Source organism: Chlorocebus sabaeus, chromosome 20, assembly GCF_047675955.1.
Source record: "Chlorocebus sabaeus isolate Y175 chromosome 20, mChlSab1.0.hap1, whole genome shotgun sequence".
In the NCBI taxonomy this organism is placed as follows: domain Eukaryota; kingdom Metazoa; phylum Chordata; class Mammalia; order Primates; family Cercopithecidae; genus Chlorocebus; species Chlorocebus sabaeus.
In genome coordinates, this window is record NC_132923.1 from 80,231,724 (window position 1) to 80,375,902 (window position 144,179).

A 144,179-nucleotide genomic window follows, 5' to 3' on the forward strand; every position below is an offset into this window, starting at 1 on the left:
TATGGGGAAAACCAGTTCCATCCAGTTAAGTGAGCTTGCCTCAGTTTTCTCATCTGTAAAATGGGACTAATGAGAGCAACTCCACCTACTTCAGTGAGTAGTAAGGATAAAATAAGATAATAGATGTGAAAGTGCTTTTAAAATGAAAGTACTTTCACTTGTACTCTCACAAGATTATTAGCTTAAGCAAATGGCTTTTCTTGGATTTCACAAACAGTTCTGAAGAAAACAACATATAAGTAAATCGTTCAAGAAAATAAGTATTTTGAATTATTACTTTCTGAAACCTCAAGAAATTGCGTATTTTTAAAAGACAGGAGTTGAGAGGCTGCAGATGTTATTTTATGTAGGGAAAGATGACTACAATTAAATGGTTATATTCAAGGTGGTACTTCATAAATGCATTTTAAACAGCTGTATTTAAATGAGGTATTTTGTAGAAATAAAGTGTTCATTGAAAATATTAACATTCAACTTACCAGACGCAGTGGTTCACGCCTGTAATCCCAGCACTTTGGGAGGCCAAGGTGGGCAGACCACTCGAGGCCAGGCGTTCAAGACTAGCCTGGCCAACATGGCAAAACCCCGTCTGTAGTAAAAATACAAAAATTAGCCAGGCTTGGTGGCCATGCCTGTAATCCCAGCTACTCGGGTGTCTGTGGCACGAGAATCGCTTGAACCCAGGAGGGCTGCTGCGAGCCAAGATTGCATCACTGCACTCCAGCCTGGATGACAGAGCAAGACTCTGTCTCAAAGAAAAAAAAAATTAACATTCAACTAATATTTATTGATTGCCTATTGTGTACCAAGCATTTTCAAATGTACTATTTCATTTTATACATTTTAACCATCCTCAGAATTAGAGAAAAATGCCAGTCCCATTTAAAAGTTGAGGAAACTGAGGTTCAGGGAGGTTATTCAGTTTGCCTCAGGTCAAACAGCAGAACCAAGGTTTTCTGACTTCCAATCTCCTGCCCCTTCCTGCCTTTTCTCAGGAGTATTACTGTAAATGTTTCCATTCAGTCCTCTGGAAGCATGCGTGATATCAAATCCAACACTTACAGCAGCAAACTAGCAATTTTTGTTTAGTAAAAAACCAGAGGTAGAATATGAATGTAACAGTTTGGAAGAATCTGGATAAATAGACACTTCTTAGCCAAAACATCTATGTCTTCTTAATTTCAATGGCTTAAGAAACTTAGGCTCTTACCTTTTGACTATACAATTTTATATAAAGGGACTCAGCTACTTTCCTCTTAAATATTTCTACTTTCCTCTTAAATATTTCTAGAGCCAATTCATATATTTTCAAAACTAAAAATAATTAATTATTAAATATTAGGAGTCAAAAAGAGAGAAAAAGAAAATTATGAGGTAAAGAGAGATCTTAGAAATGAAAGCCATTTAAGTCTGTTAGGAGGTATCAGTTATGTAAGAATGATGTGCTGTTGTTGCCACACGTAATAAGTCAGTCTTAAAAAGGCATTTATCCCCGCTGATGTTATAGTTTTTATACAGACCAATTTAATGAACTGGATGTCATTTTAATGTGTGAATTTTGGTAAGTTTGTTTGCCAGAAATTCTAATTACTTAATTACCTTGAAATGACACTATTCTAAATTATCAAGTCTGTTTTGCTGCATTTTATTTGCTGGTAAGATTATTCAACTTTAGGATTTAAGGCAAAGAGGCCTTCAAATTTATATGTCTGGTTAGTTGCTTTATTTCCCATTATCCAAAGAATGATATTGACACTATATTTTATTAGCTGTTCAAATCAGTTTTATAATAACAAGTATTTGTAGCAGTCCCTTGAAGAGTTATCCAAATATAATACCTGTTTGCATAGAACTACATACATCAATGAACACTATGATCTTTTAGTTACGGAAAAATAGCCCACAGAGCCTTATAAATGGAAATATAAAACTCCTATTTAAACATCCATTTATTTTCCCTTTTATCTGCTTTTGGAATAACAGACTTTGTGAGACAGAGTCTCCCTCTGTTGCTCAGACTGGAGTGCAGTGGCATGATCTAGGTTCACTGCAACATCCACCTCCCCAGTTAAAGCGATTCTCGTGTCTCAGCCTCAGGGAGTAGCTGGGACTATGGGTCTGCACCACCACACCAGTATTTTTAGTAGAGATGGGGTTTCACCATGCTGGCCAGGCTGGTCTTGGAGTCCTGGCCTCAAGCGATCTGCCTGTCTTGGCCTCCCAAAGAGCTAGGATTATAGGCGTGAGCCACTGCGCCCAGCCAGTCTGACTTTTAGAAATATGTGTATTCTTAAATTAATAAAAGTCATTTCACATATAAGGAAAAGCAGACAGGAAACATACAGGGAGGTACCTATAAAATTCATGTAGTCACTATTTCTTTCTTTGGCTTAGGATTTCACCTTTATTTATTGCGGTATCAAGGTCAAGTCTCTCCCCTCATGGAGCTAACAATCTTTGAGGGACAAATTATGACCACTTGCAAGTAAGACCAGCCACTATATTCCACTGCACATGACACTGTCTTATTATTTCACTTTGCAAGTAATCTCATTATTTGCAAAGTGAAGTAATCAGACAGGGCCGTGTCCAGTGGAATAAGACCTTGAGTGTCTACTTAAGGTCTTTTAGAGCTCAAAGGAGGGAAAGATCAGAGAGGCCTGCAGTTTCAAGAAAGCTTGCTTTTAGATTGGAATTCCAAAAGCATGGTTTGGTGACTAAGAATTTCAAGGATAATTATAATTACAAAGACTGTTGAGTAGGCAAAGACCCTGAAATCCTGAATTCCTCTTAGAATGTCAATAATTATGAACCTGGCCTTGTTTTGTTTACACTCTTTTAACATTTCAAGAGAAGATGTTTCTCAATAAAAAGCTATCTCAAGAATCTATCTTCTGAACTACCTTGGCTTTTACCTGTGCTATTTGAATTGAGAGTGCTGTGTCTGATTTGCAGTTGGATGCTTCAGCTCCAAAACTTCTTGGGAGAGTCAGATCTTCTTACTTCCAGAAGATAGCAATGTTGTCTTTCTTCGCAAGCCCCACTTACTAATTGGTCCCAACTTGAACTTAATTCAGTACACAGCAAATCCTGTGCTAGGTACCAGAGAGATGCCGTGGTGCGGATAACCTACACAGCTTGCTAGTTTTTAACCATCTGTAACACCAAATCAGGCCGAGGTAGGCTCACGCCTGTACTCCCAGCACTTTGGGCAGTCAAGGCGGGCGGATCATGAAGTCAGGAGTTTGAAACCAGCCTGACCAACATGGCGAAACCTTATCTCTACTAAAAATACAAAAACTAGCTGGGCGTGGTGGCGCGTGCCTGTAATGTCAGCTACTCAGGAGGCTGAGGCAGGATAATCCCTTGAACCTGGGAGGCGGAGATTGCAGTGAGCCAAGATTGTGCCACTGCACTCCAGCCTGGGCAACAGAGTGAGACACCACCTCATGGGGGAAAAGAAAAGAGTTATAAGCAAAGTGAAGTTAATTCTGTGCAGGAGTCAAGAAAGTACTCAGAGAAGAGGTGACATTTCAGAGGATACTAAAGCAAGAGAAGCACTTTCCTAACTAGATGAGGAAAGGGTATGCATTATAGGCAGAGCCTGTAGGAGAGCAGGGGTGTGTAGTGTGAAAGGATTGTACCGGAAAAGGCAATTGTACCAGAAAGGGTTGATGGTGGCTGCATATAAAGTTATCAAAACCCAAAACAAGTCAGTGTAAGAAAGAACATGATTTGTGTAATCTATCAAAAAGCTACAAATATTTCCATTTCTGGATGCACACAAACAGCCACCTGGAGAAAACATCCATTTATTGTCCACTGTGCCCAGCTCCATGCTAGGCACTATAGAAGATACAAGGGAAGGCCCTTGCCCTGGAAATGTTTATTCTCTTTCTGGAAAAAAGATTAACTCACATAAAATAATTAAAAATAAGATGCCAGCCTCTAAGGAAAAGTGTTAGATTGTCTGAAACTCAAGCAGGGAGCATTTTGGCTGCCCTGGAATTCCCCATAGTAGTGCAAGTACTCTTGGGGCCAGGAGAGGGGCTGGATGGCCTGACTCCTTCACCCAGAAAAAAGGTAATGGCTAACCCTCATAGAGCACTTCCTACGTACTGGGCACTGTTCTAGGAGCTTACACGGACTAACAAATTAAGTCTTCACAACCACTCTATATGAAAAGGAATAGTTATCTCTATTTACATATGGGGAAACTGAGGCACAGAGTCACAGGATTGAAATCCAGGAGATGTGGTTCCACAGTCGTGCAGTCTTTTTCATCTTAGTATTCTCAAAATCTAGCACAGTACCCGGTGCTGGATGTTAAGATCTTAAACAAACAAACAAAAAACTAGTTTTCCTTAAAAATTATATTTTCAGGGTAATACAATTCAAGTCAAAACAAAGACGTGAAGGCCTCACGTTTGTAAGGGAGGAAAAATGCATTTTAGTCGTACAGCCCTAACTTTTACTTGACCCAAGGCCAACAAGAAAATGTTTCTTTTTATTTATATATATTTTTTCTTTGGTGACAATTTGGTATTTCTGAACGCTAGGGGCTCCCGGTTTCTCTGGTTTGAGAGCAACTTTTCCTTTTAGGACTTTTTTTTTTGAAGGGGGTGGGGGAAAATGTGGCCTTAATTATCCTACGTCTTAGGCAGCTTAAGGAAGGGGCTGTGCTTTCAGAATCCCATCCGAGCCAAGTAAGGAGGTCCCTCTTTCTCTCTCCCCGCACGTCTTCTCTTTTTAAAGGACCTCGTGAAATAGAAGTGCAGAAAACAAACCCAGGCGATCACAGCAGCAGCCGCCGCGGCAGCAGCACCAACAGCAGGAGGAGCAGGAGGAGCAGGAGGAGGAGGAGGAGGAGGAGGCAAAGTTGGAGTTGGGGCTGGCGCTCCGGAGTTGCTGGACTCAGCGCAGCTCCCATTCATTAAGGAACCAGCTGCGGAGGAAGGTGGCCGAGCGCCCGCGCTGCCCACTCGCTCGCTCGCGCACTCAGACGCGCGCCAGCCCAGCGCGCCCCAAGCTGCGCAGCTCTGCAAAAGTTTCTGCTTGGGATCTGGCTCTCTTCCCCTTGGACTTTCGAACGATTTGGGGTTGAGAGAGGAAAGCAGAGGCGCGCAGGAGGGCAGAAAACACCACATTCTGCAGTTGGAGGCAGGCAGCCCGGGCTGCACTCTCGCCGCCGCGCCCGGAGCCGGGGCCGACCGGCCACTCTCCGCAGCAGCCTCGGCCAGGAGGCGACTCGGGCGCCTGGGTGTGTGGCTGCTATTGCGGGACGTCTTCGCGGGGCGGGAGGCTCGCGCCGCAGCCAGCGCCATGCAAAACTACAAGTACGACAAAGCGATCGTCCCGGAGAGCAAGAACGGCGGCAGCCCGGCGCTCAACAACAACCCGAGGAGGAGCGGCAGCAAGCGGGTGCTGCTCATCTGCCTCGACCTCTTCTGCCTCTTCATGGGTGAGCCCAGCCCCGCTGTCCCTCGGCCCCTCGGCCCTCGGCGCGCGTCCCCGCCCAGCCCGGGGCCGCGCCGCGCCGCGCTGTCAGCTCCGGGGGGACCCCGCAGCCTTCCTGGGGAGCCTTCGAGCCGCCCGGGCCCGAAGCCCCCGCCCTCCCCGATCCCACCGACTTCCTGGCCTGTACTTGAGTGGGTCTGGGCGTGCTTAAGCGTTCGTGGGCAACTGTTAAACCAGCTCGATAAAAGTCGTCTCCGGGTTGGAAGCCCGGGCGGAATCCCGCGGAAGGTGTGGGTTAGTCCTTTTAGCGTAGGGGAAGTTGGTTGAGCCGTGCTCTAGGGCCAGCGTATAGCTGGTCGCCCTCCATCCGAGTGAAATGGATCGCCCCGAGAGCCGGGCTCCTGCCTGGAGCCGAGCTGCTTTACCGCGGCTGTATGTAAACATCAAACCCTTCCGCCTTTGCTGCCCAGGCTCGCCAGACTGGCTAGCCGGCCTTTTCACTTGCTTCTCTCCTGGAGGTGCTCTCCCCGGGCTTGGTGCTGGGCACGGCTTCGGCAATCACTTGAGTGCCTACTGTGTGCCAGGTGGTAGGCGGCTTCACGGGCGGGCATCAGTTTTAGCTCGCCCACTCCCTGACTTGGTGCAGCAGGAATGATGAGCCCCATTTCCCTGATGGGCACGTTGAGGCACTGGGAAAGCCAGCTGCGATCTTGTTTGGGGACCACAAATTTAATTGCACTCCCAGAAAGTTGAGGCGACGATCCATTTCTGTTTTCCAAGGTCGTTGGGAGCCACAGCTGGAAGAGCGGTGGGAGTTAAAGGAATTGGAGTGGGAGAGTGAGGAGGATTTATGAACTCGGTAGGGGAGGGAGAAAGCGCTTCACACGAATGAACAGGACTTCCAAGGTTGAAGTCAGCCTAGGATTTTTTTTTTTTTTTTTAAGCGAATCATGGTGTAATGGAAAGCGCACAGTACTTGTCATCAGAATACTGCCGCTCTTGCCACTTGCTGGGTGTGCCACCTAACTGCCTCATGGGCCTCAGTTTCCTCTGAGTTGAATGAGTGGGTTGAAGTAGATGCTCTCCGAGGCCCCTTCCTGCATTAAGAACTCGGATCTGGTCCAGGAGCTGTTCTGCCAACTCTGCTAACTGAAGAAACATCTGTGTTCCCAATTCAGTTCCCTTAAAATAGAACTCCTGCACGGAGACTTAGGTCCCCTTTGAAATGGATTTGTCCATGCAGACCAGAGACTTCTTAGGCTGGAGTTACACCTCCCTGGTGTTGATGACTCTTGCTGTAGCACTGTCCTTATTGTGCAGTGTCCTGATGGTCCATAGTAAAGAAAGATAGGATTCTTAGAGTTTAAAAATAAGAACAGTCCCCTTCAGATAAGGAGAGACAGCTGAAGGTATAATTGTGCTCTGTGGAAGAGTGGAAGGGAAGAAAGGTCACTGTAGTTCAGGTGGCACATCCCATTTCCACATCTCTCAATATTAATTCAACATTAAGATGCTATGTAAAGGAATTGTCACTGGGGGGCCTACCTTCCTGAAGGCAGCTGGCTTATTATCATGCACAGTGGGACAGATTACTACTTAGAGTCTTGTGATCAAGCTGTTGAATTTTTAAAAGACCTTCCTTGGTCCTAGGGGAGTATAAGGAAGCACTAAACACATGGAAGCTGTTTGCTGTAAACTTGACTGGAACTCCCTGTGTTTATTCAGTGTGTTTTGTTGGTGGCAGGGAAAGCTCTTTCTAGACTGCCTGTGCAGGATACTCTCCTACCTCCTACTTTGTGATTAAGAAAGCAGAGCTAGAACATGCTTGACAGCCTTTGTACAATTTCCTTTCCACCCTTGTGATTTCAGAAGGCCGTCCCAAGAGATGGTGTCTTATGAAAGGGAAAAGGAAAGAGATGTAAAGGAATTTGCAAAAAGACACACCCATCAGCTATAGTTTAGCCAGGGATGTAAAAACCCAAGCTACTCTGTTGTACATTGAAGGTGTAAAAAAGGTGTGTGTGCGTGCATACGTGTGTGGGCACACGCACGTTTCAGTTCTTCGTTTGCCCCACCTATCTCCCATCCCCCCAAAGCTAATATTCTAACCTGTTGATTATATTCATTCACTGTTGGTCCTATGTTTGAACAAAATGATTTTGTTTAACTCCAAAAAGCAATAAGCTGTCAGGACCACGTATTTTATTATAGAGGCACATAGCTACTTGTTTTAAGGGATGCTTTGCCATTAAAACCATGGCAACATTTTCAAAGTGACTTATTGATCAGTGTCCCCCCTGAGCACAGGCCAATTACAGTATTGCTAATTAAATGTCTCTTAAACACCTTTAATAGGAAAAATTCTTTGTAAGAGAAATATTATTTAGGTGAGATATTTATGCAGGAGAACTCTATTTGGCTTCCAAAAGAAAAATTAATAGTACAACATGTGATTTTAATATTCCACACATCACCGTCCTAAAAAAAATTGTTTCTACTTTTTGCCTAAGACTGTCAGTATGGTTTAATTTTTATATAGTTTATTGATCATATGGTCTGGATTACAGGGCACTAATATATTAAGAAGAGAGACAGTTTTCTGTTTCTTCTCCCACAAGAATATACACCTAGCTTCATCTAGTATCTGGAAAAAATAAAAGCTGATGTGCTATGTCAGTGTTATGTAAGTGGAAATATGCAAGCAGTTTAACTTGTTTCACATACCTTTTTAGAACGTTAAATTCTTGGTGAAAAGACAGAAGTCCACTTTCGTTGGAAAGCCAAGACAATCTGGTGTCAAATAACACCAGTGGGAGTTTACCCTTCATTGGACAGCTATCTTTGCAGATTAATTGCTTTTAAATACAGTTATGAATCTTTGCGTGATAGGTTTTTCTGAAATTGATTTTGTTTTCCTTTTAATTAAGTAATGTTTATCACCTCCTGGTTTTTGTACATTGATTGTGGTGGATGGGGTTACAGGAGAGCGACAAACAATTCCCAGGAAAGAAGGGAGGAACAATTATTGTCTTTCTAAGCTCTGTTAGTCTCTTTTTTATATAAATTCATATATGCGCTCTTTAATGCAACCGCTATGAATAGATTATCTCCGTTTTATAAACCAGAAACCATGTCTCAGAAAAGGGAAGGATAGATTAACAGTGAAGTCAATTTGAATTGATCCCCAATTCTCAGTTTAGCGTGAGTGGAGTCCTTTCCCCATCTGAAGAATCTTGAAATTGAGGTTCTTATCAGAAAATTCTGAAGCTCAGTTTGCAGAAAGTTCTGCCTCTCCAGATTTCCCAGTTACCCATTTGCACCAAAGCAGAAAAATAAAGTTGGTCCCAGTCTTCCGGTCAGTGAAACAGAATTTGGGTGGTCAGCAACCATGCTATTTAATTTGGTCGCTCCACCACATTTTTGGATGTTTTTTGATTTCCAACTAAATGGTTGAGCTAAAATTCTAGAACTGGTTCTATATATGGGATACATAGAGTCATAATTTATTATTATTTACTTTTAACAGTGAGAGAGAGGCAGCATGGTATCGTGAAAAGAGACACTTAGAGTTAGAAGCTTCAGGTTTCAGGTTGGCCAGTTGCATTGTGTGGATGAGTTGGTTTTCTGTGTGTCTCAGTTTTTTCCATCTGCAAAATGATTGTGTGGTTTTATGTCTAATGTTGCCATTAAACATGCGGTGACCGATTTCTAGTAGAGGCTTGACATTAGAGACTTGACATATGCTGAATGTCTGCCTTATGCATCTCCTCTGCTGAGCTCTTCATTATATATTAGCTCTGCGAATCATCACGAACTAGAGACGGGCATTATAGTCTTGTACTGCCACTGCACTGTACAGCTTTGGAGAAATTCATTAAAATTTTCTGAGTCTCAGTTTCTTTATCATTGTAAAAAAGGGAAGGAACTAGACCAACTTTCAGTGTCCTTCTAGCTCTAACAATTTTATAAGCCTAGGCTGGTAGATATTGTGATGTAGAAACCTACTCACTGCCTCTCGTGGACCATTTGTCATTAATTGAATTGTTATATATGTATGACCAAAGAATTGATGTTGAAAATTAGCTTAAGTTGGTGTTAATTCTGGAGGGGAGGTAAGCATTGCTTTTACTAAGGTTAAGGCAATACCATGAGAAACTGACAAGGTTTTTCCTTGGCCAGATGTGTCCTTTCACCTACTTCCTGAAATTTACATATTTTCATTAATCAACTGGTAAACTGCCTAGCCAACCATCCTACATAGATGAAAATAAAGAAAAGAGCCTCAGTTGGGTACAGTGGCTTACTCCTGTAATCCCAGCACTTTGGGAGGCAGAGGCAGGAGGATTACTTGAGCTAAGGAGTTTGAGATCAGCTTGGGCAATATAGTGAGACCTTGTCTCTACAAAAAAATCAAAAATTAACCGGGCGTGGTGGTGCAAGCCTGCAGCTGTAGCCCCCCTTCTTGGGAGGCTGAGGCAGGAGGATACCTTGAGACTAGGAGTTGGAGGCTGCACAGTGAGCCATGATTGTGTCACTGCACTCCAGCCTAGGATGATTTAGTAGGTAAACCCTGTTGACTTTTCTAGTATGGTTAAAAACTTTTTCTTCACTGTCCAAAATGGTTAGGGTGTTTTTTGTTTGTTTGTCTGTTTGTTTTTTTGAGACAGAGTCTTGCTCTGTCACCCAGGCTGGAGTGCAATGGCGTGATCTTGGCTCACTGCAACCTCTGCCTCCCGGGTTCAAGCGATTCTCCTGCCTCAGCCTCCTGAGTAGCTGGGACTACAGGCGCGAGCCACCACGCCTGGCTAATTTTTTGTATTTTTGGTAGAGACAGGGTTTCACCGTGTTAGCCAAGATGGTCTTGATCTCCTGACTTCGTGATCTGCTCGCCTCAGCCTCCCGGAGTGCTGGGATCACAGGTGTGAGCCACCGTGCCAGGCCCCTTTTCTGCTTTTAACCCTTTTGATTGCCTGTCAATTTTAGATTCTTCCTTTACCCTTTCCTGTGCAGTTGTTTGGGCTAGGAAGCCCAGTTGATCATAGCGTGATGCTAATGAGACCATAGTCAAGGGCTTCTTCCCTGTGTAGGCAGTTATATTTATGGAGAAATCCTGTCCTTTGTGTCAGTTCAATTCAGTACACATTATTTGAGGAGTGTACTGGATTTTATTTACTGTACTGTACTTTATTTTGGGGTTGCCTATTACACCAGTATTTCATAAACTCACCTAACATGGGGCCTATCAGGTATGAAATACAGATTCTTAGACTCTTCTCCAGGATATTCAAATTCAGCTGGCTTTGAGCCAGGACCTGGGATTTTGTATTTTATGAACACTGCTGGTGATTCTTATCAGGCCAATTTTAGAATCACTATGTTGTTTAACAGCTGATATCTTAAGGGCAATTTAATTATGTAGTGGGCTTTTTGTCCCTGTACTGAATGTTCTGGCATTTTCTGCATTGTTAGGTTGTCTATACTTTTTTGTTTGTTTGTTTGTGACCAGTGCACTTGTCTTTTTCAGAAAAGATAATCAATCTTGCTAGAATTCTTTTGAACGGAAAATTACCTCTGGGGGCAGACCTGAAGGTGTCCCGTGACTTTCAGTGCAAAGACTTGGTGTTGTTTCTAAAGCCAAGAGGCTAAAATCTTTATGTATTTTCTGGTTGTAAACCGAACTCTACGTAGTTGAAGTTGCCAGCCATGTGACCCCTTTGGATAAATGAGGTGTTAATTTTAAATATTTTCTTTTGAGATATTGAAGTTTGTGCATGAGTGCAAGGTGAAGCAGGAATAAATTAGATTTCTAAATAAAGCCTTTAGAAGATAAAATAAGTTTAGCAAAGTAGTGTAGAAACAATACAAGCTTTGGATTTCCCCAAATCTGAGTTTGAATCCTGACATAAAGCTAACAGCCACCTTTTGCCAACGTGTAATTTGGGCAAAAATTATTTAACCTCCTCCAGGCTTTAGTTTCCTCATCTGTAAAATAAACAAACCTGGTAATACCTGTTTGTTGTGAAACTCAGGTGAGATAATGAATCTAAAAGATAATGAATCTAAAAGCATTTTGAAAAGTTCAAAATCACGTTATCATCATCAGGTAGGAATTAAGTTGCTATTGTTCTTCATAGAGTCGAATTTTCATTTTCTTCCCAGTTTTCTTACTCCTCAATGGTTCTATAAAATCCTCTTTTATATCTTGGCAGCAAAGTTGCCTGAACTATATTAAGGAAAAAGATTCTGAGAAGAATCCCAAGAAAACACCAAGCAGAGTGGACACAAATGTTTTCCATTAGCTAAAGGAAAGCAGTGGCAGGTTTCCTGACCCTTTCTGGAAAAGTCAAAGTGCAGGAACCTCAATAGGCTTTGGTGGTTGCATTCTTCCCCTTTGAAAGGGAGAAGGCCATATTATCTTGAGAGAAAGACAGATAGGCCTTAGGAAGGGTGGGAGAGAATTTAGACACATGGTCTGTTTTAGGGTCAGCTCTTACTTATGTCATTCATGTCATTCAACAGCCCAGAGGAAAACCTAACTAAAAAGAACAGCAAGGCCAGACATAGTGGCTCACGCCTGTAATCCTAGCACTTTGGGAGGCTGAGGTGGGTGGATCACCTGAGGTCAGGATTTCGAGACTAGCCTGGTCAACATGGTGAAACCCCATCTCTATTAAAAATACAAAAATTAGCTGGGCATGGTGGCGCGTGCCTGTAATCCCAGCTACTCCAGAGGCTGAGGCAGGAACCAGTTGGCAGAGGCTGCAGTGAGCCGAGATCATGCCACTGCACACCAGCCTGAGTGCTAGAGGAAGACTCTCTCTCAAAAAAAAAAAAACAAAAACAAACAACAAAAAAAACAAAAAAAGAACGGCAATGATTGGAAATGATCCAAATGCTGGTCATCTAGGGGACCCTCTGTATTTGCTGAGGAAGGAAGGCACTGAGCTAGGCTCCCATATTTATTATACAGGCCAATCATGTGATATAGAGATTAGATCCCTTTTATAGATGAGGGAACTGTAGCTCAGAGATGTTAAGTAACTTGCACAAGGGTACCCAGCTAGAAAGCAGGCACCAACTTTTCCAGAGCTCTTGTCAGTTTACCTTGCTGCCCCACTTTTCAATGCAATTAATGCACTCAAGGCAGTCTTTTTCATTTCTTTCCATTTCATTTATTTCAGAGTCTTAACTCAAGGATATTATTGGGCCATGGAGTAGACAGAGTAATATGTAAATAATTGCAAAGCAGCTTAAAGTGTGATGAATAAGCTTCTCTGTAGACATAATAAAGGGAATACCATTGGGGCAATTCCTCATCACCTAGATTCATGGAATCTTTAGAATTTGCAGGTACCTTGGAGATTTCATTAACAACAATACCAAGGTCATTTTTTAATGCCAGTTAGAAAAATAGGCCTTTTTGAGCTGGGGAAAGGAGAGAGGTGTGAGGGGAATAGCACAGGCTTTGGAGTCACATTGGAGTTTGCTCACTATTATTAGCCATAGAAGCTTAAGCAAGTTTACTTGATCTCTGTGAGGCCTCATAAATATTCATTTATGAAATGAGATTCTGTGTGCACTCTGACGTGGTGGGGACATGTCTAGTACAGTGCCTGGCACATAGAGACACTCAAGAGGTAGTTGCTGCTGTCATTATTGTCACCACGTCCTGGTCAGTGCCCTTGGTTCACAAACGGGAACTGGAGGTCTTGGTTGGTTAGTTAATTGTCCATTGATAGTGAAAGAGCAGGACCTAGAACCAAGGTCTTGCCTTTCTACCATTCTGCTTTTCGGATGTGTTCTTGTTGGTGTGAAATTTGATATTATTCACGAGGTAGAGTTCTCCAGAGATCTCTCTCTCTTGCCTGCGTCAGTAGAAAAAAGAACAAGACAAACAGGTTTAACTTTTAATCCATATCAGTGGATGTTGGCTGAGTGAAGCCAAAGACACATGGGGCAAATGTGAAGGACTAGGCAGTGTTTTGATATATTACTTTTCTTCAAACTGGTATTTTTTCGGGAAAGTGCTTATTACCAAGATCACTGCTGAATGATTTGAGCTGGAACAGTGCCACCTTTTTCCAATGATGTATCTCAGGGGAGAAAAAAGAGAATCATGTTTTCGAAGTTTTTGCTTTTTATTCTATTTATTTATTTATGTATTTTTGCTTTTTAAAAGGCTCTCAACAAATTCTCCTTATTCTCATGTGACTGAGGATGAAACAGTCTCAGATTAAACAGGCTTCTCGTGGTCATGCATTAATTGTCAGTGCCAATGTTCAAAAGAAGGCTAGGTCAGGTTCTTGGACATCCTTGTAAAACTATTCTTCCCTTAAGTCTGGGTTAAATTATAAATTATGATCTGCATTTAAATTCCCAAATTTAAAACAAACCAAACAAAACAACACACATCAGACTCTTTTGGAAACCTTTGAAAGCAACTTGATTTCTTGTGTGCTTTGAAAGTATATATTGCAATCAAGGTATTGGTAAGTGTGTTTTTGAGGTTTGTCACAAATTAACAAAATTATATGCCTAAAGAGTTTTGCAGAGAAATGCAAATCATTGTAAGTGCCTTGTCATAATAAGTAGTGTGCTTTGGTTCCTGTTTATGTATCCCTAAAACACATAATACATATGATTACATTGACACGAAGGAAGCCATTCTCATTGATGGTTTCTTTGTATCTAGCCCCCAAATTAGTTTGTGGTATCAATCAGTATAATTTCTAGAGAGCCTATTAAGCCTGTGTTTGTACCTGTCTTTCAGGTATAAGCCTTGTCTTCTGCAGATGATTCTTGAGCACCTACTGTGTGCCAGGCCCCCGGGTTTCCGTGACCTTAAGGAATTCCCAGGCTGGTGAAAGGGAAACAGGCTTTCCCCAAATGACAAACACTATGTAAGTGATGACTTTGGAGCCTTAGGGGAGGGCCTACTCTAGCAGCACAGTGAAAAGTGATGAAGCTTGCCTGAGGGTGTGGAGCTGGGTCTTGCAAGATAAATAATAGCTCACAAGCCAGGAAGAGGGAGAAGGTATTGCAGCAGAGTGAAGCACAGGTGCTGAGACTTGGAAGCAGGGACCTATTTGGGAAGGGTGAGTAGCTGGAGGCTGGAATGTCAATATTGTATGTTTGCATTATGCGGGGGAAGAAAGGAGGACATTGGAGATGAGGCTGGAGAGATAGGTTAGAGCTAGATTATGAAAGGGGACTGGGTATGGCAGGCAGCTAAGGAATTTGAGCTTTACTTTGGTGAACCAGGAGAGCAAATGGAGTTTTCTTTTTTTCTTTTTCTTTTGGAAGATTTCACAGAGAAACTACCACCTAGGAGTGAAATTGCTGGATCCTATGGTAATTCCACATTTACCTTTTTGAGCAACTGCCAAACTGTTTTTCATAGTGGCTGCACCATTTTAGAAATATCTAAAGGCGGCTGGGCACAGTGGCTCACACCTGTAATCCCAGCACTTTGGGAGGACGAGGCAGGCAAATCACGAGGTCAGGAGTTTGAGACCAGCCTGGCCAACATAGTGAAACCCCATCTCTAATAAAAATACAAAATATTAGCTAGCTGTGGCGGCGGGCACCTGTAATCCCGGCTAATCAGGAGGCTGAGGCAGGAGAATCACTTGAACCTGGGAGGCAGGGGGTGCAGTGAGCCGAGAGAGCCATCGCACTCCAGCCCGGGTGACAGTGCGAGACTATATCTCAAAAACAAAACAAAACAAAACAAAAACTAAACTAAAGGCTAGTTACAATATGTAAGAAAAATACAAGAGTTTTGTAAAATACCTTTGGAATGAACATATTCATGAAAAGATTGGAGGAGGGAATTAATCTAATCTTATTCGGGTTTGGGAGAGATGACTGGATTTGAGAGTAGGCAAATGGGAGGCAGAGGCACAAAAGACCAGTGGGGTAGCAAGTGCAAGCTGAACCGAGAGTACTGTGGCGGGAGCAGAGAGGGCTGGATAAGAAAGACATGACAGGTATTTCCTGAACTCCAGGTTGGGAGCCTCTGAACTATGGTGAGGCTACTCCTTCTAGAAACACTTTAAATGCAGGATTTATAGGAGATTTACGAAATCCATTAGTAAATGCTTCTTTATGTGCATAGCCTTATTATGAAGACGAGGCTATGAGTTATATTCTTTTGTTGTTGTTCTGGACTTCTTTAATTTCTCAGATGCCCCTTAAAATAAGTGGGCTACAAATCCTCTTGGCTTAGAGAAAGGGTTTTTCCTGGGTTGCAGAGATATTCACATACTATGCAGTTCATTTATTTAAAGCACACGATTCATTGGTTTTTAATATTTTCATGGTTAGGTAACCACCACTACAACCAATTTTAGAACATTTCATCACTGCAAAAAGAAACGGTACCCGCTACCAATCTCTCCCATTTTTCCTCCACCTTCCCACATCTTACAGCAACCAGGAATCAAATTTCTTTCTCCATAGATGTGCTTGTTCTGAGTATTTCATGTAAGTATAATCATATGTGGTCTTTTGTGACTGGCTTCTTCTGCTTGGCATACTGTTTTTAAGGTTCATTCATATTGCAACGTGTATCCTTCATTTCTTTTTATTGTCAAATAATATTCCATTATATAGACATACCACATTTCATTTTTACCTTCACCACTTGATGAACATTTGGGTGATTTCCACTTTTTGGCCATTATGAATAGTGCTGCTATGAATATCCATATAAATTCTTGCAGTTCTCTTGGGACTATATACTTAGGAGTGGAATTCCTGGATCGTATAGTAACTCTATGTTTACCTTTTTGAGGAACTGCCAAACTGTTTTCCGTAGTGGCTGCACCGTTTTAGAAATACTTTAAGACTGGGCCGGGCGCGGTGGCTCACGCCTGTAATCCCAGCACTTTGGGAGGCCAAGGCGGGCAGATCACGAGGTCAGGAGGTCGAGACCATCCTGGCTAACACGGTGAAATCCCGTCTCTACTAAAAATACAAAAAATCAGCTGGGCATGGTGGTGGGCACCTGTTGTCCCAGCTATTCAGGAGGCTGAGGCAGGAGAATGGTGAGAACCTGGGAAGCGGAGCTTGCAGTGAGCCTAGATCGTGCCACTGTGCTGCACTCCAGCCTGGGCGACAGAGCCAGACTTCATCTCAAAAAAAAAAAAAAAAGAAAAAAAGAAATACCTTAAGATTAATGCAAATATGTAAGGGAAACAATGCCAGAATTTTCCAGAAGATTTGGAATTAACATATTCATAAAACCACTAAAGCGTCACTTTGTTTTTAGAGGGATTTTTCACAAAGAAACACGTTTTGAATCAGTTTAGTGGTGCCGCTGGGTTTAAGATGAGTGAGCAGAAAACAATAAGCTGACTGGGAAATCGATGCTGGCTGGTCAGCTAGACCCGCTCACCCACTGAGCAGCACTTCCACAAAGCAGGCTGTAACGTACAGACTCTTGTCTCAGCAGAAAAAAGAATGGAGCTTCAGAATAGCTTGGAAACAGTTAAACATGCAAATAGTAAAACCTATATATCCCTAGGATCTGCTTTACAGTATTTTAAAGACATCAAACAGAAACCCATCTATTCAGTTCCTGATTAGGCTGATTTTTCACTCTTTTCTCCCCTCTGTATATATGGCTGTGTATCTGTAGTTGTCATCTTAGGGACTAAAATTACCATGTATCTTTTAGACTCAGGTGCTGGATGCCAAGAAATATTAAAGAATATAAGACACAAATACAAATCCTGAATAATGAGTTGAGCTATAAATGCACTAAAAAATCAAGTTGTAAGTGTGTGAAAATTAAACCTCAAGTATTACAAAAAGGTGAGGAAAAGGGATCCACATTTATTGTTAGGTGCTTCACATGCTATCTCATTTTAACCTTTTTAATAACAGAATAAGGGAAATGTTTAAAACCTGGTGTTGCAGCTGAGACAGGGTAAATGATTTGCCCAACTTGTTACAGCTGATATGTATTGGGGCTGGAATTTGGACTCAAGCTTGACTAAATAATGACCAGTGCTGACATTGATTGAGTGCTAGCTAGGTACCTCTCACCAGGTTAGGCAGCGTGTGTACATTCTCTTATTTGATCTTCCCAATGAGCCTATCAAGTACTTGTTACTAGTGTCTCCATTTTACAGCATTGAGGTAAGAGAGGTTAAAAATAACTTACCAAAGGTGGTGCAGTGAGTGAGTCTGAGAGGTGGGGTCAGACATCTGCCTGGTGAGGTCATTCTTAACTACTAGGCTCTACTGCCTATATTCTCCACGTGTTTCTGAATCCCATGCTTTTCTGCACCACTCCATACTGGCTTTCGCATTGGCAACCCATGAGGCATCATCCAAAATGAGTTGGACTGGTGGTTCTCTGGACCTATGGAGGTCTTTTAGGTCAATCATGGGGCATCCTCTGCTATTTTCAGTATTTCAGAAATATCTAGGCATACTGAACTTTTACCAGTGATTAACTTGTCAAGCCTAACTCATCAGCCTCTGCCTAGACTGGTCAAAGTATTAGCATGCTGTGTTTGTGATGTGAATGACAGCTGTCAGTTCACTCTGGTCTTGTTTATTTCTGCTAATCGTAAGATGAGACTGATACTTTTTGTGCTTTGATTAGCAAAAATAAATAAATGAAATGGAATATAGTTTACTTGGTAAGTACAGATGTCTTCTAGATGTGTCATAGAGGGGCAAGAATTAACTGTGAGGGATTTTTGTTGGTGAAAAGGCGGGACACCCTAGAATGGACTATACCACTGGGTCCTGGATCCTATAGAAGGCTTTCTAAAGAAAGGAGGGACTTTAGGCCAGGTGCAGTGGCTGACGCCTATAATCCTAGCACTTTGGGAGGCTGAGGCAGGCGGATCACCTGAGGTCAGAAGTTCCAGACCAACCTGGCCAACATGGCAAAACCCTGTCTCTAATAAAAATTCAAAAATTAGCCGGGTGCGATGGCGGGTGCCTGTAATCCCAGCTACTCGGGAGGCTGAGGCAGGAGAATCGCTTGAGCCTGCGAGGTGGAGGTTGCAGTGAGCTGAGACGGTGCCACTGCAGTCCAGTCTGGGCAACAGACTCTGTGTATCATTAAAAAAAGAAAAGAAAAGAAAAAAGGAGGGAGTTTAGGCCTTTTGTCATTCACATCAGGCAGTGGTAGTGGGTCACTCTGTTTGTGACCCTTTTTGTACCTTGGGCTGGAGCTACTGTTCTTGTGGTTTGGTGTAACCTTTGAGTCACATGCAAAGATTTTGAGCTTCTCTGGTTAGTGGCTGCGGATGCAGCTCCTTCATTAAATGCAGTACATGGAACTTCTACCAGTAGCCTCTTCCCCACAAATGACCCACATTGTTGTAAAGTTAGCAACCACTGACAGGAAGTGGCAGAATGCGCCTCAGCCACACAGCAGATTTCATTAGACACTCTCCCAAAGTAGCTGTTTGGGTCAATTTGGCCTCTGTAGGTTTCTAGAGAAGAATGGCCTAATCCGTTATTTCTCATCGTTACATTTGTCTTGCTGTCATCTTAGCCTTAATGGATGTTTTGATTAGAAGCACAGTGTCTTCTTTGGAAGCAAGTGCACATATGATCAGAGAGAGGAACTTCCAGCAAGCTGAGATTTTAAAAATATTTCCAAAGTTGTTACCAACTTACTGGAGAATCTTTTGTTTAGTGGGTTTGTCATTTAAATCTGTCTGGAGAGTAGCAGCTCCAATGACACCGCAGGAGGGATGGTGGGCTCCACTCACCTTTGTGACTGATTGCTTTGAAAGATCAGCTCTATAGATGTTATTTGAAAGCAGAATTCCTAGGGAGTGGCTGGGAAATTAAAATATGCTTCCTGAATTGAAGCATTCAAAATACAGGGCTTTCAATCGAGGGGAATGATAAGCTGTCTTGATTTTAGGTTTAATTTTCCTAATGCTATTAATGGAATTGAGGGACCTTTACTTATGATTTTGCCATAAATTTGTTGTTTGCAGTTGTGCTTGCCCTAGCTGTGAAATCCAAGGATTTATTATTAATTAATAATCCCTTTTACTGAACAATTCTACCAAATGATAATGTTTGCATCTGAGCATTTGAATTTATATATTCTTCCTTGCCTCAATTAATTTTTCTCATTGTAGAACTCCAGTTACCTAGCCCCTCAAAGCAAACAAAACATCAGTACCACCACATGCAAAATGTCATTGTTCACATGTCAGTTGGAAAAAAGCTGGGAAACGAACATTTTTGAGCACTGACACTATAGTCAGACACATCCACGAATCTCGTCAAATCATACAAGCCTGAAGGGGAGGTATTCCTCTAACTGATTTCATAGATGAGACAGTCATTGTGCAGAGAGATTGAGGGGCTTGCTCAGGATCTTGGGACTAGAAAACGGTGGAGCTTGTGGGCTATGAACCAACCAACACCTATGCTCTTTCCTCTAAGAATTAAGGTTGCAATTTGAATTTTCACTATTAGTTTCAATAATGAGCATATGAAGAAAGCAAGCATGTCAGAAAATTTAAAAATGAAATTATCACACCTTGTAAAGTGTTCAGATTTGACTTGAAGTTTAAAGTCTTTTGTCAATTTCAGTATTTCCTGTTTCTTTGTAAATCCCTGGAGGATAGAAGTGAACTCCAAACCTTTACACTGGAAGGGAGAGGCATGAACTTTACTGAATACTTAATATGTGGCAGGCAGTGAGCTAGGGGCTTTTCATATATTATTAACTCACTTGGATTTCACAACAACACTATGAAGGAGGAGGTTGAAGTTCATTCCGTTTTTCTCAGAACTTAGTCAGCAATGTCTGCAGCAATCCTCATTGATGGGTTAGTGACACACTGTTAATAATTCAGCTCATCAGTAGCAGAGGTCATTTACTAACATTTCAGGGAAAATGCTCTGCTAGAATCTGCTTTCAGCTGGTCACTTGGGCCATGAATCCACTTTTACTGAAAATATATCAGAGAGAATCTCAGTTCCAGTTCTGTAGAGCCTTAGAAGAAAAGGTCAGGAGCCATGGCAGGAGAATACTTGGCCAATTTTCTACAGAAATGGAATATCTTTTCTGCAGAGAGATAGCAATATCAGATTGTATTGCTAATTCTTCTTCTTATCAGTCTTCTCCAAAGGAGTTAAAAAGCCAGGGAACTGAAACATTTTGAGTGAAGGAGCTTGCACTTTGGAAAACGCTCCGTGTATTTCCCAGGCTATTGTGGGGCCCTATTCAGTTGGGATTTGAATGGTGGTGTGATTAGCATGAAAGCAAGTATATAAAGTAGGTCTTTTCTCCCTTTCCTAAAAGAAGTTTTGTGGCATTTCTTTTTCTGACAGAGTTGGCATGAAGCTTTGACAAACACAGACCCATGGAAAAGTTAAATAGGACTTAGAGTAGATCCATTTTGTACAGATCCTTCACACTTAGAATGCAGAGCAGGAAAGCAGCTGGCAAGAGGCCCCTCAAACCATAGGAATCATAGCAAGGGCTCTTCCTCCACTGTGGACCCAGGATGAATGGGAAACACCCACAAGACCAATGGGAAAGTATATCCTGGGCTGTTGATCATTTTCTCTATTACCAGAAAATGACTGATAAGCGCATGCCTGTGAGTCCACTGCCTATCTTGTCTCTCTCCCAGTATTTGTGGTGATAAATACAAAGTGCTGAGGGAAAGTCTAAGAAATATAAGAGGTGGAACCTGCCCTAAGGAAACAGGTGACAAGGTGAGAAGATGGACACACAGATGGAAAAAACACGGCCAGGTGTCGTGAGCTGATAATTAAATGAAATTTAAAATATATAGTCTAAGAGAGAGCTTGATGCCAATCTTGCCTTCAGTCTCAGCTTTGCTGTATTAGTTGAGTGACCTTGGGCAAATGTTTCCTACCTTATGAATGATAAAATGAGGATGATGATTTGTTCCCTGCCTACCTCACAGAGCTGCTGAGACCAAACAGTATGTATCCCACAGGTATAGAAAAATATTTTGCAACTGCAAACTCATGTTTGTACAATGAATATATATATATTTTTTGTTTCTGATTTTGCTCTCTCTTCTCCATTCTTCCCATTTCGACTCCATTTTAGGCACATGCTATCATTTACCCAGATCTGAAAAAAATGTCTTTACAGATTTTATTTCTAGGGCGATAGTCTCTCCTCCCTCATGTATTCTTTATGCAGGGAGTCTACAGGGTCATTTGTTACAACTACAGTCCCGATCACATAGGCCTGTCTCTTCAGAACAGGACTTTCTGACCCCTTGTTGACTACAGAATCCATTTCTCTGTGTATTTAAGACCCTTCAGAATCTAACCCCAACCAAACCTTTTGATTTCTTGCTTCTTATCCCCTCTACCCCACTCTCCCCCGACCCCTTCACGCTGTTCTCCCGGACATCTCCACTCTGGGGCTATTCCACATCCTTTTCTACCATGCCATTCTTTCTCTTTGCTTGGTATGTGCTACTTAATAACTTTTTTTTTTTTTTTTGAGATGGAGTCTTGCTCTGTCACCTAAGCTGGAGTACAATGGTGCAATCTCGGCTCACTACAACCTCCGCCTCCCAGGTTCAAGTGATTCTCTTGCCTCAGCCTCCCCGGTAGCTGGGATTACAGGCGTGTTACCACGCCTGGCTAATTTTTGTATTTTTAGTAGGGGCAGGGTTTCATCGTGTTGCCCAGGCTGGTCTCGAACTCCTGACCTCAGGTGATCCACCCACCTCAGCCTCCCAGAGTGCTGGGATTACAGGCATGAGCCACTGTGCTCGGCCAAGAAAGAAGCTACTTACCTCTTGATAGTCACTTCGAATCCTACCTGCCTCCCCTCCGAACCCTTTTCTAAATAGATTTTGAACTCCTTGTACATAATAGATGCTGAAAAATTTTTATTGAGAAAAAGTATATAAAGATATTTTAGAAAATATAAACAAGAAGTAAAAAGAAAAATAAAAATTTTGTTGCCTATAATACCACAATCCTGAGGTAGCCACTGGTACAGTTTATCTTTTCTATAAATAGCTGAATTATTATTAAGTATAATTATAAAGCTAAACTCTGGGTGCTTAAGGCCTGCTTCCTGTAAGTCAGTATGATGAAATGGAAAAACCCTTTACTTGCTAGAGTTTGCAACAGTCAATAATAAAGTATTAACTAACCTGAGAGAATTGGGAATATGTACTAACTTAAGAATAGCTAGGTATTTACATTCAGTTTTGCATTCATGTAGTATTTTGAACTTGGTTAACAAACAAAATTTGTGCTAACCCTGATGGCGTCTATTAAAAAAAAAAAAAAAAAAAAAAAAAAAAAAAATTCTAACCTACCCTAAAAGCTGGGGCTGTATTTAGAAGGCATTACTTTTTTCATCTTCCTCTGGTGCCTTAAAGAGGACTCTGGGCCGGGTGCAGTGGCTCACGCCTGTAATCCCAACACTTTGGGAGCCGAGGCGGGTGGATCACGAGGTCAGGAGATAGAGACCATCCTGGCTAACATGGTGAAACCCCGTCTCTACTAAAAATACAAAAAGAAAAAATTAGCTGGGCATGGTGGCAGGCGCCTTAATCCCAGCTACTCGGGAGGCTGAGGCAGGAGAATGGCGTGAACCCAGGAGGCGGAGGTTGCAGTGAGCCGAGATCGCACCACTGCACTCCAGCCTGGGCAACAGAGCAAGACACCATCTCAAAAAAAAAAAAAACAGGACTCTGAATGAGTAGAGGAAACCCACATGAAGGGAAAACATAGGCAAGCTGGGAGACAAGAAATCTGAGTTTACATCTTAACTTTGTTACTAACTGCTGTGATCTGAATGTCTGTGTTCCTCCAAAATTTATATCCTGAAACCTAATCACCAAGGTGATGGAAACTGGGGGCTTTAAGAGGTAATTAGGTCATGAGGGCAGAGCGCTCATGAATGGGATTAGTGCCCTTATAAAACAGGCCTGAGGGAGCTTTTTAGTCCCTCTGCCCTTCCATCACGTGAGAACACAGCTAGAAGGTGCCATCTTTGAAATAGAAAGCAAGCCCTCACCGGACACTACTGGCACATACTTTCAGTGATGGTGAGTTTATTCCATGGAGGCAGTTCTAATTGTTCAAAAGGTTATGTTGATATAAAATCAAACTTCCCACAGTTTTAACCCAGCATCAGCTATGTTTGCTACCGTTTTGGTAATTAGTAGCATTAATAATAATATCTATCAGTTTTATAATTAAAAGCACCTGAATAAATGATGGTGATGAGTCATTTCAACAAATATGCATTGAGCACCTTTAATGCACTAGGTACTGTGCTGGGTGTTGAGGTCTAATGATGAATGGGGAAAGGTTTCAGTCCTTCAGTCTTCTGGAGTAGATGTTGGGCAGGTGCAGTTCTAGAAATACAATGTATACTCTATATAGAGATAGCCAAGTTGAAGGGATTATTAACCCTATGTTTGAGGGGCTCTGGGGGAAGCCTTCTGAAAGTGGTAACATCACAGTTGTTTGGACAGACAAATTAGTAGAATGCTTTTAGGCACCATTGTCAAGGAAGGGACTGAACTGAAGAATTCCCTTTAGCAGAATGGTTTCTTTGCCTCAGCTCTGCCCAGTACCACTGACCATCCTTTAGAATAATCTTAGAATACAGGAGATGGAGGGGCTAAGCATCAAAAGTTCTCCCTTCCTCATCCCCATTTTCCAGATGGGAAAACTAGGCTCAGACAAATTAAGTGTCTTGGAAAATGGGTAAAATATAGAAAACTCTTATCTTGTGCAGGTTCAAGTTCAAATCCAGTAAATACTGTAGTTTTAAGCATTCCTTTACACAATGGATTTGGTTATTTTGCAAGTCAGATACTAGCCCCATGTGTCAATAATCTACAAAGTCATTTGTACCTTGACATAAAATTCCAAAGCACAGTAATATATTCTTAGTGTGAAAAAAAAAAAAAAAAATTCAAGACTGGGTGTGGTGGCTCACACCTGTAATCCCAGCATTTTGCGAGGCCGAGGTGGGAGGATCACTTGAGCTCAGGAGTTCAAGACCATATGATTATGTTAAAAGGGAATAGCCCCTTGTGTAGTTACTGTTCCTCCAAATTCCACTCCCCAGAGCATCTACTGTTAACAGGTTTTGGTTCTGCCATCCTCATTTTGAATGCACATGTATTCTCACTGACATCCACCTTTATCCATATTAGTCTCCTTGCTTCCTGGAAACAACACACAGAAATCTGTATTCTGGCCTTTGTTCCTGCTCTTTCCTCTGCTAACGCACCCTCTCCTTCTCTGCCTATACGAAGAGTATCCATTCTTTAAGCTGGGTTCTGCTCATCCTACCCCTCACTACTCCAGCCTGAGGTAATTTCACCTCCTAATCTCAAGCCATTCCAGCTCTGACACTAGTTAGTGAAACAAGTCAGTTGCGCTCTGTTGGTTTAAATTTTCTTCCCTGAATAATGAGACAGTTGAATTAAATGATCTTTCAGAACTGCAGAGGGCATCAAGTATAAAAGACTCTAGGATAGTGCCTGATAGTTGGAGGTCTTGACTGTGTTGAATTAACCCTGTCACAAGATGCAAATAGGAGGAAAGGCGAAGAGATTCACCACCACGAGTTACCACAATTTTAACCCAGAATCAAAGTTTTGAAGTTTAGGAGACAGTGGAACACAGTGGAAAGAGGATATGTCTTAGGGTCAGACAGTTCTGGGTTCTGATCCTGGCCCGGTCACTTGGTAGCTTACAACCTGGGTCACGTGTTATAGTAAACTTCAGTTTCCTCACCTATAAAATGGAGACAATAATTTCTACTTTACAGGTGTCCAGAGGGAAAAAAATACCTCAGAGACGGTGGGCTTTTTGACCCTAATGTACCCTGACCCTTAAGTGTTTAGAAACTGCTATCTGTCATAAATAATTGGCAAGCTTTGGAACAAATAAATGCATAAGAGAGTACTACCTGGATGTATAGAATGTGTAAGTACAAAGTATGGATTAGACATAGTTTATCCGATCTTTGAAAAGTTACCTTGGAGTCCTGCCAGAGAATCATATGGCAGCTGCACAGATGGAGCTACCTTTCCATTTGTGTTTACTAAAGAATGTGTTTTCCCATTGGGAAGGAAGATGCTGGAAATTTGTCTTTAATGCATTCCAGTGTTAGGAAACGAAACCTACCTGAGAGATTGAGCAGAGCTTATTAACCAATATCATTTCAAGTTGATTAAAACTATCATCTTAATTAAATACCAGAGAACAAGAAGTTCTCAGTCTTCTGGTAGCAGTGAAAGACCAAAGAGTCAATTTGAAGTTGTTTTTGCAACTCTTAAAATAATACTCCCTCTCCTCCCTCCCGTGAAAAGAGTTTCTTAGCTATAGACATGCCCTCACATTGAGGTTTCTGAAAGCTGTTAAGGACCACAAACCTGCTGGCAAAGCCTGCTGCTGCCAAGGCATCAGAGTTCTCAAAAGCAAGGGGGTTCAAGCTCAGGATACGGTGATTTGGAAAGAGAGCCCAAACAAAGGGCCTTTTGAGGCAGGAAACTGGGCTTTGGCTGCAGCACAGAGCAATATGGGGTTGGAAAAGCGCCCCGGGGACTTGCAGAGAAGAAGGACTATGAGATCGATGGAGGAAGTATAAAGTTTCTCCATACAGTGAGGGTTTAGATTTCAAAACCCTCGAAAGTTGGTTTCAGAAGCTATCTTTCCTCTGTCAGCTTCACCACCATGTCTATAAAATGTGGACTTGACAACGTTATATGTCTTTGAGCAGAAAAGGGAAATGAGCCATGGAGGTACATACACATTACCATTCTAGTAAAGATGTCTGACCTGAAAGCCAGTGGTTTTCTTACAAGACCCAAAGCAACTGCTTTCATTAGTGCATTCATTCACCCACTTAATTATACATGTATCAATTGGCTACTATATGCCAGGTTGATATAGCTATGAAGTTAAAAGATACGATTCTACCAATTCTGATTCAGCTCAAAGAACTCAAAATCTAGTTGATCAAATCTGGAGCATTGAAATAAAGGAGACAAACTTTCTTTCTCTTGCTTTCTTTTCCTTTCCTTTCCTTCCTTTTCCTTTCCTTTCCTTTCCTTTTTCTTTTGAGAAGGAGTCTCGCTTTGTCACCAGGCTGGAGTGCAGTGGCTCGACCTTGGCTCACTGCAGCCAGCTAATTTTTGTATTTTTAGTAGAGACGGAGTTTCACCATGTTGGCCAGGATGGTCTTGATCTCTTGACCACGTGATCCGCCCACCTCAGCCCCCCAAAGTGTTGGGATTACAGGTATGAGCCACTGCGCCCAGCCTCTTTCTTCTCTTCCCCTCCCTCCCTCCCTTCTTTCCTTCCTTCCTCTCTCTCTCTGCCCCTTTCTTTCTTTCTCTCTTCACTCCCCTCCCCTCCCCTATTCTCCCCTCCCCTCCCCTCCCCTCCCCTCCTCTCCCCTCCCCTCCCCTCCCCTATTCTCCCCTCCCCTCCTCTCCCTTCCCCTCCCCTCCCCTATTCTCCCCTCCCCTTCTCTCCCCTCCCCTCCCCTCTGCTCTTTTTCTTTCTTCTCTCACTATATTGGCCCATCTGGCCTCAAACTCTTGACCTCAAGCAATCTATCCACCTCAGCCTCCCAAAGTGCTGGGATTACAAGCATGAGCCACTGCACCTGCCTGCCCAGGTGATACTTGATAAATACTTTACACTACATTCACCTATACTGACCCTCCCCGAACCACCCAGACCAGTTTTTAAATTTGGCCTTCCCTGAAGTGAAACTTTTTTTTCTTTTGAGACAGAGTCTCAAAAACCCAAGTCATTTTTGACACTAGCATAAAAATGTTGCTTTTTTTCTAAAGGTAAATTCCTTTATCATTATTGATGCTTTAAACTATACCACCTAAGATTTGGAAAAGACAGGGAACATCACCCATAATCTACCACAAATACTATTGCCATCTTGGCATATTTCTTTTTACTCATGTTGATTTTCTTTCAGTTATTTAGGTGTATATATGTATGATCTTCTATGTTGCTAATAGTCTTCATAATTAAAATTGTTTTATCATTACTTGATCAAGGACCCTTTAACATCATTCAGAATTAAGTATTCCTGTATCTTTGTGTAATCTCACCTCTATATGTATGTCTGTGACCAAATTCCCTCATTTTATAGGGACACCAGTTATATGGGGTTAGCCTGCCATAATGGCCTCATTTTAACTTGATTACCTCTATAAAGACCCTATCTCCAAATAAGTTTGTACTCTGAGGTGCTGGGGGTTACCATTTCAACATGAATTTGGTGGGAGAGGGCACAATTTACCTTTAAACTTAACTCTTCTCTCTACCCCTCAAATTATATGTGAGGAAATTGAAGCCCAAGCCAAGTAGTTTGATTTGAATTTAGGCCTAACTCTAAAATGGTACATTTTCATCACATCCTGTTTCCTACTCATGAATAGAAAATACTGTGAACCAAGGGGAAAAAAATGTCTTCCTTGATCTGAATTTGATTAGTGTGAGACTGTTTGATGGTTATGAACTGCTAAATTTAAGTAAGTTTGGCCAGTTGAAGCCTACATCATCATGTTATTTAAAAAGCAGGTTAGGCAAACCCACTAGACTTACCTAAAACTTTTTATTGAATTTAAAGTATGTGGCTCACACCTGTAATCCCCAGTGATTTGGGAGACTGAGGCAGGAGGTTTGCTTGAGCTTAGGAGTTTAAGATCAGCCTTGGCAACATAGCGAGACCTTGTTTCTACAAAAAATTAAAAAATTAGCCAAGCATGATGGCCCTTGTTAAGCATGTTTCACAAATTGTTTCATTCAGGGACACAGTGACCTAGAGGCTAACTGGCATGCCAATAAATCCCTGGTAATTGGACCACATTCCATAGTAAAAGTAGCCAGTATTGGATACTTATCATTGATTTTTCTCTTGTTTCTTCATCTTGGGTTTTTGGGTGTTTTTTGTTGTCATTTGTTTTTGGTAGTCTTTGTTTGTTCTTGGTTTTTTTTAGTGTTTGGCCTTCCTTCTCCTGCATAAGTGATTATGGCAAATTGCACACACACCCTAATAGGCACTAGGGAAGGCCAGAACCAGTGTAACAATAACGAGCTAATGTAACCAGCCAGCCCGTGGTCCTTATGGTGTCCATGTGCACAGGACAGATAAAAGCCCCCGGGGAAGTTGCTATTCAGGGGGGATTGGATGGGGCCAGTTCAGCTGCTTCCATGATGCAGGAGTGGAAATGGCAACAGCATTGGCTTCAGCCCTGAGATTGAAGCCTGTGAGTGGTGTTCCTTGGAATGGTGCAGGGCATGGTCACCTCTGTCCCTTTTCACTAAGTATCATTTGGCAAATTACAACTCCTTTTCTTCATTTCCTCACATGAATACAAAATAGCATTTGAACTGTGATCACCACATATACCCCATTGCTCCTAAGTCTGTGCTCTGTTCATTGTAGGTGCTTCATAAATATTTATGGGGAAAAAAATGAATGGAGAGTGAAAAATACTGTGGAACAGAGATAGAGATTGACTATGAGTATGAAGTGAACTTGGGAAGTTCCAAGACACATTTTATTTAAATCAGTGTGGAGTGCTAAGAAAATCCCCAGTATTTTCCTTTAGCTGGAAATAATGGAACATTGAAAAGACATTGGTGTCCTTAAAACTCTACATAGCCTGTTGCCCTTGCCTGCTTTAAAGGGAGGGAAATACTCTCACACAGAGACAAAGAGCTACCCTAGTCATCTTTCTTTATTCTAATGTATTTTGTAGAGAAGACCATGAACAATAACAATACTTTCCTTGGGTTGAGTACACTTTATATATGACACTGTATTTCTAAACTTCACAGTAACCCGTCAAGATTGGTTCTGGCCCATTTTACAGATGCCCTAGAGAGGTTAGCAGCCTGCTTACTGTCACAGGACTAAATAGAGGTAGATCTAAGCTCTAAGCTTTAAACACAAATCTATTTGGCCCCAAAGCCTGTGCTTTTTCTGCTATCCATATTCTCAATCACCCACTCGAGTCTCAAAACAAAAGCCAAAGTGGGGGGAGAAAGCCAAAGGCTTGGTGACTTTCATAATACATGGTCAATATGTGAAATAAATAATAGATCTCTTTATGGGCCAAGACACCGCTTGTCTCTTTCCTTCTTACGGAAGGCACACCATTCCATATTCATAAGAGTAACATTTACTGGCATTTTCTGTGTGCCAGGCATTGTATGAACCTTCTTTGCACACTCTATTTCATTCCTCCCACATCACTGTGAGAGGTTAATCGACTTGTTTTAGGTTAAAATTAGGACCCAAGTGTATCTGACTCCAAAATCCACATACACAGCTGTATATCTGCTACTGTTTGCCATTGTATGTCTGTTGCCAGCGGATAGATTGCCCTCCTCTTGCTATTTAGCTCGAATTTAGTCTTAGGTGTGGTTCTGAATATATGTGTTAAGATAACCTGAGGGAGTCTATGTAGGGAAACTCCAGCAATGAGTTTCAGAGAGGAAAGAGGTTTGAAGGAAAGAGGCAACCAGTCCCAGATGCTCTTGGAGAGCAGGCAGTGTTAATTTGAGCTGTGCTGTCCAGGACCTGGTGTGGTGTCATGGCTGTGAGAGGCCTTAATGCATCTCACTCAGGAAGGATGGGATGTGTCTCAAAGTGCAGAAGGCTTTTCCTTGGGAAGGTGGTTGGTCACACCTGGGTTAGCAAGAGCCAGCTAACTAAAGCTTCCATACCCCAGTTTATCTTCCACATGTCTGGCCAGCAGGGTGTACTTTCTAAAACACAGCCTTGCCATGCCACTCCCTTCCCCAGACATAGTCATATTTTGAGTCCCTACTGGGATATCCGGGACTGTGGAGAGGATAGAAAACACTGGCCCTGCAGCTTGGAAATCAGTCTTGTTTGAAAGCCACACACGAATCATATTTTTAGGACTGATTAGAGGTTATTTAGACCAGCATTTCTTAGAGAATGCTCTGAAGAACCCAAGTTCTTCTGGGTTGCACATCTCCCTGGTAAAACTTAGCAGTAAACTCTGATGAAGGCCCTAGGGTGAAATGTCCATGTTGAATTTGCTTTGGGACATGACCAGCGAGTCCAGCCTCTTCTCTTTAATAGAGTCTCAGCGACGAAAAGGGACTTTCTTCTTTCACAGAAGAATCCAACCTCGGCTCCTGACACCCCCAGCCCAGGACTTTTTCTGCTGCACAGAGGGCCTCTGCATTTTACTCCCCTCTTTCAGTTTTTGTCTTTAGGCGGTCCTGAGGCGCATATTTTCTCCTGTATCTTGAAGCCGTATGTTTCTCAGGCTTCTCTCCTCTTCTAAGATAGGCTGCTGAGGTTTAGCATCTGAAATCATCCTGTTTCTTTCTTAAAGTTGTCCTGGGAAAGATATTGGAAAGCTCAGTTCCCAACTAGGCTGATGAGAAAGGGAGAGGAGAACTGCAGGTTTGAGTCCTCACAGGGTCCCTGTAGAGGAAAGATCAATTTTTTCTATGAGAAACAGGAGCTCTCTGAGGGCAGAAACCCTGTTTCACTCATCTCAGTATTTCCCACTCCTGGAACACAATAAGGTGCTCAGTAAACATTGTATATTCAGCATGGTTTAAAATTGTGTTGACTTGGTATATGCATATATAAATTGCATGTTATGTAAATTGTATATCAATTTTTTTAAAGCCCTTTTATTTAAAAATGAAACTTTTAAGTGTTAGAGTAGTGATTCCCAAATCACCTTGGAATAAAATCACTTGGAGGTCTTATTAAAAATCAGAATTCTCATGCCCTTTCCCTGAAATTCTGGTCAAGTAGGTCTGGGCAGGGCCTGGAATCAATCTATCTATCTTTCTTTCTCTCTTTTTTTTTTTTTTTTTTTTTTGCATAAGTGCCTCTGATGGTGAATGGCTAAATCTGAAAATCACTGTCCAGAGGATAAACTTGTTCAATCCCCAATTTTACATTTAGGAGGCAGACATGAAAATATGCCTTAGCCTTCAGGTCTGGAACCTTAAAACAAACAAACAAAAACCGGTGTGCATAGGAATATAGAAAGAACATATCCGGAACAGTCAGCCAGTAATACCTTGTGTCAGATGCGAGGGGCTATGGAGAGAAATGATTTGCAAGCCTAATTAGACCTGCTCCCCAGTTCTCAAACCTGCAGCTCTAAGCCTTCTGCTAATTGGCAGTCCCTTAATAGATTAGGACTTGGCATCAGGTTTGCATGTTATTATAAACCACACACAGAAAAACCCAGTGGCTGAGGAACTCCTGCCAAACCCCGGCCTGGGTTTTGTGAGGCTTTTGAAGTGCACTGGTCTTTCAGTATTTTGTATAGTCAGTGCACTGAAAGGCATCAAACCATTTCTTTGGATGGGATTTGTGAAGGGCAAGTTTGTTGAATAATTAATTCCCCAAGACCCATTCTGTCATCTTGATGGACAAGTAGGAGCTCACATATGCCATTTGCTCTCAGCAGTACTTGGGGTATGATAGGAGAGTTTGTTTCTCACGGATCCTGTCCCATTCCCAGGCATCTTCTCCTTCCCCCTCATGCCTTGAGTGGGAACGGGACGAGGAAACATGCCTGTGCACCTGTTCCGAGGCAGGCTGCTTACCACGCCATCTCTTCTGCCATCCTCATGTCAGCCCTTCTAGACTGCAGGACCCGTCTTGAAGACAAGCACACTAAGGTCCTGAGAATTCACTAATCAAGTGTCACACTGCCACGACTTGGCAGAGGTGGAAGGGAGGGACTTGTATCTAGGCCTGCTAATTGCACACCACCACCAAACCCGGAAAGCCATTTTTGATTTCTCTGGTGTTCGGTTGATATGGGCTGTGAAATGGTTTTCTGCGGTTCACGTTGTGCGCAGGGATACCTGTGTACATCTGTGGATAATATATATGTATACTGTAAGTGCTTCCCTCCCCCTCACATTAATATTATAGAGTTTCCATTTTGAGGTGAGGCTACCCATGACAGAGTGCAACATTGTGCAGTAGGACAGGGAGGGAGGGTGGAGAGCAGGGCTCTGCCAGAGCACGCAAAGGCCTATGGGTTCCCAAAGCCATAGTCAAGTATTTCTCAGGCCTTTGAACAATTCCGGGGGCCTTGCTCTCCCCTCTTGTCCTTCCAATTAGATTCCAGTTGGGGATTCTTCCACTTCTTTTCAAGGCCACTTCTACAAATGGGGAGCTGTCGTGGAAGCTGATATTTCCATGAAAACCTTCCATTTCTCAGGCAAACATACCAGGCAGCTCTCATGGCAATACCATGGTGAAGGGGAATAATGTTGTTTGGCATTTCGTCCTTTAAAAAAGTGCATGTGTGGGGGTGGGTGGGAGGAGGAGGATGGGCAGAGAGAACAGTGGGGGCTTTGTAATTTATTGCAGTAGAGGGGTCAGGTGGGCAGGGTTATGAGGGAAGGAGGGGCATAGAGAAGGCCTGAACCCCGCTTGGGCTTCGCAACCCTCTTCCTCCCCTCTGCCTGATTCACACATTTTGAGCGGTTGTAAAGGGGAAGCTGGGGAGTTTTTATGTTTTGATTTGGAAGAGGGACTCTAGACATTCTGTCCCTCTGAGAGAAGCTGGCTCCTTGCTGCTTTGCAAGGATTAAGGGCCTGGCTTCCAGAACCATTGAAGAAACATCCCAGGAACTACCCTTTTCTCTCAACAGCTGAAAAATGCATTACCCAGCAGTGGCTTCCTGGAGCGTTCTGGCAAAAGAGCCTCCCTCTGGAACAATAGGGCTCCTATAGCAAACCACCTAGGAGTTGTTTACTGTAGCCAGTTCTCCCAGTGTATCCGAATGCCTTACATTTTGTTATTCCCATTCTGGTGGGGGAAGGGGCAGCGCTGCAGGAGCAACTGAGGATGGTCCCGCAGTACCTGGATTTCTGTCTACAGGAAGCAGCTGCCCAGTTTGTGAGTGACTCCCCTCCTTAGCTCCAGTGAAAAGCACCTAAAGATAGAATATCTGGTGGCTTCACAGTTCCATGGAAAGTCAGCCGGACCCAGCGTCCTTTTCTGGACTACTTCTCTGTGGCCTTATCACTGTTCTTCATTTCCAGTCTTTGTAAAATCAAGCTCATACTCCTTACCTGGAAAGGATCATTGGGCAGGATAAGGGAGGTGCAGCAATAAAGTGACCAGGAAAGTGTCTAGCGGTAGTTAATGTTAATCCCCACCTCCCTCCAACCCACCGCCCATTTTTGCTGATGCCTACTACTTCGACAGAGCCAAGAGCTGCCAAACATTCGTTCAATTTTTATCTGAAGGTCTGCAGATTTTGGGGTGTTTTCTGGAGCTGTTCTTTATAAATGAGCATCTCTGAAGTCCAGAGGTCTCTGCTCAGCCAGTCTGCCTACACAAACCTAAAAGAAAGTTGTGTGCTCCTCAGTTACCCCAGCTGGGGTAAAGGTAGGTGGTGAAGCCCCTTCATCATGTAAAGATGCCATGGAAATGAAACCTTCTTGCTGACAAAATACTCTGCACTCCTTAGATAAAGATGAAAATTCTTAAAATTAGAAAGGTCCACAAGACACCTGGGAAAACCACCCCTTTCATTTTGCACATGAAGAAAATGAACCCCAGAGAGCAGATGAGGAAGTGTGATCCTGTGATCACACTGGTAGTTGGTGGCAGAGCTAAGACTGATGGTGTATTGTAATAACATTAAGTTATTACTTAATCCCGGACTTGCTTGTGCAGTCTTACTGATATCAGACATGTCTTCATTGAACCAATAACTAGTGTTGACTTACTTTCCCTTCCCTGATCCAGCTTGGACCACTTGAGGCTTCCATTACCCAGTAGGCAAAAAGAACGGCCACGCAGAGCAGGATGACTCCAGTGGATTTCAATTTGTTTCATTTTACAATAATCCTTGTGACAATTAAAGTAGACATCTTTTTTCCCCAAGTAAGAAAATTCTTCTGGATTTAACAACATTGACGTCTTTCACTGCCAGTTCTCTTCCTTTTTAGCAAGCATCTTTTCAGCATCTGTTGTTTTAGGAACTAGACGGGCTCCCTCAAAGTACTTTTCTAATTTTTTTCCTTAGCGTTAAAGGTTGGAAGATAATAAGAGCTGAACAAAGCAGCAGTTTTGTCAACTTCTTGGAAAGGAAACCTTTTCAGTTCTGGAATTTTTTTTTTTTTTTTTTTTTTTTTTTTTTTTTTTTCTGGTATAGCCTTAAATTGGCTATACCAATTGGCATTCAAATGACATGGCATTCAAATGACAACAAGGAGTATTTCAAATTCATTTACTGGATTAGTCAGTAAATAGGTATTGCATGCCAGCTGGTCATGTGCTGAGGGCGTCCTCAGTGCTCTCACTTTAGTAATGCCCCTGTGGAAGTTCTTGTCACATTGCTGGTGGGTGGTTGTTCCCAGAGCATGCATCTTTAGTGGGGCAGAGACCACGTCTTATTAACTTCTGTAGCTCATAATTCTCCCAGTGAGGAGTTTCCCCCTTCAAAGGAGGAATTTTCTCCCTCATTTTCCTGCCACCCATTGCCATTTGGAAAACTCAGTGGGCCGTGGAGAAGCCTTAGATCTCTGGGAAAAGAAGTCTGAGTTGTACTTCAATTGGGTATTTTGTAATGCCGTTTACTCCCTGGATACTTCTAAAACGAAAATGTAGCCTGTAAGGACAGCACATAGAGAGGAAATCAACTACAAATTAAAAAGTGATTAGTGAGTGTTTAGGCAGAAGGTCAAAGGGATTAGTTTGGACTTCAAACTTTTCAGCTTTCAAGGTTTGTATTCAGTTACAAAATTACATCCCTGAATTATTTGTGCAGGTGGCAGCTGTCAGATTTGAAGAAAGTTTCTGTGTTTTACAAAAGGAACATTGACAGGACCGGGAATGGGGAGTGTGCTCTCAGGGTGAGGGTTGTCCTATCCACAGCACCCTGGAACGGCTCCAGTCTTGCTCAATGCAAGTGACAGTCCTCGTCTGAGCTGACACAGCCCTGACCAGGTTACCCCAACCACCTTAGTGAGGAAACCAGTCAAGCCAGTTGATTGGCATCACGTAAACATCTTGATAGTAGATTTTCAGGACCGGGAAGGAAGAGAACTAATCTTTGTTAAATTTACCTGCCTTCTGATATTTCATCCTCACAGCTTTTCAAAGTGGATATTGGCATCCTCTTTTTATAGTTGAGGCTCAGAGAATGAGGCAATTTGCTGAAGATCACATAGATCGTCAGTGGCAAAACTGGTTTCCAAACCCAGGTCTGAGTTGCTTTCTTGAGATCTGTGCTCTTCCTTACTTGGAGCTTTCTTTAGGGCAGAAATTCCCAAGAGGATCCCAGCAAATGGGGTAGGGGTGTGCTGAAATGGATCCCTTCGCCCTTGGGCAACTGGGCCGGGTAGGGCATGGCAGCTGAATCACTGAGCAGCAGTCTGCTCAGCTTGCCTAGGAGTGTCCTATAGAGTATTTTCTAATATTATCATTATGTGGAAAAGGCTGGAAACTGAAGGTAAGTGTCTTATTCTTAGCCGTCCGGCCTAACCACCCATCTGAGACTTGAAGCTGGTTAGGTTCCCTGTAAATAATTCCTCATGGAATTGTCTACTCTTTATTAGGGTATGGGATGTTGTGCTGTTTTGGGGGATTGCATTAAAAAACAGGATTTGGGATGTGGGAGACATTAGGTTAAAATTTAGAAAGTAGGGAGAAAACGGTCCACAAGTCCTAGAGTGTATTTGCTAGGGAGCCAGGTCTTCCAGATTTTGGTTTGTTTCCTGTACATTTATTCAATACACATTTGTTGAACTCTCACTATATGCCAGGAATCTTTCCTTGTTTCAGGGACACAGAGATGAATAACATAAACCCTTTTCTGAGGATCTTAGCTAGTGCAGGAGATCTATGGGACAGGAATAATTACAATGTTAGACAGTGGGAGCCCTCAACCTTCCCATCTATTAAATGAAAATAAATGACATTAAGATCTCTTACAGTTGTAAACTTTCATCAGGATATTACTGATATGTGCCTAACTCCATTTTAGTAAGATTTATGATGCCAACAAATATCTGATGGGCTTTAATTTTTAACTCCCTTCTCACCTTGCTTTTATTTTTTATTCTTTAGAATTAGTGGGCTTCTATCAGAAGATTGTTTTTGTTTTGATTTTAGATAGCTATTGCTTTTAAAAACACAACTCTCTGATATTCCCATTTAGTATCACATAGAGAGCTATGAGTTGGGTCCACTGTATCTTCTGAAGGGTAACCATGCAATTTATTAAGATAAGCTATTTACCTGACCAGTAAGGTAGGTGTTCATTTTGACCTAACCACCAGCCTCATGGAGTCAACTTGCTAAGGGCTTTCTAGTTCAGCAAGACTTTGTTTCAAATCCCTGTTCATTTTACTGTATGACCTTCGGCAAGTTACTTAGCTTCTAAGCCTCGGTTTCCCCATAACTAAAATGCAAAAATGAACTGCCTTGCCCTGACTTGACATGGTCTTTGGGTTTATAATTGAAAACATAGATAGGAGGCTCAGTCTTGGTTAAGATTAAGACATACACATAAATCCATACACACACATAACCATATACACATATATATACATGTCTAATGTGGCCATTACTTACTATGGGAGATGGTACGGAATCAAGAGTTATTTCTGTTTTCATAGGTTTATCCAAGAGTCATTAACCAAGGACTCTTACTCTCTACAGCAAGGATAAAGTCAAATGTTTACAAAGCCAGGCAATTAAACATGAATGACTAAAGTAGACCAGGTATAAGAAAATTGACAGCGCAAGCTCAATGAGAATGGCAACCCACAGGCAGCCTGCGTGTCAGGGAGACAGTGAGGAGTGGGTGGCTCCTGGAGGATGTGTATATGTTGCATGCAGGAAGGCAGCCGCTGTTATTACTGCCTGCATTACCACACACTTTAGAGCTGGTTTAAGAAGCTGGGAATCTGGATGTTAATCTGCCTGTTATTAAACGTTAACAACTAATTTAAAACATTTTAAACCCTGGGTGGGACAAACGGAACATCTCTACAGGCCAGATTTGGCCGTGGGCTGCCAGCTTGTGACCTTTGACCTAGATCATGGGCCATGTAGCTCGGTGGTGTACCTGGAGTGCCCGTGGATTGCTCACTAGGGTGATTTTGTTCTTGCAAGGCCTCCCATAATGCTCACCTCTTCGCTTTTGGCACTGCATCTGGCTCCAGTCTTGCCTTTTGACTATCTCGGACTTTGGCTATCCCTGGTGTCTGATGTCCTGCCAATCCACAGGTTGCTTATTCTGCCACATGGACGGGGTGTTTTGCGTACATCTGGGTAGCATGGCTTGGGTGGGAGTGCACATGCTGATGAATGAATGTTTAACTGCTGGAAAAATAAAAATAAATGTATTTTTCTCAACCTTATTATAGACTTGCCTCCCATACAGCTTCATGTGATCTTTTGAGAATATATGGCAGGGTTCCCACTGTGATATTTCTTCCCTATGTCAGGGTGCTGGCTCTTGCTAACCACTGTCGAAGCCCCATTTGTCTACCCAATCCCAAGAAGTCCCTGGAATTATAGGACTTCATGAGCATGCTTTTCCCTGGAGATTAGATTGCGTATGGGAAGTGGCTGGTGGACCCATGGCTACTTGCATGAGTTTCAGACAGAAATCTGGTCACATTTTACCCCCACATAAAAGCTTTTGGTGGCTCCCTGTCACATATAAGAGCAAGAACTAACATATTTTATAAACTACATCTTAGTCCTCCTAATCAACTCTTTACATTGGGAATTAATGTGCCAAGTCTTATTGTACAGTGATAAAAATAAAGTTCACAGAGTTAAGGTCGTACTGCAAGCATGACAGTTGATAGGAATGGAATATGAAATCTTGTCTGCCTGACTCCAAAGATCCTGATTAAATTGGAAAAAATAAAGAAGCAATTAATGCTGTTAGAGTGGGTTACATGGCTAAGTAAATCCTTTGTGGGTGAGATATTTAAGTCTTGAAGGATAAATAGGAGTTGTTTTAATTCAGATGTTAAAGACATTACTTCATGGAGTTGTTAGGAAGATCAAATGTGATGGTTTATGTAAGAACTCAGAAGTACTTTGCATGGATGGAACTATTGCTCTGTCTTAACTCTGGGCAGCCATGTTGCAAATGAACGCCTTTGGGTCATAAGGGAAGCTTATGAGGCAGAGAGAGTGGCTGGATCTGTATGGTTCCATCTTAAAATCTAAAGAGGAGCCTTGGTTTCTGCCCTTGTCCAAGGCCAACATACACTTTCAAGAGTTTCGTAGCTGACTTTCTAGGTTGCTAATATGTGCATAGACATAGTTCATGTGTACTTAGCAATAAAGGCTAACTGGTCCCATCTCTGAATGAATTCTAGAGTCAGACAGTTCTATTACATATCTTGTTTATGCCTCTTCTCCTCAGAGTGGATACTGAAACAAATTACAACCTCTCTGACCCTCGGTCTTTTGTCTATATCCTAATAATTAGTTTAGAAAATTGTTTTGAGAATTAAATGAATTGATGTATCCAAAGCTCCTGGCACATAGTAGGTGCCCAATAAATATATACTTACTGTCATCCCTATTTAAAGAGGGATCAAAAAGAACGAGGTCTTGGGAAGTGACACAGCTTTACCTGGGATAAAAGGATTATGAGTCCTGTTTGCTCTGGTAGTTGTGCTTCACTAGAAATAAAACACCTCATTTGTGAAATACATAATGATGACAAAAAGAGGTTTGGAGCTCTTTCAGTTAAAGATATGAACCATGAGTTGCTGGTCAGTTTGTTTTATTTGCAGATGAATGTAGCAACCCTTTAAAAATCCAACTGAAAGGGCCAAAACAACCAGAGCTGGGGGTTTTAAGGAGGCTGATGTTAATTATTTTTAAAAACAAAATGTTTTCACTGTAAGCACTTTCAAATAAGAAAGGACATCCAAAGTTCTTTTCAACACCCATGGTTAAACTAAAACAGGTTTCTCTTTGTCATGGAAGCTGAGACTTTCAGAAGGCAGGGAACTCAAAAGCACTGCAGCGTTTTACTCACCTTTGTTTTCCCCAGCACCTAACATGGTACCTAGTACTTAGGAAAGAGCCATCCTTGTGTGTTGAGTTGGACTAAAGACCTTGATTTGGGGTCAGGAAACCCGAGCACTAGGACTAGATCTACCACTGGTTTCTTCATTTCTACCACGCAGTTGCTTTTGGTTCCAACAGTCTTCTTTTTGTGGAGAAAGGGCCTGAACTTTCCAGTACTGAAGAATGAGCAATTGCCAAGGAAGACCTCCAGACCCAGAATATTGCGTGTTCACACCGGCCAACAGCAAGTGTTTTTCATGGCAGCCTGTTTCAAAGGTAGAAGAATGCCTTCATAGTAAACTTAGTTTTGTCTCATCTGGATTGTGTCCAGTCTAAAAATCTGGACAAATATCGTAAACCAAAGAAAGTTTGCACACTTCTAAGACCAGTAGCAATTAATTACTTTAAAAAGAAGTCCTGTCACTTACAAGCAATGTAAATATTTGTATTTTGAACCTCTAAGTAATAGTTGTGTTGACCATTCTGGCCTTAAGTGATTTAAAAAAATCAGTGAGTGATATTTTAACAGGGAATATGTTTATAAAGAAAGGGAGGGTCAGGTCATAGAGTAAGAAAATATGAACCAAAAGACAGACAGATGTGGGTTCGAAACCCAGTGACCGATTTACTCACTTGGGGACCTTGTACCAGTTATAAAACTTCTGGCCTCAGTTTTCTGTTGGGTATAAATGAAAATAATAACCCACAACGTTTCATAGCTATTGTGGATATTAAGTTAATTAATTCCTCAACTCTAAACTCCTTCAAGGTCCAGGGTCTCCAGTCTATATTTTGAATAGCTGGTCCAAATTGGGACCATTGCTAGCTCTGCCTTTTAGGTGGACTGATGAACATTTCTGATCCTCAGTTTTTCCTTTTGTAAGATGGGTAGAACAGTGCCTACTCATAACTCTATACTGTAGGTAAGATGTATAAACTTTTGGTCACAGAGTTCCTTTTTTTTTTTTTTTTTGAGACAAGGTCTGGCTCTATCACCCAGGCTGGAGTGCAGTGGCACAATCTTGGCTTACTGCAACCTCCGCCTTCTGGGCTCAAGTTATCCTCTTATCTCCTAAGTAGCTGGGACTACAGGCAGGTACCACCACACTCAGCTAAGTTTTGTATTTTTGGTAGAGACGGAGTTTCATCATGTTGCCAAGGCTGGTCTCAAACTTATGAGCTCAAGCAATGCAACTGCCTCAGCCTCCCAAAGGGCTAGGATTACAGAAATGAGCCACCGCAGCTGGCCTTGTCACAGAGTTCTAATAGCTGCCCGATTTGAGTAATTGTGCTATACCAGATGCCTACTTTTGTGCAACCAGTATTATTTTGTGGGTAGATGTGTAGGCTTTCTGCAGATGTTAGTTTAATTATTATTCTTGCAGATCCTGGACTTCATGTATTTTATAATGACTATAGATTGTTTCGAGTGGAAAATTGAACAACTCTGGAAAAGGACATGAAGGACTTGGTATGTAGGAGACATGAAAGTGCCTTCCTGGTGCTGTAATTTTGATCAGGCAAAAATGCAAAGATTCCTTCTTCACTCTTCCCCTCATTCTCTTCTTAGCCTCACCAAGGGCTTTCTGAAAAGCACTTTGTGAGAAGGAGACTGTGTTTAATTTTGTGCAAAGGTGAACTGTGGCTGCAGGGAGCAGGGCTCTGGGGCCAGGTCACTTGGGTAACGCTTCCCACATGAATTTATCAATGGGTGGGCCTCAAAACTTAGTCTGTGTTTTTTTACACTCCACCCCCAAACCACCCAACCTGCCCCAGTGTTAGTTTTTCAAAGCCAGAGAAGTTTCAAAGCCCTGAACCCAACACAGGGGCCTTTCTTCATGCTTTGATTTTATGCCCACTAAGTGTTTGTCAGTGAGTTCGTATTTCACCTCCTCTGCAACCTACACATCCCAAGAAATCCCCAGAGGTGTAAGAAGTTAATTGATCCTTGATTAAAGGAAGGAGAAATGCTTGAGTCTGGGTCTCGGTCTGCACTCACTAGATTTTTGTTTGTTTGTTTGTTTGTTTTTGGTCATGCTTTGCAAAAATTTTGTAATGCACCTTTTATTACAAATAAATTTAAATTCCAGGCTATTGCCTTCAGAGTTTGATGAAATTAGTTACCTAAGACATGTGTGATACACAGTGAAAGTTCAGTGAACTTGAGCCAGTGCCATTCCCTTGATTGTTCTGAACAGTGCCTTTTTCATGAGAGGCCATGAGATTTGCTGAGCTTCAGTTAATTTACTAATACTTATAGGTGCTTCCTTCTCTGAAGAGTGACTCACTTTATAGAAAGCACCCAAAATCAAGAGTCAGATCATTTGAAACCTGTTTAGCTCCATAACTTACTTGCAGAGTGACTGGTAAGTCACTTTAATCTCTTTGAACCTTAGGGTGGCTTAATGTATTAGTTTTTATGACTGTTTATCCTATTAGCCTTTGGACCACTTGAAGGTTGGAACTTAGCCTCTTTCATTTCAGTGGCCCAGTCAATGCCTAGACCATGATAGGCAGCCAGGTCTGTCAGTCTACAATAGTTTATGTGGGGACCCTCAAGACAGTTTGGGCACATAATAACTGTTTAGTAAATGTTACCTATTATTATCCTCTGTGCTGTTTTCCCCTTTCTTTCCTTCATTCCCTTCATCTCTTCTAGCTCTATAGCAAACTTTAAAATTGTATTTGTTTAATAGCCATCAGTTTTGTAACTGGCAGTATTGAAATCCCTAAACTGCACTGATTTGTGTGTGTGTGTGTGTGATTGTACTTAGCCTGTGGACTCTAGAAACCCCTCCTACTATATAAGAGTTAACTGAAGTCTCCCACCCTCTGTTGGACACCTTGAAAGACTCTAGTAAAATGGTCTTTGTGTCCTTTGTACTCTATGCATATGTCAATCATCACACTAGAAATAATTCAGTGTTCTTGCTTTTTTGACTGTCTTACAACACTGTGAACTCCTCCAGGGCAGGCACTATGATGTATTCACTTCCAGAATTCCAGTGTCTAGCACTGGGAAATTTCTCGAAGTGAAGTGATAAGGGACTATAGTGATTGGTAATAAAGATGGTGACGGTATTGGAAATAAAGATCGTTGGAGAAGAACAGCGTCTTCTCTGTGTCCTGGAAGGGCAAGGCACAGTGTTATATCTCTTAAGGACTAGTTGCCTAGTTGGGGGGATGTTTATGCTTTTCCCATCAACTGAAAGAAATCTGTGGTTACTCTCTCTTCCTGGATCAAAATTAAGATTTGACTGGCATCACCCTCAATAATACCACAAGTTTATAGGGGAGACAAAAAAAAAAAAAAAAGCCCATTGGGTTTTGTAAATGCCATCTCCATGCCTTTCAAGAAAATAAACAGAACATATTCAGCTCCAACTTCTTGTCTGTTTGTGGTCTTCATCCACATAATCAGAACTGGAAACCCTCCCCAAGCCATAGGCAAAGAAGGAGGAAAAAGGATTTGGACTGTTCTCAGTTTAAAAGTGGGCAAAGGACTGACCAGATTTTCTTCCCTTGCCTTCTCTGTGAGGCTTTCTTCCCTTCTCTTTTTAACATTCATTGAGTGTCCTCAGTGTGCCCTGGACTCTATGCTGACATTACTCAGTGCTATTGCCTTGACTTTCTTCTCAACTGATTTTGATGATATGTGTCTTCCCCTACTGGATTGTAAGCTTCTTGAGGGCAGGGTCTGGGTCATCTTTGTATTCCTTGTAACTTAATATATGTAGTTAAGACTCAATAAATGTTTGTTGAATGAATGAATGAATGGATGCTTTAATTTTTATATAATCCCAACCATGCTAAAGTTAGATTTCATTCTTCCCATTAAACAGATGAGAAAGGGAGTTTTGGAGATGTGAAATAACTTAAGTAGTAGGGAGCAGAGTCGAGATCATTAACCCAGTTCTGTCTAACTCCAAAACTCTTTTATATGTGTTTTATTGTCCATAGAAACATATGTTTTACAGGCCTATCATGTGAACTCTATTAAAAATAGAAGCTGGAGGCCTAAGAGTGGAGTGCAAATGTAGGGAACTTGGGGTCTGTTCCCTTCCTGAGTTTATTAGCAACACTTTGGCTCCTAGGCACCAGAACGACTGCAGCTCAACTTTTAAATCTCAATATGTAGAACTTTAAAAGCAGACTATTAATAATATCATACTGCTGGCTTCTCAGCTACTTTTCATAGCCAACTTGGTTGCATTTCAAAATGTTTAGGCAGTGGCACGAAGATGGTTCAGCACCATATGGTATCTCTCCCCGGCCCCTAAACCCTAAAGAGCATTTCTAAGCCAGAACATTGATCCACTGCCTTTCCCTGCCCCCTCTCCTCCATTGCAGAGACAAAGTTTTAAAACCTAATGGCTATTGCCTGTCAGGGCCCCTCTGTGTTTACTTTGAGAAGGTCAGGCACAATACTGTGGTGTGTTGCTGTTCTTTCTTTTCAAAGCACCAGTATGAATTTGATAAAGTAAATTGTTGTTCTAGCAGGAAGCAGTTAGGGGTCACAAAATAAATAGCCATAGAATTCAAATAAATCCAAAGAATAAAACCAAATAAATCCATGTGTGTATGCACAGTGATACATAAATACACTTTTTAGAAAGTGAGCATTTTTATCACTGCCGGTCTGAACCAAAGTAATTGAAAAATTGTGGAGTTCATGGTACTTTTTTTTTTAGAGGTGGTCTGGGACTTTAACCAACATGACATGAATTTAATTCTTTTTGAAAAACATGAAAAATGGGATTTTATCTTTTAAGCAACTGTTTATGTTGGGATTTTTCAGCTAATGAAATTCACATTTGGATGAAATCAATTTGCAAAGTTAAATTAGGGATTTCAGCATTTGGAGGTGGACTAAGAGATCCTGAATGAGCTCAGTTTTCTCTCTGAGTCTCGGTTCCCTCCACTTGAAGGTGGGTGATAGTGCTTAAATAATACTTCAGTGCAAAAATGGATATAAAGAACCCAACACATTGTGAGTGTGCATTCAATAGTGGCTGTATTCGCCACTATGTTTTGTTTTGTTTTTTACAGTCCAGAAGTCTTTTATTTATTTTATTTTTTCAACACCTACTATGCTATGAATTTATAGGGAATATGTTCCAGCAGCAGGCTCCTTCCCATTGGTTCTCACAAAGTGTGCTTCTCTCGGTAGAGCAGGCTGGCGCTTCAGTTGAACTCTTTGGCTTCTTTCTTTTTCTGATCATTTTCCTTCATGTTTTTTAGGAAGTGCTTGGAGTGCTTAATGTGCTCAGTAGGCACATTAATTCTCTTGGCAATAATCTTGCCCTTAACTTGTTTGTTTACAACAATGCCAATGGCATGCTAGGGAACGCTGCAGACTCTTCCAGTTTAGCCATGGTAACACTTGTGGGGCATTCTTTTTAGAACAGTACCCATTCCCTTAGATGTCTACAACATCGCCTTTATCATAGATTTTCATATACATGGCCAAAGAAACAACTCCATGTTTTCTAAAAGGCCTAGAGAACATCTGTTGGGTGCCTCTCCTCTTTCCCTTTGTGTTTGTCATTTTGGTGAATTACTGGAAGATGGCAGTTCCGGCTGAAAGGCCACCGTGTTTCTGGTAGTCTTCCCTAGTTCCAAGATTTGTAAAAGAGCTAGTCATTTTACTTTGCGAAGTGTCATTGGAGCTTGGTATTGCAGTTAGGTAGTTTGGGAGGAAGAGGTATTTTGGTCTAAGAGAATAGCATGAATCCTCAGTCTCTGTGTACTGGTTTCTTGGAGGCTTACTGAAGAGGAGCAGCAGAGCATGAAGCTGGAGAGATGTCCAGGTCATGGGAACCCCTAAAGTCATACTTAGAGGCTTTATTTCACCCTGTGTCGTGGGGCGCCGTTGAAGAGGCTTTAGCAAGGCTTTGACATGCTCATGGTCCAAGCCCTTCAGGAAGCAAACTGGTGGCTATCTGTAGAAGGGAATGGGGGCCATGAGCTTGATTAGGAGGCTCTTGTAGCATCCAAACGAGAGTTATCATGGGCCTTTGCTTTTTGAGTCAGGGTTTTGAGGGACTTTTCTTGGCAGGTGATGGAATCCATTTGTCATGACCTTTGAGAGAATAGTCTGAACTGGTCACTGATAACCAGCAGCAGCTGTAAGAGCCACTTGGTGCTCCTGGGTGCCCTGGGCCCTCTATCCAGGTCTGCAGGCAGCAGGGCCAAGCTCAGCTCTGCTCGCTCTTATTGGTAGTTCTTTGAACAGTGAAAGAAAAGCCTGGGAAAATGGCATTCATGAAGCAGCTACTTTGTGCCAGGCACTGTGCTAGAGGTTGTGTGTGCATTGATCTCCTTTAGTCATCACCACAGCTCATTTTACTGTTGGAAAAAACTGGGACTCAGGAAAATGGAGTGGGAACTAGAGGTCAAATCACTTAAGAAGTGGTGGATCTGGGGTTCACATCCAGATTTTTTGACTCCAAGGCCTTCACTACCCCAGGCAGCACAGTCTTAGTGAACTTCTCAAAGGGGAAGTGGTTAAGAGCTAAGAAATGAATGCCCTTGGAGGCATACATCGTTAGATTTGGGGCTATGTTAGTAAATGTTACGATTTGGGCTTTAATTTTAGCAGGGTATCGTAGAACTGTGGGAAAAGCTCTGCTCTGGCTCTTTCACTGCCTACCTCCAAGCTCCTGGGGAAGAGAAGAGGATAATGCCTCTCTCCTCATAGGGGTGTGGAAAGGAGGAACAGCGATGTGCATAGCAAAAGCTCTCTCTAGGCTGTAGATCTCTACAAATGGAAGGAAAGATTAGCACTCTCAGTGATATTTGGGATGGTCTTTGCTTGAGGTTCCTCTTTGGCACTGATGTTTTCCCCTTCCTTTTTTTTTCTCTCTCCTGGTATATGCTGTGGTTCCACCTGGACCAGCGGGCCTTCCTTTCCTTATCATTGAGACAAGCACCATCAAGCCTTACCACCGAGGGTTTTACTGCAATGATGAGAGCATCAAGTACCCACTGAAAACTGGTGAGACAATAAATGACGCTGTGCTCTGCGCCGTGGGGATCGTCATTGCCATCCTCGCGGTAAGTGTCCAGACTCTGCTGTGGTGGATCCTGTCTGACTTCTCCCTGTGTTGTCATATTACAGAATGTCTGAGCCAACAGAGATTTATACCAAGTAGAAGCCAACTTTCTCTGGCCTGTATTTAGCCAAGAATCAAGGTAGTTAATCCTAAGAACACTAAATGTAAAATAAGTGCCATCACCCCCATTATACAGATGTGAGAGTTAAGTGACATACTCAAGTCTACAGCTACAGAAAATTCGGGTTCAGCCTGTGCCCGGCTGATTTCAAAGAGACTTATAGTTTAGGAAGGCTAACCTGTCCAAATGAACTGCTCAAGGGGATAGGCAGTTAGCTTATCTTGCCTACTCTGGATCAAATGTAAGCTGCTGATGTTACGGGTACCACATTTCATGTAGTTTTCTTTTGACTTGCCTACTCTGGAGGTTGGTTGTAAACTTTGAGACCCCTCTTTGTTTTTTAATAACATCGTAAACCAGGCACACAATCAACAGCTTGAATTTGGGGAGGGGGAAGGGAGGCTAGTAGAATTCTTTCCAGCCTTTAAAAGAAAAACAGTTCGTTTGGCAACTGTAGTAGTTTCTTAAAGGTGGACTAAGGATCTTTGTGTTCAAAAACTGGAAAATGAAAGGTCTAGTTTTCCCATGTGCTCCAAATTGACAGTTGTGGGTTTCAGTTTCTAGGAAGAATGGCTTTCCCTGAAAAAGGTGTTTGTCAGGGAAGGCAAATAATTGCACAGTATCATGTACTGAGGTTTGAACAGGTGTTTTTGAAAGTTAGAGGATCAGTTAATTGAACACTTCAAAGGAGCCCACTATACCCAAGAGTGTGGTGAGATAAGAAAAGCACAGGGACAGGAATGTCACATGCTCGTCACTCTCTGTGGCATTATTCCCAGCTTGCCTAGTGGGCTGCTCCCAGGCACAGGACAGTGGAAAGAGACACTCCTCAGAGCCTCTCCTAGCTATGTGAATTAGGTGGATCTTTGATTTCTTTAACCCTCAATTTCCTCATCTGTAAAACGAGATTGCTGTTTGGATTCCCTCAAGGGGATCGCTGTAAGAATCAAATGAATGCCATAAGACCTGGAATTGCACTTTACAGCAGTGGGCTCACTGGAACGTTCAAAGTCTTTTAGTTGGGAATGGTTCTGGTTTTCTCACCCGGCCCCAGGATGGGCAAAGGAAAATGCTAAAGTAGCTTCTTTAGAGTTCATGTGTCTCCTCCCATCTTCCCCAAGCAGAGCTTCAGGTCAGCAGCTCTTCGCTTGCTGCTTGCCAAGGCCTGTCCCTTTCTCCTTAAGGGATGTCACCTTTTCTTAGAAAAAATGTGCTTTTGAGAGCTTTACTGTGGCTTGCCCTTTCCTTGTGTCATGTTGATATTTTAATTACAATGTTTCCTGACCTCCTAGGTTTTCTTGAAACAGTCATGTGCTGTGGCCTCATTATACAATGAGCAGCAGCATTGCTTCCCCAACCCATATAATGGCAGCAAAATGGATTAGATAGTGCTTTCCTATAGTTCCAGAGAAACATAAGCCAAGAAATTACTACAATAATTGTTATCTCTTGTCCAGTGCAGCTGTATATGGGAGATACACTTGAACGATGTGGATGCATTTCACCGTTGAAGAAACCCCAAGAGCTAGGTATTCTTGTGGTTTTCAGTTTAGCACAAGGTTAAAGGCACATGCCCTGGTTCAGACCTGAACCCATCTGCTGTGGACCATGTGGCAAATTAACTTTAGGGCGCCCTGCCTCGGAAATACATCTGTTACATGGAGATACTATGTCTACTTACTAAGGTTTTGAGAAATAAATGAGCTAATGTATATAAAGTAATTCAGTGCTTGGCACATACGGTATGCCCAGTAAATGTTAACTATCTTTATTCTAAATGAGTAAACAGAGTCAAAAAATGGTGAAGTGACAGCCAAACATTATATCTGGCAAAAATATAGTAAGGAGGCCGGGCGCGGTGGCTCAAGCCTGTAATCCCAGCACTTTGGGAGGCGGAGATGGGTGGATCACGAGGTCAGATCGAGACCATCCTGGCTAACACGGTGAAACCCCGTCTCTACTAAAAAAATACAAAAAACTAGCCTGGCGTGGTGGTGGGTGCCTGTAGCCCCAGCTACTTGGGAGGCTGAGGCAGGAGAATAGCGTGAACCCGGGTGGCAGAGCTTGCAGTGAGCTGAGATCCGGCCACTGCACTCCAGCCTGGGCGACAGAGCGAGACTCCATCTCAAAAAAAAAAAAAAAAAAAAAGTAAGGAAAGGAACCCCAGCCTTAGCTACACATCCCCCACTCTTTTCTTATAGTGATTTAATTAGAACCCAGGTCTCTTGACTCTCACTCCTCTTTGCAATAGGACTTTCTTACCTCTTGGTCCAATGGCTGCAGCACTTTAGCTGGAGGCACATGTGAGTTGGGGGGTCCTAATGAAGCCTACTAGCCTGCTTACCTGTCATAACTATCAAGGGTACTCACAGAAAAAGGTAAAAGCAAAGACCTCAGAGGCGGAGGGAATAATTCACTTTTGTATCCTCAGTTCTGGAAAAGCTCTAGAGTTTAAATTTAACAACAACAACGATGCTGATGACACAGTTCCCACTTTCCCAGCTGGCCCCATCCAGAACCCAGTTCTGATTAGAGGGCAGGAGTGACAGTCGTGGAGGCTGGAGGGGCCCAGAGCTGGAAATTGAACCATCATCCTGCTGCTTGCTGTCCTGAGCCTTCTGCTGAATGTCAGGTTTGTTTAAAACAGCAAGAGAGGACTTGACTGATTTGGATGCCCCTGCTCCCATTTGGATGGTCTCCACAACAAAGGAATGGAATGGCAGTGGAGGAGACCAGTGTGGTTTAGAGATGCAAATCATCAGGCGTTATGGAGAAAGCAGACACCTTTCAATGGCAGGAGATATGGAAAAACCTAGTCATGTTGACCTCTTTTTCAGATGTATCTCAGATTCTGGAATTATAGCATAATAGGAATTCCTTCCAAATCCACAAAGCAATGGTTCCTATCCCTGCCTTGCAAAGGCTTAATGACTCTAGCAGCAGTAGGACTAGGAGCAAACAGTAAAATATCATCTCCTATCTCTCAGTTTTGTCTTGCACTGTATTACAAAGAGTATCATGGGCAAAGATTTTAAATGGGAAGAAATGCTAAGTATTCATTTTAAATATACATGGGCTCAGTGCTTGCCTCGCTCAGACCCTAAAAGGGGTTTATACAGAGTCTTAATATCTGATAATTGATGTATGGTTGAGTCATAGATGAATCCCCTTTCTCCCTAGCCATAAAAATGCTACCCCACTTGAATCTGACTTCTGTAATAATATTCCTAACTAGAGAAAAAGTCAGACTTAGGCATCATCTGACTTAGGTTCATGTCCCAACTTCTGTGCTTACTCATTCTGTGACTTGTCCTTCAACCTGAGGAGAGCCATTGAACCCCTTGGAGCTATACTTTGCTTCTCTATAAATTGGTCACAATAGTTCACCAATGCTATAGGCTTGTTTTGGTTGTCAAATCATGTGATATTATGTGTGTGATAAGTGAGAATCATCCTTCATATTTCTGTAGTGTTGTACAGTTTACAGCATGGCTTTTATGTGCACGCTCTTCTTTGCGCCTGATAGTAATCCTGGGAAGTTGATTCTTACAGCTAAGTCAACCGGGGCTCAAGGATATTGAGTCTCTCATAACTAAGTAGTAGCATGGCCAGACCAGGAGTCCTCTGATTCCTGCTGCTGTCTTCTGCAGCCTACCCTCCTTCCACAAGTACTTATCAAGTGCCTATAATGTGTCAGGTGCTGGGGACACAGTGGTGAACCTCAGCCCAACCAGCTGCATGTTGTCTCTGGTCATGAAACTCAGCAGCTACCCCATCTCGAACAGCAAATAACACCTTTAATACATACTGTCATAGGCCGAGCGCAGTGGCTCATGCCTGTAATCCCAGCACTCTGGGAGGCCAAGGTAGGTGGATCACTTGAAGTCAGGAGTCTGAGACCAGTCTGGTCAACATGGTGAAACTCGGTCTCTACTAAAAGTTTAAAAATTAGCTGGGCTTCATGGCACGTGCCTGTAGTTCCAGCTGCTTGGGAAGCTGAGGCAGGAGAATTGCTTGAATCCAGGAGGTGGATGTTGCAGTGAGCGGAGATCGTGCCACTGCACTCCAGCTTGGGTGACAGGGCGAGACTCCGTATCCAAAAAAAAAAAGCTACATAATAGGTTGCTGGAAGACAGGGGCCAGGTCTTTTCCTCTGGGCACATGGTAAGTACTTAATAAACACCAGGCAGACATTTCTCCAGGAAGCATTCCTTAGCTGTCTCCTCTCTACCTTCCAAAGGTCACAGAGAACCCTGGGCTTACCTCTGTGGCTGCAGTCACTGTGCTGATTCTCATGTCTGTTTACTTGTCTATTTCTTGGCTATCCTGTTAGCTGCATGGGGGAGCGACAGATCTGATTTGATTTGGTATTGCTAGTGTAAGACGTAGACCTTGGTGCTCAATATATGCTTGTGAAAAATCACGGAAGAAGTCATAAACTGGGGGCAGAAAATCAAAAGCATTAGGTCAAAAGATATCAGAGGATTCACGGAGCAGGGAAAAATGTCCTGTTTTCTTCCTTAAAATCTCAACTATGCTCCAGGAGGCACATGGGAACACACTCTGTACCACATGCAAATTTCTTGCTGGACAGACAAGAAGAAGAAGAGCTTAGTACCTGCAAGACTTGTTTATTCAGTATCAGGCTTCAGTTTGCCCACATCTGGACTTCATTAGTTCCTCCCCACCCCTCCATCTCCCTTTATCTGCAAGAGCCCTGCCAAGAAAACAAGGTTCCCCAACATTGCCTCCTCATTAAAGGCTAGTCGAATTTTCAACTCTGAAAAATGTGCAGTTGTGCTGGCCCAGTGGTGCGTTAGTGGGAGACCCAGTCCCCCAGTTTACAATCCTCTACATCTGTGCAATTATCAAGACCACCAACAGAGAGAGGCCACATTAATCCTTCAACTGTGTTGTCCCCTGATCAGATGGCTACGGAGTTCTTCTGAGACCTTCTTATCCCTGGGGGAACAGTGGGAGGGGGCATCTATTTGTGATTTAACGAACACAGGCATGGAGATTGCACTAAATTTTCATTTGTTCCCTTTCTCCACCACCCGCACTCACTCTCATGTCCTGGAAGAAGTGAGAACAGCAGCAATTCTTCCTTAGTTAGGTACAGCTCTTAGGGATTCGTGACTATTTGAAAAACTAATACAAAGGTGATGATATTGTCCATTTGAAGTGATAATGCTTAGGAGGCAGAGAAATACTTTCTGTGAGGGGCAGTGTGTGTTGGGGATGGGGTGGAGAATCAGATAACATTTATGAGCTATTTAATGGACCGGAAACTCATGTCTTATCTTAAATCCTCTTCAACAGCTGTGTGAGGTTGCTATTATTTACCGCATTTGACAAATGAGGGAGGACACTGAGGCTTATAAGGGTGAGTGACTAGCCCGAGGTTACTCTGCTTAGTGAATGGGGGAACACGAATTAAAACCTAAGTCTGTTTGGCTTTCAAGCCTAAGTGCTTTAACAGATGCTAATGACGGCCCACTCTGGTCAGTGCTAAGTAGAGTGCTCTTTATTTAGTTAGCTATAAAAGCTTTTAGTTACTGGGCTTGGAGAGCTAAATGTATGGAGGAAGATAAAACATCTAGAACGCTGGGCAGATGACTGCCTAAGATTGACAGTGCGCATCAATGGTTTGTAGAGATGGTGATCACTTGTTGTGTGTAGGTAGGTACAGGGTGATACCTCCCTTATAACAAGCAGGCTTTGTGATAGGCACCTTGGCCTATAAGCTGATGTGTAAAATACACATCTTGCCTTTGGATCTTACAGTTTAAAGGGAATTCAAGGCAAGTACGAGACTGACTATAGGATTAGACCCTCAAGGAAAGGAAAGAATTAGTCTGAAAATAAGAAGAGAGTCAGGGCAGTGCATGGCGGTGGCTGCTAGGGAGGGGAGAGCTTCAAGGACAAAACATGTCAAATGCTGCAGATGTCTGGGGTCTAAATAAAGTGCTATGGGAGTTCAGAGGAAGAGCACTTAAGGCTAACACTTATGCCAAGACTTCATCATCATCATCAGCATTCACCGAGCACTTGTCCCATATAATTTTCACCACAACCCTGCTTCTGATACTGTCATCATCTTCATTTTTAGAGATGAGGAAACTGAGACTTAGAGAGAGCTCAATTGTACAAGACTCAAGTCAAAGAGCCAAACTCTAGCCCAGGACACTAGTTGGCACTTGAGCTCTACTTTAAGGCATAAGTGGGATTTTCGTCAGAGAACCTGACCTGGGCAGAAGGCGTTAAGAGAATTCAAAACAATGAAGTGTTTTCAGGGAATGTAGAGCAGACCTGTTTGGCTGAATGAATGGAATATAAGGAAGTAGACAAGGTTACAGTAGAAAAAGAAGATTGTAGCAAGATTGTGAAGATCCTTGAATGCTGAGGAATTTTTACTCTGGCTAATTGGCTAGAGGTTGATGAGAGTATTTTAAGTGAGCTTGGTCAATTTTCTAATCAAGGTAAGGATGAGGCCTGAACCACAGTGGTGGCCATGCAAGGGGAATAGAGAGAAAAAGATAGATGCAAGAGACCTTGCAAAAGCCAGATGGACAAAGGGATGAGAGAGAGGAAGGAGTCTAAGATTGCACATCTTTGTCAGTCATATGCGTGGTGGCACCTTGAGCAGAAATAGAGGGAAGAGAAGTGAAATTTGGGACAGGGGTGGGAATGGGTGTGACTTTAGACTTGGTTAATTTGAAATGCTAATAACATCTCTAGTTGGGAAGAGTTAGCAGAAGATTGGAATTGGGCCAATTAGGGGAAAAGGGTAGGCTGAAGCTAGAGAGAGAGAGAGAGAGAGATGGCCTTTTGAAGGTCATCTTCACAGAGCTAATCATTGAAGCTATTGAAGCAGCTGAGATCACAGCAGAACGCCAGGAACAAAGTCCTAGGGAAGACCCACATTTATTTAGAAGTAGTAACAAAAGCATGCTGGTGTGCTATTAAGGAAGCCTAGGATATTCAAGGTAAAGAAAAAGAGTAAGAGGTTTCAGTAGGCAATGCTGCAGAAAGAACAGCCAGGAGATTCTTGCCTGGACTGGCAGAGTTGGGCAGTCAGGAGGCCCATGACTCTGAGTCCCTGACTTTTGGGAAAATAATGATGCTTTATGCCTCAGACTCTCTTCTTCATGAGACTTGTGGGCACACGGCAGCCACTGCTAATTTCAACCATAAATAGCTTCTGTAGCCCCTCTCTGGCCTCTTTGCTGTCTTTATTCTAGATATTGGAGTTCTGACTTACCCATAAAACCCAGAAATTACACTGGTATCTTTGGACAGATCTCTGTCTTCATTACCTTTCCCAGACAGTGAGGCACTGATCTGAAAAAGGCTGAAGATGGTAACCAAGTGACAGAAGAATCAGAGAATAAATTTCTAATCAACTATTTCTAGTTACTTGAGATGCCTCACTTTATTGCACTAGATGGAGCAGTCAGCTCCAGAGAAAATACAGCCATACATCTGTCTCCATCCTTAGAAACAGGACCCAGATACATTATATTTTTCCTTTCCTTTGGGACTGAGAACTAAAGTGAGAAATGTGATTCTCCCTTCATGATTCTCCATCATCAATGGTTTGTTGAATTAATCTTTTCTGGGCAAAAGAAGTTCGTCAATTCATGTAACCGAGATGTAAAAGAACAACTTGACCCTCTGTGGCTATGAGGAACTTAGAGGTGCCGGTGCCTTTCAAGATGGCAGGCACTTACTGGGCGTTCTGTGAACATCTGTCTCTCTGGAGACCTACATGCTACCGCCTAGTAGGACTTCTAAGAGAAGGCCAACTCGATGTCATTGGGATCAGCACAGGAATTAGAATGAGGAAGTCCCAGCTTCAGTGATGGTCTTCCTGCTGTCTCATTTTTATCAAGAGTGATTCACTGCCCTCTCTGGCCTTCATCATACTCATTTATATAAGTGTTGGTAATAATTTAGTAATTCATATGGTGTTGTGAGAAGCAAACAGTATAGTGGATGTGAAAGTAATTTGTAAGCTGTAAAGTACTAAGCAAATATTATTAAAGCAGATCAGAGTATAGGAAAGTTTGTCCTTCAGACTCAGCAGTGGAAGATGAGTTCTCAGTCTCTGAAAGAGAGATTGTTAGGCTGCTGTGCAAAGATATTACTTTTCTTGGGATAATTTATAAATAGAGTGGAATGTTAAAAATAACACAAAACAGTAGAGTAGGGTTGTCCCTTCTGCTCTGGGTTTAGACTTTGCTTCTGTCTTGATCTGCTGAAAAAGACATACTAGATGAAATGATCAGAAGCAATGTCATCCGCACACACATTTTCTGGTCCTACCCTGGAGGGGTGGTACTTCCAAACTCTTCAGTTAGGTATGGTATCGTCCAAGGAGCTCTTGGAAGAGATATTCTCTACAAAACATGTTTTTTATTTGTTTGTTTGTTTGTTGTCTTCTCCAATGGAGGGAATAAAAAAGTTAACTTTTGTAGGGCTCTCCTGCTACGTGCCAGGTGATTGACATATCACCTTATCTAATTCCCTGGCAGTCCTGCCGGGTAGATATTATTAACCTTACTTTATCGATGAGGACACCTAAGCGCAGAGAGGTCAAGTCACATGCCTAAGGTCATAGACAAGATTCAGATAGGTTTTTCTGGCTACAACGTTGTTGCTTCTTTCACCACCTCACGCACTATCATTTCCCAAAAGTCTATCCTAATTTTTCTTCGTATTTCCTCTCCGTAACAGTTAAATATTTGTAAATATGTGGGCAGTTGAGCTCTTTTTCACCAGAGAAGACAGGAAGAGGAGCTGTCTTGCAGTTGGAGCCAACCTCTCTCCAAACTGCAGCCCTTCGCAGGCAAGGACTGATCCCTTTCTGTCCCCTTGTAGCTTAATTGCAATGCTTTCCCATTTTATTAGTTTCCAGATTCTGTGCCAAGTGCTTTAAAAGGCAGGTAGGGGAGAATTCTCTGCTTGCCTGGCAGCCTGCCATCACCCCCAGAATCTGTTGCTTGCTGTTTCAGAAAGGGATCAACATTGAAGGCATTTTTCTCAGCAGTGAAATTTACATATCAGAACCTTGCTGACTGAGGCAGAAATGAGGGCTCTGGGGACAGGAGTCTGGGAGTGGGGACACAGTCTTTGTAGGGGGAGGGGGAGGGAAGAGCTTATTTTATTACCCAGGAATAAAAACATTGTGAGTAATGAATAAAGTCCGAAAGCAGTAAATCTGGGACTCCAGAGTTAGGTGTGTAACGTGTCGGAGAACAATTTAAGCCTTCGCCTCGTCTGTGGAGGTGAGGTATTCAGGCTGCCTTTCACAGCCCAAATTTCATTAAATAGACTTTTAAGGGTTAGGATTACAAGAAGCCAAGTCCGGCTGGTTCATAATGATGATTTATGGCTGTGTTGTCGACTCCCCGACCCTTCTATACAAGGGGATAGAGAAAATACATAATTTGTTGCTCATTCACTCTAAAATCTGTCAAGGCTGCCCCAGAAGCCATGTGGTCCTGGAGTCATGTGTCTGCTAAATGGCTTCAGCCTGACCCTCTCCTTAAAAATCTGCAATTGCTCTCCTACGGTGGAAATTGGTTTTAATAACAATAGAAATAATAAAATTATCTCAATGTAGCCTGCTGTGGGTCTTTGAGCTTAAGTCAGAATACCTGGGCTCTACTCTTAACTCCGTCACTTACTGGTCTCAAATCCTTCAGAAAAGTCACTGTCTCCCAGAGCCTTAGTATCTCCATCCGTAGAATGGAATATCTTCTTCGCAGAGAAGATTAAATGAAACTACAGTACAAAATAAATGTAAGAGATGGCTGCTGTTAACATTTTTATTAAGAATTTGAGGTACTTCAAAATGTTCTTTTCATCTGCTTGTCTTCCCATGAGTGAAGGAAACATTTTACTTTGCAATTTACTATCTTAAGACTATGGCACTAAAAAGGGAAGTTTTAGAGATGGGACATTAGAGCTGAAAAGAATCCCTGAATTGTAGTCAAACCCTGTCTCCCTGAAAGTGACTGGAGCACAAAGGTGACTCATCTGAGATTAATCAGTAAATTCATGCAAGAGATGCTAATTTGTAGTGGAAACTCACATGTTCTTTCTCAGCATCAAACAGGAAATTGTGTTGACTGATCCTCAGGCCACACCTGCTTAGAAACAGTTCCTTAATCTGTAGCAGTGGCTGGTTCAGAGAACCAGGGAGCAATCTGAGGTCAGGGATGTTGCCTGGGGCCTTAGTTCTGCTCCCTGCTTCTGGTGTCATCTCTGAGCAAGTAACTTTCCTCTGCTATTGCTTATTACCTGTGCTTGGTTGGCAGGCTAGTGGTGGATGGTGAACATAGCCCAGGGGAGTTGAGAATAAATGTCATTGCAGTTATGAAGTCATCAATCAGTCTAGCACCCTCATTTTACAAATGCAGAAACCAATTTATCCCAATTTCACTAAACAAGTAGGGACTTGAACCTTGGCTACTGGACTCCTAGTTCAGTGCTCTTCCTGCTGCATAAAAAATCTCGTATGATTTATAAGTAAGGAAGAATAAAAAAGAGTAAGAGAACACGATTGTGGTAATAAACATCTGGAACTTGTTTGCCTGTGAGGTTACATAGGGTAAATGTATAAACAGGTTCAAAAGGGGAATTAGATCATGAATGGTAGGAAAGAATGCTGGGCAGGGAGTCAGTGCACCTGGGTTTAATCTTTAGATGGGCGCTCATTTGGACCTAAGTTTCTTCTAAATATAATGGTCCCTTTCATTAATGACTTGCCATGCTTCTCGGAGTTTAATCTCTGCAACGTGTTATCAAAGCATTCTTGGTAATGTTGAGGGGATCCTTCCAATTTTGTAATAAGGCAACTTTGAGGACTACCGTCCTGCTCTCTTTCATTCATTTGTTCCTTCAACTGACAGTCTTTGAGCATCTATGCAGGATCACATACTAGTTTTACTCTCTCAGGAAACGGCTATGCCAAGATGCTGGCTAAAGTGGCCTTTGACTATGTTCCTCTAATACAGAATTGTACTCAATATGATCTGGGAAAATGAAATGTAGCTCTTATATATAAAGCATTTATAAACACAGAGTCACTGTGTCAATGTTGGCAGTGATAGTAGCTGTTCTCGCTGCTGCACCTGTTTGTCCCTGGGCCCAGCTGGTGTTTCCTTCCTATGTGGTCGTCCTTCCCCAGACTTTGGAGCCCTTGAGGATCTTGATCAGACCTCGTGCTTTGATGCTTTCCTCCACTGTAAAAGAATATTGGGAGCCTTTGCAAAGGAGTGTCCAGATATGCCAGACTATTGCTTCCCTTGTGGTTGTGCACATGCCCTCTTCCCTCTGAAAGGGCAAGTGTAGCTCATCATCCTGCCCTGGGAGGAAGTGTGAAGGGACTCTTGTGGTGAGTGATGAGTTGACCATCACTGTCTCTGGGCTGTGGTTACAAGCAGGAAGTGCCCATGGCTGGGCTGCGGAGTTAAGACAAAGGCAGCAGGGTGTGTGGTTGTACACATCATAGGCATTTACCTTACAGAACATCAGCTGTCCCCCATCCTTAATGTAAATGATGTTACTATATCTATCTTGAGCGTCAGGATTTCATGACATAAAGAATCTAAAAGCAATGTCTGGCATATAATAGGTAATCTGTAATTGGTGGATTGTTTTCAGTAGTGATAAATCTCTAAGCATCATATCATAGATACAGTGTGAAAATCAAGAATGATTTGAGAAGGGTCTTCAGGATTAGAGAAGACCGCACAGGCTGACTGGAGGAAATTCACAAACACTGAAGGGCATCGTACTTCAAGTTTCTTAGTTTTTAGACTGGTATTCTATTCATCATACTCTGCTTCTAAAAAGTAAAAGCATCATTCTCTATGGTCTAGGTCATTTCCCATTCATGTTATCCTATTTGAACCAACAGCTGCAAAGGTGAGCAGCCTCCTTTTATGCAGCGGGAGGCCGAAGCTTGGAGGGCATAGATTATTGCTGAAGGATACCAGATTGGTGGTAGAGTCTGGATTCCCCAGGACTTAACCATGGTATATCCACCTTTTCATACAGAAACTCTCACCATGGCCAATGTCAACACGAGGCTGAGGCCCTTACTAGAGTCAGGTCATTGTCTGTGATCCTTTACCCCAAATCCCAGAATCCCGAGATTTGCTCAGACCCTGTGATATCATAGCTACCCTTAACCTTGTCCTTGATTCTTCATTTAGTATTTCTTTTCTATAGTTAAGTTCTTACCTCTTCCTTAAAAAAAAAAAAAAAAAAAAATCTATATATATATATAGATATACACACACACATATATATGCGTATAAATATATTTGTATATTTTTGTTGTTACAAAGGTATTACATAGTCATGTAGGGCTTAAAACACCCAACTCTATTAGCGCTTTGATCTTTCCTTCTGTGCATATTTGTGTCTGTATATTTCATAAATAGAAAATTAGGACACTCCTGTGCAAATATTGAATATTCTCTTATGTTGTTAAATATCCTTTACAGCATCAATGTTAATGATGAATCTTGATACCGCCTAATTCCCCTATTGGATTCCTTTTAGATCATCACGGGGGAATTCTACCGGATCTATTACCTGAAGAAGTCGCGGTCGACGATTCAGAACCCCTACGTGGCGGCACTCTATAAGCAAGTGGGCTGCTTCCTCTTTGGCTGTGCCATCAGCCAGTCTTTCACAGACATTGCCAAAGTGTCCATAGGGCGCCTGCGTCCTCACTTCCTGAGTGTCTGCAACCCTGATTTCAGCCAGATCAACTGCTCTGAAGGCTACATTCAGAACTACAGATGCAGAGGTGATGATAGCAAAGTCCAGGAAGCCAGGTGAGACACCACCTCCCCATGGCCAGAGCCTGGACCCCTTTGATACAGTGCAGTTCAGTGAGCACTTACTAGCTGGTCCCTAGTTTAGATGGGTGAATAAGGCATAGTTCCTATTCTTGAGGAACTCATAGTCAGATGATTGAGACAGATGTGTAAATCAATACTTCCAATATAGCATTGGTAAGTACATTCATTTATTCATTCTTTTGTTTATTCATGCATTCGTGGGTGCCTGCTATGTTCCAGGCGTGGGTCCAAAGCACTGTGAAGGATGCAAAAGTGAACAGGGCATAGTGCCTACTCTCAAGGTTACAGTCTGGGGAGGGAAGACAGACAGACAAGTGTGTATCAGGGATGTGAATACGGCTGTTTCATGGCCCTCTCTTGCTCTTACAGGAAGTCCTTCTTCTCTGGCCATGCCTCCTTCTCCATGTACACTATGCTGTATTTGGTGGTAAGTACCCACCCTTTGATCTGAGTAGTGCTCAGTTCCAGCTTCCATCCCTTCTGATATCATAGCCCTCAAAATAGTTAGGGGCATGACATCACGGTGAAATCCTTGAAAAAGAGGTTAGCTAGAAAAGTTAGGTTTTCTGAGCTCTGCCACTGCCTTAGCAGAAGTTATTTTACTTTCCAGTTTTTTCCCCCCATTTTTCAAATAAAAGTAGTATTTGCCATAGCTGCTTGATAAGCATTGTGGACACATTTTGAAATTTTAAAGCGATAAAGACACTTGTATTAGGTTGGTGCAAGAGTAATTGAGGTCTTTGCCATTACAAAAACCCCTGGACTATATTACTTAAATGGCAAAAACCAATTACTCTTGCACCAACCTAAATATAACATTTTAGGGTACAAGCACTGTTTCTGAAAATCTGTTGTGGGAAAAGATTGCTAAGTAAGGCTCAGAGAATTAAAGTGAACTGCCAAAATGTACATAAACACCAGGACTGTTGCTAAAGCCCAAACCTTCTGATAAATTTTTTTGCAACGTTCACCATGTCAGTCCTCCGTATTCTACGGATGGAAGGGCTTTAAGGATTATCATTACCTAAGTATTTAGAATAATTTTGAGTTTTGCAAAATACTTCTGTTCCATGAGGACGCATGACTTCATAACAACACTGTGAAGTATAAAATCCATGCCCCATTTCTCAAATCCACAGACCAAGGCCCAGAGAGGATAAGCAGCATGTTTGAGTTCCTTCGACCAGTGGTGGAACGATGATTTGATTCCCATGTTGCTCTTCTCATGGCCATGTCTGCTCTGATTTCCTGGAGACGGTTGGGCAATGCAGGTGAAGTGCCCTGCTTGCCTCCAGCTGCTGGACAGATAGAGGGCTGCTCTGTTTTTCTTTGTCAGTTACATGTGGGTTTCCCTGCCTTTCCTCTCCCCTTGAATGAGGTCCGTGTGTGCCAAGGCACTTCCTGCTTTCAGCCGCTTTGATGGAATTCAGAGCGAGAAGGTGCTGAGAGGTCAGACATAGCTCAGAGAAGCACAAACTGTTTGAAAAAAGAACATTTTGATTGCCACTTACTTAAAAAGCATAATTAGGAATTGGGGAAAACAACAGAAAGTTTGTTTGATTTATTTATCTTTTTCCCCTAATCCTTTCCAAGTTTAGAGGCCTCTCTAAACTAAGCCAACATTGGCTTCCCATTACCGAGGATGCAGAGCTGAAAGATGGGCCCCAACCTATGACAACATTAAACGTGGATGTTGTGTGTTCATGAATAACACTTCCCTCCATTCTTCATCTTTTTGTTTTTGTTTTGCTCTTAGAAAGGAAAATTTAGCAAAGATATTTAGGTTCCTGCTCCCTGTGTATATTTTACCCAGGGCTGGAAACAATTTTAAAAATGTAATTTCGGTGTTTTATAAAAGTGCTTAGAGGAACTGGGTATGTGTTCACTTTTTTCATATCCCTTCATTTTATTCTGAAAGAAAAATACTGGATTGTTTTGAAGCCAGCACTGTGCACTGTGGCCTTCACAGCTGCACAACAGGTGAAGATGCTGACACGCTTTGGATGCCTTTTGTGTGCCAGGCACCATATCTACTTACTCTGTGACATTTGCTTTTCAGTGACCTGATGAGGTGTATTTTGATTATCCTATCCAATTTGAATCTAAGCAGTTTAGTAACAAAAATTCCACCGTCAGTAAGAGGCAGAAAAGGTATTTGCAGGCCAGACTCCAACATTGTTGTATGTTCTTTTTGTTGTACTGTGCTACAAAACCCACAAACAAACAAAAACCAGACCTCTTCAGGATGAACTTAAGGAATATTTCCTTTTAACCCTAAGTTTTGTTTGAAGGAGACCTGTCTCCTTTTGCTTTGATGGTTGAGATGTCCCCTCCCTCCCGTCCCCAACTCCGATTACCTCCTTACCAGCTAGAGATCTCTATGAGGATGATGGGTGAGACGTATATTTTGACTGAAGGTTTATTTGCATCCCTCAAAGGGAGGAAAAAGTTGTAGTTCTTTCATATTGCTGGAAGGAAGGAAGAGAAAGAAGGAAGGAGGAGGAAAGGAAGAGAGAGGGAAGGAGGAGAGCCTCCTTTGGCTGGGCACGGTGGCTTATACCTGTAATCTCAGCACTTTTTAAGAGGCCAAGGTGAGAGAATCCCTTGAGGCCAGCAGTTTGAGACAAGTCTGGACAACATAGGGAGACCGTGTCTCTTTAAAAAAGTAAATGACAAGAAGAAAAAAGAGACCTCCTTAATCTATCCTCTTTTCAGCATAGTATTATATCCCCGACCTCCTACCCCACTGTGCACATACATTCTTCAGAACTCTTGTACAAACACACATTCAACACTCACAACTCACATATACAACACATATGTACACAGCTGTGTTTTTAGCTCTAAGGTTATCTTGCCCTAAAACAACCAGTGAAGATAAGGGCCAAAAAGTAAGGATGACACTCTTTGCCAGGGCATGTGCTTATGTGGTATTACAGAGAAATCCCAGCTCTTCTAACATCTGATCTGCAAAACTTTCTTTTTTGTTGTTGTTGTTCTTTTTTTTTTTTTTTTTTTTTTTTTAGACAAGATCTCATTCTGTCACCCAGCATGGAGCACAGTGGCACTGTCTTGGCTCACTGCAACCTCTGACTCCTGGACTCAGGTGATCCTTCCACCTCAGCCACCTGAGTAGCTGGGACCACAGGCGCATGCCACCACACCCAGCTAATTTTTGTATTTTTGTTGTAGAGATGAGGCTTTGCCATGCTGGCCAGGCTGGTTTTGAACTCCTGGGCTCAAGCGATTCAACCACCTTGGCCTCCCAAAGCGCTGGGACTACAGATGTGAGCCTCCATGCTCGGTCGATCTGCAAAACTTTTTTTTTTTTTTGAGATGGAGTCTCGCTCTGTTGCCTAGGCTAGAGTGCAGTGGTGCGATCTCGGCTCACTGCAACCTCCGCCTCCCAGATTCAAGCAATTCTCCTGCCTTAGACTCCCAAGTAGCTAGGATTACAGGCGTGTGGCACCACACCCAGCAAATTTTTGTATTTTTAATAGAGACAGGTTTTCACCATATTGGCCGGGCTGGTCTTGAACTCCTGACCTCAGGTGATCCACCCACCTTGGCCTCCCAAAGTGTTGGGATTACAGGCTTGAGCCACTAGACTTGGCTGATTTGCAAAACTTTCTAAAGAAAGTTGACACCATTTAGGCCCAGCAGAGGAGGTGGGAAACTCTGCTGTCAGTCTGAGAAGCCCTTAGACCCTCCCTCAGGGCTTTTATGTTGGGCTTCAGGAAGTGCTGGAGTTGGGAAAATAGACTGGCCTCCCCGGTGCACCCTGTGCTGTTTTTTTGTTCATGCAGCCTGTGATTCATAGCTTCCCTGGGGTGTTGGGGAGAATCACATTTGAGTCAGCCAGGTTCAGCATTGACAGCTTTTGTCTTTAGAATCAAGCAGATGTGGAATCAAATCTGGCTGTATCCATGACTAGCTCTGAAGCCATTAGTGGGTTACATAGCTTTAGAGCCTCAGCGTACTCATCTGTAAAGTGGAAGTGATCATGTCTATTTTGCAGAGTTGTTGCCACTTTTCCTCTCTGGACCCCACTTTCCCCATCTGTCAGATGAAAGAGTGGGATGAGATGGCCTGTCTGTTTATCTCTCAATCACTATGGCTCTATTTGGAAAAAGTTTGAACTGCTCTAAGTGCTAAAAAGGAAGATGGGGAGCCATCAAGACAAACTTATGCCTACATTACCATCGAGTTCAGAGAATAGCAGACCGGAAGCACCAGCCAGCTCCACTCCAGGCCTTTCAGCAGCAGCCACTTGGAGAGCCTCCATAACTTTAAGAGTGCTTCATGTTAGGTCAATGAATAAATTTTGCCAAATGATGAGCTTGGAAAAACCATGCCCCAAACACCAAATTATCTCTGCACACAGAAGCTTAAGGGTGAGGTTAAGGCTTGTTAGAGATTAATGCAAGTTCTAATTAAAAAACACACACACACACACACACACAAACCCACAGCATATATAAACATAAAGTATGCTTTATACCTCTGAGCCCTGGCCTGAACCCCAGAGGACCACATCTGGATTGACCCTGCACCTCCATGGTTGGAGATTGAGGATGACATACTATCTGGATAAAATGTCAACACCAGGTCAGACAGCAATTCATGCAGCACACCTGGTGTCTGCTTTGTTGTGCTGGGTCCTGCCCTTAAGGAACTCACCTGTGCATCCAACATTCAGCATTTGGTACATGCTTAGTGAGGGACTATGATGCACCTAGCACCAGGCTAGGAGTGGGAATGGGGAGATGGTTACCGCCCTTGCATAATTTAGTCTAAAGAAATAGTACACAATGATAATAGTGTGATACATTGTCCCTCAGGGGCAAGGGGATGTGTAAGTTATATTATGGACTCTTAGAATTGTGACCCCTAGGCTAACCTGGAGCAGAGAGTGGCAGTAGAGGTAGTTGGTCACATGAAGATAGAGGAGACTGGAAGAACTACATGTGTGAAGGTGAAAAGGAGGAGGTGATTTGGAGAACTGCAGGTATTCAGTTCAGTACAGCTTGGATGGCTGCTAGGAACCAGGGAATGGAGGGCACGCTTGAGAGTGAAAAATACCTTTGGGATCAGTCCCAGCTCCTGATTTTGCAGGTGCATTAGGCAGCCACTTTGTGTCAAGGCCTTTCCTTAGCTGCTGTTCTCCCCGCACCCCACCCTGAAATCTGCACCTTGCCCCTCCCCTTCTTTAGAAGCCTTTCATGACTATCCTGTTTAAAATGACAACCCCCTCCTCTGATACTGTTCTCCTTATGCCCCTTTGCAGCCTTACTTCTCACCATCTGACATACTACATTTTTACTTGCTTGCTTGTTTCTTCCAACTAAATTATAAATTCTGGCTGGATGCAGTGGTTCATGCCTATAATCCCAGCACTTTAGGAGGCCAAGGCAGGAGAATTGCTTGAACCCAGGAGTTCAGGATCAGCCTGGGCAACATAGTGAGACCCTGTCTATATATATAAAAAAAAAATTATTAAAAAAGATTGTAAATTCCCCGGGGGAGAGATTTTTTGGTCTCTTGATTCACTACTATATCCTACTTCCCAGAACAATGCCTGATACCTAGTAAGTGTGCAATAAATATTTGATGAATGAATGAATTTCAGGTCTCCTGACACTCTCGGGCCATACTCCTTTCCATTCCAATCAGAACTTTTTTGGTCTCCTCATCACGGACTTGATAGATTGCTAAGGGCCTGTGTCATGTAGGCAAAGTCTTTGCTGCCTCTTTGCTGAGCTCTTTCCCTATTGACCCTTTACTGTGCTGTCCCATGAGAACTATTCTTGTGTCACAGGGTTTGTTGGGTGCCAAGGAAACAGGGAAGTGGCTGTGCTCTGACAGCCCTTTCTGTGGGCTGTGCTTGTTAGTCATTGAGGTTTTGTTCAGCATGTTTGGCGCCCTGGAGCCTGGGGTCTGGTATGCCCACGAGGTGTACCCACAAATCCTGAGAGTGGCTATAGAAACTCCTTGGGGGAGCAAGATTGTTGTTTCCAAGGGGAATAAATCACTGTACCAGACGTTTTTCCTCTTTTTTCTCCCTATATCATTCACTCGCCCCACCACACATCCATCTGTTTCTGAGCACCTATTCTGTGACAGACCTGTGTGAGTGCCTGGGGACACCAAAAGAGCTCATAATTTTGTGTGGAAAGCCAGAGAAGTAAATAATGGCCAAACAACTGGATGCATTCTCTGCTTAGGGGTGGACTGGGGGGATGGAAGTGGCTCTCACCTCTGCTATAAGGTATAATGAGTCAGCTCTTAGACTCCCTTCTGCTTCAGATCAGGTCAGAGATTATTCCACTGTAACTCTTACAAAAGCTGTACATTTGTGTTTTAAATGCGGGGGTGGATGGAAGTGTGTGCAGGTGAATTAGAGGAGTCTGAAGTTCTAAATGTCCCCTGGAGGCTGTTCTTCGGTGTAATGCCCTCAAACTGCCTCTTTTCTCCAAAGACAGAGACCCAGTATAAAAAGACTAAGACTTTATGTGAAGCAGTAATTTCCTAAGGAGGCCAGGCCATTCTGTGCTTAGAGCACAGACTCAGAAAGAGGCAGATATACTTAATGTACATCACGTGTCTTGGTTACCTTCAGCAAGTACCGTGGCCTCTTTTAGTTTAATTTCTTCAGCTGTAGAATGGGCACAGTGGTATCCACCTAATAGGATTATTGTGACAATTGCAGGTAATGTAATTTAAAGCACCTGGCCCAGGCGCTACACCAGAGCTCAGCAAAATGGTAGTTTTCTTTCCTCCCTCTGATAGTGACAGAAGACAAGATTTTATTTTCTTCTAAAGGAAAAGTCCATCAAAAATTCTTTTGTCCTGAAAGTAGTTAAAGAACATTCCAGAGAGAAATTCTAGTTCTACACTATGTTTGCAAGCTACCCACCAGACACATGAACCAGAGCCCAGTGAGAGCCATAGAGGAGATTAGAGAAGGGAGAAAGTTTCTCACTGGGTGTCAGTGGTCTGGCCTGGCTTCCAGGAAGAGGGTAGGCAGGGACCTAAGGAAGGACAAAAGCCTCCTTTTCACTCTTAGCAGAGCTGTCCCAAGAGCAATGGAAATGAAGTGAGAGGACAGTACAGACCTGTTCCACCAGTATGCAAATCATGTAATGAAACACAAATGACTTAGCAAGAACGAGAGTGTGACTCACCCACTCATCTGACTCTGCTGGTTCAGACCAGAGGAACAGCCTCAAGTTCAGTCGGACACTTTCTAAGGAGGTTTTGTTGGAATTCCACAAGGCCCCAGTTCTGAAGCTAGGACAGGGAAGGAGAAGAGAACTCCACTGATAAAGTGAGTTCTACATGCCAGGGACTTACATACATCATTTCGGGGTATGGGAAACAGACATACACCTTTCTTTTTCTCATATCCACAATCAGCAGGTTTTTTTTAAGCAACTGAAAGCGAAATCTTAATACAAGAAAGGGTCTTTAAGATTATATGCTGTTCTAGTGAAGGGACTTTTTTACATCTGTGTCTTTCACAGAGTCTTGAATAGATGCTTCTAACATTTTAAAAAATAAACTAATCTTCTTACGCTATGTATGAGAAAACAGAAATTCATAGAAGCAGAGTGACTTCTCCAGGGCCATACAGCTTGTATGTAGCAGAGAAAAGGTTCTGATCTAGTTGCTCTGGCTGCAAATTACTTTCTGCTGTGTCATAGTGGTGCTTGGGAAGTAGTTTGAGAGGGCTGATTCTGTAGCCCAGAGGCCATGCAGATGGGGAAGTGAATGCAGATAAACCACAATGTCAGCAGTAGACTAGAAGAGGCCAAGATGATTTAGGCTTTCAGGTTTTATCCAGCTCTGCTTACCCTTTCAGGGCACCTAGGACTTTACTAAGGCCCCTGTGAGTATTCTGATGTGGGAAAGTGTGTTTTGGTCCAGAATAGGGGGATGGCATCATCTATCAGAAGGGTTTGACTTCCTTTCTTGAATAAGTTGTACCTGTCTCCTGTGGAGTGGGAATAATTGGAGCCTCCAGAGTTACTTGTCCCCAGCCTCCAGAATGTACTCCCTGATCCCAGTGAGGCCCAAACCTCTGGCCTGGAGTGGCTGGTGTGAACTGGGCTCTACACTGGCAAAATCCAATCCATTTAGGAGCAGTGAAATTGATGTGAGATGGAGAACGTCATGGTATCCTTTCATCAATCTCAAAGCCTGCTGCTACCGGCTTACTTCTCATATCAGATGTAGCCACCGGATGGAAAGTCATTGTGTAATCTCATTCTCAACTCTTCTTTAAGTTTCACCAAAACTTACTTGTTTTGGTGAAAATTGCCACAGTCATTGAGTAAATGTCATTCACCAGGGCAAAAAGGTAACCTGGATTTCTGAAAAGTATCCTAAGTGCCCATCCTGTGTCAGATAGGTTCCTTTCCATATTGTCTCCTTTGATACTGGCAAACCAGAGAAGGAGATACTGTTCTACCTATTTTACAGATAAGGAGACTGAGGCTTATAGAAGTAAACTGACCACCCACTTAGTAAGTGATAGAGCCAAGACTGGAGTCAGGGCTATTATACCCCAAAATGCACTTTACTAATGCACCTCTTTCCCCAAAATCCCCAGCGGCAGGCACCAGGATCAGTGCTGACCTTGAAGCATTCCTCCATAAATGTGTTAGTTACTGGTGGATATCAGGGAACAAGGTCCCATCTGCTTACTGTGATTCCGTGTCTGACTGACTGCTTTCCAAAGGCATTCTTTTCCCCTGGCTCCCTACTCCTTTCTCATTCATAAGCATTCCCTTCCTTTCTGGAGCTATTCTGATGACTGGTCTCTTCCTCTCTTCTCAAATTCTTCCAGTGTATTTATTTTTTTCTTGTATTGCGCTCCAACCTTAAGTATCTGAATCAGTGGAAGGGGAGATGTGGGCCACGTCCGGTTGGGAAACACGCCCTTCCTCTGCCCCACCCTCGGTTTCCAAGGCCTGTGACCTAAGCCTGCGTGCAGGGGCAGGGGGAATGGTCGGAGGACTCGTAACAAGCATGTTCCAAGGACCTACCGAGTTTTCAGCAAGGGAAGTTAGAAAGTCTTGCCGCTCCAAATTAAGAAATGTGATTAACGAATAAAATCACCTATTTATTGAGTAGTATTTCATGCCATCCTCTTGATCTACGTTATCAACCAAACTGGACCACAGCCTCTAAGACAGTGGTTGCTACACTTATTTTATATGTGAGAAAACAGAGGCTCAGGGAGGTTTTTCTGATTAAAATCTGTGCTCTGTACCCCACCCTTGTCCACTGCCTTCACCCTTGTCCACTGTCCACCCCACCCTTGTCCACTGTCCATCACCTTTGTCCTGATTAAAATCTGTGCTATGTACCCCACCCTTGTCCACTACCAAGAATAGCTGAGGGAAGGCCAAACATACTGAGTACACTGCAAGTGGATGATTCCTTGTTCCTTGAAGTTGCCATTGTCCTGAAGACTTGTGTTGAGTTGGAGCTAGACTAACACCCTCTTCATCCCCATTTCCAAAAGGAAGCGTTTTTTCATCCACTGGTAGGTCATTAAGGGAGTAGTCTTTGGCCTATAGCTCCAATTCACTGACTTTGGTATTGCCTATAGTGACCCAGTCTTGCCTAGTTTGGTATTGCCTATAGTGACCCAGTCTTGCCTAGAGCTCTTGAAAAGCACTGAGAGTGTGGTGCTCAGTGTTTTGCATGAAATCATTTAATTTTTCACCATTGCTTACAATAATATTTTCCAATTGTGATTCAAATAGGTAGGTGTTCTCTGAGAATAGTGACGAAAGGTCAAATAAGTATTCTTTCCTGCAGGACTTCTCAGAGCCTTTAGTAATCTTATAAGCATGATAAGTGACAAAAATAAGGATTTAGTATAGATCATTCACCTACCTTTTTTGAAGAAGCCCTTAATATTCAGTGGAATACGGTTTGGGAAAGACCGGCCTGCAAAATAAGGTCTGGGTTGCTTAGTTTGACACTGAAAGCCCTTCAAGAACTAGGCCCTCCTTGTCCCTGCAGCCCTATTTCTCATCACTGCTCACCCCACTTCCCCAACACCCTCTTCTCCAGCTATACTGAACTATTTGAAGTTTTGGGGAACTTCTATGGCAGGCCTCTGAGCCACCCTCTGCCTGGAATATATATCCCCCATTCCTGCTCCCTTAAACCCAGCAAATACTCCTTTGAATCCAAATTCACCTTTAGGATTCAGGTCAAGTATCCCTTCCAAATAGTAATTGATCCTGGCCTCTAACTTCTTTCATAGCTCCTATAAAACACATTAGTACACTTATTTATTTTCTTGTATCCCTTAACTGTCTGCTCTATACATCAGGATTTATAACTCCTCATTTTTCTTTGTCTTTAGCACTTTTCTTAGTGCCTAGCTTCTTTCTTTTTTAAAAATTTAAGTTATTATTGTTATTATTTTGTCTACTGCTACAGATTTGGTCTTTTAGGTTATCTTTAGAATAATTTTTTCTCCAGATCTTTTTAGGATGTCCATGGCAATCTAATAGTATTTACATATCAACTTCTGAATTTAAAAGTTGAGTGTTCTAAGTAAAATTCTCATTCTCTGTCTCTTCAAATTGTCCTTTACCTCCTTTATTCCATAAAGGCTCTGTGCAATCTTCTTCTACACTTTTAACTGGTTGTTATTTATATATGAGAAAACCATTGTTTTTATCCCTTCCTTGCTTAGCAGGCAACGGCCTCAGTGCGATCTTTTGTCAGTATTCTTATTTTTTCCTCTTAAGTTTTTCCAATAATACATTTATATAATTTCAAAATGATTATAAAGTTGTCTGCTCTCTTCCTTGTCTGTTTATTTGAAATAGTTTCCCATATAGAGGATTCAGTCCTAGATACTTATGGCTAAGAATGATTCTGGGATCTTCCACTCTTCTGTCTCATCAAGACTGACCACTTGCTTGCTCTTTCCTTGCCACTGAAGGAAGGTGTCCATTTGTCCCAGGAAGGACAAACTCATGTCTTCAGCACTGCTGCAGGTCTATCTTTAGGCCATCAGCCTCCTCCCCTCTGCTCTCTTCCCTTCTCCTGCCTCTCCAAACGCTTTGATTTGTAGTTGGAAGTTCCTCTTGTCCACTTGCCTCTTCCCCCTCATTTCCCAAGTTCCCACAGGAACCTGGGAATAGGTTGTGCCCAGAGGTTAGAACGGAAACTGCAGCAAGATAACTCTGAGGGGACAATGCCCAGTTGACGTCATTTCAACTACTTTGCTTCAGCTAGAGGTGTTTTTTTTTTAATCTTCCATTTTTCTTCAGGTTACTCTTCTACTCCACCCTGTCTAGTGTCTGTCAACTTGTATTTGAAAGTTCCCTGGCATTGTCTTATTGGTTTATTGTTTCCTTATATTCTCATTCAATATCCATAGTTCCAAGTGGTGACTTAGAAATGTGTCCTTGGTAGAGCTGCTTTCTTCGGAAGCAGAAGCGTCTCATTGGGGATATAATAACTTCCTCTTATCATTGCATATTTAATTTCCATGCTGAGACCAGGTAGTGTAGGTATCATATAGCCATAATCCCCAGGAAATACACAAATGTGTTAAGTAAGTTGTCATCAATTGTTAAAAAAAAAAATAACTTTGCAAGCCCTGGTTACTGCTCTTTAATTATTAGTTTCAGTCAAGAGGAAGATAAACTATCATTTATTAAGTTCCTACTATATGGCAGTATGCTAAGGTCATTTACACATATTATTTTGCTCAGCTTTCCCTAGTTTGTCTCCCTAGATAAACTATTTGTCCTATTTTCTAGTGTGAAAACTAAGGCTCAGCATTTATTTATTTATTTATTTATTTGAGAGAGTCTCGCTCTGTTGCCCAGACTGAAGTGCAATGGTGCGATCTCGGCTCACTGCAACCTCCGCCTCCTGGGTTCAAGTGATTCTCCTGCCTCAGCCTCCTGAGTAGCTGCGACTATAGGCACACGCCACCACACCTGGATAATTTTTGTATTTTCAGTACAGATGAGATTTCACTATGTTGGCCAGACTGGTCTCAAACTCCTGACCTCAGGTGATCCGCCCACCTCAGCCCCGCAAAGTGCTGGGATTACAGGTGTGAGCCACTGCGCCTAGCCAGGCTCATCATTTAAATAACTGGCTTGAGGTCATGTTCAAATTTGCTCTATCTACAACATGCCACCCAAGGTCTAGATAGTCCCAGTTCGTAGAAATGTAGTGTGTGTCACCTGGGGTTATAGTGCATGTGAGTGGGGAGTCACGTAATGTCTGTTCTCTTTGTCTCCTTTCTCCAGCTATACCTGCAGGCCCGCTTCACTTGGCGAGGAGCCCGCCTGCTCCGGCCCCTCCTGCAGTTCACCTTGATCATGATGGCCTTCTACACGGGACTGTCCCGCGTGTCAGACCACAAGCACCATCCCAGTGATGTGCTGGCGGGATTTGCTCAAGGAGCCCTGGTGGCTTGCTGCATAGTAAGTAGCATCTTGTCCTCCGTATGCAAGTGGAGCCCTGGACTGTTGCTTGTTAAATGTTTCCAGCTCAGTGACTAAAGCTAGAGAGCCCTCGTTCCTGTTCCCTGCTTGGGGTCACCTGGCCTTAGGCCTTAGGACTCCTTCAGTAAAATGAGAATAATTCCTGCTTCTTCCCAGCCTGTGAGTTTCGATCCGATAGGGTCTGTAAATCTTCTCTGTAAATACAGAGGGCTTGGGCTCATAGAATGTTGCAACTGGAAGAGAGCTGAGATATTATCCAACTTGCTCATGTTATAGATGAGGAAATTTAGGGAAGAAACTTACCCAAGGTCACGTGTCAGCAGGTCATGCTTAGTGTCATGCTAAGTCCGTTGACCTAGTAGTAGCAAGATCTAAGTCTCCTGACTCGAGTGCTCACATGCTGTTTTGGTGGACACTGAGTATGCAGTGGGACTTCTCGGCTTCTTGGAAAATGCCTCCTCTTCCCGCTGTGACCTTGGGAGTGACTCAGACAGATGCTAAACTCAGCGTTCATTGGAGAAGAGGAGGTTTTCTGAAGGGTGAGCCCTCCCTCAGGCTGACGGCCTTGTACATCGAGTCACGGACTTCCTAGGGATAACTTGGGATGGACCACATAGTGATTTGCCCCAAATGAAATACTTCATCTCTGACTCCCAGTGAAGGTGAGAGAAGGCATTGCACTTCTCTGAGCCTCCATCTGTAGGCGCTGCTTTTCCTGCCTGCTAAGAGTTTTGAGGGGCTTGTTCAGCAAACATGACTGAGCACCTACTTTGATATTGTGACTTCCTGGGCCCTGCTGAGGGGAGCTCACCCCAGCCCAGCAGGAATCCCAGAATACAATAATGGCTGGATATTTAAGCACCACACATGTAGGTTGTATTGTTTTAGTATTATCCTTGCTCATTCACAGTAAGAATTATGAACAATAGAGAGATCTCAACCAGCTTCTTATCCTTTCCTGGTTTGTGAGCCTGGCTGCAGGCTCATGTCTCTATGCAGCCTCTCCCCAGCTCCTCTGTAACAGCACTAAACACTCTGGATTGAAATTGTGATGGGTGTCTTCCTTTAGGCTGTGAGTTCTTGGGGGCAGACACCATTTGTAACATATATGTTACTCTCCCTGTCTTATCAAGGCCTCTCAGGGATTCTAGCTCAGACTAAGCAAATGTGTGCTTAACAAGCAAAAAGCCAGAATCAACGAGTGGATCTAACCTTTTTTGAGAACACTGTAGGGAGTATTCTCTTGAAGGTATAGGGATGAGTAAGGCTCAGCCCTCCCAAGGAAATCCCATTCTTGCTCCTCTCACAGGCCAAGCACAGGAGCTCGGTGCCATGGGGGCTGTCATAGTGACATGTGCAGGGGGCTTCAGCAGGCAGGGAAGCACCTGAATCCATTGCACGGGTCAAGAAGAGGGAGAAGGAGTTGCAGCAATCAGAGTGGGTGCCACGAAGAAAGCAGTGTGTGAACTGCCTGCAGCCTTTGACATGGGAATCCCAGCCTATGGGACTGGCTGTTTTAATGGCTTTCTCCCTTGCTTTCTTTTTCTTTTTTCTTTGTAAAAGTAAAGGCCAAAAGGGAGAGAAACTGGGGGAGCAAACCGTTAATGAGAGTGGCTGTCACTGACCCGCTTGTTCCTGGCCCTTTAATGTGAGGTGACAGTGGGGGATGGGCATTTGCACTGAAGGGTAACCCTTTACTGACTGTGCCCTCCTGAGCTTTGCTCTCAGCAGGAGGACAGCCTGCGGGGGCCTGCTGTTGTGGTTCCTTCTTGGCGCCACTGCCCTAATTGGACTCCTCTGCACCCCCAATTAAAAAAATTTAAAGGTTGGGGGATCCTTACTAGCCTTCCTCTCTTTTATATCCTAAAACATGGGCCATAAGCAATTAGACAGAGTGTTCGGGAAGACTATGGCTTATTTTCAAGAAGTGAAATGAGGGTTCTGACTTGTGTCCTGTTTGACTCTTGCTGACTGTAGCACAGTATAGGAATTTGATCCTAGCGTTTACAAAGACCTACTCTCTGCTGGTGCCATTCTGATACTTTATGCATTGTTTTCCTTTTTTTTTTTTTTTTGAGAGTCTCGCTCTGTCATCCAGGCTGGAGTGCAATGGCGCGATCTCGGCTCACTGCAAACACTGCCTCCCACGTTGAAGTGATTCTTCTGCCTCAGCCTCCCGAGTAGCTGGGATTACAGGCACCCACCATCATGCCCGGCTAATTTTTTTTTTTTGTAGAGACGGGGTTTCACCGTATTGGCCAGGCTGGTCTTGAACTCCTGACCTCAGGTGATCCGCCCGCCTCAGCCTCCCAAAGTGCTGGGATTACAGGCGTGAGCCACTGTGCCCGGCTGCCTATTGTCTTCTTTTAGCCACATTAAGCCATTGTACTCCAGCCATTTTACAGAAGTAACTAGGCCCAGAGAGGTAACTTAAGTCATCCAGGGACAGAGAGCTAATAGACAGCTGCACCACGATTCTTTTGGACCCAAAGCTAGGCCCACTGCACTCTGCAAGGAGAGGAGGGGGTCCCTGAAGCTAAAGGCGGTTAACCCGAAACAAAAGCTGCATAGTTAGCTGCTTAAAGAGTATCATTTAATTGTGTCACAGAGTCCTTCCTAACCCTTTGGGTGGATCCAGTTATTGCTTTGAGTTTGAAAGCCTGATTTACAATGTAAAGATGGTTTGGAAAGGGGTGATAAATATCTTTCCCTGCCTTTCGCCCACTCACCTGTGAACATGCAAGAACAGGGACTCAATCTTACTTATCATTTTTCTCCAAATGCCTGACACCCAGCCTTGTGCTCAGTGGGACCTCATGGTCCAGAATGGCTTGGAATCGCAGCACTGAGAGATTCATTTCACTGAAGCCATTTGAGAGGCCCATTCAGGGAAGTGCCTGGAAGCTGTGGCTACTCAGAATAAAAGTTTGGGAATGTTCAGCTGGGAGAAAAGAAAGTAGTGTCTTTTCTAGTCATAAGCTCCCAGGATTCTGTTGTCCTGGGTTTGATTGTGAGGGAGACAGAAGCAAAGCTCAGGACCCTGGATTGAGCAGAGATGGGTAGATCTGTGGGGAGGTGTGGGGAACCAGAGACCACGTGATGAAGACACCAGGTACCCGGGAGAGGGAACTGTGAGGAGGATCACGGGCATCTGCCTCATGGGTTTTGCAGCTTTATCAGGGTTGTGCAATGTAGCTGTCACGTGCCAGGCAGGAGTCTGTGACCTCTGCTCTGCTTGTGCCACGTTACAAAACTTTTCCCCCACGAATCAGGGCCGCTGTCCCAGTGAATCCCAGGAAGGACCAAGTTCTCTTCTTACTGACGACTATGGCTGTACTGAATGGTGTTTGAAACACAGAGACATCACCTGAGGTTAGGAGGATCATAAAAAAGCAGCATGTATGGCACAAAAGCCACTGCTTAAGGTGCCAAGAAACACAGAATCCATTTTCCAATCTGCCAGATGACCTCCTGAGCCGAGCCTCTGCGGACTCCCTGTTAACTGAGATGTAATCTTCGCCACATTTGCCAAGAGCCCAAGCACTTAGAAGGTAGCAAAACTGGAGGTGACCCCAGACAGTCTAACACAGAGCTGTCACTCCAAGACTCAGACTTTGGCAGGCCTCCTCTCATCTCTCTACCCCTTTACCTCCCGGCATGTCAAATATTTCAATATTTTCCAACACCCAAGTTTCTATATTAGATAGCTGTCCCCTTTGATGGAACACAGTTCCAGTTTCACTTCATCTCTGATGAAACCTTCTGTGTTAGTTGCCTCTGGCTGCTGTAACAAATTACCTCACATTTAGTGGCTTAAAAGAATGCAAGTTTATTTTCTTACAGTTCTGGAAGCTGGGAGTTGGAAAAGGGTCTCACTGAGCTAAAATCAAGGTGTTGGCAGGGCTGTGTTCCATCTAGAGGATCTAAGGGGAGATCTGTTGCCTTGCTTTTTCTAGCTTTCTGGAGTTACCTGCGTTCCTTGGCTTATGGCCCCATTCTCCACTTTCAAAGCTAGCAGCATAGAATCTTCACTTCTCCCTCTCTCTCTCTCTCACATGCATACACTTTCTCTGGCCTTTGCCTCCATTTGTCACACCTTCTTCTGTGACTTTTGTCCTTTTGCCTCCCTCTTTTACAGATGCTGGGACCACCTTGATAACCCAGGATGATCTCTCCATCTCAAGATCTTAGCTGAATCGCATTTTATCATGTAGCATCATTAATTGCTTCTGGGACTTAGGATGTGGGTGTCTTTGGGGGACATTGTTCAGCTTTCCACAACTTCCCCAGTCCCTGAAGACAGTATTGTCTCACTTCCTTCCAGTCCCCCATGGCCCTTTGCACTTTCTTCCTGCCATGGCTTTAGGCCTGATCTATACACTGCCTGCTCATATGTGTGTCTCCTCAGCTAGATTGTGGGTGCCTTAATAGCAGAATCCATGGCTTAACCTTCTGATTATTTATTCTCAGTGCCTAGTATAGTAGCTGACACAATAGGTGCTTCATCAGCATTGGATAAATGGTGAATGATGTATTAGCTGGTGGCTTCAGGCCAGACACTTCTCTTCTGAGCCTAGTTTCCTTACCTGTGAATTGAAGCTGGAGGCCTTGTAGCTCCATGACCTTTATGCACAGGCATTCTGTGGCACAGCTGACTTTGTAGTAACTGAAGTACCGTGCGTTACCCTAGAATGTTCGTTCCATAACTCCAGAGCCTTGGGCACCAGGCATGACAGCCAAGAACTTTTACCTGGGTCTGTTGAGGGTAGATCCTGTCACAGCAGGCAGACTTGTCTAGACAAAAATCACATGTCAAATGGAAGTCTGGTTTCCTCCTCCATTGCTTACTAATTGAATGCTTTCCAGAAAGGGAAGACAATGGAAGCCAGCACAGACGGAAGACCTATACAGTGTCATGGACTCAACACAAAGACACAAGCACTTAGGGTCAAATAGGCCTGCCTGCACACCTTCAGAGATCTGTACAGGGGTACACAGGACAAAGGAGAGAGCCACAGCCCAGATAGACCACGAGGTGCATGGGCAGACCCGGTCGTACCCAGACAGAGAGACGTCCATTCTGTCTGTCTTGCCAGAACTCAGAACCACAGACACACATAAACAGAGAGACAAATTAAAAAAAAAAAAAAAAAACCACACAGGCTCATATTGACTCTCCCAGCCCCCCTCCCGCCTACACACTCACTAAGTCACCCTACCAAGGATGTGAACTTTACAGCTGGACTCACCCAGGGACTAGGACGAAGGAACAGACATCGGTTCATTTCCTGTCTGGTGACAACTTGCATATCTGGTCACCTCCTCCCTGACCCTCTAACAGATGGCAAATTAGGGGCCCCTGGGAGGGGTCAGGGGAGGGCCCGGCTGCCATTGCTGTGGGTTCAGCAGAGGAAGCAGCTGCTCGTGGATTGCATAAATACACAGCAGAGTCTTTCCTGGTTTTCCTCTTCCCGGGGGTGTGGCTCCGCTCGCCGTTGCTCTTTTGTGTGCTGCTATCTTCCTCCAGATGTAGGGAAGGGCAAGGGCATTCTTTGTCTCTTCCCCAGTGAGGTGACCTTGGGAAAAGGCACCAGCAAGAATGCCAGTGTGAAGAAGAGTTCAACGATGACAACCCCTGCAAAAGGAAACTGCAGTGCAGGGAGAGGCCAGGACACGCCCAAGGACACACAGTAGCAGAGTAGGAACCAAATCCCCAGTTTCTTGATTCCATCTAAAGGGCTAAACAGTAAATTCCAAGCATGCCTGGCCATGAATTTGCAAGGCCTCTTCGTTCTCTAATAGGAGAGAGTCCCATCTGTTCCCTTCTGACTTACTCCATTGCTGCCTGGGCACAGGGGAATGGATGAAATGAGCTCCCAAACCTCTTCTGGCCCTGCAGAAGTCTAGCTCTTTGCCCAGTAATGTGACCTTGAGTTAATGTGACCTTGCCACTGCTGACCCCTACTCTTAGGCAGATAGAAACATGGATGTGGGAGAGAGAAGGAAGCAAAGGAGTAAACTTTGGCCGCTAATAGATAATGACAGTATCTTTGTAGTGCTCTACAACTGGTCAAAATACAATTGACCTTGAACAACATGGGGACTAGAGGTTCTGACCTCCAGCACAATAAAAAGTCCAAATAGAACTTTTGACTCCCTCAACAGTTAAAGCTACTAATAGCCTACTGTTGACTGGAAGCCTTGCTGATAACATAAACAGTCAATTAACACATATTTCATATGTTTTATATATTATATATAGTATTCTTACAATAAAGTAAGCTAGAGAAAAGAAGATGTTATCAAGAAAATTATAAGGAAGAGGAAATATATTTACTGTACATTAGGTGGAAGTGATCACCATAGAAGTCTTCATGCTGGTTGTTTCCATGTTGAGTAGGCTCACGAGGAGGAAGAAGAGGAGGGGTTGGTCTTGCTATCTCAGGGTTGGCAGAAGCAGAAGAAAATTTGCATATAAGTGGACCCATGCAGTTCAAGCCCATGTTATTCAAGGATCAACTTTACTTCTAAAACTTCCTTTCTTGGTTCCCTGCTAAGATGGATGGGCTGACGAAGCAGAGGCTCAGAGAGGGAAGTTATATTCCTGCCACTTGCTAGGTAAGCTGTCAGGATAAGTCACTTCACCTCTCAGTCACCTTTTCCAATCCCATGAGGTGGGGATGATAATACCTAACATGATTTTTGGATTGAGGATTTAGAGAATTAAAGATGCATCATGCTTGGCACATGCAACGTTGATAGTGAATTGTACATTAAGTACTATGCTTTGTTTAAAGATTCAGAGCTAAAAGGAGTTGGTCCTTAAAGAGCTTATCTAGTGCAGTAGCTTTCCAAGACTTGACCACCATCTATAATAAGAAATACACTTTATATCATAACCCAATAGAGTCACCCACACATAACTAAAACAAATACGTCACAAAATAAGACTTGCCCTTACTGTATGAGACATTCTAATATTTTCTATTAACCTTCAAAAATGCTGGTGGTGACTACCTAGTTAGTTGATTTTGTAGCTTGCTAATGGCTTGAGAATGATTTAGTAGGAACAGACATGTAAACAGAGAAGTATAATAGAAGGGCACAGCTGCTGGGATGGGATACACTACTGAGGACAGTGCGGTTACAAGAGAAGAGGTGATTAATTCTTCTTGATGGTGTTGTAAGACTAGAAAGAATTTTTAGAGTAGGTAATTCTTTAAAAATGAATGGCCATTTGCTGTATAAGATACAAAAAATGGAATTCCACGCAGAAGGAATAGCACAAAGACATGGAGATGGGTGAGAACATGATGTGTTTTGTGACCCTAGAAATGCAGAACAACGGAACTTGTGGGATAATGGGGAGAGGTGACCTCAATGAATAGTAGCCTGCTTCTCCCTTTCGGCTTCAAAATTGGATGGTTTCTGGGAATGGGGTCCCCTGCCTTTGTCGAACCTTGGTCATCTTTGGGTACTACGTTCCTAAGTTCCAGCTCCTACTGCATTTAGCACTCCATAGACAGAGCTGTCAGTCCCCTGGGTCCTCCTTACCAGACACCCTCCCTAATAGCCTATGAATATTTTCCTGGAAGGTTCCTTGGCACAGATTCCTGTTCTCCATCAGTGTTGCCCACAACTTTCTTTAAAGGAATGGGGAGAGGGCCGGGGGCGGGTCTTACTATGTTGCCCAGGCTGGCCCTAAACTCTTGGGCTCAAGCCATCCTCCCACCTCTACTTCCTGACTAGCTGGGACCGCAGGCACACAGCAGCATGCTCCGCAAAATTGCTCTCAACTTTCTTTGCTTCTCTAAACTCTCTTTGTTCGTTTTGTGGGACTAATTTCCTTCACATTCCTCAATAGCAGTGATGATTTGAATAGTCCTTCATAAGGATGCGCGGTGGCTTACGCCTATAATCCCAGCGCTTTTGGAGTCCAAGGTGGGTGGATCACTTGAGTTCAGGAGTTCAAGACCCGGCCGGCCAACATCCCGTCTCTACCAAAAACATACAAAAACTGGCCAGGTGCGGTGGTGCACACCTGTAATCCCAGCTACTCGGAGGCTGAGGCACAAGAATGCTTGGACTGGGGAGGTGGAGGTTGCAGTGAGTGGAGATGGTGCCGCATTCCAGCCTGAGCGACAGAGTGAGACTCTGTCTCAAAATAAATAAATAGATGAATTGAATGAATGGTTTTTCAAAGTGTTTTCACATATATTTCATGTAAGCCTTACAGGAACCACAGGTAGGTGAGTTTTTTTTTTTTTTTTTTTGAGACAGAGTTTCACTCTTGTTGCCCAGGCTGGAGTGCAATGGCGTGATCTCAGCTCACCACAACCTCCATCTCCTAGGTTCAAGTGATTCTCCTGCCTCAGCCTCCCAAGTAGCTGGGATTACAAACATGCGCCACCACAACCGGCTAATGTTTGTATTTTTAGTAGAGACAGGGTTTCTCCATGTTGGTCAAGCTGGTCTCGAACTCCCAACCTCAGGTGATCCACCCACCTCAGCCTCCCAAAGTGCTGGGATTACAGGTGTGAGCCACCGCACCCGGCTGGTGGATTTTAAAAATAACATTTGCACACAAATACAGGGCAGATCCATCATCTGCAACTGTAAAACCTTTTCATCTTGTATAAATTCAAGACAAGTGTGACAGCTTGGATCACACACCAGTAGAAATTTTGGGACTATATTCTGCTGTCTGATTTCCAGTGTCACACTCTTTTCCATCTCATCATTTTCCCTCTCAGATATACTAGGAAGTCACTCAACAGAAATGCTCACAAATTCCCAGTGCCAAAAGCCACTGAAAGCCCTTTATTGCGGTCAAAAAATAATGATTGCAGTTGGATAATCCCATCTAGTTAAAAAACAAGGCTGCCAAAGATGGCTTTTCTTTAGATAGCACTTACTGTACTTAGGGCATGAGGGTGAGCCAGGTCCCAAGGCTTTCTCCTCCAAAGAGAGTTATTCCTTCCTTAATCCATGAGATTGTTCAGTGTGGTAGACCAGAAAGCTAAAAGGAAATCACAGGGCCAGAGCACAGGGGAATACATGCATCATGTATCAAAGCCTATGGCCTAATGCTAAGATGGAAGGTTATTAAAAGTTCAATATGGGTACCAAAGAGAGAAGAGTCGTTCAAAGAAGATAATTGTGTGCTCAGTGTAGATTGTCTAAGACACACAGCCATGCAATGGCGGGTCTGGGATTTGAGCCCATCTGTTAATCTCCACAGACTGTCCACTAATGGCTCTCTTAACTGTTGTCTGCATAACAAATAACTGTAGTGTTTGCTAAAATGCAGATTCCAAACAACACTCTCAGTAGGTGTTAGATGGACCCAGGAATCTGCTATTTCAGGAAGCTCCCAGGTGATTCTGAAACAGATGGTTTGAGGACAACACTTTAGGAAATACCAGAATAGATGACGCTCAGTTTTCTTGAGGTTCTAAGACTCAAAAAATCTTTTTCTTTTATAGTTATCTACCTTTTGCTAGCATTTCAGATCAATGTGTTATGTAAGGATGGGATTCCTATTTTCAAGGAGTTCACTTACACTCAGGGACTCTAGGAACATTTAAAGGATAATTTTATTGTTATAATCTGCCCTTAACAAAATTAACAAAATGATCCTCAAAATTTGCTGATTCAGCCATTCCTAGCAATGAAAGGAGGAAACTGGCTACCTACCAGACTTCTTGTTTCTGGTGTACTTGGTTCTTGGTGACCTCTAGGCAGGCAACACCCCAGCAGGGCTGGACTGTTTGTGCTTCCTGGGAGGTTAACATTTCCAGAGGGTGAATGCTGGTAGAAGCCATCGGAAGCATCTTCCTCTTTGAGTGTGCCAACTCTTGGCCAAAGATAGCCCTAGAAACTGTAAGAACTTTGAGAGCAGATTCTGTGTGTCCTATAGAAAACTCCCATCAGCATATTGCTTCTACGTCCAGCTAGAATGTGTCAGATTTCACATGTTCGTTCACAGTCTCAACCACTCTTTTTTCCCCCTCTCTCTCTTTTTTCTTTTTCTAGTTTGTTTTTTCTTATCTCCTCATCACAGTGAATGGGGTTCTTACAGCTTAGCGTTGTCTTGTGTGTACTCTTGCTCTTGAAGGAAGGAGCTACATTGTCCACAGTGCTTGGGTAAATTAGATCATCTTCCACCCTGGGATCATGGAACAGTTGACTCCTTTTGACTCAGGAGGAGGTCAGAATCACTTCCCCATAGATAAATCCATAGAAACAGAAAGCAGATTGATGGTTACCAGGGGCTGGGAAGAAGAGGGAATGGGACATGGCTGCTGTAAGTTTATGGAGTTTTATTTTGGGGTAATGAAATGTCCTGGAATTAGATAAAAGTGGTGGTGGTACAACACTCTACAGTACCAAATGCCACTGGGGTGGGGGGGAATCACTCCCCCAAGACAACGTCACAGGCAGAGGAAAGCGAATTATATATATATATTTCTTTCCTAGCATAGTTACCGAAATTTTAAGTTTTTATGGGAATAAGTGCAAAGATTTCTAGAGTTGAAAATAGAACTAGGAAGAAAAATATTGCCTCCCTCGCACACATACCCACCCCAAACACATGACCTCTACCAGCTGCAGTCCTATCCTCAACGTTTCAAAATCCATCTCTTCTTTGTCTTTACTGCATAGGTGTTGTTCAGGACTCATCCTCTCCTAGACTCTTTAATCCCTGCCTCCAGGCTCACTACATGCTTTCTGACTCCATCTCCATTTTAGTTACCATCGTGATTTTTATTTTTTATTTTATTTTTTTTTGGTCTGAGACAGAGAGTCTCGCTCTCTCGCCCAGGCTGGAGTGCGATGGCACCATCTTGGCTCACTGAAACCTCCACCTCCCAGGTTCAAGTGATTCTTCTGCCTCAGCCTCCCGAGTAGCTGGCGTTACAGGCACCCGCCATCATAGCCACCTAATTTTTGTACTTTTGCGGGGGGGGGGTTTCACCATGTTGGCCAGGCTGGTCTCGAACTCCTGACCTCATGTGATCCACCTGCCTCAGCCTCCCAAAGTGCTGGGATTATAGGCTTGAGCCACCATGCCCGACCACCAACATGATCTTAATGCAGGTCTTTCCAGTGTGTTGCTTCCCCACTTTTGCCTTGACAATGATTCCTAGAACTAAAACAATGAGATCTGAACTGCTTAACATGTCCCAGGAGGCTTTTCAATATCTAATCCTCTCCTCTCCAGCCTCTTTGACTGCTCCACCTTAGATATACTGAGCTTCCTGCAGCTCCCGGATGTGCTGTACTCCCTTTCTCCTGTGCCTTTGCACACACTATTCCATTTGCCTGAAACAACATCCTAGCATTCACTGCCTGGTTAACTCCTCCTTATCCTTCAAAGCCGAGATCAAATAGACATCCTTTAGGAGAAGCCTTCTAAGGCCTGCTTCCCACTCCCCTTCAGTCTGGGTTAAATGCCACATTCTCTGTGCTTCCTCAACACCCTGGCTTCCCTCTATCATAATCCTTAATATGCTCTATTGTGGTTGTCTGTTTACCTGGCTCTCTAACTCACTGGCCTACAAACTCCCGGAGGGTAAAAGACTGTCTTAATGTATATTCATCTTCATATTTTTGAAGTTTAACACATAGCAGGAATCCAATAAGTATTTATTGATTGCATTCGTTCATTTTCCAAAAAAAAAAAAAGTAATGTATAAAATTCAAAGTATTGGAGAAACGGAATTGAAAACAAATGTTCTGCGCATTGTAACTTAGATCTCTTCTTGGTGCTTAGGGTATAGTTTTTCTTGTTTGCTGGAACTGTATTTATTGTCCAATGTGTCCTTTCGCACAGCAGAGATCTGTGGAGTAGGATTGTGGGCTGGGAGTGGGTTTATCCCATAGACCTAAGACAGCCACTTAATTTGTATAGACCCTTCCCAGCCTGGGCCTCTGGGTTTTCTTTCTGGGTGGAGATCATCTTCTGTAGGAAATGGAACTGCTCCAAGCCAAGAAGCTTTTACTTTTGCTAGGTCTTTTTGTGTTCTGCTGTTCAAATATTAGGAAGACTGAACCCTGTTTCAGTCTTGACAGTATTATGTTTCATGATCCCAAAAAAAGTGTTTGTGTAACCTCAAGTCATGCTGAAAGTGAAATACAGCTTAAAGTGGGATTCTGCTGGACCTCACTCAACTTTTCACCTCGCCGCTTGGCTCCGAGCGGGCAGTATTTGAGTATGTGGTTCCCCCTCAAGTCTGTAGGAGTTGCATTGTCAATAAGGTCCAAGGCCAGAGTGCTTGCTTTCTAGTAAGTAGAGAGAATTTTTGAAATTCAATGACAAACCTTTATTAAGCCCTTGTTGTGTACAAGGCTCAAAGCTAAGTGCTTTGGGTGATTCAGGGTGATTAGGGATAGGATTCCATCTTCAAGAAGCCTCCCATCTAGAAAGAAAGGCCGATAAGCAAAGTTTTGGACACATGGGAGAGCATGGCTTTCTTTGGGTCCGGTAATTACTTTGTTATCCAGATCATTAGAGAATGGAACACCTTCTATTGAACTATGCAACAGTCACAGGTTTAGATCTTCTCAAGTTATTATTGCCTTTAATCTTCATATGATTCCTATCCTGCAGTTAGGAAATGGAAACCCTAAGATGTAGTGACTATGAGCTCAGAAAATTAGATTGGGAGATAAGCCAGTAGATTGAGGTGGTAGATTGTTCAAGATCTTGAAGGGGAAGGTGTTCGCTGGGGATGGGGGAGCTGTCCCCAGCTATATTTGCCCTTGGCAGATGGGATGGATTCTGGGAGAAAGAGCTCTAAGAAATTAGACCTGTACGACTTATTTTCATGAATCTAGCTGCTAAGCTGGGATAAGTGAAGTTAAAAGTAGTGATGGGCCAGGTGCAGTGGCTCACGCCTGTAATCCCAGCACTTTGGAAGGCCGAGGCAGGCAGATCACGAGGTCAGGAGTTCGAGACCAGCCTGGCCAGCATGGTGAAACCCTGTCTCTACTAAAAATATAAAAATTAGCCAGGCACAGTGGCACGTGCCTGTAATCCCAGCTACTCAGGAGGCTGAGACAGGAGAATCGCTTGAACCTGGGTGGCAGAGGTTGCAGTGAGCCGAGATCGTGCCACTGCACTCCAGCCTGGGTGACAGAGTGAGACGCCGTCTAAAAATAATAATAGTAAAAAAAAGAAAGTAGTGATGGAGAGATTGATCAAAACCTCTTCCTCTGAGACAAAGTGAAGGATAAAGGGGAGGATAATTTTGAGCTACAGATGAGGACGTTGTTGTCTGCACCTCTCAGATGATAACATCATTTTAGTACAAAAAGAAGTAAGGCCACTGGGGGAGATCAGGGAAAATGTGGGGCTGGGGCTGGAGTGGAGAAGAGTTGAAAAGTTTAATTATCTTCACATTGAACTTTAATCGAGTCTGTTTCCTCATACTGGGGACACTTGAAAACCGTTTCCCAAACCAACTACAAAGAATTTTCTGGCAGGGGAGCCTAGAGCCTACTGGCAGGTTGTGCACAGATCTTTTTTCTCCTGATCCTCAAGTTTGACTCTGACTAGGAGACAAATCTTTTGGTACCATGGTTTTCACTGTTCAAACCTCCTGACAAAAGAAAGGGAGAAAAGACTTAATTTTTTTCCCTTGCAAAGTGGTACATCCAATAGCACTCAAACTGTGAATGTATTACGATGTTACACTTCTTGGCTAATATTTCATTTTCTTGTCGTAGCATAGAAGTAGCCTAGCTTTATTTATTTATTTATTTTTAACAACGAAATATACTTATTAAATGTTTTGGTAGGTAATATATGTAATGGGTACAAAATTCAAAAGGTACAACAGGTTTTACAGTGACCAGTAAACATCTGTTTCACCTTTGCCTTCTAGCCACCCAGTTCCCTTCTCTCGAGGTAACCAGCATCACCAGCTTCTTGCTGTGATTTTTATAGCATTTTCTTGATTGCTGTGTTGCTACAGAAGGTACATTGTGAAAATGAGTTTAACAAATAATGCAAGTCCCTACTGTGGCCAGGCCCTGGATCGCTAGAGCCTTAGTTTTGGTAAAATCTTATTAAGAACTTCGTTTTCTTGCCTATAATGTGGCCAGAGTGAAGCCATAGTGCTGTCATTAGTAGTGAGCACATTACCATCTGCAGGACAAAGACTCATCCATTCAGAAAGCTGTTGGATATAGGAACTCTGATCGTGTTTTACTTGGTATTTTGAAACCCAGCCATGTGTTTCCTATTAAATTACATGACTGATAGCTGCCGCTTATGGTTACTTAGTAAAAACTCCTGTTGCTAAATGGCTCAAATGGATGTCTGTGTATTTATTTTGCCATCTAATACAAAGCATAAATTTTTCTTACTCCAGTAGCTCATCAAGCCCTTGAATCTTTCATCATAAGTTCATTGAGGCAGGAACTATGCCTGTGCCATCCTCACACCTTTGCAAGTGGCATTCCATAAATGTTTCTCAGGTATTATAAGAAAGACTCAGTGAGGTCACATTCCCACGAGGAAAAAGGACGCTGGGAATAAGTGATAGGAGATTTTTCATTAACCTTTCCTCCAGGTTAGTTGCCAACTTTCTCAGCAACGAGAACCCAGTTTCTTGACCCCCATCAAATGGTTGATATCAGTAGGTTTTCAGGAAAAATAGTCACCACTGCCTGACTTCAGTTCTTGCTGATAGGAGTTCATGTTGGCTGATCTTTTCTGGTTACACCCTGGATTCCTTTGTGAGGAAAGGGAAAGTAGTGTGAATTAATGACTATAACTAATTATGACCTGCTTCCTTTGTTTAGGAACTTATCTTTCATTGCTATTCGTTTGCCTTGAGAAATAAGGAAGTGTGGGTTGCAGATACGGGCACTGGACTGAGAGTCCTTAGAAGTGGATTCTACTGAACTGGTGTTGTGCAACCTGGAGCATGTCACTGCCTTTTCCTGGGCCTCAGTTTCCCTATCTGTACAATAAGCCTTGACGATATGATCCCTATCACCCTTCCCTATTCAAAGAGTTGTGATTTGGGGCCCCTCTTCCTGCAGTCTGTGCTCCTCTGACCTTCCTTTACCCTGTGTACCCAGACCCCGGATATCAGTTACTGACTTCCATCTCTGATTTGTGCTTCTAGGTTTTCTTCGTGTCTGACCTCTTCAAGACTAAGACGACGCTCTCCCTGCCTGCCCCTGCTATCCGGAAGGAAATCCTTTCACCTGTGGACATTATTGACAGGAACAACCACCACAACATGGTGTAGGTGCCACCCACCTCCTGAGCTGTTTCTGTAAAATGACTGCTGACAGCAAGTTCTTGCTGCTCTCCAATCTCATCAGACAGTAGAATGTAGGGAAAAACTTTTGCCCGACTGATTTTTTTAAAAGGAAAAAAAAAAAAAAATGTTTTACTTTGTGGCCTTCCAAAATAGGTAGTGTTCGCCTATGTGGAAACAACAGCAAACTAACACCAAGTGCCAGAGTCCTGGATGTGCAATTGGTTTAAGTGTTCATGTTCTAGTGAACACGGCTTGTTCAGGAACAAACACTAAAATGATTTGAGTAGAGGCTGCTGGTCACCTTTTGTGACCTGAGGAATCCCAGGCCTGTGAGAAAAGCAAAAATTCACATTGTAGCACACGATGCCAGACATAGCACTGAATCGAGAAAATAGCCATTGCAGAGCTGCCCTCTTGAGTCTTTCTGTCCATGCCATTCTATTCTGTACTGTGACTTTAGTTCAGGAAGTTTTGTTTTGTGTTTTAAATAGAAGGAAAGAGCAAGTTTGCTCAGTCAAGTGATCAGATCCCGAATCCAGATTCCCAGTGCTAAGGCCTTACCACCTCCCCTGCCCATAGGCCAACAACCATAGTTCCTCACATTAGTGATTAGCAGACTCTTTGTGGACGAGTGAATTTCACAAATAGCACAATTTCAGAAGAAATCGAGGGCACAGGCCCTCACTTTTCTTCTTTTGACGCACCATCCTGTGATGTTGAAATGTCAATTGCAGGATGCTGATGTTGTGCACGTCAATCACCGGGCACTTGCACACTCTTAGAAACAGTTCGACTTCGGTTACTGCCTTCTCCCTTGAAATCCTTGCTGCGTGCCCACCAGGATTTCCTGTGAGGGCCCGGGATGAGCAAGGCATGGTCTGCCACCAGCTGATGGAAAGCAGCCTTCTGTACAACAGATGGGAGAGTGAAGGGGGCAGAATGAAAATCGAACCAACCTTTTAGCTGTTGCAAATCAGAAGGAGCCAGAGAAGCAGGCAGTCTCATGCCTGAGAGGTTACCCTTCAGGATGACAGAGCTGAGGGTCTTTGTAGGAGTTGCTCTTGCTGTGTAAAGCACTATTGTCTTGGGGTTGACCCCTAGGGCAGTTCTTGATAGGTTCTGCTGGGCAGAACATATGGGTTAAATCTCGGTAGAGAGTTTTCCTCATCCTCTATCCATAAGTGTCCTTCCATGCAAGGTCCTACTCTAGGTGATAGACAGGGACCCCTTCTACTGAACCTTTTGAGGAAAGGAGGAAGGAAGAAATGCGTTTAGATCTTGGATGCAGACCTTTCAAAGGGTTACATGTAACCATATGGATCAACCACATGCACATCCTTACTACAGAATCCGTCCTTTCATTTCAACTTATAGCAAGCTATGATTTTTATATATAAATATTATATAAATAATGTATAAAACATTAAAAGTTAACTATGTAAGATATTATTTCTGAAACAATTTTAGCTATATCCACTATGATTATAAACTGTGTCTCGACCTGTGTTATTTACATTAGCTGCTTAAAAAAGCATTGAGTTAATTTTTTAAATATCAACTAAAATATCATAGTTCTGTGGTAGACATTGTTTTATAATGAAAGAAATAACTGCAACTAGAGAAAACTGTATAAAAACATTAAATTGTCAGTATTTTTGTAAGGTTCCATTTTGTAAAGAGAATAATATTCAAAGACTTTTGTAGCATACAAAGTGAAAACTTGTATCTGCGAAACTATACTTGTATTAAATGTGCTTTTTAAATAAAAGCTCGTAACACAACTAATTAAGAACTTGCAAGTCTGGAGTGTTTGAGAGATGTTTGTCTCAGGTGTGCAGGTAGAAGAAGGAAGAATCACAGGCTGGTCTCTTTGAGTGGGCTTGCCTCATCTCAGGGCACCAACTCCTGATTTTTTTCAGTGGGAAATGTGGTGGTCATAGGGTAGATACTGATGTCTGCCCTGCTCTTTATCTCTGAAAGCCTGTTTGCAGAATGAGGCCCTGGCTCTACCCTCATCTCGGGCTCTTCTAGAGAGCTTTTGTATTCTAAAGGAGATTTTTCCATCAGAGAGGTAGGAGCTGTAGGAGCCCCAAGGGCAGATAAGCAGCCTTCACTCTAGATAAGGTATGTTGGGGGAGCTGTAATGAGGGAATCCTGTACACAGTCCACATCAAAGGAAGGTGCAGGCACCGCTGAGAATGGCATGTGGCTCCTGCTTCCCTTCCTTGTGTTTCTCCAACCTGGAAGAAAAGGGGAAGCTAGAAATTCACATTTATCGAGCACCTGTGTGCCAGGGATTTTTGCCTATTTGTTCTGTCTGATCTTCACAGCAGTTCTTATTTTTAGAAAGAAGGAATACTAAGGAATGCAAAGATGAAATGATTTGTCTAAGATCCTAGAGCATTAAATTGTAGGACAGGTCTTATATTAATTTACTATGGCGGCTGTAACAAATTACCACAAACGTAAAACAACATAGATGTATTGTCGTACAGTCTTGAAGGCTGTAGGGGAGAAGCTGTTTCCTTGCCTTTTCCATCTTTAGAGGCCACCCACTTTCCCTGGCTTGTGGCCCTCTTCCTCCGTGTTCACATGGAGGAAGCAACACTGGGTCGAGTCCTCACCTGCCATCCCTTTGGTTCTCCTCTTCTGCCACACCTTTCACGTGTAAGGGCCCTCCTTGGTGATTACACAGGCCTGCTCATAATCTAGGATAATCACGTATATTAAAGTCAGTTCACTGGCAAACTTAATTCAATCTGCTGCCTTAATTCCTCTTTGCCATGGAACATATTCAAAGATGCCAGGGATTTAAGACATGGACATGTTTCGGGAACATTATTAGGAGTACCAGAGTTCACCCTCTGACCCTCAAAAGATTCATACCCATCCCACATGCAAAACAGATCACCCTATCCCCACATCCCCTAAAGACCTAGGATATGGCAGTATCAAGTTGAAATCCTAAATCTTAACAACTTAAACACCCCAAATCTCATCATCTAAACTAACCCGTTCAAATTAGGTAAAGAGGCTCCATGTTTAATCCACCCTGGAATACACTGCTGTCTATGAACTGGTGAAACTTAAGAAACAAGTTATCTGCTCCCTAAGTTCAGTGGTGGGACGGGCATAGAATAACAGTTTAAAGACATTCCTATTTAAAAAGGGAAAAGAAGCCAGGCGTGGTATCTCACACCGGTACTCCCTGCGCTTTGGGAGGCCGAGGCGGGCAGATCACGAGGTCAGGAGATTGAGACCATCCTGGTTAACACATTGAAATCCCGTCTCTACTAAAAATACAAAAAAAAATTAGCCGGGCGTGGTGGTGGATGCCTGTAGTCCCAGCTACTCGGGAGGCTGAGGCAGGAGAATGGCGTGAACCCGGGAGGCGGAGCTTGCAGTGAGCCAAGATCATGCCACTGCACTCCAGCCTGGGCAACAGAGCCAGACTCCATCTCAAAAAAAAAAAAAAAAAAAAAAAAAAAAAAAAAACGTTGGGGGAGAGAAACAGAAGGAAAAAAGAAGTCATCAATCCCAGGCAACTTCAAAATCCAGCCGGGGACCAGGCATGATGGCTCACTCACGCCTGTAATCCCAGCACTTTAGGAGGCTGAGGAGGGCAGATCACTTGAGGTCAGGAGTTCAAGACTAGCCCGGCCAACATGGTGAAACTGCGTCTGTACTAAAAATACAAAAGACTAGCTGGGCATTGTGGCACATGCCTGTAATCCCAGCTACTCTGGAGGCTGAGGCAGGAGAATCACTTGAACCTGGGAGGCAGAGGTTGCAGTGAGCCGAGATTGCACCACGGCACTCCAGCCTGGGCAATGGAGTGAGACCCTAAAAAAAAAAAAAGAAAAGAAAAAGAAAAATCCAGCCAGGGGTGCTCCATTTGGCTTCAAGTCCTGGAAATAGACCCAAGTGGCTCGTGTCTCCTTGACACCAAGGTCAGCCTGCTCTTTACTGCTAGATAATGCAGCCCCCTCCAGCCCCTAGAATAGCTCAGCAATTTCACAGCATTTTTCTATAAGTGGTGATGTTTCTTTGGGCCCCAAAATGTAGCTAGGAAGATCCTTAAGGCCAGAGGCCAAATTTTCATTTCAAATCTGAAGAACCAATGTGCAGAGGGGCAGAACAACTCTTGTTGGTGGGGGTGGGAGAGGGAAGGCACCCAGGGAGTGGAGGGACTGGTGAGACCAGAGCTCAAGCCTCCTGATCCTAGTACCCCAGTCTTTCCATTTTACCTTCCAACAGTACTTGACAAATGGAACTTGAGAAGTAGCCCCGTTTCATGCAGACTTAAGGAAACAGTGGAGCTGCATGCTATTGTGAGGAGCAGCATGATGTGGAGAAGGAAACTAGGACCTGGGGACTCAGGCCCAGGTTGCAGTCTTGTCTCTGACACTTACCAGCTATGTGTTGTGACTTTGGACACATTTCTTAACCTCTCTGAGCCTTGGGGTATTGCTCAGTAAAGATGAGATTTGCAAGATCTGTTTTTATACCTCTTTGCTCATGGCATCCTGTGGGCCTTGACTTGCTTCTTTAAATGTGGTTCACAGACTAACATTTGTATCCCTGGGGAGCTTGGTAGAAACACAGACCTAGGAGACCCTTGCCCCACCCCAACCTACAGAATCAGAATCTTCCTTTGGGTAAGATCCCTAGGTGATTCATATGCACAATAAAGTTTGAGAAATACTCCCACTCTTTGCTCCTTAAATATGCAGACTTTGTTCAGGTGTGCTTCCCCCAAGCCACACTCCTCCGGGGCTTGGCTCAGAGCATGCTGGGTGCAGACATCAGTAACCTCTTAGCTTAATGTACCAAAATTGCATGCATAAAAGTCTGTATCAAGACTGTCAGATTATCAGGGGCAGAAGCAAGTCTTACCCTCTGCAAATCCTGCATTTCTGCCTGGCACTGAATAGTTCCTGGCAATTTTGAACCAATTAATCATCATCCAGGTCAAATAGTCATGTGATTCTTGGTAACCATCCAATTAAACAGGCCACAGGGATATAGAGAATTGCAAAACATTGACCCTGTCCTTAGGAATTAATGAGGACTTACATTTTCTCTGACGTAGAGATAGAAGGAAAAAAACAAAAAACTTTAAAAGCTAGAAATCTGCATAAGATTCCTGCCAGTTAGAGTAAATTCATACATTCATTTGTTTATTGTAAAGTATTCCCAAAGAACTGTTGATGTGCAAAATCCTGACCCAGGTATTTTCATGCAGTCTGCTTCATTTAAATCTTCAAAAACAACTGTTAAAGTAGATATGATTGGGGGAAAATGAAGAGAAGTTGGTTGATAGGTAAAAAAATACAATTGATAGAAGGAATAAGTTCTAATATTGGATAGTATATTAGATAAATTGCAGTTAACAGCAATTTATTGTATATTTCAAAATAACTAGAAGAGAAGAATTGCAATGTTTCCAACACAAAGAAAAGATCAATGTCTTAGGTGATGGATATCCCCATTCCCCTGATTTGATCACTATATATCATATACATGTATCAAAGTATCACATGTACTCCAAATGTGTGTACAACTATGATGTATCAATAAAACAATACAAAATAAAAAGGTAGCAATGAATAGCCCCATTTTACTGAGTGAGAAAATGAAGCTGTTAAGAATCTTGTTTTAGTTCACACATCTCATACGGGATAGATCTGGGATTCTGATCTAAATGACTTCAGTCATCCATTGATTAATATTTGTTAATCACTTCCTGCGTACCAGGCACTGGTAAACACCTGAAGTAAAATAGTAGATAAAATGGGATGCCAGCTTCAAGGAGCTTATAGTCTAAAGGGGAATACAAACAGTCAACTTACAAATATGTAATTAAGAACTGGGATGAGTGTTCTGAAGAAAGAATGCAGAAGGAGCTATGAGAGCTCTCAGCAGGAGGACCTGCTATTAAGGAGGGCTTTCCTGAGACTCACCTAGGGCTAAAGTCTGGTTACAGCACTGACTCAACAAAATGAATGAAAAGAGTCCGGCCTTTCGTGAGCCTAGAGCCTAGAATGTAGTTCTAGTAAATAATGAGTAAATAATCCCAGTAGTGTGATGGGGAGGAGGGGCCTTTATGAAGTGTTGTGACATGGAAGGAATCAGAAAGATCTGGATCTGCTCCCTACCCTGTGTAAGCCTCCCTTCTAGAACATCTGACTCTGACAAGAAATGTCAGGTTTGTTTGTTTGTTTGTTTGTTTTTGCGTAAACCCCTCTGATATGGTTTGGCTGTGTCCCCACCCAAATCTCATCTTGAATTCCCACGTGTTGTGGGAGCAAGCCCCTGGGAAGTGATTGAATTATAGGGGCGGGTCTTTCCTGCACTAGTCTTGTGATAGTGAATACGTCTCACAAGATCAGATGGTTTTAAAAAGGGGAGTTTCCCTGTACAAGCCCTCATCTCTTGTCTGCTGCCATGTGAGACGTGCCTTTCACCTTTTGCCATGATTGTGAGGCCTCCCCAGACATTTGGAACTGTAAGTCCCATAAACCTCTCTTGTAAATTGTCCCATAAACCTCTTTTGTAAATTGTCCCATTTCAGGTAGGTCTTTATCAGCAGCATGAAAGTGGGCTAATACAGTAAATTGGCACCAATAGAGTGGGATGCTGCTGATCCAGGCTTCCTGCTTTTTTATTTTTTTGAGACAGATTCTCGCTCTGTCGTCCAGGCTGGAGTACAGTGGCTCAGTCTCAGCTCACTACCACCTCCACCTCCCAGGTTCAAGCAATTCTCCTGGCTCCGCCTCCCTAGAAGCTGGGATTACAGGCACGTGCCACCATGCCCAGCTAATTTTTTTGTATTTTAGTAGAGACAGGATTTCACCATGTTGACTAGGCAGGTCTCAAACTCCTGACCTCAGGTGATCCACCCGCCTCAGCCTCTCCAGGTCTTCTAAAAGAAGACAGCAAATGAGTGAATTATCAGAGATAAATATCAGTATCAGGGAGGCTTTGGTGGTATTGTTTTGATTCCCAAACTGTGTAAATAATAAGAAAAAGAGAGACAACCTATTTCTAAAACTTCATGACAGGATATACAAGCGGGAGATAAACATATAAAAGCATGCTCAACTTTTTAGTCTTGAGGAAATGCAAATTAAAATTACAATGAAATATCATTGCATATCTACGATATTCTTGTCTGAAGTCAAGAAACAGCCGATAGTGGATGTGAAACAACTGGAACTCTCATTCACTGCTGATGGGCATGTACATTTGTACTATCACTTCGGAAAACCTTCCCAGTATCTCCTAAAGCCATTAATACACATACCCTATTCTCCAGAAATTTCACTCCTAAAATACATATCCAACAGAAGGAAATAAGTGTGTGCAACAAGACATGTGCAAGAGTGCTCATGACAACACTATCCCAAACTGGAACAAACCCAAGTTTCCATCCGCATCTGAGTGCCAATTAAATAATGGAATTAAATATTCACATGAAGAATACTATTTAGCAATAAAAACCAACAAACTCTTATACATACAACAATGTGAGTGAATGCACAAAAAGAATATTGAATGAATGAAACCAGGCACAAAACAATACATACTATATGGGCTCATTTTTATAAAGTTTAAAACAGGCAAAACTAATCTATGATGATAGGACTCTGATTTGTGGTTACCTTTGGGGCTATGCATTGACTGGGAGAAGACATGATCTGGGTGGTGGTCACTGTGTGAAAATGTGTTAAGCTGCAGACTTGTGATTTATGCGCTTGTCTATTTGTGGGTCATACTTCATTGAAAAGGAGAAATGAGGGAAGCTTGTATAAACAAAATTTTTTAAACACCAAAAGAAAAAGGAGACTGGTAGTATATTGGCAATATTACCTCTTAAATAGCTTTCAAATCCATCCCTGACCACTAACCTGTGCCAGACCTCATTAACTCTTTCTTAGCCTATTGCAAACAGCCTTCTTACCGGGTCTTCCTGCCTCCATTTACCCTCTGCTAAGATGTCCTCCATTCAGAGGTTGGGGGAGCTTTCCAAAGCACAAATCTAACCACATCACTCACTTGCTTAGGGAATAAAATGCTTAGCATGGAATTCATTCTTGTTTTTAAATTTTGTTTTATTTTGAAAATATACTATAATACAAAGAACAACATGAGACCCCTGTGCCTAGCACTCAGCTATAACAAATTAGCATTGGGCACTATTTCTCTGGATCAAATGTTGTTGTTAGGAAATGAACCATGAAGATGCCATTTAAGCCCAGTCAGTCCATTCCGCACAGTCCCTCCCCAAGGTAACCATTATCCTGAATTTTGGTATGTGTCTTTTAAATTCAGGTTTTCTTACTTGATCCAAAATATGTATGCATCCACGTGCCATATAAAGAACCAGTTGTGAGTTTTAAATGCATATACATGTAAATATTATTAAAGTAGTATATATTTTTACGATATAGTCTGATCATTCCATGTTGTATTTTGCACTGTATACGTGATGGCACACAGACCTGGTGTGATTCATTTTAGCCACTCTGTGGTGGCTACAACTCATTCATTATAATATTGATGGATATTTAGGTTGTTTCCAGTATTTCACTGTTACAAACAATGAAGTAACAGAGATTCTATGTTTTCTCCTTATCCAAGTAAGAAAGAGTTTTAGTCTCAATGGACTTAGCAATGGAATCACTGCGTGGTAGAGTATATACCTCTCAACTTTAATAAATATTGCCAAAGTGCTCTTCACAACAGTTGTATCAAATTTATACTTTTAGCAGCAGCATCTGAGATTGACAGTTGACTTCCATTCTCGACTATTTGAAAGTATGACGGCCGGGCGCGGTGGCTCAAGCCTGTAATCCCAGCACTTTGGGAGGCCGAGACGGGCGGATCACGAGGTCAGGAGATCGAGACCATCCTGGCGAACACGGTGAAACCCCGTCTCTACTAAAAATACAAAAAATTAGCCGGGCGAGGTGGCGGGCGCCTGTAGTCCCAGCTACTCGGGAGGCTGAGGCAGGAGAATGGCGTAAACCCAGGAGGCGGAGCTTGCAGTGAGCTGAGATCCGGCCACTGCACTCCAGCCTGGGAGACAGAGCAAGACTCCGTCTCAAAAAAAAAAAAAAAAAAAAAAAAAAAAAAAGAAAGTATGACAATGTTATTGTTATACTTTAAAATTTTAACAGTCTGATAAGGATGAATAAGAAAAATTCTTTTTGGGCTTTCATTTTCATTTTTGACACTAAGTAGGTTGCACTTGTATGGCTTATAATTTTTTATTGTGAGCTTATCTATAGCAGGGCTTGTGTTTTCTCTGCGAGTCTCATATGGCCCGATCTCTAGAAAGCAGTTTTGTGTTTGCTCCTGTCAGGAAGGAGACACAGGGGTTACTTTGGCCCTGGGCTAGGCAAATCTAATCACGCCATTCTCTTTCAAAACTCTTTGCAGAAAACTTTCAAAAAATAGTTCAAACTGCTTAGATAGATACACAGCACTGAATGATTTGCCCTCTACTTCTCCAACTTCAACTTCAGCCTGAAGGTATTACTTAGGTTTTTGTTGTTGTTGTTGTTGTTTTGAGAAAGAGTCTTGCTCTGTAGCACAGGCTGGAGTGCAGTGGTGTGACCTGGGCTCAATGAAACCTCTGCCTACCAGGTTCATGGATTCTCATGCCTCAGCCTCCTGAGTAGCTGGGATTACAGGCACGTCCCACCATGCCTGGCTAATTTTTCTATTTTTAGTAGAGATGGGGTTTTACTATGTTGGCCAGGCTGGTCTGGAACTCTCAGCCTCAAGTGATCTGCCCCCAAGGCATGAGTCACTGCACTCGGCCTTACTTTGGTATTTTACTCCTCTTTTCTTTCTGATGTACGAAACTTCTTTGGATCTGGTCCTACATTAATGGGAAGAGAAAGTTGTTTTTCTATGTTTGTTTCTGTTTTTTTTTCTTTTTTCTTTTTTTTCTGGAGAAGGTAGTTCTGGATTAGCTAAGTCTGCCATGTTATTACATTTGGAGTTTCAGGCCAGGCACTGTGGCTCCTGCCTATGATCCCAGCACTTTGGGAGGCAGAGGTGGAAGGATCACCTGAGGTCAGAAGTTCGAGACCAACCTGGCCAAGAGAGTGAAACCCCATTTGTACTAAAAGTACAAAAATTAGCCATGTGTGACACACGCCTGTAATCCCAGCTACTCAGGAGGCTGAGGCAGGAGAATTGCTTGAACCCCGGAGGCGGTGGTTGCAAATGAGTGGAGACTGTGCCATGGTACTCCATTCTGGACAACACAGCAAGACTGTCTCAAAAAAAAAAAAAAGATTTGGAATTTCAGCATGAGATTCCTTTCGTGATTTAGAACTTGCCTATCTCTCTACCACTATTTCTTTCAACACATCCTCCTTTCCTTTTGTCCCCTAAAATCCAGCCATTCTGAACTACTTGCAGTTTTCCCAAACTCATACCACTTTGCTTTGGCATATGTATTTACTTCTTCCTAGTCCTCTTCAAGGATCAGATCCACCTCCACCTTCACCAGGAAAACTGAGCCCTGAGGTTAGATTGGATGGCTTTGCTGGCCTTCTACTTCTTTCTTGCTCTGTAATTGACTATCTATCTATCTATCTATCTACCTATCTATCTCATCTATTGACTGTAAACTCCTTGAGGGCAATGACAATGATTTTTCCCCCCAACTTTTATTTATTTATTTAGAGACAGAGTCTCGGAGTCTTGCTCCATTGCCCAGGTTGGAGTGCAGTGGCGCGATCTCGGCTCACTGCAACCTCTGCCTCCCGGGTTTAAGCGATTCCCTTGCCTCAGCCTCCTGAGTAGCTGGGATTACAGGCGCGCGCCACCATGCCCGGCTAATGTTTTGTATTTTTAGTAGAGATGGGGGTTTCACCATGTTGGCCAGGCTGGTCTCGAACTCCTGACCTCGTGATCCGCCCACCTCAGCCTCCCAGAGTGCTGTGATTACAGGCATGAGCCATTACGCCCGGCCACCTAACTTTTATTTTAAATTCAGGGGGTACCTGTGCAGGTTTGTTACCTGGGTATATTGCATGATGCTGAGGTTTGGGGTACAAATGATCCCATTGCTCAGGTATGAGCAGAGTACCCAACAGTTTGTTTTCCAAATCTTGCCCTCTTCTATCCCTGCCTGCTCTAGTTGTCCACAATGTCTATTGTTGCCATCCTTATGTTCATGAGTACTCAATGTTTAGCTCCCACATATCAGTGAGAAGATCTGGTATTTAGTTTTCTGTTCCTGCATTAGTAACTTAGGATAATGACCTCCAGCTACATCCATGTTGCTGCAAAGAACATAATTCCATTTTTTAAATGGCTGCATACTATTCCATGGCGTATATGTATCATATTTTCTTTATCCAGTCCACCATTGATGGGCACCTGAGTTCATTCCATGTCTTTGCTATTGTGAATAGTGTTGCAATGAACATGTGAATGCATGTGTCTTTTTGGTAGAAAGATATGTTTTCTTTTGCATATATACTCAGTATTGGGATTGCTGGGTTGAATAGTAGTTCTGTTTTAAGTTCTTTGAAAAACCTCCAGACTGCTTTCCACAGTGACTGAACTAATTTACATTCTTACCCACAGTGTATAAGTGCTCCCTTTTCTCCACAGCATTGCCAACATCTGTTATTTTTTTTTTTTTTTGACTTTTTAATAATACTGTTCTGACTGGTATGAGATAGTAATCTCATTGTGGTTTTGACTTACATTTCTCTGATGATTAGTGATGTTGAACATTTTCTCATATATTTGTTGGTCACTTGTGTGTCTTCTTTTGAGAAGTGTCTTTATGTCTCTTGTCCATTTTTTAATGGGGTTATTTGTTTTTTGTTGAGTTGTTTAAGTTACTTATAGATTCTGGATATTAGGCCTTTGTCAGATGCATAATTGGTGAATATTTTCTCCTATTTTGTGGATTGTCTGTTTACTCTGTTGATCATTTCTTTTTGTTGTGTAGCAATTCTATAGTTTAATTAGGTCTCACTTGTCAATTTTTGTTTTTGTTACGATTGCTTTTGAAGACTTAGTCATCAATTCTTTCCTAAGGCCAGTGTCCAGAAGGTGCTTCCTAGATTTTCTTCCACAATTCTTATAGTTGGGGTCTTACATTTAAATCTTTAATGCATCTTGAGTATGGTGAAAGGTAGAGGTCCAGTTTCAATCTTCTACATATGGCTAACCAGCTATCCCAGCACCATTTATTGAATAAGGAGTCCTTTCTCCATTGCTTATTTTTTTCAACTTTGCTGATCAGATGGCTGTAAGTGTGTGGCTTTATTTCTGGTCAATGACAATGTCTTATCCTTCATTTTTTCCTTAGGCTAGAACATAGTAGCTGGCACAGAGTAGGTACTTGTTAAATACTTGTCTATGCATATACATGTCTATGCATATGTTCACTCTGCTTCTCCTGAATGGGTGACACAAACTATTAGGTGGCATTTGTGGAGATGCTGCATGCAATGTTTGTGGTGAAAGTGGAGAAGGGAAATAAAGGATAATTGCCACTTTAGTGGCCAAACCATGGAATATGTGGTCTAAGCAGCTCTCATTCAGAAACTCTTGCTATGGAAGGTGCCTGTTATGGAGGTGGGGGGTGCAGAATTATTTGTGTCTATGTAAACACCACACTGCTCTTGGGTTCAGGGTGTTGGGAGGACAGGGTGGAATGAATTTTGACACAAATGGACAGCCTTGGTGGACAATGGTTCCCATAGACCTGATCTCTTCAAATCCAATTAAAATTTATGTGCCCAGTTTTCGCTTTTCATTTTCTCTTTAATCCTTTGGGGCCAGTTCCTGCTGCACACAGGGGTCTCTTACTAACCCATTAAGTCTCTGCCTTCTATTTCTGTGGGTTTTTCCTCTCATTTTCTGGCATGTGTGGGCAAATGGAAACTTACTGCTGGCACTCTCTCTTTCAGCTTGATTCATGGGATGCTGTCTGGGGGTCCACCACCTTTATTGGCAGAGGGGTTTCATGACCATGATGTTATGTCTGCTCAGTTGGAAGACTCCAATATGAATCAAGACATCAGAGGAAATGCGTGGTGATTCTCCAAGAAGACAAGCTCATGAAGTCATCATCAGTGACGGCAAAGGAAATTAAGGAAAACCAAGGTCAGAGTTATGAGAGTACAATCAGTGTTTGTTATTCATTCATCATTCATTCAATAGAAGTTCACTGGGTCCTACATTGAGAATTAGGCATAGTTCCTTCCCTTAAGAAATTTGCAGTCTAACCAGCAAGACTGACATATGGACAAAAAGAAAGACAAAGGTAAGCCTAGGATGTTATGAAACACCCAGATAAGATGAATCTAAGATACAGGAAGATCAGAGAGGAAGCAAATTGCACTAATAAAGTGCATGGGCTTAGAGTGAGATAAATTTGATTTTAAATATCCTCTCTACCACTTAACTACATAAGCCATTCACTAATTGAGCAGTCATTTCTTCAGTTGAACATTGGACATAATACCTACACAGCATGGTGGTGATGATTAAATAAAGTGAATTTTTTTAGCATAGAAATTAACTCACTGCAAGTATTAAAATATTTTATTATATATTTTGTATAGACAGTGCTTAATGTTAAATTTTGAAGCAACAAGTAGAAATTGGCTAGATGAAGAAAATGAAGCATGGTGTTCTACACAGTGAACACAACGTCATCCAAAGGTCTGACACATTCATGAGCTGTCATGCAGTTTGAGGTGGTTGAGGTAAAGGGCTCAGGTGCAGAAGTGGTAGAAGCTGATGTCAGAGTAAACAGAGGAGAAATCATGAATTGTATCTATCTATCTAAGAAGTCTGAATTATTTTCTGAAAACTGTATTTAGAGATTTTAAAAAGAGAATAACATGTTTCGATTTGCATTTTTTAAAAGTTACTTTGAGAAAACTTGGCAAATTTACCAAGAACCTTTGATCTTAATTTTACTTCTAGGAATTTATCATAAGGAAATAATGAGAGATTAAGAAAATAATTGTGTACAAGAATTGAAACATTTTATAATAATGAAATTGTAAACAATTTAAATGTTAACTAATTGGGAAATGATTAAATGAATTATGATATAGTCAATTGATGTAATATTTTAAAGAGTTCAAATGTATTCAACAACATTTAAGGGTATAGGAAAGCATTCATGATAAAATGTCAACAAAAATTTTAAAGCTTCAATACAATGATCCAGTTTGGGTTTAAAAGAGAGAAAGAAAGAAAAAGAAATATCTATTTGCACAGCCAAACTATTAGAAGTAACAGTACAAAAAATTTTTTAAACCTGTAGTTACTTCTGTGTAGTGGAATTATTGGTGATTTCTTTTTTTTTCAAAATTTTTCTGCATTTTCCATATTAGAATTAATGTATAGCTTTTACAAATTAATAAAATATTTTTTAAAGTGATCACCCTGGTAGGTGTTATACAGAATAGTTGAAAAATGGTTTACATAGGAGAGACAGAAAGAAATGAAAAATTAGATGACTATTGTAATAATTCAGGGGAGAAGTGATGAGATGTTTAGTCAAGGCATACCCAGAAGGTGTGGAGAACTAGATATGGATTCTAGAAATATAAAGAGTTAGAATTGAGAAGACTATTGGATACAGGTGAAAAAAGAACAAAATCAAACACGTTGCCCATGTTTCTGTCTTGTCTCTCTCCTAGACTTGGTGGAGTTTGTACTGATCTCAGAGAGAGAGGGAAAACAGGGAAAGGGTAATTTGGAGGAGAAAGTGGTAAGAGATCATTACTACTTTGGATATGTGGGATCCTAAGGTGGACAAATCTGGTAAAGAGTTGGATAAACAAGTCTGAAGTTCATTATTCATGTATTCATTCAAATATATGTATTGACCATCTAGCATGTGTCAGACAAATACAAATTCAGAGTTGCATTTGGACACACTGCAACGTACAAAAGAGAATAATGCTTGCATTCCAGTTTGGAGCTGGAACTTCCAGCTCACAATAGACATCTGGGATGGAGATAGGCTTTTTGGAGTCAACAATTCAGAGATGGCAGGGGGAGATAAGCCTTGAGAGGTGGATGAAACAGATGGCCCAGTATGGGGGTGTAAAATGAGAAGAGTGGGTTTAGTTTGGATCAAGTTCAGACAGGCTATTTCTTTTCTGTAGCTCAGAGGATTGAACTGCTTTGTTAAATATCTGCAAACCCCTTAACTATGATAACTACCTTCTGATTATACTCAATTCCCAACCTAGCTACCCCTTCGGTGAGAGGTGAACAAATCACTGTCTCTCTCCTAGACTTTGTTGCCACATCTCCAAACTAAGAAAACGATAACTTTTACCTGCTTCAATATGATCTTCCTGCCTCAGGGCCTCTGCACGCTCTGTGTCTTCTGCCTAGCATGCTCTTCCCTGTGACCTTCCCTTCCTCCATTCCTTCTTGTCATTCATATCTCTGCTCAACGAACACTTCTGCAGGGAAGAGTTTCCTGATCTTCCCTGTATAAAGCAGGATGAACCCAAGCCCCTATGACTTTAGCACCCTATTCTAATAATTTCTCCTTGTGGTATTTCTCTTATTATTTTACCTACTATTGGTTCTTCTAACCCCCAACTAGAATGTGCGATAAGAGTATGGATCCAGCTTGTTTTGTTCTTTGTTTTAGTTCTGTTTCCTGGAACAGGGCCTGACACATAGTAAGCAAGAAATAATTTTGGGATTATTTTAAATTTGAATTTTGAATTATCTGAATAATTTTAAACAAATGAATCCAGCTTTAGGAGTAAACATTAAAAAACAATTATTGAGCATTTGTAGGTGCCAAGCACCTTGTTAAAGACTGATGATATAGAACAAAGTCACAGTTGTTTCTTATTTGCAAAGAACTTTACATCTCACGAGAGATACAGACATATATGTAGCCCTTATAAGGGAGCCGTTATGAGGGAGTGAGTTGGTGCAGGGAAGGATCTCAAGATGTGCTTGCATTCATGGAGTCTGGAACTAGATAGTCTCGGGGTTCTAAATTGGAACACTGGGATTTGGGATTAAGGAGCAAACTTGATATTCTGACCCACGGGCTCGTGTGGTGAATTAAAAGATGGGACAGGAGAGTGAGTCTCCTTTTAAATCTTTGCTAGATTGTGAGCTTTTTATCTTTCGCGTTCCCATTGTCCATCCAGAGACGTATATACACAAACACAGTAGGTACTCAGTAAACATTTGTTGAATAAACAAAAACCTCATTTCAGAGTGAAATCAAATTCAGACTTGGTGTACACATATAACAGAGTATCATTCAGCCACAAAAAGGATATACATTTTGACACGTTACTCCATGGATGAACTTTGACAACATTATGTTTAGTAAATTAAGTCAGTCACCAAAAAGACAAATACTATATGATTTTCCTTATATGAGATATCTAGAACAGTCAAACTCACAGAAACAGAAAGTAGAATGGTTGCTGCCAAGGGCTGGGGAAAAGAGGGAATGGAAAGTTGTCATTTAACGGGATTAGTGTTTGAATTTTGCAAGATAAAAAATTCCCAGAGATTGGTTGCACAACAATGTGACTATGCTTAACACTATCCAACTGTACACTTAAAAATGGTTAAGATGGTAAATTTTACGTTGTGGGTATTTTACTAAGCTTAATAATAATAATAATGATAAAATTCAGAGTGTGTGGCTGATGATTTAGCTGCACCTGGATCTTATATGTAAATTTATATTGAACAGTTTTAGATACAACTTACAAATGTGTGTTAAAGTACACAATTTTTCTTTTTTCTTTTCTTTTTCCCCTGCGAGACAGTCTTGCTCTGTCACCCAGGCAGGAACGCAGTGGCGCAGTCTCAGCTCACTGCAACCTCCGCCTCCCGGGTTCAAGCAATTCTCCTGCCTCAGCCTCCCGAGTAGCTGGGATTACAGGTGCCTGCCACCACGCCCAGATGATTTTTGTATTTTTAGTAGAGATGGGGTTTCACTATGTTGGCCAGGCTAGTCTCGAACCCCTGACCTCGTGATCCGCCCTTCTTGGCCTCCCATAGTGCTGGGATCACAGGCATGAGCCACCACGCCCGGCCAGAGTACACAATTTTTCAAAATTCTCTTCTGCAGGCAGGTGAACCATACAAGTTTGAAGCCCCTTGGCATAGACAATTCTTGAAGAGCTGTCCTGTAAATGGGGGCTGAGAAATGGGTAAGTAGCTGGAGGAAGAAAGGGAGCCAAAAGAGACTCTTGTTTTTGGTTAGCTTTTGTTTTTAAGATGGTAGAAATGATAGTGTCTGTGCACTGAGGAGAATGATCCAGACAGAGAAAAAGTGATGGTGCAGGAGAGAAGAGCTCTGGGAGGGTTTTCAGAGCTGTGAAGGGCTTGGGCGTGGAACGCAGGTGGAGTTTCGGCCTATGTGGCAGGGCAAGACTGCTTTCATGCGAAATCACAGGTCAGAGGGCAGACAGGATGGCCACCGGGCAAATCACGCTACAAATCAGGTGGTTGCCTGGGGGAAAGCTTGCAGAAGTTCTGACCTGATTGCGTCTATTTCCTCAATAAAATAGCAACAAGGTTAGCAGCAGTGAGGAAGGGTGGGGGAGCAGAGCGGGGAGCTGAGAAAAGAGAAAATGTAAAATATTTGTTTAGAAGAGCGGAAGAGAATCCACTGGGAAAACATAGTAGGGATGTAAGTCAGCATTAACCACCCATTAGGGGTTGATGTCAAGAATTTATTGGGAATAGTCAGCAAGGTGTGCCTTGCCCGGCAGACGCAGGTGAGGGTGGACAAGAGTTGAATTTAACCTGCTTGGTGTTTGGCAGGTGCGTACACCTATGAGTTCGAGTGGCAAGGAGTTTAGACCGAATAATTAAAATGACGGAGCATGGACTTTATGCTGAGGAAGCAGAGAAGCAGTCGGCAAAGGGATGAGTGGGGGGCAGTGGAAAGGCGGGTAGGATCAACGGATTGTTGTGTCCTATGGACTGTCGAATGCTGCGGCTGGAGTGTTGACTTTTATTTTGTAGATTTCAGCATATATACATATACGCTGAAATTACATGTTACATAATATGTTACATGTTATATATGTTAAATATTATATGCATATATACACACACATATTCCCAGAGGAAGTTAAACTTAACCTGGTCTCATACTACACATATAAAATCTGTATATACACATATGTATGTATACACACATAGACTTGTATACACACATATATACGTTTGTATATATAAAAATATATACACGTATTTTTAATTTCATATATTTCCCCTACCCTCCAAGAGCCCTTTGTGACCCCTGACTCCCTTCTTTAGCAGCCCCCAAATGGTTTCCGTGGGTGGAACATCTCGCTGCGTTTCGGAGGACATCAGCGCACGTGGTTTCTTCCCCTGCCGCCGCGGCCCACTTGATCAGTTTCCTCCTAGTTTTGGCCTGGGGCCCTCCCGCCCGGACTCTGCCGGGTCTGCGGGTCGGGGCGGTCTTTTCACCCCGGAGGAGAGAAAGCAGAGGTAGGAAGCTCGCGCGCTCGGGCGGGGCCTGTCCACCGAGCCCGGCGAGGCTCGGAGGGCCTCAGAGGTGGACGCGCCTCGGCTGTTCCTCCGCGGCGAGGGCTGCTCGGGACGTCCAGCGTCTCGGGCCCGGGATTCAGCCTGCGAGGTGGGGGTGGCCGGGGCGGCGGCTGCCGGGAGGGGCTCATTGTTCTGCCGGCCGCTTTGACTTCATTCTCTGCTTTTCATCCCAGGCCGGGACGGTTTAGAATGCAAATGCGGGCTGCTTTTGTAGCTGTGCGTTTGTCTGGGAGCCGTGCGTTTGTTTGGGGTGAGATCACAGCAAAAAGGTTTTGTTTGGCTTTTTAAATTCTTCTGGGGAGAGCAAAAGAAACTGGAGGAACGCTGGGCGCGGAAGACCTCCCCGGCGGGAAGGCGGGGCAGGCACGGGCCCAATGGGAGCAGCTCTCGGCTTCTGCGGGCCTGGTTTGGAGAGGAACCGGGTCAGAAGGGTGTTGAACATTAACTCCTTGTGGCCTGGCGGGTGGGGAGTTGGGGGTTTCCAAACTGCTCACCACAGAACATGCAGCCCACTAACACTGTATTTCGTGCTTCCTTTGTGCCACACCCTGGGGATATTTCCGAAGAGAAAGGTGACGTCCAGTCCTTTCACGTGACTGCATCTAAGTGTCCTCTGCCAGCAGTGGATATTCGGGCACTTCATCCTCACGACCCTGTGTTGTAGATATTACTGTCTCCATTTTGTGGATGAGGTAATTGAGACTTAGAACATCATCCAGATAGTACGGGACAGAGCTTTCTTGAAGCTCGGATATGCCTTCAAAGCCCAGGCGCTTTGTTACTCGAGACCGACCAGGCCCCAAAGGAGTACCCAGCTTGGTGAGCAGGGAAAGAACGAGGTAAACTAATGCAATGATAAGTCAAATTCAGAAGAGTGGTATCCAGGTAAATGCTCGGAGCACAGGAAGAAGCCAATGGAGTGTGTGTGTGTGTGTGTGTGTGTTTGTTTGTTTGTTTTTGAGACGTCTCGCTCAGACTGGACTGAAGTGGCGCCATCTCGGCTCACTGCAACCTCCGCCTCCCGGGTTCAAATGATTCTCCTGCCTCAGCCTCTTGAGTAGCTAGGATTACAGGCACACGCCACCATGCCTGGCTAAGTTTTGTATTTTTAGTAGAGACTAGGTTTCACCATGTTGGCCAGGCTGGTCTTGAACTCCTGACCTCAGATGATCCACCTGCCTTGGCCTCCCAAAGTGCTAGGATTACAGGAGTGAGCTACCTGTGCCAAGCCTGTTTGTTTGTTTTGAGATGAAGTCTTGCTCTGTCTTCCAGGCTGGAGTGCGGTGGTGAGATCTTGGCTCACTGCAACCTCCACCTTCCGAGTTCAAGTGATTCTCCTACCTCAGCCTCCCAAGTAGCTGGGATTACAGGCATGTGCCACCATATCCAGCTAATTTTTGTATTTTTAGTATAGACAGGGTTTCACAATGTTGGCAAGCTGGTCTTGAACTCCTGACCTCAGGCGATGCACCCTCCCTGGCCTCCCAAAGTGCTGGGAGGCACCCGGCCTGTTTGTTTGTTTTTGAGTGACTCAGGGAAATATTCCCATAGGAAGTTAAACTTAACCTGGCCAGAGGATGAGAAGGGACTAGTTTTTCCACAAGCACTGCTAGACATATCAGATCCAGGGAGCAGCAGGTTCAAAGCGGATTCTGCATCAGAATCTCTGTACACAATTCTGGTACACAGAATGCAAGAACTAGAAGGCCCTTAGGAAGCTTCCACCCTTTCATTTTACTGAAGACATAAATGGAGACCCAGAGAGGGTAAGTAATTATTTAAGATCACAAAGCAAGCAAGTTACAAAACTGGAACTGGAACCCAGGTGCTCTACCCTTTAATCTGTGGTATTTCTTAACTCAGTAGTCACACATACAATGTAAGCGAGTTCACACTTGTGTAGCACTTAACAGTGGGCCAAGTACTTGATATACTTTCCTCTCTTTTAGTCTGTAACAACTCCATGAGGTAACCACTATTTTAGAAAGGAGAAAACTGAGACACAGAGATGTAACTGACTCAAGATCACACTGCAAATCAGGCCTCAGAGCCCATGCCCTTTCCTCCTCTGCCACAGTGCTGATAAGGAGGTAAGGAAAGAAGGGAGGCCCAGAGAGGGCAGTTAACAATTTTAAGATCATAAAACAGGCAAGTGAGGAAAAGTGATTTCAATGTAGAAATTTTGACCCCTGTATTCAGATGAGGAAACGGAGACTCAGAGATGTCCAGTGACTTGCCCAAGGACACAGTGAGAAAGTGGTGGACCTGGCATTGGAGACTATACCTGGATTCTTTCCACTCTGTCTAGCTCAGCCCCCACCTTGGATGGAGAAGCAATCAAAGCCCCCCTTCTCTTGGTATCTTTCAAATCTTTTACAGATAGCCCGAGTCCTGGTCCAGTTGCATGTTCAAATCTCCTTCACCTCCTGGATGATAAATTACCTATGTAAATGACTCCTGTGTGAATAGCCGGGCAGGGATCAGAACCCCGGTTTCCCTGCTGCCCATGCGGTGATCTTCTATACTCTTCGCTTTCTCCTGTGCAGCATAGCGTCAGGGAATCTGGATCACATTATCCCCAAGAGACCAAAATGTGAGTTGCTTTTGGCTCTTGGGGTCTTTTAGAGAAGCCACATGGTACAACAACTTTTTAGGTTTGCAGGATAAGAACTGAAGGGGCAAAGCTAGGTCAGAACAGCCTGCATTGGAGGCATGGGACCTGCTTAAACTTAGTTAGCATGCCTGTTTTGTTGTTGTTTGTTTGTTTTTGTTTTTGTTTTTGTGATGTAGTCTTGCACTGTCGCTCAGGCTGGAGTGCAATGGACTGATCTCGGCTCATTGCAACCTCAGCCTCCCTGGTTCAAATGATTCTCCTGCCTTAGGCTCCAGAGTAGCTAGGATTACAGGTGCCCGCCACCACGCCCAACTAATTTTTGTATTTTTAGTAAAGACCAGATTTCACCATGTTGGCCAGGCTGGTCTCGAACTCCTGACCTCGTGATCCACCCTCCTTGGCCTCCCAAAGAGTTGGGATTACAGGCGTGAGCCACTGCTCCTGGCCCAGCATGTCTTAATTCTGAGTGAAGTGTGACAAGCAGACAGAAATGAGAATTGAGGTAGAAAAATGAGTCTCCCTAAATATTTCTGTATGCCCTCACTGACCCGGTGAGTACGATGCATGAGAGTGTTCAAAATTAATTAAGTTCATCTGACTGGTCTTCACCACTAGCTAAGGTGTCTCTGAGGACTTGACTTCCAGAAGGAATATTTGGAAGGAAGATTTCCACTGTGGAAGAAAGCTCTAGACTAGATTTCAGGAGATTTAGGGGGCTCAAGCCACCTCTGCCACTTACTGGCTGTTTGACCCTGGAAAAGTCAGTTCACCTCTCTAGGCCTCACTCATCATTCATTCATTCACTCTGTCATTCAATAAACATTTCTTGAACCCCTCCTGTGGGCCTGGCATGGTACTGATGCCTGAGAACTTCTAACCAGACAGCCCCTGCCATGGAGGAACTCACCGCCTTGAGAGGGAAACAGACAAGTCCAGAGATTGTGAGCGGACTCCAAACTATTCCGGGGTATGAACACAGACCCCCAGAGGAACTTGTCAACAGGACCACAGCTCTGATGGAGCTTTTGTGAAAATTTGAAAAAGACACCCCTTTTTGTGGGTGACTGTAGCTCCATGGCAGGATGCCCAGCTTGGCAAGCAGAGCACAAGCGGAGATTTTTTACCCTTAGTTGTCCCCTAGGCTGGTTGCTCTTGCCTGGTGAGGCATCTGTAGCCCAGAATGTCAAGATTGAGACATAAAGGTCCAATAGAGGCTAAGGTAAGGAGCCCACTTCAGGATGAGGAAAAAACGTGTAAAAACTGCAGGCTTGGGGAGGAGTTTCTCACATTTGGGCACCTGGATGCGGTTCAGTGTGATCACAGTCAGTGGCATATGGGAAAAGTGAAGAGAGATGAGATTAGGAAGATTGACAAGGGCCATTTATTACCCATTCACTAAATAAATAGGTATTGAACATCATTCCATTTTGAGTGTTGTAAACACTGGGGAAATAGCAGTGAACCAAATAGACAAAATCTTCTGCCCTTGAAAGTCTCACATTCTGGTGAGATCCTGATAGGCCTCCAGCTATCAGAAGGGCCTATTAACTTCTGCCCAGTGTTCCGTCTAACATCGTATGAGTCCCCAAATGAGATAATGCGTGTAAAATCTCTCTGAGAACTGGGAACATCTGGATTATTCTTGTGAATAATGACTTTTAACTTTTATCTGAGTGACCAGCATTAATGCCTAAGAATTTGGAAGCCTGTTCTTGACACCAGGCACCTACCTGACCCTTCCTTCTGGGAAGAAGACACCTTTGGTCATGATGCTACAGGAACTGTCTGGGTCAGCTGAGATGGCTGGCTGGCCCCTGACTTCCCTGGCCTGTTTAGGAATTTACCAGCACATCCTCAGGGTATGGTACCTGCTGTGGTTAAAGGCTCTTTCTCTTCTGAGTGAAATACAAATGGAGATAAGACAGTCATTGAAAAATTATGAGCAACAGGGAAGCTCTCTCTATGGGGTAAAAGTGGGTTGAGGGACTTGAAGAAACCTTGTCGGGTTGTTTTCAGGTTAGGCGCTGGGTCTGGCTTGATCAGTAGGTCTGATTCAGGTGAAGGGCTGGTTTCTAGGCGTGGGGAACTTGGCCTCCCCCTTACTGTGAAACTTCGGGCAAACCACTTCCCCTTTCTGAACTCTAGCTCCTTCCTCTATTAGCCAGGAGGCTGGACATACTTGAACTTTAACAACAGAGCCCTTTGAACTCTCCTATAAAACCCTAGTATATACATTAGATTAAAGCAGTGGTGCTCTGGTTGAGGTGAGGATGGGGACCCAAGGTTCTCCTTCTTCCACCTCCACCTTGTCCTGCCTCCTGCTTTCAGGACTTCTGTCTCCACCAGATATTGCCCTGGAGTCACTGAGAAATTTCTTTTAAAACGATTGGATTAGATCATTTTTTTTCTCTAATTGAGTTCCTTGGGCCTTCAGGCTCAGGGTAGGGATGAGGGCAATTTAAAAGTTCTGCAGTAATTTGTACCATTTTGTGTTTATGTTGAAATGATTACCCAAACCCCTTCTCGTTCAATATAAAACAATCTGAATTATTTAGAGGATGCTTCCCCTCGATTTCCATTTATAGACATTAGGTTTCAGCAGTCCCATTTGAATTTGTATTTATGGCTCTAGCAGCACCATGAAAACATCTGGAGTATTAGTGTTTAACTTTTCATGTGGTGTGTTTCCCAAATTGGGGAATTGGAGAGTTTTTTTTTTCTTTAAAAGGAATGAATTTGTTAGGAGACAATGGCATAAACAAGATAGGAATTGATTTCTCTCTCAAATATAAAGTCGATGTAGGTGGTCCAGAGCTAGAACGATGGCTCCACAATCATCAAGGCATCCTCAGGGTATGGTACCTGCTGTGGTTAAAGGCTCTTTCTCTTCTGAGTGAAATACAAATGGAGATAAGACAGTCATTGAAAAATTATGAGCAACAGGGAAGCTCTCTCTATGGGGTAAAAGTGGGTTGAGGGACTTGAAGAAATCTTGTCGGGTTGTTTTCAGGTTAGGCGCTGGGTCTGGCTTGATCAGTAGGTCTGATTCAGGTGAAGGGCTGGTTTCTAGGCGTGGGGAACTCGGCCTCCCCCTTACTGTGAAACTTCGGGCAAACCACTTCCCCTTTCTGGATTTTATCTCCTTCCCCTGTTAACCAGGAGGTTGGACATATTTGAACTTTAACAACAGAGCTCTTTGAACTCTCCTATAAAACCCTAGTATATACATTAGATTAAAGCTCCACAATCATCCAGACGCCTGCTCTTTCCCTCATGTTGCTCTGCAGCGCTCAACACTTGACTTCCACCTTGTGACCCAAGACTGCAGCTCCAGCTCCTGCCCTCAAGTCTGCATTCCATTCAGCAGGAAGGACGAAAGGGGGAGAGCCTACGGTTTTCTTTCAGGGACAGAAGTTGCCCAAATCACTTCTTTTCACATCCTATAATTTGGTCATATGGCTGCACCTAGCTGCAAGAAATCTCTTCAGCTGAAAAGTCTTGCGACCAACTAAAAATTGTATCCCTATGTAAAAGAAGAGAACAGATAAAGGGGGCAAATAGAAGTCTCTTCTCCAAGGTCTGTCTGCTTCTCAAGCTTGAGAAACACTTATTCCTACCATCCTTTCCAGGTATGAGATTCTGATTCTGTGATGTGAGTAGAATCAAGGGCTTAAAGCTGAAGGGGATCTCAAGAAGTTAGCTAATGCAGTCTCCTTCATCAAATGGTGAAGATATTACAGATCCATTTTGCAGATTACTGGTGGTCCAGAGAGGTGCAGTGACTTGCCTAGGGTTAACTCAGTCAATAAATAGCGAAGAGAAAGGTGAATCTTGTGTAGCTAATCACAGGGGTGGTGGAATTCTTTGGGCACCTGGACGGGCTCTTATTTCTGTTTCTTTTATTCTCATGAGGTCCTGGCTACTGCTTTTTGGACTATACTTTGCAATTATACCATCATTTGAGGGATAAACTGGACTCTGCCCTGGTGATTAGGATATTCTGAAAGGAGCACAAGCTTTGAAATCAGACGTAGCTGGCTTTGAATCCTCGTTCTGTTTCTTACTATCCGTGTGGCCTATGCGAGACATTTCATCTGTTGGCTTTAGTTTTCTCACATTTAAAACGAAGGTAATATCCATCTTGTATGTTTCTTCCTTCTATTTCTTTTTCTACCTTCTCTTCCCTTCCCTTCTTCCCTTCCTTCACTTCTGCTTCTCTCCTTCTTCCCTCCTCTCCATCCTCTCTGCTCCCACCCCACACCTCTCTTCCCCTTCTTTCCTCTCTCCTCCTTTTCTTTCGTTCATGGAATAATATCAGTGAAGGGCCTGGCATGGAACTGAGTACACAGAAGTATAAACCAAAGTTACTTTCCTTCCTTCCTTTCCTCCTTCTCATTTTCTTCTATCTCTTCCTTTTCTTTCTTTCTGTCCAGTATCATATGGTTTTGTATTTTTTTTTCCTACCAAGCTTAACCATAAAACCTAGAAGACTGAATATATTTAGTAGTTGGTATGCCTTAGATTTCCTTCAGAATATTTGGTGCCCGTAAATAGTTTGCCCTGAGTGGTGAACTTCTACTTCCTTTTAACACTCGTGCGTATTTTTTAATCGGACAAGAGCTACAGTACTTGTGGGTTTCCCCCTGTGACTGTCTCATCACTAGACGCTGACGTGGCTATTTTCCCCTTTCTCTACTTGACTTCTGAACTCTTTAAAAGTTATATAAATTGCATGCCTACTATGGGTTTTCCCCCTTGTCTTCAGCTACAATTTTTCTTTGAGCTTGCGGGGGACAGGGAATGTAAATCTATCTATCCGTGTAGCTTAGCTCAGGATCTGGCTAAGAAGAGGTGCTTGGTCATCTGTGCTGACTACATATGTATGCATGTTACTGCAGAGAAATTGGTCAGGGGAGGATGTATCTGGAGAAGTTCTCTATTCCCACTTTCACATTTTATAGATGAGGAAACTGAAGCCACCTGGAGATTAACTTCCTTTAAGCAAGGATCCTCTGTTAAACTTCTTTATATTCATTACAGTACTTGTTAAGAACAGAGGAAGAAAGAAGGCCTGAAAGCAAGGAAGAAGAAAAGAAGAAATAGAGGAAGGAAGAAAGGAAAAAGGTGGGAAACTAACCATTATTGAGCACTATAAGTAACAGTTTTAATTAAATGCTGTTTCATTTCCTCTTGATAACACACATGTAAAATAAATGTTATTATCGCGTCTTTTGAAGGAGGAAATTGAGGCTGAGGAGGTGAAGTCACTTGTCCAAGTTCACACAGTGCATGGGAAGCAGAATGAAAAACTGGAACAAGGTCTGAGAAGTGGAAGCAAGTTCTTCTTGAATCATGAGTCAGTCACTGGCACAGTCAATTGTGAGGATTGATGAATTGAGTAGAAAGCTAAAGAATCCTTTTTTTTTTTTTTCTGTAAATTTTAAAAGTTTTATTTTTACAGATTCAGGGGTACATGTATAGGTTTGTTATGTGGATATACTGTGTAGTGGTAGGGTTTGGGCTTTTAGTGTGCCTGTCACCCAAACAGTGAACATTGTACCCAACAGGAACTTTTTCAACTCTCTCTTCCTCTGATGCTTCCCTCTTTTGAAACCCTCAGTGTCTGTTATTCCCCGCTAGATGTTCATGTGTGCCAATTGTTTAGCTCCCACTTGTAAGTGAGAACATGCAGTATTTGGTTTTCTGTTTCTGAGTTATTTCTCTTGAGATAATTGCCTCTAGCTCCATCCATCTTGCTGCAAAAGACATTCTTTTTAATTGGCGGTGTAGTATTCCATGGTGTATATGTACCATATACATATATTTTTGAGACAGAGTCTTGCTCTGTCACCCAGGGTAGAGTACAGTGGCATGATCTCAGCTCACTGCAACCTCCATCTCCCGAGTTCAAGTGATTCTCCTGCTTCAGCCTCCTGAGTAGCTGGGATTACAGGTGCGTGCTACCAGGCCTGTTTAATTTTTGTATTTTTAGTAGAGATGGGATTTCGCCATGAGGGCCAGGCTGGTCTCAAACTCCTGGCCTCCAGTGATCTACCCACATCGGCCTCTCAAAGTGCTGGGATTACAGGTGTGAGCCACCATGCCCAGTCATGTTTTCTTTATCAACTTAGCTACTGATGGACACTTAGGTTGATTCCATGACTTTGCTGTTGAGAATAGTGCTGCAATAAACATACAAGTACAGGTGCAAGTACTGGGTAGATACCCAGTAGTGGGATTGCTGGGTCAAATGGTAGTTTCATTTTTGGTTCTTTGACAAATCTCCACACTGTTTTTCCTAGATGTTGCACTAGTTTACTAATTTCTTTCCTGCCAACAGTGTATAAGCATTCCCTTTTTTCCACATCCACACCAACATCTGTTGTTTTTTGACTTTTTAATCATAGCCATTGTGACTGGCGTAAGGAATACCTTTTAACAACAATCATCGCCAAGTTATATGACCTCAAGAAAGAGAGTCGCTCTCTCTGAGCCTCAGTTTCCTCTTTTATAGTGAAAAATGGACTCTGAGTGCCAAGGTCCCTCTCAGCTCTCGGGTACTGGGATTTGGTGTAACTCTCCCTGAATTCCTCAGCCATCGTGTGAGCCATTTAAAAATGATAGATTCTTCCAGGAGGAGCGATGTCTCTTTAACTAGAATCGTCAAGGTCAGGCCAAGCAAACTTATTTGGGGTTTTTGATGGGATCGCTCTTAATTGATTGGGGTGAAGAGTTCAGAGCTAAGTTGGAGGATTGGCTTTTCAGCTCAGTGCTGGCAGAGACTGGGGCTTGACATGATTTGAGGTTGTCTGATGACAGCAATTCTCTTAAACAGCTGACGGGAGAGGCTTTCGTCCAGAACCCAGCAACACTTTCCACTCCCTGGAGAATAAGAAGGGAGCTGCTGAACAATGAATAAATATGCTGTCTTGGTCACCAGTGAAGCGATGTCAAATTTCTGGGGCTTTCCTATCTTTTTCTCAGCTAACCGCCTGAAGGGTTTTCAGTGTTCCTTGTGTGTATACGTGTGTATTATTCCTTTGTTTGATTTTCTCTTTCTTTCTTTTTTTTTTTTTTAATTCTAGGTTTGAAAACATTTAGGATCATATGAAATTTTGGATTACTTTGCTCTCCAGTGTCTGTGAGTAGTTTTTACTCTTCTGATACTTGTATTTTCTTTCTCCTTATTACTCATTTAACTAAGATTTATTAATAATAGTAAAAGTTAAAATGGGAAGAACTTAACCTATCAATGGATACCAGGCACCATTGTTTCAGATATGAGGAGGTACTATATTCTTTCAATCAGTAAACATTCACTGAACACCCAACCATTTCTAGACATTATTTTAGACAACAGGCATTCAGCAATGACCAAGGCAAATTCTCTTTCTTCATGGGGTTTAGACTGTGGTGGGGAACACAGACAATACGCAAGTAAACAAATATTTGGTATATTTTCAGGTTACCTAAATATATCTTCAATACAAAACAACATTAACATGGCAGGTATTAAAAATTCATTTTTACATATGCAGAAATACCAACGTGCGGATAATTAACTTCTCTGCCCAAAGAGAGATGAGAAATTGGATTTAAATCCAGTCTTTCCAGTACATACTGAGGCTGTTGAGGCTTTTTATTGTGATACATCTGTACTAAGCCCAGAGACAGATGAAGTATGAAGCTCTAAGACTTGAACTCCAGGGTGCGCCACTTGCATGGACCCTTTCTAAATTCACTTTATACCTGACTTTTAATCTTTTTCCCAATGAAGGCTCACCACACTTTGTAAGCCTGGGGCAGGGAGGATGGGTCTCACAAAATCTAGATGGACCCTCACTGAGCTACAGATTCTAAGGCATTCCAGGTTCCCTCAGAAGCCAGTGGAAGAGACAGATGTGAAAACAAATAATCTTTTTACTTTTTTTTTTTTTGGTGAGATGGAGTCTCGCTTTGTCTCCCAGGCTGGAATGCAATAACACGATCTCGACTCACTGCAGTCTCCACCTCCCAGGTTCAAGTGATTCTCGTGCCTCAGCCTCCCAAGTAGCTGGGATTACAGGTGCCCACCACTGTGCCTGGCTAATTTTTGTTTTTAGTAGAGACGGAGTTTCTTCATGTTGGCCAGGCTGGTCCCCAACTCCTAACCTCAGGTGATCTGCCTGCCTCGGCCACCCAAAGTGCTGGGATTACAAGCATGAGCCACAGAGCCCGGCTGAGAACAAATAATCATAAAAATAAAAGCTATAATAGAAGTGTTACAGGCTTCATTATTCCCCTGCCCCACTTCATATGTTGAAACCCTAACTCCTAATGTGACTGCATTTGGAGATAAGACTGTTAGGGAGATAGTTAAGGTTAAATGAGGTCATGTTTAATTTTAATTATAACCCTAATTTAGTAGTGCTCTTAAAATAAAAGGAAGAGACACCAAAGACAGTTGCACAAAGAAGGAGGTCCCTGTGAGGACATAGGGAGGAGGTGGCTGCCTGCAAGCCAGGAAGAGAGCCCTTACCAGGAACTGAATTTGCTGGCAGCATGATCATGAACTTCTAGCCTCCAGAACTGTGAAGGAATCAATTTCTGTTGTTTAAGCCACCCAGTTTATGGTACTTTGTTATGGCAGCCCAAGCAGAGTGATACAAAGTGGATGGATTTGAGGATGGGGGAAGCAATTCTGGCAGGGAAAATAGCCCCAGTAAAGGTAGGGAGACTTGAGCAAACATAATATATTTGTGGAACCATAAATAATAATAGTGTATTTTTGTGGAGGATTAAGGCAAAGCAGGAATGGCTGAAAGATGAGTGATGACAAGCAGGCAGGGAAAAGTCACAAAAGGCATGGCATGCCAGGCTGAAGAGGGTGGGCTTTATCTGATAGGTATGGGGCGCACCTGATTTGCCTTTGAGCAGAGGGAGAGTCAGAATCCTTATGGTGGCAAAAGGGGTCTGCATGAGAAGAGGGAGATTGATTAGATGACTAATGTAAGAACTCAGGTGAGAAAGTGTGTGGCCCTGAAGTAGGTCAGTGGGGATAGAGATAGGGGTATGTTTTGGAACTGGAATGAGAGCAAGGGAAAGAGAAGGGAGAGAACTAGAACGACACATGGGTTGCTCGTTTGGGGACCTGGGGTGGATAGTGCTTAGAATATTCTGACCTATGTCTAAAGTGATTTAAATATATTCATAGAATTCATTTACTTATGAGGACAAGAGCTTGGATTTCTCATATTTCAAAGAACTATCAGGTGGAGGTGGGCTACTGTCCTAGATCTGCAGGTCAACAGCATACTCTACTGTTTGGGAGCCAGCAAAGTTGAAACAGGATGGCCAGGAGGTGTGGGAAAAGATCTACCAGCAGGCTTTCCTAGCAACATTACACTTCTTAATAGGATGCCGGTTTTGCCTCCTACTTTTTTTTATTTCAATAAACCCAAAACTTGAGTGAAGGAGGTTACAATGTCTTGGAGAGAGTTGAGGTCAAACTTGGGAACTACTTGGCTCAGGGCAAGGAACACTTCTGTCTTGACCTGAGTCTTGACCCAACTTGCTGTATGCCTTTGGGTGAATCATTTACTGTCTCTGGCCTCAGAATCATCTTCTCAAAAATGAACCACTTGGGTTAAATGATCTTCAGTTTCCCTTTTAGTGCTAATATTCCATGTGCCAATGTTTAACTAACTTTATAAAAAATGTGCAGAAATTAAGAGTCAGGGAAGATTAAGGTCTCATTTCCAAAGACAATGCCTCATTCGTTCCTGAAATGACAAGCTTTAGCTCTAAGTCCCATTTTTGTCTCAGTCTGGACTCATAGACTCATAGAAGACACTAGAGAAGATATGATATTTGGAAACCATCCAGTCCAGCCTCTTTATTCTACACTTAAAGAGACTGCCATTGCACTCCAGCCTGGACAACAGGAGCGGAACTCCATCTCAAAAAAAAAAAAAAAGAGACTGAGAAATGTGAAAAGCATCATCCAAGGTCATACAGCTAGTTAATCTCAGAGCCAGGAATCAAACCCAGGTCTCCTGATTAGGGCCACTTGGGGTACATGGCCACCAGGTTATGCCCTGCATGACTCCATACACTCCTGTGTGACTGGTGCTCACCTGGGGTAGTGTAAGGTGGAGCACCTGCTCTTGACCCTAATTTTAGCACTCCTCTCACTCTATGTGTCTAATTGTGTAAAGTGCCTCCTCCACCCACTGGATACCTGGGCATCCTCCTTCCTCCTTTGTACCTTCCTGGTGAAATTCTATTGATCCTTCAAAACTCAGTACAAATATTACCTCCATGATAACTCTTTCTTCCTTTGGTACATACCTCTATCGCTGTATATACTTAACATCACAAAGGAATCGGTTTTTTATCTCTCCATAGTTGACCTAATAAAGGTGTTAACCGTGTCTTACCTATCTTTTTACTTCTGGCATCCTGCCCACGTGCTTAATTAATGGCCTCGGAATTAATGAACACAACAGATAAGTGATGGAATGAGTATAAAGTGAGGTCCTGGAAAATATAGACTCAAACAGAAAAGGCCTAGGAAGCCACATCCCATGAGGTGTAAATAAGACCAGGATTTCCCTCTCATCTGGTTATTTCTTGGACCTACAGGTCATCACCCTCATTAAGGACAGCTCCCCTAAGCTGTAAGCAGGAAATGCCTTGGTATCAGGCCCAATGGCCCATATTGAACACATAATCCCTTGGCCCATGACTCACCAATGGATTCCAGAAGGCACGGTGTGGGTGGCCTTCCTCTATCAATCAATAGTTGAGTGTCCTAGCCTGTGATTGGAGCTCCTTCTTGCCACCCAAGCTTATAGGTCTCTCAGATGCAGCCTGTATGGAGACCTCTGGCCATCAGTCCTGCTCAATTTCTAACCACCCACCAGGAGACGCAGGGAAGCGTCCATAAAAACTAGCTTTTATGACCACTGACACCCCCTTGAGCATGGTCATTATGATTATTTACATTTATGAGACACCCTTGGTGCAGTGGGGGCAAGGGAAAGGCAGTTTGGCAGCCTCAACACAAGCGGATGTTTCTATATAACCCCCGAAGGTGCTCCCTCCCACCCAGATGAGTTCATTTGCATCTACATTCAGAAGCTCATAGAAGCCAGGGCAAAAGCCACTTAATGCATCTTGTATAATGTTAACCCAGGCATTTCCAAGGAAGCTCAGTTAACCAAAAACCAACAGAGGAGATGGGCAATTAATCAGATCTTGAGTTGTGTACTTCTATTGATTTGTTCTCTGAATAAGGTTGATGTGCAAAGTCTTCTATTCCTTCTTCTTTCTCAGTAAAATATATAGACTTCTGACTTTATGGCAGACCCTGTGTCTGGTCTTGGCATTGTCTAGACAAATAAGGCAAGCTGTGCCCCCAGAGAACTCAAATTTGTGGAGAAAATAGGCATGAAAACAAAACTCTATTATTACAGGTGATGTGTAAGAGCCAAGTTTATAGAAAAGTGGAGGTCTAGAGGAGGGGGTGGTCAAGTCACCACTGGGCAGGGGTAGGTTAGGAAGGATTTTCAAGAGGAAAAGCTCAAATGGTGTTTGATGGATGATGACAGTTTGGGGGTGTGTTTGTGTGGACCTTACTGGCAGAGAGAATGAGTAAGCAAAGGTATGGGAGGGTGAATGGTGTGGCCTGTTCAGGGAACCCTAAGCCATGCAGACAGGCTGGAACCCACATTGTGAGGGGATGAGGTGTTGCCCATCATTGAAGAAGGGTAGCCATGACTGCAGCATTTGGAAGCACTGGTCACCTCTTGGAATGCACTCTTCCCTTGTTTTGGAGTGCACTCCCCTCAATGGAGCAGCTCCTACGTGTCTGGATGCTCCCCCTCTGCTGTTTGTACGAGATTGTCTTTCTCTGCCCACTCTTTATTACCAGTGTTCCTCAGGGTTCCCTCCATGATTTTCCTCCTTCTAGACTCCTCTCTAGGAATTTTTCCACTGCAGCGATACCCCAAATGACATATCTTATCCAGATGAGCTCTATCCTGAACTCCAGATGTGTACATGGATCCAGCTAGTGGACATCTCTACCTGATAGGAGTGGCCATCTGCTCCCTAAACTTTCATGCATTCTCTGCTTCCCATGCTCGTGGAAAGCATTCATGGCCGGGCATGGTGGCTCATGCCTATAATCCCAGCACATTGGGAAGCCGAAGCAGGTAAATCACCTGAGGTCAGGAGTTTGAGACCACCCTGGCCAACATGGTGAAACCTTGTCTCTACTTAAAATACAAAAAAATTAGCTGGGCGTGGTGGCATGTGCCTGTAATCCCAGCTACTCAGGAGGCTGAGGCAGGAGAATCGCTGGAACGCAGGAGGTGGAGGTTGCAGAGAGCTGGGATCATGCCATTGCACTCCAGCCTCAGCAACAAAGCGGGACTCCATCTCAAACAAACAAACAAACAAACAAACAAACAGAAAGAAAGAAAAGCATTCATATCCAGCTATTCACTGTATCCTCAAACCTCGAGTTATCCTAGACTCTTCACTTTCCCTTGTACATTATACCAAGTCTATCAGCCATTCATTCACTTGCTTATTCAATATTTATTTAATTCTTTTTTTTGGCCAGGGCTTTGTCCAGCTGCAGGTGATATAGAGATGAGTGAAACAGAGTCCTGGCCCTTGAGGAGCTCACAGTCAAATGGGAACAAATGCACATGAACAGGTGGCTGTCACTCTTGGTGCACAGTGCAGCAATAGAGGATTATGGGAAAAGACACCTACACCAACAATGGGGGTTGGGGTGGGGTGACAGAGGTCGAGCAAAGCTTTCTCGAGGAGATGATGCCTGTGCTGATCCGCAAAGAATGAGTAGGAGTTTGGCAGGGCAACAGGGGGTGTGAGATGGTGAGGAAAGGGAGGCATTCCAGGCAAAGGGAAAACATGAGACAATGAATGGGGGTGATAAATGGTTTCTCTCCTGCAGCTCTGACTTTCTTTTAACTACAAGCAAGTCAGAGCTGCAGGAGAGAAAAATGAAAGGCAGAAGTGGCTGGGGATGAGGAGAGGAGACTGAATGATGCAGGGCCTCGTGTTCCCTGGTAAAGAGTTTGGATGTATCCCATTGGAAATAGTGATCCAACAATTGAAGCAGGGACTGATTTTACCAGGTTAATTGTTGCAGGAAGATCATGATAACAGGTAAGGAAGGTTGGCAAGGGGAGCAGGGCTGGCTGCAATGAGAAGGCCCAGGGAGCGAGGATCAGGCCTGAACTAGGGCAGGGGCTCCAGGGAAATTACAGGAAGTGATATTGGCGAGTGATACTGGGAAGACATTCCCCAAGTAGAGTTGACTGCCTTTGCCCATCATTTGAATGTAGGAATGGCACAGAGGTAGAATAAAGATAATGAGGTTTTTTCCTAACTGGATGACAGGTGAAAATCAGTGTGGTTTACTGAGAACACAGGTGTGGAAACAGGCTGAGCATAATGAGTGAGTACCTTTAATTTTAATCCAGTTTTGAGATATTATACCCCAAAATGCTTTGTGAGCTTGAAAGATATTTTTCTTACAGGGAATGGGGCTGACTGCAGCTCCTGGATCTGACCTTGTCCTCTGGGGGTTGAATCCATACCCTTGAAGTGGGGACAAAAGCTCAGGGCAGACCGTAGACTATTAAGCAATGAGGATAGCCAGGATCGAAGTCACAGGGACTGTCAGACTGAGAGGAGTCTTTGGTAACTTTGCAGGCCGGCTGTGCTGGGCCTCCTGCTCTCTGCCTCTTTCTGCTAGGAACGCTGGGATGTTTGGGTTACACAACAAATCCCCCTCTGTACCAGAAGGGGGAGGAACCTCTTGAACTCTGCCCATCCTCGCCTTCATTCCCCTCCACTTTCACGTGTTTCTCATTAAACAACTGATAGAAGGGGCTGGGGTCGTTGGTAGATTTATCATCACTCTGTCCTCCTCCAACTCAATCCTCCAGAAGAGCTTATGGTCTTAAAGGAAAAGGGGCTTTGAAGAATAAAGTGCAACTATCAAGGAAAAATGATTTTAGGGCTATGTCTAGATATTGGTTTCCTTTTCTTTTTCTTTTTGCCTCTTTATTTTGTTTTAAAGGGCAGGTGTTTTCTGGTGTTTTGGAGCAGAACATAACTTCTCATGGCTTGCCTCTGACTTCTTTCAGGCCTCTGCTCAAAATGTCATCTCCTTATAGGGATTTTCTCTGTGCACCCTGGTCACACTCCATCCTTTTACTTTGCTTTAGTGTCCTTTTTATCACTGAAATCATACTATATACACTTCATGTACTTATAATCTGTCTTCCCTGTTGAAACATAAGCTCTACATGGACAGGGACCTTATCTGTCTTGTTTAGTGCGATATCCGTGTCAGTTAGGATCTGACAGTGTATTGGTTTCTTAGGGCTGACGTAATAAGGTACTATAGACTGGGTGGCCCAAACAACAGAAATTGATCATTTCATAGTTCTTATATTAGGGTTCCCTAGTGGGACGGAACTAATAGGATAGATGTATATACGAAAGGGAGTTTATTAAGGAGAATTGACTCACAAGATCACAAGAAGCCAGTCCGAGTTCCAAAACCTCAAAGTAGGGAAGCTGACTGTTTCAGTCTGTGGCCGAAGGTCCAAGAGCCCCTGGCAAACCACTGATGTAGGTTCAAGAGTCTGAAAGCTGAAGAACTTGGAGTCTGATGTTCAAGGACAGGAAGCGTTCAGTGTGGGAGAAAGATGAAGCCTGGGAGTCTCAGTGAGTCTGCCCATTCCACATTCTTCTGCCTGCTTTATTCTAGCCTCGCTGGTAGCTGATTAGAAGGTGCCCACCCAGATTGAGGGTGGGTCTGCCTCTCCCAGTCCACTGACTCAAATGTTAATCTCCTTTGGCATCACCCTAACAGACACACCCAGGAACAATACTTTGCATCCTTCAGTTCAATCAAGTTGACACTCAATATGAACTGTCACAGTTCTGGAAGCTAGAAGTCCAAGATCAACGTGTAGGCAGGGCTGGTTTCTTCTAGGGGCCATGAGGGAGACTCTGTTCCATGCCTCCCTCCTAGCTCCTAGTGGTTCTTTCAGTGTTCCTTGGCTTATAGTCACATTACTTCACTCTCTGCCTTCATCTTCACATTGACATTCCACCTGTGAGTGTGTGTCTATGTTCAAATTTTCCCTTCTTATAAAGTCACAATTCATATGGAATTAGGGGCCCAGCATATTTCATTTTATTACACCTGCAATGACTGTATTTCCAAATAAGATCACACTCTGAGATAGCAGGTGTTAAGACTCCAGCATATGAATGCTGGAGGAACACAATGCAACCCCTAAGCAACACATAGTAAATATATCTGTTGAAGGGAGGAATGAATGGACAAAGGCACGGAGGCAAGAACTAGCATGGAGCCTGTAGAGGGCTCTGGGTTGTTTGGGATTCTTGGCTCATAAAGAGCAAGGCAGGGAGTGGGGAGGGCCGACACCTGGAGGTGTATGTAGCACCTCCTTAGCACGTGGGAAGCACTCAGATGGTAGCTGCTACAATTTTCATTTTTACTTGTCGTTAGGTGAATGCATGACTATCTCTGGGGCAATGCATCCCTGCTCCTAGAAGACTCAGTTCACGGCAAGTGGGGCTGACCTGTCAGCAATCTGGGCTGGCACCATCCTGTTTTCCAAAGGCCATGTGTTCACCAGCTTACTCAGCAGGTCCTTGAGGCCCACATCTTGTACGGAGGCCGTCTAACCTGGTTGCTGTTCCTTTATCCTCCAACAATAGGCTGTATTCTGCCCGCTGATAAATAGTCTTATTATTCATGAACTGAGATCAGGGAAGGGTTGGTGGGAGTTCCGGAATGTTTCCTTTAGGGTCATAACCACTGAAACACAATTTCTGACTAATCAACCCTAGTGATATGGCGTGGGCAAGGTAACAACATAAATAGCAAAGGAAACCAAGATTAATGTGGAAATGTCTCTGGATATCAGGATAGGAAGTTGCGAAGGAGCCAAGGGGGCTCCTTGGAGAATGAGCTGGAAGTCGGCAGAGATAACCTAATGGTGGAGTGAAAAAGGGGCTCTGGTGTTGACATGGTCTGACATGAATCCAGCCTCTTCCTCCTATTAGCTGTGGGATTTGAGGCGAGTCACCTTCCCACTGTGAATCAGTTTCCCCTGCTCAAAGGTGGGAATAATATAACCCATTGTGAAAATGGGAGAATGCACGAGAATGTAACACAGGGTCTGGCATTTAAAAGAGCTCAATGCATGGTAACAGTCATAATAATAGCTCACACCAATGGAATGATTATAATGGGCAAGGCATTATTCTGATTGCTCACCCATGAGGTCGGCACATCATAAAACTCATTTTGCAGTTGACAAAACAAGTTTGGAGGGTTTAAGTAAATGCCTAAAATCACATGGTTATTAAGTGGTGGAGCTGAGATTCGAACTCAGGCAGTCTATGCTAAGAGCTTGTGCATTTAACTATTATGCTAGGTAGTTACAGGCATAATTATAATTGATGTGAATGTTCACTAGCTACAAGGCAAACATTTGGGACTTTTTCAGTCAAGAAAACTGGAAAGAAGCTAAATAATGAAAGTGATTAAAAGTTATTAAACAATTCTCAGATTCCAGGTTATAAAAATACTTAGATTATCTCAATAATGCTCATGTTTGGCCTGGAAAAGATGTATTCTCCCCTGCATTTTAGAAACAAGGAAACTAAGGCTCAGAAATATGGCACAGCTAAGATTCAAATCCAAATCTGTTTGGGTCCAAAGCCCAGCCTCTCTCCATCATACCTGCTGCCTCCAGGAAATTAACTAGAGGTCACCTTCTAGGGACTGCATGACATCCCAGAGCAGGGATGACTAAAACCTGGGAGACTTTTCCTGACTTGCGTCACAGCTGACTGGGACGGAGAACCACGAACAAGTTCCCAGTACAGTGGGTCCAAAATGAGTAACAAATCAGACTCCCAAAGGAAGTTTAAAAGGCAATAGGAAAAATACTGCTGGGATCTGATGGACTATGGGGTGCAGAGGAAACATCACAGAGCAAGGAAGATGGATAGGAGAGCCTATATTTAAAACTGGCTTGAGGTAAGGAAGGAAGTGATTGACCTAATTTTAGAAAGACTCAGACTCTGAGGCTCCTAAGGTATGAGACATGGAAACTCGGGTGAGGATTATTTATCATTTATCAACTTTGGCTTCCAGAGGAGGGGTTGGAGCTGATTCAGCTGAAAAGCATCCCCCATGGGCTTTGAAGTCAGATAGACCTAGGGTCGAGCTGAACTTGACCAAGTGACTAATTTCACCACTCTAAGCCTTGGTTTCCTCATCTATAATATGGGCAATAGTATCTGCCCAATAGCGTTTTCTTTCCAGAGTTAAATGAGAAAAGATAGAAAGGGCCTAATAAATTACCTGACCCAGATGGATACTCAATTAATGTCATTGAATAAATCTTCATGGAGGGACCGCATGTTTATAAAAAGTCTTCAGTGAATCATGATAAGAATATTGCCGATGGGCTCTAATTTCTTTAGATTAGAAAAGAGGTTTTCATGTTGGTTGCATTGGTTTTTTTCCTTATTTAATGTCTACCGCACTCTGAAGACTTTAAGAATGTTTAATAATTGAATGATTCTGTATTTATATACTTAAACCCTGGCATAAAATATTGTTGCTAATTACATAATGCACTCTGGCTTACATTATAGGACTTCTGGATTTTTTTTTTTTTTTTTTTTTTTTTTAAGCACCATGATCTCTTTTCTCTTCAACACTGAGATAGCTTTATTTTTTCTTCTGGTTCTAAAAATAATAAAAGTTGGTTGAATTTTTTTTTTTTTTTTTTTTTTTGAGACAGAGTCTTGCTCTGTAGTCCAGACTAGAGCACAGTAGTGCAATCTCAGCTTACTGCAACCTCTGCCTCCCGGGTTCAAGCGATTCCCCTGCCTCAGCCTCCTGAGTAACTGGGATTATAGGTGTGTACACACACCCCCGGCTAATTTTTGTATTTTTTGTAGAGACGGGGTTTCACCATGTTGGCCAGGGTGGTCTCGAACTCCTAACCTCAAGTGATCCCCCTGCCTCAGCCTCCCAAAGTGCTTAGATTACAGGTGTGAGCCACCGCACATAGCCAAACATAATTTTATGAACTCACTGTGCTATGAAGTAGAAAGTGAAAGAATACCCTCTCATTTGACTTCCTAGATAGAACCATCTTTTATATGTATATGATTTTAGATTTTACTTTATAAGCATATATGTTGCATTGCATTCGACACACACACACACACACACACACACACACACACACTTAGTGCAGTCTTGACTTTTAGCTGAATACATTGCCGCCTAAAATAAAGACAACATGTCCTAGCCTATCCTCCAGCTAGATATGTCTGTGTGGTTAGCTTCTGGCCATTGACAGAACAGAAGACGGGTTGTGGAGCACCGTAGAGGTAGCTTAAGAGTCATTGACTTGGATGAGAGGTGTGTCTTTTCATGCTTTTTTCTGCCCTCTTTCTTCTGGACTATAGAATAGATGTGAAGCAATCATCTTTTTTTTTTTTTTTTTTTTTTTTTTTTTTTTTTTTTGAGATGGCGTTTCGCTCTTGTTGCCCAGGCTGGAGTGCAATAGCGCAATCTCGGCTCACCGAAACCTACGCCTCCTGGGTTCAAGCGATTCTCCTGCCTCAGCCTCCCAAGTAGCTGGGATTACAGGCATGTGCCACCACGCCCAACTAATTTTGTATTTTTAGTAGAGATGGGGTTTCTCCATGTTGGTCAGGCTGGTCTCGAACTCCTGACCTCAGGTGATCCACCCGCTTTGGCCTCCTAAAGTGCTGGGATTATAGGCATGAGCCACTGTGCCTAGCCTGAAGCAATCATCTTAAGCCATGAAGTGATCCCGAGGAGGAAACCACACACTGGACACCAAGGGAAAGGCAAATTAGTCATGATAACTTAGTGGAATAGCCATGCCAGCCCTGATTGCCCTTCATCAGGCCTTCCTCATCACTGGAGAATAATCCTCTGTGATTTTAAGTCACTGTGGTCAGGTCTTCTATGAATTATACTTGGATGCAATCTCTAAATGACACACAGTCCTCCTGCCCTCTTAAATTAAATTTGTATTATAGATATTTTCCACTGTCAATGCATAAAAAATCTACCATGTTCTTTTTAATAACACAATATTCATAATAGTCCATTGAAAGGATTTATCAAAATTTACTCAATTCTTTATTGACAAAACTCAAAATTTCTTTGGAAATTATACACAGTATGGTATAGAAATCTTTGTGCACAATTTAATATTCTCTTAGGATAAGAAGAGGAATTTTAAGGCTAAAAGATTTGTGCTTTTTAAATAAATAGGTATTGCCAAATTGTCTCTAGAAAAGTTGTTTCAAGTTATACTTCTTAGGTAAAATTATATATTTGTGTAATTACATATATATATGTTATACATTCGAAACATGAAGAATAGCATAAGATATGTGGTATGCCTTAAGGCCAGGCGCAGTGGCTCACGCCTGTAATCTCAGCACTTTGGGAGGCCGAGGTGGGCAGATCACGAGGTCAGGAGATCGAGACCATCCTGGCTAACACGGTGAAACCCCATCTCTACTAAAAATACAAAAAATTAGCTGGGCATGGTGGCGGGCACCTATAGTCCCAGCTACTCGGGAGGCTGAGGCAGGAGAATGGCATGAACCTGGGAGGTGGAGCTTGCAGTGAACCGAGATTGCGCCACTGCACTCCAGCCTGGGTGACAGAGCAAGACTCCGTCTTAAAAAAGAAAAAAGAAAAGAAATGTAGTATGCCCACTATCCAGTTGAAGAAATAGAACATTTCCACAGCCCTTCTGAAAGGTCCTGTGCACCTCATTCTCACTGCTCACCAACCCTCTTCAACCAGCAGGCTAGTATCTCTTTGGCTCCTTCAACAGCCCCTGAGGCGAGTGGGACTCTTTCATTAGCAAGTGATGGACAACCCACACCCCTGCTCTGCAAAAGAATGTATCAGTTCATACAGTTTCAAGATCCTGGGCTGGGACTGGCTGGAGGAGTCTCACATGATCTCTCTTCCTCTCTCAGGACTCCTTTCTTCCGTATTGGCTTCAGTGTCAGTTTCCACATAGCACCAGGATGGGCCAGCAGCGCCAGGCCTGCATTCTCCGGGTTTCTATCCAGAGGAAAAAAATACTGCATCTTCCCTTTAGCTCCCACACAAGACCTGACTTCACTCTGATTAGATTAACCAGAGTACCCAGCCAGTCCTGAGCATACTAGCTCCCACTGTGGCTTTGCCATCTGGAGTCTATCAAAGCCTTTCTGATGCTAATTTATACTTTCTGCCTGTATTGGGATAACAAACTCCAGGAGTTAACTACTTTTTTTTTGTAATGTACTCCCTGGTAGAGGACAGTACAGAGATAATGTCTGCTAACATTTACTGAGTGCTGTAAAGTCCCGACACCTCACCTTATTCAATCTGCCTAATGTCTCTGCAAGGTGTGTATAATCCCCATTTTATAAATGAGGAAAGTAGAGAAGATAAGTAACTTCGAGCTCACACAGCTTGTGTGTGTTGCGGTTGACCTCACTGCAGTGTCTAGTGGCCACATGGCAGGCCACATGGCCTCCGTTGCAATAGACATGTGTTTACCTCACAGGGCTGTTGAAAATGTCACATGAAAACACTGTGTCAGCTGAAGCACTTCACAAACATCAGTTCACTGAAATCATTGATATGCCATAGATTTACCTACTTCGAGCCCCCAGGGGGAAAGGAAGAGGACAGATTGGTCACTGGCCTTGTCATCCTGAGATCAAAAAATTAAGCAAGGGAAGAACGAGACAAATTATTCCCCAAACTGTTTTTCTGTATTTCCACAAAGGCTGTCTACTACTCTTTGGGATTTTAAGAATCACACAAAATACTTTTAAAACAACTATGTACTCTAGACAAACAAGGTGCTGGGAGGACCCTGTGACGGGTGGTAGAAAGAACTAGAATTCAGAGTGGACAGATCTGGGTTCCAGCCTTGCCTCTGGTCATTGCTGGCCCTCTTGTGTGCCTTGGAGACTGGCTCAGTCTTCTTGCTGGCCTCAGTGTCCCCATTGGTTCAACAAGGGGTTTGAATAGAGACATTTCCAATCCTAAAGTTTTTCATCTGTCGAATAAATATGGAGTGGGGTGACGAGAAGATGATACGGAGTGGGGTGACGAGGAGGTGATACGGAGTGGGGCGACGAGGAGGTGATAAGGAGTGGGGTGGTGAGGAGGTGATATGGAGTGGGGTGACGAGGAGGTGATATGGAGTGGGGTGACGAGGAGGTGATATGGAGTGGGGTGGTGAGGAGGTGATATGGAGTGGGGTGGTGAGGAGGTGATATGGAGTGGGGTGGTGAGGAGGTGATATGGAGTGGGGTGGTGAGGAGGTGATATGGAGTGGGGTGGTGAGGAGGTGATATGGAGTGGGGTGGTGAGGAGGTGATATGGAGTGGGGGTGATGAGGAGGTGATAGTGGCACCGGGCTCACTAGGTTATTATCCCCGAAGGCTTCAGAGAGAAAAGAAAATATCTTCCACTGACATTAGAACAACCTCCTTGTGGGCTGAGGAGGAGCTGAGGAATGGGACCCTAGGGGTTTTCCTGCCTCTGGAAATATTTGGCTTTGGTTATTCCCCAGCCAAAAGCCTTGCGACTCCTGCAAGGAGTTGCTTGGAGTACATGGCCAAGCTCCAGTTTGGATGTGAGGAATATAGGTCATTAGTAAGAGATTTTAATGTCCCGTAAACTGGCTTCCTGGAGGGGAGTGCTCACTCCAGTGTAATTGAGCTGTTAGTGAGAAACTCAGCCTGTCTGCAGCCAAGGACGTGCAGAGTTTGGGGAGAAAGTCTTGGGGAGGTGCAGTGTCAGGAGATGAGATGAGCACTGGCCTGGGAGTCAGGGGCTATAGTCCAGGCTCTGTCACTGACCCAGGCAAGTCACTTACTTCTTCTCCCTGGGCCTCATTTTCTTTGTTTTCAAAATGAGGGGTAGTATTGAATGTGCTTTGGGGCTTTCCAATTCAGACAAAAAGCATATGAGGAGGTTAAGCCAACAGATACTGGAGCCACCCTGCCTGAATTCTGATCCAGTCCTGATGCTCACTGTCTTTGTGTCCTTGGGTGATTTATTTTAACTCTCTGCATTTCAGTTTTATCATCTGTAGAATGGGAATAGACTCACTACATGTGATTTTGTAACAATTCAATGTAAAGCACTAAAAATAATGCCTGGCATAAAGTAAATGCTCTCCAAGTACAAGTCATTATATGACTAAATTGCTGTAACACATTATGAAGTCTCACCCATTCCAGAGCAGGCAATGCCCTCTGTGCAGGAGGATGGGGGGAGCAGCACTTCTGCTGTGGGGATGGCCAGCCCACGAGGCTCCAGCCATGCACCAGGCTTTCTATGACAGGGGGAAGAGGACTTTGTACCCAACCAACTCTGTCTGTTGAGTACTGTACAGGGAGGAAGCTTCTTGCTAAGGAAAACTCTCTGAGGTCAAAGACTAAGACACACTGTCTCATGGCAGGGAAGAGGGGAAAGTAAAAGAAAGGAAGGAAAGAGGAGGTGGTTTCCTCCGTATACAGTCGGAGTAGGATGTGCTTTGGGTGAGACATGGGTTCACATCCTGGCTATGTCACACTCACTTGTTGTGGGAGCCTTGGAAGAGTCTCTGGATTTTTCTGTCCTTCTTGTCACTCGTTTTTCAGATGAGAACATAGTATCCAGATCTGTGATCTGCAGATAGTGTGAATGGAATAATGGCGCAGTGTCGGCTACAATGAGGATGCTGAAGTGTGAGTGGAACCAGAATCAGAAGACAGGAGGCTATGGCCTGTGACAACACCAGGGCAGGCCAAAGAGCGGGGGGTTGTTGGTGGTGGTGGTAATATGTGTGTGTGTGTGTGTGTGTGTGTGTGTAAGGGTGTGTTACAGTGCCAGTGGGGAAGGAGAAAGAGGGATGGTTTGCAGCTTCTTGAGGTTTGGTAAGGCCTTACCCAATGACATGTCCAAGTCCCTTTAGCTTAAATTTCCCTGCTGTGGCTCAGGCCCACACCCTCTCCCACCCAGACACCTGTACCAGCCTCTTCCCTGATCCGCTGCCTTCACTCTTGCTGTGATCAGAGTCATCCTTCTAAAGTGGAGGCCGGGTGCAGTGGCTCATGCCTATAATGCCAGCACTTTGGGAGGCTGAGGCAGGCAGATCACTTGAGGCCAGGAGTTCAAGACCAGCCTGGCCAACATGGCAAAACCCTGTCTCTACTCAAAATATAAAAATTAGCTGGGTGTGGTGGCATGCACCTGTAGTGCCAGCTACTTGGGAGGCTGAGGCAGGAGAATCGCTTGAACCTGGGAGGCAGAAGTTGCAGTGAGCCAAGATTACGCTACTGCACTCCAGCCTGGACAACAGAGCAAGACTCTGTTTCAAAAAAAGAAAAAAAAAACAGTAGAGATTTGATAGCATCACATGATGGCTCCCTCCGTCCTTGGGATAAAAAATAAGCCTCTGAGTAAGGGTATCTTCTGACTGCTGGCAGAGCTCCCTTGTCCTCCCTTCCCCACCCTGCTGTGTGCTGAAGACTCAGACCTGTATGGAGTGCATTCCTGGGCCCACACACATTTGCATTTTAAGTTGGGTTCAGCCAGTGAAGCCCAGCAAGAGACGGGAGGGCAGGAGGAGAGCAGTCAGAGCGTTTACCTTTTGCCTCCCTCTTGCCTGGTCTTCCCTCTACCTGGAGGCCACAGCTTCTGCCATAGTGTTCCCTATGCCACTTCCTCCTTTTGCCCCTCCAGGCTTCAAGGCGGTAATGGCTACTAGCCCAGGAGTAGTGCAGCATCCATTATTACTTCTCACCTTCCCTGCCCACAGTTTGTGCAAAGTTCCTTTGCTAAACTTTTCTTCAGCCACTCAGATGAGCATGCCATCTCTTTGCTGCTGGGTCCCTGACTGACAACAGCTTACAAGATCCTGCAGGATCTGACCCTGCCTATCTTTGCCCTTGCACCCAGTGTTCCAAATTCTCTCCACTATTCAAAGGCAACAGCCTCTTTCTCAGCCCAGAGCTCTCCCGCCACTGGTGCTTTGCCCAGGACGACTTCATTTCTCTGTCCTGACTTCCTACGAGAAGTCTTCCTTAATCCCCCTGGGCTAGGTGTGAGCCCCTTCTCTGGCTCTGGTCCCCTGCACTCCCCATCACACAACATGCACCGTACACCATGATTGCTTGCTCTGTCTTTCCTACCAGACGGTAACCCCCTGCGGGCAGGACAGGAACCGTGTCTCACCCTTAGAAAAGGGAGAGGTGAAGAGCACAGACTCCGGAGTGAGGCTCCCTGCTTTGTCACTCATCAGCTGTGTTTGTGTAGCCCTAAGCAAGATCCTTAGTCTCTATATGAACTGTTACCTCATCTGTAAAATGGGGATGCAGATAATATCTACCTATAGTATTGTGAGGATTAAATTAGCTCATATACATAAAACACTTAGTTTTACATAGGGGATAAGTACATGGAAAATGTTAGGTATTGTAGTCAGTTTGTGACAAAGTGTGTGCTCGATAAATAGAGAATGAATGAAATATCTAATAGGTATATCAGCACAATACTCTTTCTCGTTTAGTTTTTATAGCAGCCTTGTGGGGAACAGAGGCAGAAATTCTATTCCCACTTTTCAGACGGGGACCCTAAAGCTTGGAGGGACTTGACCAGAGAACCACAATTAACACAGAGCTGAGGGACACATGGAACCTGGGAAGTGATGGAACACATGGAACCTGCCCTCTCCTGCGGGCTGGGCAGCCTCTCCTTCAGCTGCCCCAGGGTGTGAGGAGGCCGGTGGGATTCAGTTCCAGCCCGTTCTCCTGCTCTGGTATAGGGGAACCTGCAGAGTGCAGAATCCAGTGCCCTTAGGGGCCTCAACTTTGATCACTTTCCCTGAAAGTCTCTGAGTCACCTTTGGGATTTTCCGGGCCATAAGGTCCTGGAGGGTTAAAAACAAAAGTCCAATGTGTCGCAAGTTGACCTAGGCTTCCATCTGGGAAATGCGGGAGTTAGTGGGAGAACCCCAGGAAGTGAGACTCAGAAGGGCATATGCCTTTAACGTTTCAATGAATAGCAGTGATAACAATAATAATTTATTTAAGGTCCGTCATAACTAAGAACATTTATTTGGTGCTTCCGGGAGTGCACGCATGCTCTGATGGCACTCGGCATGCTGCAGTCTGATCAGTCACATCTGTGCCTGTTGTACTTGTCAGTGGAGATTTTCATTTAACCCCTGAAGCCCAGAACCCAGCTCTGTGCCTGATACCCCAAAGGAGCCCCAGTGGTTGTGGGATGACTGACCAAATACATGACTAGATCTAGCATCCTTGTTCCCCACACAGCTCCATTTTACAGATAAGGAAACTGAGGTTCAGAGAGGATAAATGCTTCAATGAAGGTAACACTTGTGAATCCAGTTTCTCCAGGAGGCCTCATGGTTTAATGATGAGGAGCCAAAGTTTTCAGGTCAAACGGACCTAAGTTCATATTCTCAATCTGCCAGCTACCTGCTGTGTGATATAAGTTACTCAACCTCTCTGAGCTTCAAGGGTGTTATTGGTGAAGAGGGAACAGTAATAATAAATATTTTATCTGGTTGTTTTAAGGATCAGCCTAATGCATGCAAAAAGACTGGCACACTGGCACAAAGAAGGCGCTCCGCAAATGTTGGTTACTGTTATCACTATCCTTATTGTCTTTGTGATCCTTTTCATTGTTATTTTTTCTTATTATGTAAAAGAATGTACTGCACTATTGGTTATTTTGATTATTGAATATGCACCTGGCATATACTAGGACGATGACCAATTAGTAACTGTCCTTTCTTTTTGGGAATTTCACTTTATTGGTCCTTTTCTTTCTGGGGGTAGTCTAGTGTAGCCTCTGCTATGACTCATGGCCCCAGAGCTGAATGTTTTCAAGGGGTTCATGAAGCCCTGACTCTTGCTGATATGGGAGCATGGAAAAGGATGACGAAATTGGGGGTGATGACCTGGGAGTAGGCTTGCTACACTCAGGTGGGCAGAAAATATTGCTCAGCTTCTAAGCAAGCCGAGAATCACTTCAGGACAGCCCCAAATTGCCACACGTATCCTGCTCTGCTTGAGCGAGGTGGCCATATGAGCTATTTCAGGGACTTTCCAAGGAATTCTGGAAGCTTCTTGCCAGTCCCTCTCTCAATCTCTCCTTGGGGAATGAGGCTAATTCTTTTTATATCTCTTGAGATATGTTTTCTCTGCAAAGACAATTCGAGGGCCAGCAACTTGAATAATATTTTATAATCTAATTAGGAGCCAGGTTGTCTCTCCAACATGGGGTGATCGCACTGATGGGCCTATACTCTATCAGGTTGATAAACCTGGGAGATGCTTGCAGTCTTTCCATGATCCAGAAGGGGAAACTGAGGTCCAGTGTCATGGTTGGGAAGAGACCCAGACTGTGGGACTCATCACGAAAGAGTCAGCATGAAGGTGTAGGAAATGTAATTCAGCCTGGGCTATAGCCTGGTTTTGCTGTTTATTATCTGAGTGACCTTGGGCAAAAACTCCAATACCCTGGACCTCAGTTTTCTTACCTGTGAAATGGGCATAATGATACCTTCCTCCCAGGAGCAGCAGAAAGCATAGAAAACACAATGGAGAGAGAAGCCCCTAGCATAGTACTTGGCATAAAATAAGTCCCCCTTTCCTCCTGCCTCTCCTTGCTTCCTGAAATAAAGAGGGGCTTTGGAATCAGACTGGCCTGGGTTCAAATCCTGTGTGAACTTGAGAAAAGAATTAACTTTTATGGGTCTTGGTTTTCTCATTTATAAAATGACAACAAGGACAACCACGTTGAGGGTCTTTGAGGAATCCGAGAAGACAGATGTCACATAGGAGGCCCTCCTAGACAACGCTGCTCTCCTTCCTTCCACTCTCCTCCGGGATTCCTTCTGCAGCCTCACAGGCTGGGGTTCCCTATTCCGAGCTAAGGCAGCAGGGAAATGTGTCTGCAAGTCTCTAGCCTCTCTGGGCAGGTACAGTGTACCCAGCTCAGGGCTCATCAGCAGAGCTGGTGGTGCTGGGGACAGGATACTCCCTTCCAGCCCTCAGGCCACTTCAGGACACAGATCCCTCAGGGGGTGTCAAACCCAAAGAGGATCACAGTAACAGTTTCCAGAGGGGTTGTTGGAGACTTGGATGCATAAATAACCCCTATGAGACAGCCCCTTGGCATGCCTTCCTTGTGGGGAGTAAACATTACGTTATTCAGAGAGACACTTAGGTTTCAAACCACTTCATATTTAATCAGCAATCATGCTCCCTTCCAAAAGCCATTCCAGGAAAAACATCAGTTTAATTTTTGACAAGAAACAAGGCGTTCTGAAAACTTGTGCACATAGCCCGAGCCTCAAGGGACAAACTCATGGCTCTGTTTCGAGTCAGAGGTGGTGTTTCAACCTGGTACACTGTGGCCAAAATGATGCACTTCCGTCCGGTGTTTGCAGTTGTCCTGAGGAGCGGTGCTGGATTGTTGGGGAACAGAGGGAGGAACGAACGCTGCAGGCAGAAGAGACTTGCATTGGAATCCCATCTGCGCCTTTTATTAGAGCCGTGCCCTTCAGCAAGATGTTTAACCCCTTGGAGTCTCATGGTCTTTACCGTAAACTAGGAATAACTACGTCTGCTGCTTGGAAGGTTGGGATGAGATCTAGCCAATGCATTAGGTTGAGCCGTATGAAATTGCCATTTTTGAAGGTCAAAAATGATAGACTATTGGCAATCGGCAATTTCATATGCTTCCAGCTACTAGATAAGGTGCCTGGCATATGTGAACAGTCTCTTAACTGTGCTAAGCATTTTACAGAATCTCAAAACTTTAGTAGGCTTAAGAAGTGGGGGCTGAGGCCGGGTGTGGTGACCCACACCTGTAATCCCAGCACTTTGGGAGGCCGAGGCAGGTGGATCACCTGAGGTCAGGAGTTCAAGACAAGCCTGGCCAGCATGGCAAAACCCCGTCTCTACTAAAAACACAAATTAGCCAGGCGTGGTGGTGGATGCCTGTAATCCCAGCTACTCAGGAGGCTGAGGCAGGAGAACTTCTTGAATCTGGTAGGCGGAGGTAGCAGTGAGCCAAGATTGCACCACTGCACTCCAGCCTGGGCAACAAGAGTGAGACTCTGTCTCAAAAAAAAAAAAAAAAAAAAAGTGGGGGCAGAGAGGAATGGGTAAAAAATCTGATTTAGAAGATCTTTGGGGGAGCCTAGAAATCTGCATTTTAATGAACTTATTACTCCTCCAGGGGACTTTTTTTTTTTTTTTTTCTTTGAGACTGGGTCTTGCTCTGTCACCCAGGCTGGAGCACAGTAGTGCAGTCATAGCTCACTGCAGCCTGCAACTGCACTCCAGGTGATTTTGATGAGGTGAGGCTTAGCGCTCAGTTGATCAAGGCTTTGAATGAATAAAAACCTGAAAAGAAGGGAATAGAATAATAAACTGCAAATCCCTCTCCCAACTCGCCGTCTAGGTCTGTTTGTTTGTTTTCTTTTTTTGATCCAGATGGATGTTGCAAGATTAGTGTGTGTGTGGGTGTGTGTGTGTGTATGTGTGTGTGTGTCAGAAAGGGAGAGAGAGAGAGAGAGTTCACGCATGCACTCACAAGAGGGCACTTGGAAATCCCTCTGATGGCATTTAAACCACCTAACTCTAGTATCTGGGACTTCTCTTCCCTTTTGAATTACCTCCATCTTTGGATCATTCTGAGGCAGGGGTTGGTCAATATGTATTATACCCTCAGTAGCTGTCTTCAATATTCTATTTAGAACAGTTTCAGCTATTTCAAAATGTCCTTAAAAGTTGGAGGAAGAGGATTAGCCAAGAGGTATCAGCCAATAGGGAAACTAAATATCAGATCTGGAAGTGTGTTGTGAGCCTGATCCCAGCTCCGCGCATCTCAGGTGAGGAAGACGTGAGCCAGGAAGGCGATGGCACCTCCCAAGGTTGTGCAATGTGAGTTGGGGCAGAGGTGGAGGTGGAACTCAGGTGGAACTTTGCTCTCCTGGGAGCCTGTAACTAACCTTACCTTAGTCTCCTTATCGCTGTATGGACTTAACAAATCCTGGTCAGCGGGGTCTAGTTTCCCCAATGTGTACCTACCTGACTTCTTTCAAATGCTCCTTCCTGTTGCAATTTATACCGTACACACGTCTTCCAGGTAAAACAGTCCTATTAATTCTTCTATTTATTCAATAAATATAAATTAGGTACACTGAGGATGCAGTGGTGAGCAAATCAGGCATTATTCTTACCCTCATGAATTCTACAGGCCTCATCTTCCCAATAGGTATGAGTGCTTTAAGGTAAAAGCACTGGAACTTACATATAATGGAGAGACCTGCTCTAGTTGAGGCTTTGTAGAGGTTGCCTGTTCTTTACTTTGTGATGGGTACCTGGTGATGAATCCAGGCTCCAAAATATTTTTGCAAAGTTTTTTGAATCCATACTAATCCCAGGCACCATGCTGGTCTTTATAGCTTAGCTGTAGATGTAGAAGAAAGGAGGATGAAGCCAGAAAGAGTACCGATACTCAAGCCAAGTTGATGTTGGCAAAAGCTTCATATCTCACACAGTTAGGAGGGAGTCCTACTTCCTCTGGGTAGGTGGTCTTGGGGTTCCCACAGACCTCAGAGGTGCTACCTGTGTTGCTTGGTCTTCAGCTCTGTCCCCGCACCTGCAAAACAGAGAAAATAAGACTCTTTTCTTCAGAGGGGTTGTTGTGAGAATTAATTGAAATAACATGAAGAAGTACCTAACTCTGTGTCTTAACTTGTAGTGCCTGAAGAATATTAACTGTTTCCTACCGGAAATTTACTCCACACAAATTAAACACTATATGGCATGGACCAGGCTTGAGCTAGGTGTGTTGGACTGCTAGTCTAGAGCCCTCTGACTCTACGATGCCCTGAGCTCTCATCAGGATAAGTTGTGGAACGTTCCAGAAAACCTTAACTTTATGCTTTCAGTCTGAACTTTATGTGGGAGATATTAGGGATCCACTGTGCTCTTTGAGCAAGGCATCATATGACATAGCCGCTTTTAGGTGATGAACGACTAGGTGAACGTGGGGGTTGAGGAGGAGATGAAAGCTAGAGGCCAAGAGTCCATTTGATTTGGACTATCTCATGAATTCAGTTCTATGGGAGCCCTCAACCCCTGAAGCAGGGCGGGGAGCAGCTGGGAGGGACAGATGGGAGAGTGTTCATCTCCCCAACAGAAGCACTTAGCGGCTGCCTGGGTCATTTGAGCCTGGTTCTGATTTCATGGGCACGGCGCATCACCTGCATCCTCAGTGTCTCCTTCAGTGCCTGTTGCTGCTGGGTTGGCTGGTGACCATCTTGTTTTGCCCTTTGAAGGAGGCAATGGCTTCAGACACCGGATTTAAATTGCTGTCACTCAAAATTAAGGGGGTAATCACTCTGCCAGTCACCCATTAGAAATCATGTCATAGTTATTTTTCATGCTAGATCCTTTCCAGACACAGTCTGTAGTTTTCACAGCAACCCTGAAAAATGGGTATTATTATCTGTATTTTACAAATAAGGAACCCAAAGGTCTGAGATGTTAAACCAATAAACAATGTGACAAGGAAACATAGTTTGCCAAGTGAAAGAAGTAGAAAATGAGCCCAGCCTGCTCTGAGTGTGTAACCTCTTGCTTCCTTCTCAGCCACCTTTTAGAGATGCTCCTCTTTTCCAGATGAGGAAACCTAGGCTCAGTAAAGCAAAGTGACTTGGCTAAAATCATGTAGCCAGCACAACAGCTGAGTACCAGATAACTTTAATAGAGGGTTCACTATGTCTTGGGCAGTGGGCTAAGACCCTAATGTACACTATCTCATTTAATTCACAAAACAGCTTGCTTTATGTCACATAATAAATGTCAGAACTGGTATTTATGATCAGGCTTATCTGACTTCAGGTTTTCAGTGGTCCGATTCTGCTTTAAAGAAGACAATCTCAAGTCTTCAGTGGGAGAGAGGTCATGTTGGCTAAGAAAGCACCTAATCAGAATTTATGGGGTGAAGCTGCTACAAGCCACCACTTCCTCTGAATGCAATTCCTGTCCATTCTTTAATGATGGATAGAAACCTATGCAGTGAGGATCAGGAATGTCTGGCCTCATGTAATGGGCATTTGTGTGAAGTGCACCAGTTATTTGTTACGATCAACAAAGAGATAAAACCCTAAAGACACGAGGATGGCTGAGATCAGATGGATGAGTGCAGGCTGCCTCTCTGGGATCTTTCTTTCCCAAGGAAATTGATGGAAGATGTGTCAGGTTGAGCTCACAGCATTCCAGCCCAGAGGGTCAGCTGTCCGAAACCTGTGCATGCCCTCCACCCAGAGATGAGGGGGCTGGGGAAGGGTCCTCACAGTCCCTGACCCAGTAGTGGAGATGAGGCCCTGTCTGCTCTGTAAATACTGCAGACATTCCTGGGAGATGAAAGACAGTTCCACAGGCAGAATCCTAAGCTCCTCCAAACTCCAGGCATGCACTGGTCACCTTAGCCAGCTCTCTCTTTAAACAACACTGTATGTGAAGGGCCCTGGAGGCTGGATGGCAGCAGTTTTATCAGAAGCACAATTTATTTTCTATGTGCATCCCCAAGAGAGTGATCACATTATTGATTTAGAATAATCATGATGTTAATGGATATTGTTAGAAAGTTTTGCAGCTATATTGAGAGCTTACATAGCCACAATCTCTTTTCTCCCTTCTAATAGCCCATAAGGAGTGTATTGTTATTATCCCCACTTCATGAGCTAGGCACTAAGTCCTGGAAAAAGTAAGTTATTTATCCTTATGCCTCAGCTACTAAGTAATAGAACAAGGTCCTTTGCCCAGGATGCCTAACTCTGTCTCACCTTTTACCTATCATGTGACTTAGAGATCACTTTGTTCAACTTCCGTCTGCCTCCACCACATATTGGACAGACGGGTATCCCATCTACTCGAATATTCAATGTAGCCCATTCCAGGGTTGGACAGTCATAATTTAGTGTTAAATGTAATGGTAACCATTTTTTGAACTCATAATAGATACCGACCTATATACTCAATGCATATTGCTTCGAATCCTCTGATCAACTTCACATGGTTTAAATGTAAAGAAAATGAGTCTTCTAGAGCTCAGGTGACTTGGGCAATGTCACCCAACCAGGAAGGAATGGAGCAGGGATTCACATTCAAGTCTGTTATATGACAAACTTCCTGTATTTATCCATAGCCTTACACTTCCTTCTTATGGCGAATGGAAATCATCTCTAATTGCCATATTGATGTCATAGTTCTGCCCTTTAAAAGCACGGGACAAGCCTGCTTCCTTTTTCACCAGTGTGTCCACCTGGCTGATGCCAGAAGACAGCTTTGCCTTCCGAGTGCTTTCTCCTCCAGGTGCAGAATTTCCAGTCCCTCCATCTCTTCATCATGGGATCGACTCTCGGATGGTTCACGTTCCCACCGTTCACCTTTTAACACAAAGCATAAAGTGGTAGAAAGAGTATGGGGCTTGAGGTCTAATAAAGCAGGCTCTTTTTCAGTTTGGAGTTTAATAGCTACTTTCGTCACGTGGCTTCTGTGAGCCTCATCTATTACATGCAAATTCGACCTAATTCTCGAAGTTGTTTTAAGAATGCAGCATGTGAAATTAATGATGTGATGTTTTCTTAGAAAAAGGTAGATAAAAATAGATAGATGTCCAAGGTAGCATTGTTTATAAAAGCCCAACAAGTCAGAGGAAACTATCCTTTAAAAGAGAAACAGAACCAACCTAAATATCCACAACAAGAGAATGGTTAGGTCACAGTAGTACATCAGTGTACTGGAATATTATACGGACATTAAAGTTTTTCTTGAGAAGAAATGCCTTTGATAGAATGCTAATTAAAATAATAGAGATATTAAACTTTATCTCTGGTATGATCTCAGCTTCACAAGAAGTGAGACTAGAGTAAAACGTATTCCAACATCAACAACAATTACCTTAATAATTATCTTAAGACAACAGACTTAAGTCTGTTGTATGTGTGTGCGTGTGTATATGTGTGTGTGTGTGTACATATATATATATATATATATAAAATGCTTCTTTGCATTTTTCTATTTTCCAAATTTTCTGCAACGAGCATGAGTCCTTTTGAAAATCAATGCAAAATATGAGGCTCAGAGTGGGGCACAAAGAACACCCCCCAAATAAGGCCTCACTAGCCTAAAGATCAATTCGTGCCTTTTCAAAACTCATTTGTTTGTTTGCAGTGTCAAAGTGCCATTTCAGCGTCTGTCCTCTGCTCACTCATCTCTTTTGGCTTCACTATCTTGATTTGACTGGGTTCAAAGAGGAAGCAAATACAATAGACTAAAGCCAGTCTTTAGGAACTGCCTGGGTTCATGCTGCAAATAGGATGTGCTGATATAGTCTTTAAAAAAAAAAAAACACCACAACACCAACAACCTCTTTAACATCTCAGTGAATAAGCAGCACAATGAGAAAATTACCTCCAAGGTGATATTCTGGCCATGTTCACCTGCTCCTGGAGCATCAGCTGTCCCGGGCATGCCAGGGCAGGGCAGGCTTCCAGATGAATGAATCTGGCCTAAGATGCCAGTGGGTAATCTAGGGACAATGTGTCTTACCAGGATGTCTCCCTAAGTTATGTATTCTGTGTCCAAAAATATTTTAACTGATTGTCTCTGGAAAACTGCTGTCTCCTACCTTCTGGGAAGGGCAGTAGGGGAAAGGCAAGGTAACAGAATGTTTTCTGAAGTTGCTTCCGCTCACATGTTCGGAAACTGCAGCAGTAAGCTGCGCCCTCTGTGAGTAAATGGTACTGAAAATGGCAGGACCTTTGCCTCCTTCCTGTCCTGCTCTTAGAGTGGCAAGCCTTGGGGCCTTACAACGCAACTATGTGAGAAGGGAAAGAGCATAGGTAGTATGGGGTGCACCTCCTTTGTCGTTACTAAAGAGAAGGCATCAAGATCTTTCCAAGGTAATCCAGGCAGCAAGACAGGATTAGAACCAAGCGTGCCTGGCCCCAGTTATCCTTTACAGCACTAGAGAAAGAACCGGCGGTCATCTGTTCCACAGTCCCTCCCGGAAATGCCAATGTCAGTACCACCTACCACCTATCCAGTATCTGCTGTGCACCAGGCACTGTGCAGAAATGTAGAAATCTGATTCCATCTGTTACGCGCTGCATTATGTTCCCCCGCAAATAAGTGTGTTGAAGCCCTAACTCCTAGTACCCTAGAATGTGACTGTATTTGGAGAAAGAGTCTTTAAAAAGGTATTTAAAATGAGGTCATTAGAGTGGGCCCTAATCCAATATGACTGGTGCCCTCTGAGGACACAGAGGGAAGACCATGTAGGTCACCAGGAGAAAATGACTATCTATGAGCCAAGGAGAGAAGGCTCAGAAGAAGCCAACAGTGCCAACACCTTGATCTCAAACATCTAGCCTAGAGAACTGTGAGATCATAAAGTTCTGTTGTTTGAGTCACCCAGGTCTGTGATACTTTGCTGTGGCTGCCCTAGCAAACTAATGTACCATTTTTGCCATAGCCTTGCCAGAAAGACCACTGGTCCCAAGTGACAAATGAAGAAACTCAGGCCCAGAGTGGTGATATAACTTGCCCAAAGTCACAGTTAATAAGAAGACTTTGATTAGAACTCGGTCTCATTGACCCCAAAGCCTGGGGCTTGACCCTTACTCTGAGAAGAAATGTATGTGTAAGTGCATTGCAAACTGTAAATAGTTATTAAATGAACACAACATCAGAAGGCATTGCTTCTTATTTCCACTATGGTAAAGTAACATTCTCTTTATAGGAAATTCCAGGTTGAACCTGGTCTTTCTTCCAGAAGGGCATTTCCTGGGGATACTTTGCCCTTTAATCCCAGGGGCCTATTTTCAGTTTAGAGAGAGTCTTCCCAAATAATCTAAGGTTGCAAGGCATTGTGAGGCAGCAATTTGGAGCTAGGACTCTGTTTCTCTCCATCTACTGGAGGCATGGGAGTGGGCAAATCACAGAGTCTCTCTGGGCCTTTGAATCTGACCTTCATACATTTTGGATTGTTCTGCCAACTTCTGCTATCAAGTTCTCTGTGGGCATTTTAGTGAAGTACTCTTTTCCTGTACGCAACCCCATCTCACTACCAATCACAACATACGTTTATTGTTCCCACCCTCTGCCCTTGCCTCCTTAATGGTGACTCATCCCTTAAATCATGGCTCAGTGATCACTTCCTCTGGGAAACCTTCCCAGCCTGGACCAGGACAGGTTAGCTCCAAAAAGGATGCATCCCTGTCAGAGCCTCAAACTCCACCTAGTATATGGTGAACTCTCAACAAATATTGGTGCATAAATTAATCTCCTTTTTTATTGCCCTGTCCTGTGCGTTCCTTTCACAGTCCTTATAATTTTGAAATTATGCA

General features: G+C 43.3%; 1 protein-coding gene and 2 long non-coding RNA genes across 18 annotated transcripts in view; all 3 read left to right on the forward strand.

Moving 5' to 3' along the window:
• Window positions 1-4,775: 4,775 nt before the first annotated feature.
• Window positions 4,776-89,168, forward strand: PLPP3 (phospholipid phosphatase 3). Its single transcript, XM_007978594.3, has 6 exons — window positions 4,776-5,461; window positions 46,444-46,601; window positions 59,301-59,578; window positions 59,975-60,032; window positions 71,905-72,081; window positions 87,243-89,168. The coding sequence occupies exons 1-6, from the start codon at window positions 5,323-5,325 to the stop codon at window positions 87,366-87,368; spliced, it is 936 nt and encodes a 311-aa protein (XP_007976785.1). The 5' UTR covers window positions 4,776-5,322; the 3' UTR covers window positions 87,369-89,168.
• Window positions 89,169-99,675: 10,507 nt separating this feature from the next.
• LOC140709234 (uncharacterized) overlaps window positions 99,676-144,179 on the forward strand; it is a 71,883-nt gene continuing 27,379 nt past the window's right edge. For 6 of the 16 annotated variants that reach the window (XR_012089654.1, XR_012089651.1, XR_012089656.1 and 3 more), the window contains exons 1-5: window positions 106,244-106,660; window positions 113,623-113,706; window positions 113,820-113,961; window positions 115,668-115,723; window positions 121,193-121,288. This is a non-coding gene — a long non-coding RNA (uncharacterized lncRNA). Of the gene's footprint in view, window positions 100,533-104,514; window positions 104,597-105,713; window positions 105,909-106,243; window positions 106,661-113,622; window positions 113,707-113,819; window positions 113,962-115,667; window positions 115,724-121,192; window positions 121,289-121,998; window positions 126,320-144,179 lie in introns of those variants that run through there. The other 10 variants (XR_012089660.1, XR_012089652.1, XR_012089653.1 and 7 more) reach the window with 6 other exon arrangements.
• LOC140709235 (uncharacterized) lies at window positions 113,969-115,518 on the forward strand. Its single transcript, XR_012089665.1, has 2 exons — window positions 113,969-115,250; window positions 115,418-115,518. It is a non-coding gene; the product is annotated as an uncharacterized lncRNA (long non-coding RNA).

Bases quoted from the DNA above. Each gene is read 5' to 3' on its own strand.
- PLPP3 (XM_007978594.3), top strand. From the start codon at position 5,323: ATGCAAAACTACAAGTACGACAAAGCGATCGTCCCGGAGAGCAAGAAC. The intron at 5,462-46,443 runs GTGAGCCCAGCC...CACCTGGACCAG, and splicing joins CCTCTTCTGCCTCTTCATGG to CGGGCCTTCCTTTCCTTATC. The intron at 46,602-59,300 runs GTAAGTGTCCAG...GATTCCTTTTAG, and splicing joins TCGTCATTGCCATCCTCGCG to ATCATCACGGGGGAATTCTA.